At 45.9% G+C, this 141,877-nt stretch overlaps 6 protein-coding genes across 8 annotated transcripts; 3 read left to right on the forward strand and 3 right to left on the reverse strand.

Annotated features, from left to right (window-relative positions):
- Positions 1 to 1,148: 1,148 nt before the first annotated feature.
- ACOX1 (acyl-CoA oxidase 1) lies at positions 1,149 to 30,190 on the reverse strand. 2 transcript variants are annotated; one of them, XM_067547587.1, is made up of 14 exons: positions 30,030 to 30,190; positions 28,945 to 29,104; positions 14,420 to 14,580; positions 11,883 to 11,990; positions 11,184 to 11,303; positions 10,467 to 10,582; positions 8,918 to 9,087; positions 7,298 to 7,460; positions 6,317 to 6,507; positions 5,846 to 6,025; positions 4,987 to 5,092; positions 4,728 to 4,871; positions 3,621 to 3,827; positions 1,149 to 3,201 (listed from the first exon to the last, which is right to left on the reverse strand). In XM_067547587.1, exons 1-14 carry the CDS (start codon positions 30,136 to 30,138, stop codon positions 3,151 to 3,153), a joined length of 1,986 nt encoding a protein of 661 aa, XP_067403688.1. In that variant the 5' UTR covers positions 30,139 to 30,190; the 3' UTR covers positions 1,149 to 3,150. The 2 variants fall into 2 exon arrangements, with proteins under 2 accessions (XP_067403688.1, XP_067403689.1); XM_067547588.1 differs by lacking the exon at positions 14,420 to 14,580 and adding an exon at positions 18,590 to 18,750.
- Positions 30,191 to 32,164: 1,974 nt separating this feature from the next.
- TEN1 (TEN1 subunit of CST complex) lies at positions 32,165 to 39,091 on the forward strand. Its single transcript, XM_067547844.1, has 6 exons — positions 32,165 to 32,304; positions 33,573 to 33,681; positions 34,217 to 34,386; positions 34,832 to 34,962; positions 35,102 to 35,259; positions 37,670 to 39,091. The coding sequence occupies exons 4-6, from the start codon at positions 34,874 to 34,876 to the stop codon at positions 37,804 to 37,806; spliced, it is 384 nt and encodes a 127-aa protein (XP_067403945.1). The 5' UTR covers positions 32,165 to 32,304; positions 33,573 to 33,681; positions 34,217 to 34,386; positions 34,832 to 34,873; the 3' UTR covers positions 37,807 to 39,091.
- Positions 39,092 to 41,736: 2,645 nt separating this feature from the next.
- CDK3 (cyclin dependent kinase 3) lies at positions 41,737 to 50,288 on the forward strand. The gene is made up of 7 exons (XM_067547845.1): positions 41,737 to 41,864; positions 43,304 to 43,381; positions 45,327 to 45,447; positions 46,148 to 46,318; positions 46,671 to 46,772; positions 47,661 to 47,864; positions 49,251 to 50,288. Exons 1-7 carry the CDS (start codon positions 41,737 to 41,739, stop codon positions 49,374 to 49,376), a joined length of 930 nt encoding a protein of 309 aa, XP_067403946.1. The 3' UTR covers positions 49,377 to 50,288.
- Positions 50,289 to 53,425: 3,137 nt separating this feature from the next.
- On the reverse strand, positions 53,426 to 81,823 carry EVPL (envoplakin). Its single transcript, XM_067547589.1, has 21 exons — positions 81,724 to 81,823; positions 81,181 to 81,335; positions 79,526 to 79,649; positions 78,367 to 78,492; positions 77,144 to 77,182; positions 76,122 to 76,283; positions 75,597 to 75,704; positions 73,487 to 73,582; positions 71,493 to 71,618; positions 69,907 to 70,053; positions 69,037 to 69,191; positions 66,768 to 66,865; positions 65,737 to 65,918; positions 64,983 to 65,161; positions 64,011 to 64,149; positions 62,338 to 62,531; positions 60,537 to 60,687; positions 59,598 to 59,681; positions 59,406 to 59,516; positions 57,994 to 58,086; positions 53,426 to 57,219 (listed from the first exon to the last, which is right to left on the reverse strand). The coding sequence occupies exons 1-21, from the start codon at positions 81,799 to 81,801 to the stop codon at positions 53,770 to 53,772; spliced, it is 5,997 nt and encodes a 1,998-aa protein (XP_067403690.1). The 5' UTR covers positions 81,802 to 81,823; the 3' UTR covers positions 53,426 to 53,769.
- A 21,759-nt stretch (positions 81,824 to 103,582) lies between these two features.
- SRP68 (signal recognition particle 68) lies at positions 103,583 to 123,884 on the reverse strand. 2 transcript variants are annotated; one of them, XM_067547590.1, is made up of 16 exons: positions 123,595 to 123,884; positions 119,811 to 119,877; positions 118,971 to 119,084; positions 117,679 to 117,874; positions 116,662 to 116,744; positions 116,256 to 116,365; positions 115,765 to 115,847; positions 115,327 to 115,467; positions 109,610 to 109,708; positions 109,211 to 109,275; positions 108,723 to 108,882; positions 107,922 to 108,016; positions 107,463 to 107,592; positions 106,672 to 106,747; positions 105,538 to 105,590; positions 103,583 to 104,993 (listed from the first exon to the last, which is right to left on the reverse strand). In XM_067547590.1, the coding sequence occupies exons 1-16, from the start codon at positions 123,827 to 123,829 to the stop codon at positions 104,766 to 104,768; spliced, it is 1,935 nt and encodes a 644-aa protein (XP_067403691.1). In that variant the 5' UTR covers positions 123,830 to 123,884; the 3' UTR covers positions 103,583 to 104,765. The 2 variants fall into 2 exon arrangements, with proteins under 2 accessions (XP_067403691.1, XP_067403692.1); XM_067547591.1 differs by lacking the exon at positions 123,595 to 123,884 and adding an exon at positions 122,995 to 123,070.
- A 4,979-nt stretch (positions 123,885 to 128,863) lies between these two features.
- On the forward strand, positions 128,864 to 136,004 carry GALR2 (galanin receptor 2). Its single transcript, XM_067547846.1, has 2 exons — positions 128,864 to 129,386; positions 135,224 to 136,004. The coding sequence occupies exons 1-2, from the start codon at positions 129,031 to 129,033 to the stop codon at positions 136,002 to 136,004; spliced, it is 1,137 nt and encodes a 378-aa protein (XP_067403947.1). The 5' UTR covers positions 128,864 to 129,030.
- The last annotated feature ends 5,873 nt before the right edge of the window (positions 136,005 to 141,877 follow it).

Raw genomic sequence — 141,877 nt, forward strand, 5'->3', positions numbered from 1 at the left:
ACTATACAACCTGCTCCACGGAAGTCAGGGTGGCAATCCTACAGCCCCCTACAATAGCTTTGTGACCCCCATCCCTGGTAACTCCTTTTTGGGTTGGGACCCCCCATGGTAACACCATGAAATTTCAGATGTAAACATCTGAACCCATGAAACTGACTATTTAAAAAATCCTCTGACTGTGAAATTGTGCAAAATGAAGCATGAATTTGGTAGGGGCCCAGTGATGAGTTAACATGGTAGAGTGCTATTACAAGCTATACGTGGACATGCTTCGGCTTTTATCAATATTACAATTTATCATTTGTGTCACATGGCAACATTTAGTTTTTAAGAGGAGTAACTAGCAATCAATTCTGAAAAATATTTGGTGAATCATTAAAATTGTTGTAGTTCATTAGAAATAGACAAAGTAAACACCATTTGCTAACAATTATGATAACTTCCCCCCCTTTTTTTAATGGGGTGATATTTGTGTTGGCAAATGTTCTTTTTTTGTTAAAAAAAAGGTTTCTACTCAAAGAAGTTTCTAGCTACCTTTACTCTATCATTAGTACTATGCTATACTATGTTTACTGTTATAGAGTGCTCTGAGAATGTAAATAGAAGGTCACACTAAAATAAGTGAATTGAAAACAAATTGATCAGTGGTAGATTGTTTTGGGAAGTGTAGTAATCATCCGATTTCTTACACTATTGGTTGATGATAGCAGTCCTAGAACCTGCACCCACTAAAAAAAACCCAGTTTAGCTCCAATCTTACCTGTTTGATTATTCTACTTCATGCAATGTTAGAAGAACCAACGCAGACACATGCACTAGTTAGAAAATAAAAGAATTTGCAACTGTTTTGTTTGAAAATTAATTTCTATAGTTTATTACGTCTGTACATATATTCTGCTAGTGATGTTCTCTTTATGAATCTTTAACCTTTCCCCAGCTGATTCTCCAGTGCCCCTTGTCAACAATGTTCCACTGAATTAAGTGGAAGGCAAGGGCATACACGTCTTATACTGAACAGCACAGAAGATACATTTGACATGGAAGGTTCAGCAGCTAAAAGGTTTGATTTTTTGTTAATTGTGTATTTCAGGCTAGGTTTAACACACTGAGCTACCCTTTCTAGTTGAAGAGATTAGTGCAAAAATGCCTCTGCAACAATGTTGTCCAAAGCTAGGGACTTCACAACAGGGTGCCAAAACAGTTAGAGAACCAGCTTCTCTGGGGCTGCTTAGTCTCATCTCTGCAGAACAGGATTATGGCTTATCCTGAAGGGAACTCTTTAAACTCAAAGTTGCCACTCTTCACTTATCTCGGAAAAAGGATTTCTGTGACAGGACAAACTTAAGAAACCATTATCTGGTTTTAGTTATGATGATTTCACAGATGATCGGTTAAAAGCGAAACCTTTAATCTGGTAATACAGAAAGCAAATGTGTAAATCTCAATTCAGTATAAAAAGGGACATGTTTAAGCATTTCAGAGAAAGCTTGTTGGAAATTCATTGGGGTGAAAAAAAGACTGCAGACATTCTATTAGGACAGGGGCTCTCAAACTACGTGGCAAGCCTCCAAAGAGAGGCACAAGAATATATCAAGGGAGGTTTGTGGGTTTTTTTGGAAAAGCTCTGGCTGTTCACCCTGGATTGGCAGCAGCAGCGCTGAAGTAAGGGTGGCAATGGGGCTGTAAGTCTGCTGTGAAAAGTGATACTGACAAATATCACTTTTCACATTGACACCTTTACTTCTGTGCTGCTGCTAATACAGCGCTGCCTTTGGAGCTGGGTACCCCACTAGCAGCCACTGCTCTCCACTCTGTGTTCAGAGCTGGGTGCTGGTATATGTACTTGCGGGGGCGGGGGAGAGTAAACGACTAGAGACACAAGGAAGGGAGGGCTGATCAAAAATGTTTGAGAACCACTGCACTAGGAGGGACTGTTGAAAGTTTCCATGCAACACACCGTTGGATACTGTACATCACAAAGCAAGACCGGGGGTCCTAAAAGACCAAAAACCAACCAGTTTTTGCTTTCAAATATTGGCAAGCACTAATTTCACCATGGGTCAAATTTGCAATTTCCATCAGCAAATGTGGCTTTTCACAGCATAGCTATATACTAATGTTTGTAAAGTGCTTTGCAGATGTGATGCACTATGGAAATGCTAAAGGTTAAAAAGATGGCAGAACACCCATTAAGTGACTCCTGGCTGAAATTTGCCTTTTTGGGGGAGGATGGGGGATAACAGAATAGTGTCACTGTTTTCTCTCCAGAGCAGCCATTAGCTGAGAGCCTCAAAAGAGGGGAGGGTGCCAGTGACGGAAGTGGGATAGGAAGGAGTGATGGGGGTGTTCATTGGTCAAAGGAAGAAAGGATGCAATGGAATATCATGGAGAAAACTCACTGGATTTTTTAACTGAGGCAGAGCTCCAGAGGAAAAAGGGGGTATTTAATTCCCAATTGCATCTGGAAGGTGCTGCTGCCAGAGCACAGACCTGCTGCAGGGAAAGAGGGACAGGCACCCCTGCTGGAAGGACAGTGCTGTACCCAGGGAGACAGGAATAACGAACTGGATTAAAATGTAGACTATCACAGAGCTTTGATTAAGAGCCAACAACTCCCTGCTAAACCCCCTGGATCCTGACCAGCTCAAGTAGGTGTTGTGCACAGCAAGATGCAGGAGGATTCAGAGAGCAGTTGTGTGTATATATAGTGATGCACCAAGGTGGCAGAAGGGTGTTGCTGAGTTGAAAGTGTGGTTTTTAAACAAGACGTAGCTGTTCATCAGCAGCTACTGCCTGAATGCAGTTAACTACTTAGTAGTTAAATCCTGCTATGCTTTCCAGATGAGTGATCTCTGCAGTTAGCAGCTGCAAAAATGGAAGCCTGGCATGAATCTGTAAAACTTTCCCCAATGCTTAAAAGAGTCATTTCTCAATTATTATAATTGCACTTTAAAAAACACATGCACTTCTTGTGCAATCTCTCTAATTTCTCCATCCCACCCTGTCTATATATAAAAATGGAAAGAAAGGCTAAAATTATTTGCTGTCCTACACTTATTGGGATTTCAAAGATTTGATTCAGGTGTCTGAAGGAAAGGCAATGACATCCGGTCTCCAGAGCTGGAGAATTGTGTGTTTTTAAAAACATTTTCACAGCTTGGCTTGCATTGGCTTCAGGTGCTTGTGGAAAGACTCGTGAACCTGTCGGGGGGAAAAAAGGGCCATTAATTATTTAAAAAAAAAAACCCCAAAAAACAGACACTTTTCATCTTGCAGGATATCTATATAAATAGAAAACCAGTGAAACAGCCACCTCTGCAGTATGAGGGTAGCAGTCAAACAGGTGGAAATCTGGCCAGAACACAGGAACAAACTGCCTCCCCCAAGTATTTTCACAAGAAGGGCCAGGGAATCTTTAATGTCTATGAATAGTAGACAAGTCTTTGTTTAAAAATATTAACTCCATACAGTGAATTGAGTAGTTCCCACTTGATCTTGGAAGAACAAAGGGATGACTGACCCTGCTGGGATTCCTATCAGTGTTTACAAGAGGTTTGGCTTAGTCTCAGGATCGAGATACCTAATCTACTGTGGTGGGAGAAATAAGGGTTCCTCCTTACCTCTGTTTTGTTTAGTGGGGATTTCTTTGCCCACTCAAACATATTCTCATAGATGTTGCCATCATACCGGCCAAGCACAGATCCAAGGTGATTATCATGAAAATCAAAGGCATCCACTAGTGCTACAGCATTGGGACGGATTGCAGCCAGTAACTCCTTCACACGCTGGTACACCTGAGTAACCTGTGCATCTGTCAAAATACCCACCTGGGACAAAAGCCAAGAGATTTATAAGAACAGAATCTAATGACATGCACGAACTCCCTTAGTTCTATGTGGGAGACTAGACAGCAGGTCAACTCTCCCCTACAAGGAAAACCGGAGTGTTAGCATTTTACTAGCCCTAATATTGTAAGTAATTGTATTGGTCTTCTAGAAAGAAGGAAGACGACTATCCTTTCAAGCTATTTCCTCTTAGAGGACTCCAAAGAATGAAAGGGCCTATCTTTTAACCCCCAAATCAGAAGTTCTCTTAGCACTTGCATTATATTAAATCCTTCCTGTTTTCATAGCTCTGTTTGGCAAATGGAGAATGGGACAATGAGAGAACATACTTTATGTCAGCGTGAACTTAAAAAAAAACTGCTTGTACAAGTACATGCTCCAGCACCACAGGGGTTCAAAGATAGAGAGGTAGCTTAGATTAGACCATTTGGATACTCTGGCAGGAGACTGGTTCAGGTGAAAGGTTTTAAAGACCAATATCTTTTCTTTTGTGCTTATTTACAAATGGGTACTGCCCACACAGCACCCCATAGGGTGTGTTTACAATTATTGGCATCATCACACATGCATGATATCTATCTCTTATCACCACCCTGCGTGGTAGCATTCAACCCACCAGTCACTGATACGAAAACAAGAAGCCAGCCTAAAGAGATGAGTCTTCTATTATACCCTAAAGGCTGCCCAACTCTGCCTTTGGAGGGTTGCAAGAGGAAGCTAATTCTAGAGCCCCCAGCGAAATAGCTCTGCCTTGTGCCCCCTGGAGTTCAACCCCAGAGCTCACAAGCCTGAACACTCTTGCAGTTGTCTTTCATCTCATGGTAACTTCAGACCAGAGCACCATAGCCCTTGAAATGTGGGATGCTGAACTATGATACTGACCTGCAAGAAATCCCCTGTGTGCTTACTGATTCCATAGAGTGCATACAAGAGACATAGATTGTTCATCACAGCACGGACAGCTGGATTATCAATTTCTGAAAGCTGTGCTGTGAAGAGTTTCACTACCACGTAGTGACAATGTGCCTGCAAAAGTAGTATAAAAAAAACAAAACAAGGGAATTCCAGGTCAGAAGCAGAAGACAAGAGAATGTAGGGTTGAGATGTTTCCAAAATATGCTTATTTAGTGACATTACTGACCTCAGATGCTCGCACCAGGTCAACAGAGGTTCGGTTCCAGGCATCATCCTGGCTCTTCCTGCGGTTCAGCTCAGCTTGCAAGTTCTTTGCTGCAGCTTCTACAAGCCTGTTTCACAGAAGGTGTGTGTGGGGAGAGTGGGTGAAGAGAGAAAGACTCTGCAAAGTGGCATCATACCAACACCACCAAGTACAGCAAATTCACAGAAACTGATTGCTGTCTTGCTGATGCTTTAGGCCCTAAGGAGCTTAATTCTCTCCCCACCCCAACATTTGTTGTTCCAAAACCCACATGTTCACTGATGCAACTAGCCTGGCATGGCTACATCAGAGTAGTATTAGGACAGTTTCAAGGAAACAAGATAAAAATAAACCTCATTTTAATGAGACGGACTACTCAAGCAGTCTCATCTCCCCATTCAGCACCTGTGCTGTTTGTTTCCTTTCCCCAGGTGTATGGCTTTATATTAGGATTGACTCTCCTCCCCATAAGACCTGCAGTCACCACTGTTCTAATCTCTCCAACAAGGTAACTATGCAGTCTGATTAATTTTGGTGTCTGCAAGTTTGAATTTACACCAAAAACCAGCTGCACAGGGAGATGAAGTGCTTGGTTGTGCTGAATTTAGATGGTAAAGAGCTTCTTGAAACCCTAAATATCTGAGATTGGGTTACATCTAGCAGAAAGCATCGCTTTTTGAAGACTGAAAGATGCTACATTTGGACAGATGCAGGCCTGCAGCCCGTATGTTGAATATTGCTGCATTAACAGAAGAGTTTAGCTCTATTACGTTTCTCACCAATATATACATCCAACAGCATTTTATTAATGTATAGTTCTGTGCATTAAGTGTGAACTCACCTTGATGCCCGCAGTTTATAAGCCTCCACCAAGCTGGCCGGATCATTGAGGTGCACTGATGTAGGCCTCGCAGCCACCTGCTGTGGCTGGATGTGTTGCCCTGAGAGGTCATTAAGGTAGGACACCATGCCACTAACCAGCTGACCTGAACTAACCTGGGTGTAACTTTTGACCAGGAACCTGAATATAAAAAAAAAGGATTGCATTGCACCATTCATTTGGGTACAGAGCAGACACAGATTAACTTCAGGGCATAGTCTATAGTACTATTAGCAAATACACAAGTTGTACATATTTGCAGTTATAGCAGAAGCCAAAGAAGGGAACAGAAATAGATAGATCCAAAAGAAGGAAGATTACAAGTTAGGTGGTGGTAGACTGGAGGTCTGTATGCCCTTCTGGCCATCTCTCTCGAGGCTCATGGACAACTAACAAGTAGGTGGGAATATCTCTTAAAAGAAGTCACCTCACCTAGCAGTCTGCAACATCATGACAGTGTTTTCTCCCTCGTAGGTGCAGGATGGGGTGAAAGTGACGTAAATATCAGGAAGGCCACTGCAACGGGAGTAGCCATGCCCACCACATGCCATCCGACATTCTTCAATGCCAGCGTTGGCTGTCCACGAAGTAAATGCCTTTAGCCCTGCAGTCAATGCATGGAGCTAAGGGAGAAAAGCAGAACTAGTAGCTGCCAATTAAGTATCCAGCAAGTCTATTGCATTAGGTTGCTGCTCTACCACAGATTCCAGCCAGTTTGTATTTCCATTACTAGCCTACAAGCTAGACCAACAAAATAAATACAGTGTACAATCAACACCGTCTATTTGCTGCTCATCATAATGTTATTCAATCTTTATCTTTGTTGACCCCAATCATAATATCAAATTAGTGCTGGAAAATATTTATTAAGTCATCCAGCCCATTTCTCTCTACCTATGCCAGATCATTCTTTACAGTGTATAACTCTAATGCTTTGTCTACTGCATTTCGTCATTTCAGCTTATCCCTTCAGCAGCCCACGAGACATTATCTGGAATGTAATGCATCTTACAATCTCACTCCCACAAAGTTCTTAGTTTTGCTAATACCTTTGATTAACAGAAGTTCTGCCCTGGTTCACTGGAAGCATGGGCCAGTGGCTACAATAGAGGATTTGAAGTCAAGATTCCAGGGGTTCCATTCCCAGCTCAGTAACCACATTCTGGGTGATCCTGGGTGAGTCACTAACTCTTACATTTTTTAAATGTGCAGTGCAGTGTAATAGATGCAAACGTAATGATGCCTCTGGATGAATCATCAGCAGGGACTGAATCCAGAACCTCTGGATTTGAAAATCTCAAGCTTCTATTGCTTGCCCAAGAGGATCGAGTCCTTTAGCTCATCGGCTACAGCAGCCTTTACATAAAGTATCAGAACCCAACCCCCCATCTGGCTTTCAGACAGGATAATTACCTCTGGCAGCTCACTCAGGTCCCCCTGGTTGATGCCATCAGTGATGCGGTGATAGGTCTTTTTCATGTAGGCTCCAACAAACTGAAAGGCATACGCAGCTGCCAGGAGAGGAAAGAGTTTGTATTGTTGGGTTTGATAGTCCAAGATCTGGGGCTCCGGCTCCCTACAGAAAAACATGAAAGTCGCTACTGTCAAGTTTCTGCAGACATTCTGTACAACAGCATGGGCTTGAGTCCACACCAGAGGGCTGTAAATTCTAACGCACACTAGTACGTCACACACTAATTGGCCCACATGACCTTGCTGGCATGCACTAAAGGTGCCCTAATGCGTGTTCACACAGCCCCATTTCATTAACAGGTCATTTTTAGTGCATGCCAGCAGGGTCTACACAGGCCAATTAGTGAGAGACATACTAGTGTGCACTAGAATTTATAGCTCTATGGTGCAGACTGATGCACAGTGTTTGTAGACAAGCCCTAAGTGGTTTATTAGAGTCCTGTAAGGTTATTACTTCTAGTGGGAATGTTTAACGTAGGGTTACACTAATGCATGCAAAGACACAGGAGAAAATAGAAGATAAAATAGGTTTGGGAGCCAGAAAGTATGTCCGATGTGGGTAAGGCGGTTGTCCAGTAGGGAGGTTCCTACAAGTGGGGACTTGGATCTGCAAACAATTCAAGTCAGAAGATTTGAGGGTGTAAGAGCAGGAGCACTGGCAGCTGGAAGGGGTGGATACAAGGCTGGGAGAAGAGCTGGTTGAAGTTTTTTCAGCAGAAAATCAAAGTGACAGCTTCCTGACAGCTTCCCTGGAATGCTCTTGTCAATTCCACTTTCCTGGAGGACTGCTAAAACAGAGCAGGCCCTGAGACACTCTGCATCTCAAGCTCCAGGAACCATGGAGGCAGAGAAGTCTACCATTCCAGAGCTTCCAGACTACTTGCCATGGGAAATATGAGCCTGAGACCCCTGGTTTTAATAGGCTCGATTCCTGGCTCTGCAGCAGACAGCTTGGAAGTCCTGAGACCCACGCCTTGAGCTGGGGCTGTTAGGGCTTCCAAGTTCCTTGGCTGGGCTCCCAGGGTCTGCAGCTCTGCCACATGGACTACCCAGGCTGGGGACCCCCAGTGCTTCCAGCTGGCTCCTTGGGATGACAGTCAAGGGTGGGGTGGGGTCTTAACCATTAATAAGAGTGGTGAAAAAGACAAGAACGTCAATTTCACGCAGCAGCGGGAAGCTCTAGGTTCCTGGAGTATATTTCTTTTTGGAAACACCATGCATTGTGTTTGAGATCTTTTTCCTTCAGGATTTCCAGTTCATGGAAACTTTCAAATAAATGTAGTTTCATTCTGATTTGGAATGAAATCAAATTTAAAAACCACAACATTTTTTGTAAACTGGAAATCCAGCATTTCAGGCAGCTCTAGCTAGGAGTGAGGAGGTGTCTGTGCTTCTCAGGGGTGTAGCAGTGTTTTGCACCCCCTTTCAATTGCCAAGGTAAAATGCATCATCCACAACCCCGTCCCGCATGCTTGCCTTTTATCTAACATCCATTTATTTTTGGCAATTCACCTCATGACACAGGCAAGCCCTTAATTTCCCTGCAGCCACTACACTTACCCTGGCTTGAGTTCAGACTGGTGCCTCACTGAACTGTAGCGGATAGCAATGGTACAGGCCTTGGACAAAGCGCGAGCAGAATCCCCCACAATGAGGGATCGGATGAACACCATAGTCCCATAAGTCAGTTTGTCACTGAGTGGTTTCACGTATGTGCCATCTGGTTCAACCTAACAAAAAGACAGGATGTTGATCCAAAGGCTTTCATGCCTTCTAAATTCCTCCAGCAGCTGCCACCTTGCTGTGGAACAGAACGTATGTGAACACACCTACCAAGTGGCATCTACACTTCACAAGCCTCTATGAAAGAACACAATGTCACAATTTAAATTTCCCCTACCTCACTTGAAAAGTTTTAGAAGTGGCTGTCACTGTAGTAGCTACAAGCAAAAGGATGAGGGCAGCAGAGACTGTTTGACATATTCATCTCAAGTTCCTTTCATATTCAAGGAAGAGGCAAATCAACGGACATTCTTGTAAAAGTGATCCAACTTATATCTACAGTTCTAAATGTTTTGACATTTTTCTAGGAGCATCATGGAGAGTGGAGCTACAGTTCTAGAGAGGACTGTGCAGGCAATTATTCTCAGGTTTTAGAATCATAGAAAAGTGGGGCTGAACGGACCTAAAGAGGTGATCTAGTCCTTAGCAGTGCTTGCATGAGAAACTCCTAACGATAAAACCAGTGTGCTACAGGAAATGCTAATGATTCAGTGGATGGCACTCTTCCTTCTAAGTCAATAGTGAATTACAGTCACAGGGTGCTTGCTAGAGGTGTTTCCTGGTCTTTAAGGATCTCATGGCATTTCTCCTAAGGGTAGGGCTGTTAATCCCTATGGCTGGTCATAGTCCAATTTGGGTAATTCCATTCTGTTTCTAAATTCCTGCTATAGTTTCTGATGGATACACACTTCCCGAGGATGCTTATTGTATGCTGTGGTTGTGTGTGTTAAACAGCTGCCACATCCTCTCCTGTTGTGCAAAGTGACTGTGTATAGTTCAGAGTGATTTGGGATTAAAAGCAGCTACAGAAATGAAATATACCGACCTTGCTCATGGGATGTGAAGTGAAGGGGATTATTCAAAACAAAGGAGGTTGCACAGGGACCAACTGTCAGTTACATGTTAGTAATAAGATCAATTTAGTCAGTGTTGGAGGAAGTTCTGGAGATTAAGAAACAAATCCTCTTGCTCCTGGCTTTATAACACAGGGCTGGAAGGCCTGTGGAGATCCTAGGACAATATAATATACTTTTTTCCATGCATAGCTCAATAGCAACCATTCTGGCCAATTAAGAGTTGAATCTGACAGGATCCTAAAGGAAGCAAGTTTGCTTCTAGACAGAAAAGATAACTGATGTAGGATTTTCAGGGTGGAGAATGAAAAATAAGGGGATCCTCATGGTTAAAGGGTCCCACAGAGAATCCCTTGGTAAGAAATGGGGAAGGATTTAGCTCAAAGAGGGAAGAGTTAAAGTATCCTGAAAACGCTGTCCCAGCTCACTACAAAACAGCTGTTAATGACTGGCTCTAGAGCTTACTCCTTTACCTTGGCATACTTCATCAGCATGTTCTCCCGGGGAATGCGAAAGTTGTCCATTTTTAAGTAGCCGTTATCCATTTCATCATAACCAAATTTTGGTCCAATGTCACCCACAGTAATACCTGCCATAGAAAAAAAGGTGGGAAGGAGTCAGAATTAACAAAAGGTGAAAGACCTAACCCTTCAATAAGCAGACAGTCTAGATTTCTGGGAGCTCTTGGCATTCTGTTAGGAATGGCAGCTGATACGCAGACTTGCAATAAGCAGACAGGATAAAGTTAAGAGTGTGGAAGGAAACCCACAGGGATCTCCATATTCCACATCCAGTCCTGTAATATAGGGGTTGGGGGAACACTCTTCAAAATTTGTCAGTACCACTCCTGGCTAGAAAGTGATGCAAGGTATTCCTTCCCTCTTGGGGAGAGGAGCTGCTTGGGAGTACAGCAACAAGGTTAGTCTGGGGTATGAACTTCGCTCTGGGTTACCACTAAACCACTAGATTGGCCATGTCATTTTAAGTCTTAAGGTAAGGGCCCTCAGGCTTCTAAAGCCACACAAGACATATCCACACACTTGTGTTGAAGTGTTATAGTTCTTCACTGCACTGCTATCTGAGGTCACTCTGAAAGATAAGCCATGTATGCTACTTGCACTGCTATCTGGCCTGACAACGTGTTGACTCTCTGTTTCCCAACAGTGCTAAACCCCAATGTAGACTCTTACCTGGCAAGGGTTCATGGGTGCCTAGCTGCCGTATGGGTACAATGAAGGCATGCAGCCCTTTGCACTGGCCCTGTGTGTAGAGCTGAGCCAGAACTATGGCATGATTTGAGGTCTTTCCAACTGCAAAAGCAGAGAAAAATATATCACTTAAATACATGCAAATTCTCTTTCCGATAAAAGACCATCTGAGATCTGACTAGTTCTACTATGTATTAGCTCTCCAGTGCTAATTAAGGGCCTGATCCTATAATTGGCTCACAAACGGAACTCTCATTGAAGTCACTTAAATTTTGTGTGGAACAGCTGCATGATTGTTTCAAGAATCACACTCAGTACTACACAGTTCCTTGGAAAGACTCCTATTGAACTCAAAAGGACTCTGCCTAAGTCAGGAATGCAGGAGAGGCTTCAAATACAGAAGGGATAAAACTTCAGATTAAAGTCATACTAAACTCGTGTTGTGTAACAACTCAAAAAAATGCACAAAGAAATTTGATGATCCAGGACTGTCGTTGAACTTTGGTAAGTCTCCTACCTGGCTGAAGAATGATTTAGCTCTACACAACTTCCTTCTGTACCATTTTCCAGTCATTACCTTCCAGATGCAACAGTCCCAACATAGATATGAATCACCCCCTCCTACTGACAGGAGAGTTCCTCCTTTAGCTTCCAAGTTCAAATGCACAGTAATTCACTTACGTCCACCTGGCCACCACTTAATGGAAGTCACGGTGGGACTGTGGAGGATGAATTCCTTGGTAGCAGGGTCGTAGGTGGCAGTGGTTTCCAACCCTCGGAGGTGAGTTCCTATGGGCAATTAGCACATTATATTTTGACAGTCACTGATCACAACACAGAAACAGAATTGAACAATGATTTGTTGAACTCCAGCAGTGACACAGAGAACAATATAACCCAAAGGTGGAGAGGAGACACTACAGAATACACTTATAGCATGGAATTTTAGAAGTATGAGAGTTATTAATCTAACTTCTTGGGCACCAAACCGGAAATGTTACATTATTTCAAATGATTCAAGTGCCAGTATTTCAGACTGTTCCCAAATTAGGCCCTTTAGTTTTCAAGCACCTCCATCTTGACACTTTGGTTGTTTTGTGTCAAGAAGTGCATGATCAAGAAATGACCACAATGTCATATCTTCACCTGCTTTCACGACATTGGAATCTGATTATGTGTAAAACAAAGTCACATCCATTTAACAAAACATGCTTTAAAAAGTACTACCATCATTATTCCTTCTCTATTGGGCTTCTATTCCACTCATCTGATAGAGCTGTTTCTCCCAAGTGAGATAATCCATGGGAGAGCACGAGAGCACATACATGACATACTAGATTACTGAAGACTCTTCAGACACCTACAATAGGCTGAAGGTAACAGTTCAATTAAACTTCCACTCCCCTCATCCCAAATCCTCACTTCACATTTCATGCAAACTGAAAGCAGCTATATCTACCAGATGACAGTTCCAGTCTGGTGGTCCAGTCAATTTCACTGCTCTCTCACTCTAGATCAGGGGTTCTCAAACTTTTTTTTTCTGAGACCCCCTTTGAAAATATTTCAGGCTGTGACAACCTCCGCCCCACAAAAGTGATGACCCCCTCCCATGCCATGCCATCATTATCGGCATGCACAGGGGGTTGATAGTTCACGACCCCCCCATAATAGCCTCACGACCCCCAGTTTGAGAATCCCTGCTCTAGATGTAGATGACCTGCTGTGGGACTGACATGATGCTCCAGAGTGGCAGACCATTACAGAACCATTGACACTACCCTGATGTGTCCATTCACCAATTTCCAAAGTTTGGAGTTCTACCTCTGGTGTCTCTGTAGCCAACTTAATACACTGTTAATGTATTGCCAGACCACCACACCATCGTAACATTCAAACCTGACTGTACATAAGCTTCTTATTTCAAATGACTGTGCTTTTACTACTAAAATACCTACAAGTCAGACTTCATTGTCTCTTGATGTCTCACTACAGGAGAAGATCCAAGCTCATTTTTCAAATAATCTTCCTGCCCACAAGTTTAAAAAACAAGCATTCCCCAGGCAGAGTGTGCTCACATGTTATGAAATTGTGCAACACATACACGTGGTCCTCACAGGTCTTGCAAGATTTTGCAAATGCTCACTTGTGTCTAGGGCTAGGAAACTGGATCGTTGCCAGGGAGATTGAAATTCAATTGGGAAAAAAAAATGATGGGAAAACAACACTGGCTGATTATCTGCCACCTCTCCCCAAGCCTGTAAGCAGAGGAAAGGCAACAGTGAAAAAAAGAAATCAATTATGAGTCTGTCTACCTTAGAGACCTTACAGTGGAACAGCTATATGGTTGCAACTGCGTTGCTGTAAGGTCTTCCGGTAGCTGCTCTATGTTGATGGGAGAGCTCTCCTGTCGGCATAATAAAACCACCCCCAACAAGCGGCAGTAGCTATGTTGCTGGGAGAGCGTCTCCCACCAACACAACACTGTCCACACTAGCACTTATATTGGTCAGGGATGTGTTTTTTCACACCCTGACTAACAAAAGTTTTACCAATAAAAGTGCTATTGTAGACACAGACTGAGGGAGAACTGGATGGACAAAGGAGAAAAAACATTCAATTCTTGATGATGAAAAGAGCATTCCACAGCAGGAAGAAAAAGAGGGACTGTAAAAGAGAAATGTGCATGCAGAACTGAGCTTATCCAGGTGCTCTCTGACCTATGGTCGGACCCAAATGAAAGAACAACTGGCTCACTATTTTAGCATCTCTTTCAGGCTCTGTAAAGGTCTGCACTCTGGCCTTCAAGCTGAATGCCAAGTAGAGCAACCAAACTGATCAGGGAGAGGCAGAAGTCATTCTGGAAAGTCATGTAGGTCTAGAAGCTGCAATATGCTCACATCAACACACCCATATAAATAGAGTATTTTCATTAGTCACAGTCTCCCTCATTTGAGTGACAAGAAGAGTGAATATCAGATACACCCAGTTACTACAATGATGGGCACATCAGAAACTCTTATATCAAACATTAAGCATAGAGTGGTACTATACATAGTACATGTGAAATATTTAAAATTCCAGAAAGGTTACACTTTTCTCCATGGCCAGATCTGCACCTGCAGAGACTCTGGAAAGTGCATGCCATTTTCCCTGTGCGGATAGACATCCTCTGTACAGAAAACCACCCTTGTGAATATACTTGAGCAAATGTACTGTACCATGGCCCATCTCGGTCTGTGCATAAGTGCCAATGATCTCCAGGTTCCAGGCAGGCATGAAGAAACGATCCTGTTGTTCCGGGGTTGCCTGGGAGAGGAGGGTGGGCAAGAACATGCCCAGGTGTAGGTCCAAAGGCTCAGGCCGACCACGATGAACAGAGCTGTGCCAAAATGCCGAGGGGTGGGAATGTGAAGGGAACATTATGGAAGGGAAGCAAGTGTGAGGTTCAAGGTGAAGATTGATGGGGAGGGAAAAAAAGAATTGTGTTAATAAGAATTTAGCATGCATATTTCAGAAGACTAAAGCACTGTCCTTTTCTCAGGTCTGTATTATAAAAACACCTTGCATACTCAGTCATGCTGCAGTGCATTTTCCTCTAATGCTCAGGGCAGCTTTTGCAACACTCCCCTTTTTAGCTTCAGCTATAGTTTAAAGAGGAAAATCTATTTCTGATGCCGCATGTGGGCTAGTATAAGGAGTTAGTACAAACCAATGAGAAAAGAGATTCTGGAAGCAAGTATGCATTTGAATTTAAAATGGATAAAAGGCTGGTTTGAGTCAGATTGTGTTTCAGTTTTAGATGGAGTTGGCTGGATGAAGTTAGATTGGGTTATTTTGGAACTGAGTCAAGTCTACACATCTTCTTGGTTTGAATGGAGTTCCAGGAAGTGCTAAAACCCTTTACCATGCAAAGTCCCACTTATTTCAGCAGAAAGAGCAATGTTTCCATCTAGATTTCTTAAACCTGTCATAGCTGTCAATATTTTTCTTTTGCTTTGGACTCGCAAATTAGACATATGTTACAAATATGGACTTCAGTTCCAACTATGATCTCCTCCATCCTCCAACACAGCCTTTTTTGCTAAAATCTTGTCTGTTCTTTAGAAGCCTTCAAACAAAAAAGGACAGTGCTCTGCTTAAGCAATCAATCAGAGCTAGTGACCACAGCTGCAGCTGTGTGTGAAAAGCCAACATTTATCAGTCAAGGCATCACCAGGACAGAGTCCCCACTCCCCAACCAAACATGCTTCATTATGTGTACCTCCCACACTGCAAATTCTATCAGATACTGGTTATCAGGTTATTTATAATTCTTTGGACACCAGAAAAATTAATGTTTTATTATTATTAATCGTTACTGGGTTTGATATCTTCAACTACCTAGAGAACTGTTTCTCTTTGACCCCCAAATCTCCCAACTGTGGCAACCTAAGCTTGCTTCTTTGTATTGAAGTCTCAAGATAATTTATCCAACTGGAACTTCTTGTGAGAAGTTTCACATAAGGACATTTTGAATACTTTGATGAAAAATACATTTCCTCATCTGTTGGAAAGTACTAGTGAGAGGATAGAATTATTTCTCTAATGCAGACAGCACCACATAGCGGAAAGGGAAAGGCACTAGTGTGGCTGGGATGCAGGTATTGCAGAAATGTTGATCCTCAAAAGACAACATGTTTGATACCTACATTTTACATTGTACAATAATGTAGATTTATGCCAAGTCATTCATAAAGTGAATGTATTTTTCAGGTGACAGATTTGGTTTCCTGAAAGAGCACTGGTCTGAATTTAGGGGCTTAAAGAGTTGGGATACCTGTACCAAATCTAAATGCACTTTAATATATAATGGCATGTTTTTTTACACATAAAGCTTCCTGGTAACAGCAACTCTTTCTACTTTGGCATTTCTGGGTTTGTTATAATGAAGAGCCAAAAGAAACTGTTTGTGACACACTGTACCCCATGTACACCCTCATTATTATGGTAGTATGTTTCCTGCAATGTCATACATATGTACAGATATGAAACTCTATGTCATATCCTCAAATGTGTCTCTCACGTGGCTTGAATAGATGTGGACAAACACAAGGCTAAGGGTCCATGCCTTGCAGAGCCTTGCATACAGGAACAATGAACTGGCCCGAGCACCTGATAAGGCAACACTCATTTGACTCAAGTGAGGGAAATCCTGCCCATTGCCAGACTTGGTTGATCACCTGACCCCAGGGGGCATTGAGGAAACTTGTTAGAAGACAGGCATCTATCTCTGGAGCTCTCCCTTAGAATCCATCTACAAAGCAACATCAAGGATACTGACAACTGCTCATTCACTGGGCCAAGGACTGGTTACTTGCAGGAGGCTGGGCGTGGGCCAACCCAGGAGTGGGTGGTCCACACAGCAAAGCAGAGTAAATCAGGGCCCAGGAGTGAGCGTTTGGAGCGACACAGCTACACACCAGTGCAGATTGCAATGGGGGGAGGAGGAGGGAAGTCACACTGTTAGTTAGAAATATTTTCTAAAGCCCTATGTTTTATATAGTAACCCATCTGGGTTAGACTTAATGGTCACTTTAACATTAGAAACGTCAAACTTTTAAGTGAGTTTAGTACTGATGAAAGGTGCCCAGCTGACATTCATGAAGATTGAAATCCTTATTTAACAAACTCAACAGATACAGCACGGATGGTGACAAAACAACAGTCCCCCAACTCCATTTCATCAATATGCCTCAAACCTGTGCTTGGGAGGACCTCTTTGAGGGAAGAAAAGGCTTCTATGGGCCATTCTAGACTGACAATTACTCCCAAATGGTGCGTTTTAAATGAATATCTATTCACTATAAAATGGACTAAAACCAACTCATTTCACGTACGCCACTGAACCTGACACCAACACCTATTAATCACTACCGTTCGGGGCTGGATTTGATCCAGTGACCTACAGGTTAAAGGACCCTAACCCATTACCCACCATGAACCATCAAAGCCACGATAAATGTCAGGCTAGAAAATAAAAAAAGGAACTAGAAATCAGATATCATCAACGCAGCCTGTGCAATATTATAGTAGTTAATTACCCAACTTTCACAGCAGGAATTCCTAACAGACACATGTTAATAACCAGTATTTGACATGGAAAGTGTGAGTTGCTCTAATACACCATCACCCTCACTAGTTGTGTTGCGGCATGATTAGTTTATCAATCTATCAATATAGCTACTAGTTAGTCACAGAACTTCGTGAACATTACAAGCAAACTGATCTACATCCAGGGAAGAAAGTGGGATAGGTCAATGACACACAGCATGCAAAATCAAATTACTTTTATAGAGGGACAGGTTTGATTTAAAACTTGTGGGGAAAAGGAAACAAGATCAGCAAGCAATTATTTATTCACAGGATATCATCCAGTTGTTTCTCAACTTCTGGTCTTTAACTAGTTTGGTTTAGAGTCAGAGTCTGTAGATTTAACTGGAATGTGAAGAATTCCATCAAGTGACTCTTCTTTGCATTTTCAGCTGGCATAAGTAGTAATAGCTGACATTACTGAGATCAAAGCCATGGGTTTTGCCATCTGGCCTGGGAAATTGTCCAACATATTGCACATTCCAGGTTTTAATTCAGTGAGTGTAGAGAGAAACATTACATTTTCTTAGCCACTGAAACGTCTCTTGCTGGGATTTGTATATCTTGCAGTCCTGGGTACTGTGCTTCTTATGAGCCCGTAACAGGATTACCTGGGTCTATGATAAATTCTTGAGTTTTGATAATGTCTGAAAGTAGGAACAGGGCCTTTTCCTATAATACAGGAACTTTCCATGCAATATATATAGCTAAATGCTGCTACACCTAGAACAAACAGTGCTTGGGACAGAGTATACCAATGACCAGTCTTCCACAACACGTGACGTACAACTTCAGCAAGCTACGTTATACCTAAAGACATATGGCTTAGTTATTTAGGCAGCTCATCTATGCACTAGTTAAGAAATTTGCAACATACATGCCCCAAATTCAAACACAATTAAAACTACTGCTGACTCCTGTCAGTCCTTGGTACCACAATCAAACTGCTCAAGTTCCTATGGGCAATAACTTCATCTTTGTTTTAACAACTATGAAGTTAGCAAGCAAGCAGGAGGTGCATTTTAAAAAAAATGTCATAATTAAAACCATTTGTGAGTGAGACACTGTGTTGTCAACTGGCAGAAGAACTCTACTGTGGCTTTAATGGTCAACTGGCCTTTGGGATGTGTTTTGTTTTTTTTTTAATTTAGATTTATTTTGTCTTCCACCCTTTGGATTTTAACTACAGGCATCACCACCAATTTGTTAGCTGGAGTCACAGCGCAGAGGTTACCCATTGGTTTCTAAAAGGAACTAACCGTGCCCCATCTCAGTCTGAGCGTAGGTTCCAATTATCTGGAGTCCATAGATCAGAGGTTGCCATTTGTCTTGCTGAGCAACAGTGCATTGGTTCTGTAAGGCGTTTGTAAACATGCTGAAGTGGAGACCTAAAGGATCAACAAAAGAGCCCAGGCATGTTCTGCAGGAGAAAAAAAGAAGGATCAGGGTCTCAGCCTTACTTTAAGTGTGCCCCTGAAAGGGCTTTCCTCCATCTCCAGCAGCTTTACACAGTAGATTCACTTACGCCTTAGATGTTCATGTACTTAAAATTTCACTAGTAAGCCCTAGACATGCAGAAATCATAAGCAGTAGTAATGAGGAATGAACCTATACCTTCTGAACAGTTCCTTCTTTCTGCAATTCTGGCTCCTATTATATTAATCACAAAAAGCTTGCTCTTCTTGGACTCAATAGAAGCCTGGAATTAAGGACTCTTAAATGAGGGGCATAACATTAGTTTTAATAAGTTCAGCTGAAATTCAGGTATCTGGCTTTGACTGAAAATATTTAGCTTTCGTGACTCAAAGTCCAATAGAGCTAGTATCTGGAACAGTGGTGAGGCATGGGCATCCTGTTCCAACATGGGGTTTGCTTTAAGGAAGTGCAGTCATTCTCAAAAGGCCATTACCAAGTAGGAGCATTCACGGATTCGGAAGGAAGAAGCTTCTTAACGAATAGTCCATGGGTCCATGCTTTTTTCAGTACAAGTGCTCTGACTGTTATCTTTGTCCTGCTGGCACCAGTGATAAGATTATGAACTGTATCATTATACCTGCTCTTCAGTTTCAATCATATACCATTCCAGCTATGAGGGGTTCAAGGGAATGCTGAAGTTAGACATTGTGAATAGACATCTTTACTCAAAACGCAGGCTATTATTTCACTAAACTGAACAGAATAGTAATTGAGAGATAACTGGTCTGGAGGGAAGGCAATGCAGACACATTACTGTGAGGAGGAGAGGCAAGAATACACTACATACTAACAGGCAGAATTAATTAAGACAGGATAAACAACATGCTGAAGAAATTTATATGGATTGTAAGGTGGCTACTTTCCCTTCGACATTCTGCAGAATTGACGTCTGATTAAACACTCTTTTCATTTCTTGATCATACTAGTGCCTGACCAGTTGATCCTCCAAGACTGGAACGTCCAGGATAAGGAGAAACATGGAGTGCTCTCATTTGTCCCAACCAGTAACCAGAATAAAGATGCACAGTGATAGAACCAGGCCATTCTCCCGCACACATGCACGCACACCTGGAATGGGTAAAACACCTTGGACCCTGACAGATTTAATTTTGATGTCAGTTTCATATCAGTGAAACTCTTTCTTACTTAGGTCTTGTCTATGCAGGAGGTTTAATCCATAGCTTTGAGTTAATCTGCTTTGAAAATGCTTGCGTACATGCAATACAATTCATTATAGTGTAATGATTCTGCATGTACTGCAACCTCTGAAGTTCTTTCAAAATGAACTAACTTTGCTGCGAAGTGAGTCAGCCTGGTCTGCTGATCCTGTGCATGCAATGCTGCTGCAAAGTATTTTGACAGTCTTTTCCAAACGGTTATCCCAAACAGCTTTGTGGGTGACTGTTATTGACCTGTTTACCTGTGTGTCCTCCCATGCTCTATGGTCAAGTTGACCGGATGTCCCTTCTCCTGTTTATAAGCTGGCACACAGCCAGATATTATCCATTCATCTCTGGATTCCAGTTCATAAGAACAGCTGCAATAATACTCCAGAAGCCCTACAACATGTCTTGAGCAGTTGCTTAGAGCAACACCAAGACCCTGGAACTCATTGTCATCTGGGGAGAAGCTTTGATGTGAGGAACTTTTGTGGCCAACCACTGGAATAAAGACCTTTTTACGGACATTGTTAGGTAGATGTCTGTGAGAGGCCATAACCAGAATGCCAGACAGTGCCAGAAACTGCAAGCAGCTCAATAGCACCTGTACTAAAAAGAGGGACAACAGGGAAAAAAATCTGGAAGGAGACATGCAACTTGTATTTTTGGAAGAACTGGACAGGATTTTATGTAACTTCAGACCACACAACCCAGGAAGCTTGTGGAACCTGCTGCCAGCCATCGCCTCCTCTGCAGCCCCCCAGGATAGTCAGCAAGGCCACACAAGGAGGTCAGTGAAGAGAACTCTCAGGAAAGCCAGGATTTGTTCAAGACTCAGGACTGATGCCAGCCAGCTAAACGGTGAGCCCACTTCCTGCCCTACAACAACCAACCCCAATTCCCAGATAACAATGCAGGCTGGGACTGAAGAGGCTGACCCTATGGAGGGAACTTTGGCATGCCAGTTTTTGTTTTTAATCATTTAATAATTTACTATTTAATTTTAATGTATTATTATGCTATACTGCCACATTAGCTTCTGTTCCCAATGCCCTATGACTGCAGCCATCATAGGCAGATGTAAGCTAGAAGACTTTCCAAGTCTGAGGTCCCCACCTCCCCTCAGCCCACACTGTTCACTCCAACACCTGCCATACACCTTTCCAAAACGGCAGCTACCCCAGGCTCATGCTAATGCTGTGACTACCATTTTCAGGCCCAATCCACATGCCCACATACCTACTTTCCTTTCCCCTTCTTGGCAAATGTCACCTTCTGCAAACCCCATTCGCCACCTCAAAATGGCAGCTGGTGGCATGGTGCAGCCACAGCTTCTACCCAACCTGGTCCTGTGGCAGATTCAAATGAGGAAAGCATTCTTTTATGCCAAGTGCAGAAGTTTTATTGAAACATGGGGTCCCGACTTGCAGCCAAGCGGCAGCAGCCCACAGCTTGCTGGTGTCTCGAGTTTGCAGCAGGGCTGCAGCCTCCTGCGCCCTGGGTGGGAGCCAGGCAGCAGCCTACTGCGACCGCGGTAGCTGCCTGCGTTCCCACCCCCCCCCCCAGGTCCCAGCTGGGAGGCGAGCAGCAGCCACTGGCGTCCCAGGAAGCCAGGAGGCAGCCGCCTACATTCCGCCCGGTCCCAGTTCCCAGGCTCGTAGTCCCAGGCTTGCAATGGGGCGGCAGCCACTAGCACCCTGGCTCCCTGGACAGCAAGAAAAAACCCATAATGCATACTGCTCAGTGAAGCAAAGGATACCCTTCAAGAATGCAACTCCCTCAGTTCACAGCAAACCACTGCCACGTGAACGCAACAACATGCATTGACAGATGGCATAACATCCCGCGAGCATGCTATTACTGTGGCTGAAGCAATGCGCATTACCTGACACAGCAAAAAGTTGAAGATTAAACCCCGAGCATAGACAAGCCTGTAGTATTTACAGAGCTACTTTTAACAGATCTCAGAGGACAAGTGTAGAAGGCTGAAACACCTCCCCTTATTTGATCACCATTTTCCTCTACAGAAGACAGCAATTTCCAATCCAAACGTGAAAAATTGGAGGGGAGATATGAAGGGAAAGAAGGGCGCTTGAGCTCAGAACATCAGTTTGTATCAAATGTCTCCCAAATCACTTTACAAGTTACAGATAGCGGGACAACTCAGCAATAGTTCATGTACAGCTTCAACTATTACAGCTTAAAGGTGCTGTCCACACCAGGAAATGACCCCTGGCTGATACCAATCATGGAACCCTTCTTCAACCAGATTTGGAAAATGCTTGGCAGCTAGTACAGTTGGGTGCCAGAAGAGCAGTCTGGCACTGTGTACACTAGCAACCAAAGAGTTTACAACTTGGTTAATTAGAGGAGTTCAAGGAATAAGATCTTTCCTGGTGTTAGAGTTTAAGAGGGAGGGTTGGGCAGAACACTTTGTTCTGAAGAGTGTTTAGAACCTAGCTGTACCTTCCACTTGACTCCCTGCTTGTCATGCTCAGAAAGAACTTCACTTTAACACCCACCTCAACTTCTAGTATAGTACTGATCTCTGTGATGGCTCACTGTGTACAAGCTGAAGCCCAACTGTGGGACCTGAACCCCTGATTTCATGGCCCAGAAAGGAGAATAATGAAAACTAGCAAAATGGACCCCTCTTAGATGACAGGACTTAATTTCCTGCTGGGAATGAATGTCAACTCCTTTCACAAAGAAAAATTTAGCTGTAAATAGAAAGCATCCTAAATTTTATCTGTAAAAGTGAGAACACTGATGTACACTAAGACTTCTTGCTTGAACATCACTGGTTGCAAATTAGGACAAGATTTTCCTCGTTGTTAGAACCCCCAGCGGGCAAGGTGGGAGGAAAAGAAGTAAGATCATTTTTCATCTCACTGTTTGGTAATGTAGATCTTTTCAGATTTCAAAGCAACCAGTGGCAACCCACACAGTAAAATGCATGAATATGCATCTTACCACAGCTTATTAATGTCCAAATCTGGGAACACAGTAAGCTGTAACCAAGGTCCTGTGTTTCCTGAGATTCCACAGCCAGAGTTTGCATGTGAAATCTACCTCCACCCATTCCTCACTGCAGAACTTGGTTACAGGCTTTTAGCTTTAAAAAAAAAATAAAAATAATAAAAAAAAAAAAACCCAAACCAAACCAGCCAACTTTTCTAGCCCTTTTGATTGTTGAGATAACCTTCTGAATGACTTAGTTTAGTGACCTCCAGAGCCTACAGACAGCTTGAAGCAATAGGACTGAGGTTTGACCTGCCCCCATTGATCTCAATATGATGTTAATTCTAAAATTTAAAGGGCCAGTGCAATCAACTGTTTTGCTAAGAATATTAACAGAAAAATCCAAGTGATGTACCTATCCACCAGTGATGAACACAGTGGTGGACACTGGGACACCACTATGCAATGGTATTTGGGGGCCTTGCCACAGTATTTAGGTTCTGTATGTTGCAAAGTGTTCTGAATCTTAATTGTAAGCATGAACGATGCAAGCAGAGACAAGACACCAGAGAGAAAGAATGAGCACGAGCACACGCACACAATACCCACCCACACAGCAGTCCTCTATTTCCTCCTCTCCCCAGTCTCTAATCTCTACTTCCATTCTGACCAAGTTCCTCCCAACTGTTCCTGTTGTGTCCATTCACCCACTCCCAGTTTCCTGCATGTCATCAAAATTAAATGGCCTCTGATCTGGGTCTGCAAGACACCCTCCTTTCTAAAAGCTCCCCAGTACTCATTTGTTCTGTTAAGCATTTCAGCAACAATTAACACACCTGACCCCTCTCTGTGGTATAGACTTGTTCCTTAGGCTTAAGTGCTTCAGGGCAACAAATAATTTGTTAGACATGCACTACTCATTGTACAGCCCAAGACAGATAGTATTATGTAAAACAGTGTAATGATAATAATGGGGAGAGAAAGGAGAAAAACAAGTAATAACTAGACCATTCTTGACAGGTATTTGTCTAACCTGTTCTTAAAAACCTCCAGTGATGGAGATTCCACAATCTCCCTAGGCAATTTGTTCTAGTGCTTAACTACCCTGACACTTAGAAAGTTTTTCCTAATGTCCAACCCAAACTTCCCTTGCTGCAATTTAAGCCCATTGCTTCTTGTCCTATTCTCAGAGGTTAATGAGAACAATTTTTCACTCTCCTCCTTTTAACAACTTCTACAAACCACCACCAACAACTAAACAAATCCAATTTTTTCAATCAATCTTCATAGGTCATGTTTTCTAGACCTTTAAAATCATTTTTGTTGCTCTCCTCTAGACTTGCTCCAGTTTGTCCACATCTTTCCTGAAATGTGGAATCCAGAACTGTACACAATATTCCAGCTGAAGCCTTATCAGCAGGGAGTAGAGTGGAACACTTCTGCCCATATATAACCAGAATGATGTTTGCTCTTTTTGCAACAGTGTTACACGCTTGACTCATATTAGCTCTGGATCCACTATAAACCCCCGCCCCTGCCATTCCCTTTCTGTAGTACTACTTCCTAGGAGTCATTTCCCTTTTAGTATGTGTGCAACTGATTGTTCCTTCTTAAGTGGAGTATTTTGTATTTGTCCTTATTGAATTTCATTCTATTTATGTCAGGACATTTCTCCAGTTTATCCAAATCATTTAGAATTCTAATCCTATCCTCCAAAGTACTTGCATCCCCTCCCTGCAAACTATCTAAGTGTACTCTCTGTGTCATTATCTAAATCATTTATGAAGATATTGAACAGAACTGTACCACACTCAATATGCCCTTCCTGCTTGACTGCAAACCACTGATGATTACTCTCTGGGAACAGTTTTCCAACCAGTTATGCACCCACCTTATAGCAGCTCCATTTAAGCTATATTTCCCCTAGTTTGTTTATGACAAGGTCATACAAGACACTTTCAAAAGCCTTACTAAAGTCACATCTACCATTTCCTCCTCATTCACAAGGCTTGTTACCCTGTCAGTGGTTACCAAACAATAAAACTCAATCTTTCTTGAGGAAAATAACTAAAATGTGCAAGCGCAAAGAACTATTTAAAACAAGGTTTCCTGCTTGCTGATCTAAATCATGAATAAACTGGGTGATGGTGAGTTGTTTTGATTCAAATCAATGCAGCCTCTCTCTACAGGTATGTCTACAATGCAATGCAAGCCTGTACTTGAGCCTGGTCTCAAGCTTACTCCCGCCCCCCACAAATCTACACTGCAATTGCGCTAACCTAGGTCTCAGAACTAGGGTCCCAGGACTGGGCAGGGCTGGAGGGCCCAAGCTTGAGTTAAGCTGGAACCCAAGATCCAAGTTCTTTTGCTTTGCAGTGTAGACGCTGCGGTGCACTTCTTGACTCGGATCCCAGAAGTCAGTCAAAAGTACCCCACAATTCCATGGGACAATTTTCTTAATCCTCTCTATCTCAACAATCTGCAACCCAGATTGAAAACAGAAGCCAATCCCCTTTGCAAACAGCCCAAGCTCAGGTCAGCATTAACCAATTCTTTTCTGATCACTGATCTGCAAACGCTTTATAAGAGAGCCTATTGGGTTTGCAACAGAGAGCGTATCATCAAGCCTTTTGCAAAGCCAGCTGCTTCCTGGTAAGGTGCAGGGCAGATCCGGAGAGTAAAGTTTTCCCCACAGTGCACCACAGCCCTAGAGTTAGAGCAGCCACATTTCTGGGAAAGAGGAAGCTGGGGACTCTGGGATATGGTTACTTTGATTTGGGTCTGTGCACTGCAGTGTCCAGTGCACCCACAGCCCAAGCATGGGTTAGAAAAGTTTTAACATAAGGTTAAAATACAATGTAGACACTCAAGCCCAGGGTTCCCTAACACAAGTCAACTGATTCGAGTCCCACTAATCCTGGTCTCACATTGCAGTGTAGATGTACCCTATGTATTAATGAAAAAGGGTCAGCTCAGTGATCCTGTGCTCTGAGCAGCTATGAAAGACATTCAAGTTTGATTTCTGAACTTAGTCTCACTCTCCATATTAAATGCGTGCAATGTAGTTGTAGCCGTGTCAGTCCCAGGATACCCAGAGACACTATGCATGTCTGGAAATGCAAACTCTGCCTCCCCTGATTCCCCAAAGGGGGTCAATATGCTCTAAGACAGGGTAGTCAATTATTTTTGGTCAAGGCCCAAATTTCTTGATCAAGGTCCAGACTTCAGAGAAAATAATATTAAAAAAAATCCAATAATGATAAAGTAAATAAAAAGATTTTGGGGTCTGTTCAAAAGCATTTGGTGGTCCAGATTTGGCCTATGGTCTGCCTGCTGACTACCCCCCGCTCTAAGACTTAATAGATATTCATTAAGCATGTTTAGAAGTGTTTTCCAAGTGCTTATTTTCCAGTCAGTTTTTCCCACCCTCCCAGCATGATGATGAAGGTAGTTCAACAAGGGGTATTCACATACCAAGCTCCCAAGTTCAAAGTTCTGTCATTGTTTTTTTTTTTTTTTTTTTTTTAAGAGTTCCTGTAGGATACATAAGCTGCTGAAAGGAATTTGCTCAAATTTTCAGAAACAATTCCCCTTTGGCCAGCTACAAAGCACAGAAAATTTCAACCCAGAAGTTGAATGTTTTTAGAACATTCGGTGTGTGGAAAAAAAGGGTTTGTTACAAAACCCTTTCAGCTTCCTTAACTGAGAGTCTTACCGGCAACCATAATAAAAACTTTGCATTTAGCTTCCCCACATAGACGAAAGCTATTACAATATAAGCTAAGGTGTGAACTGAAAACACAACAGCTATTTCACTCTAGCTACCTGTGTGGATAAGCCAGTAGATAAAGGGCTTCAAACTATCTCCACAATGTTAATCCTCACAATCTTCTGTGAAGTATTATTTCCATTTAACAGATAAGGCAAATGAAGCAACAAGTGAAAAGTTGCCCAAAGTTACGTAGCGATTCAGTAACTGAGTCTTACGCGATTACCTCACAAGCAGACTCTTATTCCCTGCCTGATTTAGGTACATGACAAATGGAGAATATTCAGAAACAAACATTGAACTCCGCCCAGTTGATTTCTGGCCAATTTACTGGACTTTGCTACATTTAACCGAAGCATAGTTACACATTATCTTTGATTAAGAAAAAACAACTTTTGCTCAACACAAATTTCAGCATCTGCTCCCATTTTGTCAGCTGTGAAGCAAGTGAAATCGTCCCTTTAATTTCTTCTGTGTATTAACTCAATGCCAAAATCCTCCTGTACATTAGTGGACTATTATGTTAAACAATTTAAATGCAAAGGGTATCAGGAAACTCAGGTACAGTCCCCACATAAATCCTAACTTCACGCACACTCAAATATGGTACTCATTACTGCATATGCTGTTAAGTTTTCTGCATAAATTGTGTGTGACATATGACTAAGCTAAGCCAGAACCACAATTGTGGACTTCCTGAATTTTGCAGTTAGAGCCTGATCCATTTGAATTTATGGTCTAATGACTTCAGTGGAATTTGGGAAGATATACAAAGAGGGATACCTTATAAGAGAGAAGACAGGAACTGGTATGTACAAATACTGGATAAATGTATGTATTTGAATTATATTCCATATATAATTACTCTTATTCATTTATGTTAGAGTAATTCGCTGGACCCCAAATACATCTATAAATCCAACTATGTACATCAAAGATCAAATGTGTCCTGTTACACATATAGCTGAGAACACTACTACAATTTCTGTAAAATAGTTTTAACACCTGTTCCCAATATACAGTATTTACATTGCAAAATCATGAAAATTTGCTAGCCACGGCACAAGATTTACTTGCCTGCCCTTTTTCTGTAAAAATAATTGAAGAGTTACTAGTATTTTACTTCTCCATTAAAAAAAAAACAAAAAACCTCACCCAGGACAAGTGAGTTAGTAGAGTTTACCATACAGTATCTACATTTTCTAATGTTCTGATCAGTAATAAATTTGAATATTAGAAAAGGTATATTCAATGTTGAAAGATCACTTCCAAAAGAATCATCTCCTGGAACAAGTACGTCAAGAGAATGTAGAGTCCCAATTTATTTTGGGAACTACAACCATTTTTGATGAGACAGTAAAGTTTAATTAATTTAGTTTATCTGTCCAATCCAGCCTTTCCATAGATTTCACTCAAGAGTTGGACTGAGTCCTTAGTGGGTACAATCAGATGCATACTTGTTTATTTAAATGAATATAACTCCAGCTACACTCATGTCTTTGCACTTAGGTATCTAGTTTTGCAGTTACTATTTGAAAATGTTAGCTGAAAGTTGAGAAATAAATGTCTGACATAGCTAAATTTCTTAAACTGTGTCAAAGGTGCTTAACCACATTCAGGGTTAAGTTCATGGCAAGTTAGAAGCTGTTTAATTCAGTTGTCAGACTTTTTTTCCAACTTTAGATAATGCTAAAAATATAGGAGATCAGCTAATGAAAGGGTAGGCTTTAAAATAATTATTTGAGATAAAAGGAAACATTTGAAACCCAAAAGCATTGTTCTGTCTGAAAATGGTCTTAGAACCTCTTCAACTATGAGAATACAATAACCTTATTTATGAAGTGAAGTAATCTGCTTCATAAAAGTACATTAAGGACAGTGATCTTATTTACCCCATTAATTAAAAGACAGTCAAAATATTTCATTCCTAATGGTTAATTTAGAATGACTAAGAGCCACATTTTCAGCTTTAAAGGGAATTTTTACTATATTTGGCATTAAAGAAGATGTTACTATTGCTAGGTTTATAACAAAGGATTCAGAGGAAATGGACACTGTAGTCAACAGATTTGACCCGCAGGACATTAGAGCTTGAGTCAAATATCACTGAAGTCAAGACTTCCATGGATTTTAGCTCAGGTTCTTAGTTTGCTTTAAAAGATTGAAGAAAAAGAAAAAGCAACTTTGATTTCATTGATGATGCAGAAGAATTTTCTTTTAGTATCTGCTCTGCATCAGAGTCAGGTACCTTTTAAACCAGTAGATTTCATCAGGGTCTGCAATCCCATACTCTCTTAACTTCACGACCAATCGGGCACTCTTCTTAATGGCCACCTCATAGCGCTGGCTGCGGGACAGGAAATTCAAGTCTTCGTTCTGGAAGTCTGGATCATTCAAAACTAAGGCTTCTAAGGGCACAAGGGAAGAACAGAAAAGGAATTTAGAGTAAGAGATCAAGACAGACATCTCATGAGGAAGGGTAAAATTATATGGATTGATATGCCCACCCTTGAAATACTAAAATCCAAAGCAAGTTACAGAGCTCAGCTGCATTCTCTAGTCAAAATACATCTTGCCATGGGTCATTTTCACATTAGCATATGTTTAAGCACCTTCTAGTCAGGAGCATCCACTCTTGGAAGAAGAGTAATTCACTGATATGGCACCTCAGGGCACTAAGTACTCATATAGCTCTCATCACTGTAATATCTGAGCCCCTCTTTGGTGTGTCTAGCCTCGTAACTCGCCTGTGAGGTAGAGAAGTGCTATATTAGCCCCATGTTACAGGTGGAAAACTGCGGCACAGAAAGGCTAAAGGACTTGCTCAAGGTCAGACGGGAAGTCTATGGCGGAGCAAGGAAACAAACTCAGGTCTCCCAAGTCCCAGGCCAGTATCCTAACCACTGGGCCATCCTGTCCCACCGTTGCACCTGAGCATAAGGGGCGCAGAGGGGAGGCAAGATCAGCACATACCTATGAGCGCCTCCCCCTGCCTAGGGACAGAAGGAGGAGGATTCCCAAACGGGGTGTCCAGCTTAGCGGGAGGGGAGCAGAGCAATGCTACCTGCCCGGGGCAGACCCCAGACAGGAATGGGAGCGCCCCAGGATCCAGGGGGGCTTTCAGAGGGGGCACGGTGGGGAGGGGTCCATCCTCCCATGGGGGGCTTGGGCGGGAAGCAGGTCTAGGACACCGGGGGGCTCTGTCCCGTGAGAAGGGGGTCCCCTCAGAACCCGCGGGGGGAGGGACGGCGCGGGGGGGGTCTGTCCCCTGAGGAGGAGGGGGTCGCCGCAGAGCTCCGGGGAGGGGGGTGGGGGAGGGGTTCAAGCGCTCACCGATCTCCCTGCGGCGGCGGGTCCGCTCGGCGCCCCCATCCAGGACATGGGTGAGGAGCTCGGGGTTGAAGGAGGCCGAGTCACGCTCCCTGCGCAGATCCGCGTTCATGGCGGTGGCGACAGCTGGACCCTGGGCGGCCCGGCCACAGTCAGTGTGTGTGTGTGTGTGTGTGTGTGAGAGAGAGTGACCCTTGCCCCACAGCCCCAACCCCGCCCCCTTGCCGGGCACGTGACGAGGAGGGCGGAGATGCGGGCGGCAGGGAGGGAGCGAGCGAGCAAGGCCCCGTCACGTACGCTGCTCTCCTCCCACGCCCTACGTGAGGCGCACGCATGCGCGAAGGGTCTGCTTGCCAGACTCCTACGCGCGCGCTGCGTGTAGCCCCGCGCGCTGGCTCTTTGCAGCGGGGGGGGGGTTCGCTTCCTGTCACTCACGCGCCAGTGGCGAGCAAGGCGAGCAACCTCTGCCTCGGCCGCTCCTTCACAGCAGTGCACGGTGCAAAGGAGCAGGGGGCCCTGGCCAACTAGCGAGCCAGGCCGTGCTTAGTGCGGGTCAGGGCTTGCTGGCCAGGCCGTTCAGCGCCCCAGTGCCTCGGGGCTTGTCCATCAGTTAGGAAAGTAAAAAAAAAAAAATTGCTCCAGCCCCAGCATCTCTTTCGTTACCAATTAAGACTGGAGCCAGGGACCACAGCCGAGAGGGAGACAAGCTGCCAGGGACACCGCCCCTCAGGGGCAGCTTGAGGCAGAGATTGTGCCCAGGAGGGAGAAACTCAGCAAATGAAAAGGTTAAAATGCCGTGTGTTAAAACGTAACAAGGGGGGGGGAGCCCCTAGATCTGACCATCTACATTTTGGAGGAACTAACCGGTGCAGCGGGAATGGACAGCACTGAGGGACACCAGTGAAATACAAAGCTACATCCTGAGCAGATGCTGGATGTACTTCTAAAAGGCACCTGTAGTCTGTTGTTTTTACACTTTGGTATCACTTCCTTCATGTACCATGCAAGTACAGGGTTTTTAAATTGAAATCACAATCAGTCCTGACCTGTTGTTCCTGTATATACAACGGGTGGAGCTAAACGCATTGCAGCAACAATTTCAGGGATCTGTGATGTAATCAATGCATTATTGTCCATCCATTACAAAGAGCAGATCAAAGGTTGCATGCATCGCCAAAACTGAGTTGTGACATCCTAGAGAAGCAGTGCAGTCCTGCTGTGGTTCCTTGCACACCTCGAGGGGCACAGTAATAAATCAAAACAGAAACATTAATTTGTCAGGCTTTACGCATTACAGCTACAGCATTTTATTATTAATTGCACATTTGTTGTTATTAACATACTGCCGACAGGTCTGGGTGCTGTTATGCTAAGCACTGCAATGCAGTTACAAAACAAACTAATTTGAAGTAAAGCATTCTTAAACTGATTTTGGTGTGAGCACTCTTAAAACGGCCTCGATTTAACTAAATCAGTTTCCAGATTAACTCAGATAAATCAGCATTCAAACGGAGCATAGATTTGCGAGTTAAAGTCAGAGCTGGAAACAGAATCCAGGTAGAGTTCCTAGTCCCCTGGTCTAACCACCAAAGTAGTTACTTCTCCAAGAAGATTATTGCACAACTTAATTTTAAAATTAACACATAAACAAATATATCGGGAAGAAACGTTGTAATTGTACTAAACAATACATTACTAGCCTAGATGTCTCCATTTCAGAGGCGTAGCTAGCCTGCCCCTGACTTCGGAAACTCTGGAAACTTGTCATCGGTCCAAGGAACCTGTGTAAGAACATTTTCAGAAATAGGCGGGGAGGAGCCAGTAACCTTTAAAGCCTCGGGTTGCAGCGGAGGCTTGGCGCAGAGCGGAGGGAGTAATCAAAGCAGACGTTCGTTGAAGCACCGGGAGGAGGAAGCCCAGCACACACAGTCACTGACATCAGCGCCGCTACAGGCGTTTGCAGTGTCTGTCACCACTGGGCTCACGCCTCAGCTGACTCTGCCTAGTCACGTGGCCGGGCGCCCGGCTCAGCGCCACGTGGGAAGGCTGCAGGAGGAGGTGGCTACGCTCTCCGGGCTGGGCAAAGCAAAGCAAGGCAAAGCAAAGCTCTAGGCTCTGGCTTCCAAGTGAATCCCGGTGTCTGTGAGCAAACGTCCCAGGGACGGGCCCAGAGACCCTAAAGGAGGGTGAAAACCCCCAGAGTAGGACCCAAAGACCCTGAGAGAGAAATCAGAGGCAAAAGGGTTGGGAGTGGGGTGCCCCACACGTCAACTGGGAGGTAAGGAGAACCCTGTGCTGTGGAAGGAAACAGACATGGGGCAGCAGGTGGGGTGAAGTGGGGGGGCAGCAGCCAGGTTGCAGGGTAAGCTAAGCTCCCCGTACTGACTGAGGTTCCTGACTGATTAAGCTGGCGTGAAGTAAATGGCTAATGCTTTAGCAATGAACATGAGGTGGCCCCCAAGTTTTTTGGGGGGAGGCACTGTTTCTGCTGAGTGTCTGAGAACAAACCCCTTGACCCCCCCTTATGCACCTTCTTTAGTTTCAAAGCAAGAGGTGATGATGCAGGGAGGGCGAGGCGACCCTGTGATCAATTTTTAGGGCAACAGGAAGTGTCGCTTGAAAGGCAAAATAACTACTCCATGTGCTCTGTTCCTGGGACCTATTGAAGACAGCATGTGATCTTCCATTGATTTTGGATTCGGCCTGCGGAGAGAGAGCACTGCACGCCTTATTAAAGCCCTTAAATGGAGATAAGGAGCCTGAACCCCCTATACATATATTGAAGCAATAGGAGGTTGCTGATCTCACAAGTGTTCCAGCCTTACTTGCTACTTTTTGACAGTCTCTGTCATAGGAAGAAAGGTCTTATGGCTGCAGAACAAGACAGAGTTGGGACTCCTGGGTTCTGTTTCTATGATAAAAGACCTAGCACATATCTGCTGTATCAACATGGGCAGGTCTTTTTACCTCCATTTCCCGCTGTGTAAATTAGGGTTGTTGGGAGACTCTTAATGAATGTTTCCAAAAGACTTTAAGATCCCTTGATGGAAGGCAACATTAGTGTAAAGTATTGTTATAGCTGAGGTGGTACAGGCTCCACCCAGCAGGCTGGCACTGCATTGATTCCTGAAACTTTTATACCTATAGTAAACACAAAATAGCTTGTTCCAAACATGTCAAAGGTAAATGAGAGTAATAAGGTGTGATTATCCGGTCTGCTGCTTCTGAAGCAAGTTTCTGTCCTGTGACAGCTATTAAATAATCTCTCAAGGGAAGTGCAGGAAGCCCTATTTGAAAGTAGGTGGTTCAATATGGTAGTAAATGTACAACAGGGAACAATCTGGTCCTGACCAGGACTCCTTCATTTGTAGCTCCTAAAGGTCAAACTCGCGTCTGCTGTAGATAGGTCTACCTCCATTTATTTTCTGTTCACTACTAAATGAGAATGTTTGTGTAGCCGTTTAGATTTCAGAATCAAATTACACAATCACAGTGGAAAATAACATTTAAATGCACTTACTAATTTAGGAAGGTGACTTTGTTTAGATTTTTGACGGAGTCCTTCAGGAAAGAGCCTCACTTGTGCCAATTGATTATCAACTCCAGTGCTGTTAACAGAGGAAAACCATCCACAGGTGGATCACCAAACAATTTGGTAAGTTGCTTTCATGCCAGTTCACCAAGGTCTTCTTCCCAATAGATCTATAGTAATCAACCCCCTTAGCCTATTTTTCAATGAATTATTTTAGCTCTGGAATCTGATTAATCCTCTTAACTATGTGAAATAATGACCTATGGTTATGACAGACTGTACAGACGGAGTGCAGTTCTAAAAACTTGCACACTTTGTTTTATGTTGGTATACACCTAGAACCTGAAAGGCATTGTGAAACCATTAACTGTGGTAGTAACATGCCCAATGTTCTATAATCCTAGTTAACAACAGTAAGTTGTTCAGTTTTAAAACTACACTACAGCAATCGTGATTGGAATCTGTTACAAACCCAAAGACATCCGCTATACCTCTGTGACAGTCTATAAAACACGTACACAACCACATATGCTTCCTTACTAATGGGTACTTAGTTGCAGGATGCGGTCAACTGACTGATTTGGGTCATCACCCAAGAGAAAGTCTGTGTTACCTGTCACGTTTCAGGGCAATCGTACCTGTTTTCATCCATTCTCAGGCTTTCTGCTCCCCTGGCCATCGGCTCCGAAGGGTGGAGACCCACATCTCACTGCTTTCTGACCGGGGGATGTCCAAGCTGAACAGTTCCCTGCTTTCACACTGTTATTCCCAGCAAAGCCAGTCTGCCTAAACAGGCCTGCTTGGTTTCTCTTCAAACACATTCAACAGGTATAATTGCTACAGTTATAAGGTACCATACACTTCCTATGCAAACCTACCACAATTACTTCTGTATGGGGATCTTCAAGATCCAAGAAGTATTCTGAGATGCAGTGTAACCTAGCTGCTTGATCTCAGGGCTGGGAGCCAGAAGCTCCTGAGTCCTTTAATCCCATCTTTTTTGCTGATCCACTATGTGGCAAATCTTATTCTCTCTGTGCTTCAATTTACCCCAATTTTACAGATAAGGGGTAAGTATGTTCCTATCCCAGAACTATCACGAGAATTAAAATTTGGTAGCATTTGAAGATAGTACTTAGCAATTATTGTTAAATCTCTCAATCAAGAAAAAGAATCTTTATACAGAAGGCCTTAATGCATCCATTGGGGTTTTTTGTAGGTAATTTTTGTGGTCTATGAAGGTTAACTAACATCCCTTTAAATATCTGCCCAGAATTTTGTTGGCTTGTAGGACCCACAGCAGCAGCTCTGCAAGATGATGCCCAGTGCTGGTGTATATTATTTTCCTTGGGAGATCAACTCTGGATCAGTCCCAGATGGGGAAACACTGAGAACATTTGGCAGGTGAGAGCAGCTTCTTTCAGGCCAACATTACTTTCAATAGTGTCTCTGTCCCTTCTGTATTTCTTTTTTGCATCCTTGCCTTTCAACTCACTTTTTCAGGGTCCCTGCTGCTGAGTTCACTGAATCAATTGTGTTTCAGGTTACACTGTTATGACATGGTCCAATCTGAAGCTATCCTGACAGCCCTGCACAGTTCAGTCCAGCACCAGGTCCGTGTTTGCACCAGTTTCGTGGAGCCATTCCAAGCCCAGCTCGGGTCCCTATATGTGGTCTTGGGAGAGACTGAAGAGAGGGATGGTAAGTGCTTTGTTGTTTTCTCCTTACATGAAAGGAAGAGCGGTCAATTCAGTAATTACGGTGGTGGGGGGGAAGGAAAAAAGCACGCACTGGTTAGGCCTCTGGCTTCTTCTGCTCTCCCGCTTCACCCAAAGCAACTGTTCTGCTAGGTGAAGAAAATCATTCAAACTCACTCTGAGACAGAGTGTCTTTTGGTTAGAGCAGGTTCTATTCCCAGCTCTGCCACTGACTTCCTCTGTGACAAATCACTCCACTGCCTCATGCCTCAGTTTCCCCCATGTATCATATCCTTATCCACCTTCATAAAGTACTTTGAGACTGACAGATAAAAGGTGTTATGGAAATGAGTATTATTACTTTTGTGGCCATGATAAAGGATTCTCTATAAGATAGACTTGTCTCTGAGCCATGTGATCACTGCTCTTCGATATCACTATACAATTAACAAGTCAGTTTCCAGGAAGCTGGTGTACTCGGAGGAGTCTTTGGAACTTGGGATGGCAAAGTGCAGCTCAGCATGCTTTGCGTTTCAAAATCCTTAGGAAGCAGCATCGTTAGAAGACACATCTGACCTTAGAGTAATATCGTTTTGCTCATCTAAAGCATGGATGTTAAAACTAACAAGTGTATTTTAAAATGAATGATTTAGCTGAAATGAATTGCAGTGAATCTGTGTTATAGGGAGGAAGGTCGGTTTTAAACTACAGGACTGAGAGTTGGAAGATCTATTCCTGATGGCCATTGACTCAGTATGTGACCTTGGGAAAGTCACTTCCCTTTTCTATGCCTCAGTTTCCCCACCTGAAAAATGATGAGGATAATTTTTAGTTTAACAGTTTTGTTGTGAGGACTGATAAGCCTAAAGTGCTTGGAGATCTTCTGATGGAGATGCCAGAGAGACAACTAATATTTTCTATCCTCATCATTTGGAATTGGTATAGCCCAGTGGTTCCCAGCCCACGGGGTCTTTCAGAGTGGCCTGTGGTTCCCCTCCTGCTGGCTGCAGAAGGGAGCCATACCCACATGCAGCATGTTGCTAGTGCAAGCTCCTTGTGGCAGCCAAGGGGATGGGAGATCAGCGCTCACTTCCCTATGGCTGTAGCAGGGAGCACAGCAAAGTGCTCTGTCTGGGTCTCTAGGTTCTGGGGTCCCTGCTGGAGCCAGAGGGAGGGGAGATCAGCATTCCCCGCCCATGGCTCCAACGGAGAGCAAAGCACTCTGCCTGGGTCCCTAGGCGCTGGGTCTCTGCTGATCTCCAGCCCCCTGGCTGCAGAAGGGAGCCGCTGCCTAGGGACCCAGGTGGAGTGCACAGTTTCCCTGCTGCAGTCAGGGGGATGGGAGATCTTCCTTGTTGAGCTCCTTCTATCTAGCTGCATTGGGGATAGGGAGGCTGCTGGCAGAGGCTGGTGGCCCTTTAGGGTTGTAAAAATTATATTTGTGACCCTCCAGCCAAAAAAGTTGGGAACCGCTGGTATAGCTCCACAAACTGGACCTGAGGCTTGTGCGTTGAGCAGCTGTCGCAGTAAGCAAGGGATAATTTCCACACAGCGAAAGCAGCAGGGATGAGAGTCTGCACATGTGCCCTGGGAAATTAAGGAGAATTTTCCCCCCAACCTTTCTATCTGAACCTTAAAGTTTCAATAACTCCCCAGGCGGTAATTACCTTTCCTCTTCTGTATTTTGTAATTTGCAAAAAAACATTGAACTCACTATAGAGCAACATGCTGTTTATCTTGAGCCACAGCTTAGAAGTATTTGGGTCTCTTCTCCTTCCCTCAGGACATCTCAAATACATCCCCACTCGAAGGCATGGAGCGCGAGGAGTTGAAGTAATCTGACAGGCTCAGTGATGAAGGGCACCACCTATAATTTGCGGGGGTGCGCTGAGGATTATTTTCTTCGCATTCTAAAATGTAAAAAGCAAATCTTGGCTGGGCGGTAGGGCTGCCAAGCGAAGCTGAGTGGCTTTGTCCCAGGCACCACCTTCTAATAATGAATAGTTATCAGTAATTGGAATTCTTCTTAATTTAGTTTAAGGGACGTGGCGACTTGTTACAAACACAAGTTCTGACACCACTCTGCCTTTTAGCTGACTGTCTCAAAGCTCCGTCTAAATATGAATGATTTTGGTCTCACAGCGCCACAAGGAATTATTCCCATTTTGCAGATGAGGAAATGGAGCAGGTCTAAGACCGGAAATTCACACAGCTAGTCAGTGGCAGAACTGGGTTCAGAACCCATAACTCTCTGCCTCAATCCCTCTCCACTTATTTTCAAAGTTCACCTGCCCCCCCCCCCCCTCTCGTTTTATTACGTAACCGTGAGAGCTTCTGGGGCGTCCGTCTGTGCAAAAGATGCAACGTAACATTTCTACTCTTGAGAAGCTGCAGTCATTGTTTTATATTTGCAGGTGAGAGGCCTGTGCTAAAGGCTCGGGTGCTGACATGCGTGGAAGGGATGAATCTGCCCTGGCTGGAGCAGGCAATACAGGAGCAGCGGAGATATTTCCGAGAGAGACAGGGGGAGGAGGAGAGCAGTGCCTCCTAGCCTGGCTGGAAGAAGGTGTTGCTGGACTGAGTCCAGGTCTCAATTGCATCACCTGCCTTCCATCCTCCTCTGCACCCAGCTGATCTTTTTGCCATTTTGGCGTCACAAGCCCCAGTCTGGTTTTGAGGTTCCTTTCCACAGTGTTTTGTTTTAGTCAAGGGACCCTCTGGAGCTCATTTTTATCACTCTTTTCTGTCCCTTCACATACATGGAGATGGACTGAATGCCTGTGAAAGTAGAGGATATCAGTGGTCTAAGCTGGTTCGCCCTCACAGTTCGGTCAATAAATCTCAGACCTAATCTGAAATACCTTCTGCTATTCCAGTTCTAGACCCCATGCAGCTGTCAATGCACCTTAGTTCTGACTCCTACAAACTCCCGCTGTTCCAGTGCTCAAGCCTGTCTGGAAAAGAGACTGGGAAGCATGTTGAATTGTATGGCAACTTTAAAAAATCTGCCCAGAGGATGAGGCTAAATCCCCATCACACAAGACCTGAGTCCGGATTTGAACCCAGGTCTCTAGAAACAAGAAAATGGCACACCAATCTATTGCAATAGTTGGCCATGTCTGTGCAGTTACAGTCAATAGAACAGCCTGAGAAGAACGTGGACAGTGTCTGTTGACATCAGTGGGAGTTGGATGCGTGCATTTGGGGAAGGAATTTGACCTAGTGAATTCTGAAGTACAAATCTGTGGTGTCCTGCAGACTGAATTTAGTCATTTGTTTTCCTCCTTTACAGATCAAGAGCAGGAGAGAGTCTGATCTTGGGGGTGTTTCCTTTAAGAAAACTTAAATGATCTCTGTTTTGTTATTGTGTTGCACATGTTCTTTGACTGAAATGTTCATAAATAAAGAAGATGAAAAGAGGATGCAGCCTGCTTCTGTTATTGATTAGAAACTGCAGTCATGGTCAGGGGACTGAATTCATCCCTGCAGTAACTCCACTGAATACATGGGGGAACTGACTTGGTGTTTTTCTTTAATAATGGGTCCATAGTGGGTCTCTTTCAAGGGCACCTGACTTTGGAAGAGCTACGGGAGAAGGACATGAGAGCACATCAAGGCCTGTCTATCTTCAGAACACACTGCAAGACCCATCTGTTTGCCAAAGCCATTCTGCTGTAAAGGAAGACGGACAAACATTAACATGGGGCAGGGAAAGAGAAAGTTTGTGAGTGGGGAATAAAAAAAAATACAACTGCCCTCAAAAACCCGCTAAGCCCCATGTGAGGCGGGGAGCAGAGTTCACTGTGACGTCCAAGGGGACAACACTTTGCAATTCAGTTACTTGTCCGGCTTGTTGATTCTGCGGCGACCGTACAATAAAGAAACTTGTAGTTGGATAATTCCCACTAGGAAAGCCAGAGGGAGAGAGGTGTGTATTAGGTTCCAGGTGACTTAAATGAAGGCCTGAGACTTTCCTATCATTTATGCTGCTCATTATCTTTTGTGATCATGTTGCAGTGAATGTGTACTCACAGTTATTCAGCTCCCAAAGCCTTGTCTTCACGTGTTCTCGGCTCACTATAAAACTTGAGATGAAGCCTTGAGAGGCAGTCGCTTTGGTTCTTCCAAAGTCCTGAACAGGAACAAGCAGCTGTCCCCAGGACATTACAATTTACTAGTAACATTCAGAGATAATTATTTTCTGGGTGGCCTGAAACATTTTCATTTAGGCTATTCGTTTTTAAGCTACTAGCCCGGCTGTGGAACAATTGAGTACATTTTAGGTCATTATTCTTATAGCCTTGCCCTCCATGCCAAAGATCTGTGCAGTCAGTGTTGTGTACCATGCATGCATGCTTTGCCATTCCACATCGTCAGAGGGGGTGGGAGGGGATAGCCGATGTATACAACGGTGACTAATACAGTCAATGTGGCATAAAGAGGCCTGTTCCCTTTGCTGTAACTTGAAATTAAGAGCATCTTGAGGCAGCCTTAGAGAATCCTGCGAGCCAAAAATCATTTGTTTTGGACTGGTATGATATTAGTTTTTTTCATCATCTTCATAAGGGCAGATCACGAGTCTGCCTGGGCTGGTAGATTTTTGTTGACTATTTTGCAAGGCAGAAAGGCACTTATTAAAGTTATTTGTATTATGGTAGCAACTAAGAGCTCCAGTCATGGACTGTGACACCGTTATGCTAGGTGCTGCATAAACACAAAGAGCTCATGCTCTGTCGCTGCACAGTTCTCAGCTGTCCCTCCGTACCGAGAATGATCCTCTATAGACTTGTTCCCTTGACAGTCACTGTTGATCTCCACTGTTATTATTGTACTTATTTTGTTAGAAATTATACTTAAGATTGCTGAAAACAGGTCAACTAAATTGAGCCCCAGCACATGACATTTCTTCCACTGCCATTTTGCATGTGTCCCTTGTCTGGGTCTTCATCCTGACCAGCTGGCTAACAGCTGGAAGGGTGTGAATGGGACTTAGCTGAACAAAATTCTTTCCGTCTTTCCCCGGCAGTGGCAAGCACCGGCTGGTGCACTTGATTGTAACCCATATAGACACACTAACATTTTACATTGTCTCCCCCCCCTAGTGGTCAAATGAAGTGGGCACGTGTGGGATGAATTTTGACCCTTTGGCAGCCCAGTAGATCAGCAGGAAGGGTGCAGGGAGAAGGTGAGATGGCATGTGGGCAGGAGCACACAGGGGGCATGGAGAGAAGTCAGCCATTTCATGCTGGACGTGGGAAACTAACTGCAGAAATCCCTCGGCCTGCATAGGAGGGGTTGCATGCCTGCCCTGCAAACCTGCGCTCCAATCTTGCAGTATTTACATATTGAAGGACAGCTGGTATATTATTGCCAATCCGTCTTTAAAGGATTAGATCTATTTCCCCACGGGCAGCAGCATCTGGTTTTCATGCAGAAGTGCTAGAAATAGGAATACCGGGGGAAGTGCAATACAGTAATCCTGGCACATCTGAAGGGATATGCCTGCAATTGGGTTGTTTTCTACGGGACATCAGAGCGGGCTCTAGGAAGTTTAATACAAGGAGGCATGGGGCTGTTGGGCTGGGAAACGACAAGTGTTTTTTCATCTAATTAGAAGACTATTGGATGTAAATAGAGCGGATGGTCATGAAGTACGAAGTAAATAGCAGTAAGACTTAGCACTAATAGAGCATTTAATTAATTAATTTAATTCATTCTCCCAGCCCCCAGCCTCATTTAACAGAAGGGGACAGTGCAGCAGGGTGACTAAGTGGTTTATCCAAAGTTACAGGAGGAGACGCTGGAGACAGGCGTCTTTAAGAGAGAGATTGAGCTTAGATGGCCAGGATCAGTCCAGTCCTTTAACCACTAGACATCTTCTCCAATGTAGTCTCCTAATAAGAACTGTATTTTTTCATTCCGGAGGGGTATTTTGTTACTGAGGTATGCATTAAAAATTGAACCCTGGGGGGTTTATGAATTGCTTGATTCACTGGATTGAAACAGACAGCTTGGAGGTATTGCCCTGGGGGACAAACGTCTGCCCTGCCTATGTATATAGCGTGTAGCACAGCTCAGGATGTATACGCTTGTTTATAGAGTAGCGCTGCCATGAGACATGCCCCTGGGCTGGGAAGGAATCACCGCAGGGTGAGAGTAAATGAACTTGTGGAATGTGGTTACAATGGGATGTATGTAAACAGGATATTATTAAGGGGAGGTTGTTTTTTTTTGCAGGGGTTGGCAGGGGTTAGGGAAAGGATGGGCTATTGCTATGGAAAAGGTTTAATGCATTTGCAATACCTTCTTCCATCCCACACCACCTTAAGTTACTGGGATGTTTGTTGAGAGGTGGAGTCAGCTGGTACTCCACTGCAGTGGGCAATGTTAAAATGCAAGAATGCACGGAACTAAAATGGCAGAGTGGGACTCTGCCTAATGGATGGAGGGAATGTTTTAGGGACACGTCTGCAGACGGAGAATGGACACGTTCCAGGATGTGTTCCAGAAGGTGGAGAAGATTGGGGAAGGCACCTACGGCGTGGTGTACAAGGCTAGGAACAAACAGACCGGCCAGCTGGTGGCTCTAAAGAAGATCCGCCTCGATTCGTGAGTGTCTGAAATCCAGGGTCCAGCTCACACATTCCACCCTGCAGCCAGAACTCTAGGTTCATGCCAATGCTAGGGTTTGTAACGGGGTTTGAGATGTTTTCCCAACACGGTAGGGTGATAATATGTCCCAAAAGGGAAAACAGGACATTGCTCAGGGTTCACCCAAGCCCCTTGCCTCCCCCACCCAGAGCTGGCCCAGCTCCCCCCTCTGTGCAGCTCGCCTGTGTCGCTCATCTGAGCTCCCCCCCTCACTGCGCGGGACTGGCCCGAGTCGCCTGGCGTCACAGCTTGCCCAAACCCCGCCGTGAAGGGCTGGCACTGGTGTTCACTCCCCCGACTGTTCCTCCAGCACGTCCCACTTTTTTTGGCAAAACTGCACATTGTCTTGAACAGGACAAATGCCCAATTTTGCCAAAAAAGTTGGGATGTCCGGCACAGGGCTTAAAAAGGCGGACTGGCCCGGCCAGAACGGGACGTATGGTCAACCTACAACACAGCTACTGCTGAAAGATGGTTAGGCAACCCACACTGCTGCATTAAGAAGCCATGTTAATACCCTGTTGTGCTGGTTTCCAGCATGGTTGAAACCTCCTAGGATAAAAACCTTGTCCGGAAGGGAGCAGCAAGCTGTGCTAATTCCAGTCCGGCTTGAAAGAGTTACCAAACACAGTTGTGTGCAGACTGTACTTGAGAACCGTAATCTAGCCAGTGCAGTTTGTGTTGCACCGTAGACACGGCCTAAAATTCCTAATTGCAGCCCTCTAGACACAAGCCTCACCTCCCAGCAAACAGTACTAATGACCATGACGAGCTAAGCTCCCAGGCAGGAACGGGAAACGTGCCTCAGTCTGAGAACAAAGATCTTAAAATAGCCTGTGCCACAGAGACAGTCGCGCTTGACACTCCTTTTCATAACATTTCTCTCTGCAGGCTGTTCCCCAAGCTGGTCTTAAAGCAGAACTCTCACTGGTCTGGAGAGACTCAAACCAGGGCCAACACACGTTGGAACTTGGCTAGGTTGACTCTGCCCACGCCAATGGGACAACCAGCCCAACTAAGCCCACTACTAGCTTAGTGCTCTCACTTAGCCGTATAAAGAAAGGCCAGATTTTCAGACGTGCTCCTCACCCATGAGGACATGTAGGACTGAGCTCTTTGGAAAAGTTGGCCCTAGTTATGTGTGCTGAGTACGTGTAAATCTGATCCTGAGCTCTCCTGAAAATCTAGTCCTAATTTGTCTAGATACACACAGAGCGGGGCCTAGATCAAGAAACTTTTTACAGTATTTTATGTCCTAAGCCCCAGTAAGCATGTACCAAAAAGAAATATCAGAAAGGAATACATCCGTGAGCCACTGGACAAGCTGAATTGGCATCTGTCTGCTAATACCACCCCAGGAAATCATGGGAATGCAATAAAGTCTGTCTTCTCCACAGGGAGACAGAAGGAGTTCCAAGTACAGCAATCCGAGAAATCTCTCTGCTCAAAGAACTTAAGCATCCAAACATAGTCAGGTAAGAGAAGCGCTCAGCCTGCCTATGGAATTGCAGTGGTTGGGTCATTGCAATACAACTCACTCGCTACTGATCAGATTCAACTGGGTCAAGCTGAGGAGCATAAGAATGGAAACAAAGGTCTGCCAGCTTTGTGTGTGAGGCGTAAAAGGGTTGTTGATAAAAAGGAAACGGACATGGCATTTCTCAGTCAGTCACTTATAACAAATCGGTTTCTGCTCGCTCTCTACCACAACCACTCGCTTAGCTATTTTTCAAACGATAAGTGCCTAGCAAAGTTCCTGGTGTTTTACAGAGTCATTACCTTCACACAGGGCAATGGAAAAGGCCACTGTTCTGGTGGACTGTGTCTAAAGATAGAATCCGACACAATTAAGGAGCGTCTGGAATTTAAAAATCAGGTGAACAAGCTCTGTGAACAGTGTGAATTAATGTCCAAAGTGGAGCAAATTTACAATTTTGTAATCTTCATGTGTTTCTTTTTCCTTCTGCAGTTGCATTAGCACTGTAGATAAATTACTGACATTTTTCTCTACTGGGCATCTTAAAGTTGTTTTTCTCCCCCTGGCAATTTCCTTGGTGGTTTGTTGTTGTTTTTTTTTTTTTAAACGTGATCACCTCACTGAGCTAATGGAGAAGAGGACTGTGGCTGCAAGACTGTGGTGGGAATATTTAAATGCAGGAAACATGATGTGAAAATACGTCTGGGTGTTGGCAATGCAGACACCAAATAACAAACAGAAATGGAGATGGATGCCCACGTAAATAGAATGCCAAGCTTTGGCTATGAAAAACAGCACGGTGTCTTACAGCAGAGCTCCAACTCTCAGGGGGTTGGTAACTTAGCCCCATTTATCAGCGTTAGCCAGAGCTGCCTAGTCACCACCAAGCTTTCTGGGTCAAGGTTTACTCCTTTCATAGAGACCGTCCCCACCTTTCCCCTTCTTAAAATCCAGGCACCAGCTGCAGCTCTGCAGTGGCAATTTTGGACAGCAGTAGCCGAGTGCTGTAGATTTTACCCTCCCAGCTAGATTCATAGTGCATCTACACTGCAATAAAAGACCCATGGTCCGGGTCAGCTGATTCAGGCTCACGGGGCTATAAAATTACAGTGTAGATGTTCAGGCTCAGGCTGGACCCTGGGCTCTGAGACGCCACGTGGGGTGAGGGGAGAGGGTCTCAGCCCAGGCTCCAGCCCAAGACTGAACATCTACACTGCAGTTTTATAGACCTTCAGCCTGAGCCCTGCAAGCTGACCCGGGCTCAAAGGCCTGGTGTTGTGGGATTTTTATTTCTGTGTAGACATACCATAGATTCTAAGGCTGGAAGGGACCATTGTGATCATCTAGTCTGACACCTCCTGTATAGGACAGGCCAGAGAACATCCCCAACATAATTCCTAGTGCAGATCTTTTAGGAAAGCCGCCAATCTTGATTTAAAAATGGTCAATGATGGAGAATCCACCATGACCCAACTAGGAAGTACTGGCTTTCTTCAGGCTTTCCTTGTTCTTTTTGGGAATGCTCGTTCACGTGCGGGATGGTTTCCAAGCCACATTTAACTCTTCCCAGATACTACAGGCCAGATCCTCAGCTGGTATAGCTCTGACTTTCAGTGGAGCTATGCCCATTTACACACATTGGAGATCTGGCGCTATAATCCCATTTACAAACTAGCTGCTGCTAACATAATGTAGCGAAGTTAGATTATAGCCAGTAAAGCACTAGGCGTGCCAAATAAATCCTATTACCTTCAGCTGCTGAAAAAAAGCTAGCACAGGGATTGTGGGTCTGCTAGAAGAGAATCTATGTATGTTAAACACTGTCCTATTCTACAGTAATTGCCCAGATCATTGCGGTTTCATTTCAGTGATATACATGGGTTTGGACTGAAACTTGCCTACTATTTTTAATAAAACCGGTTCTGGTTGTATTTTGTTCTTAGGCTTCTGGATGTGGTGCACAGTCAGAAGAAGCTGTATCTGGTGTTTGAGTATCTGAATCAGGACTTGAAAAAGTACATGGACTCATCCCGGGCAGGGGAGCTCCCTTTAAGTTTGGTAAAGGTACAGAGTTTAGAGAAATAAGATTGCCACCTTTGCAAAATATTTGTAGGCCGTTAAGGCTACATTTGCTATATTTATATTTATATTTGCTGCCCTCCACTGGATGGTCTCAGAACTGCTCAGCTGTGTGTTAGACTATACTGGCAGCAGAGATTCTTCCTAAGCTCCCATGGTAATTAACTGACTCCCACAGAAGGCAGTGGGAGCTGTGAGTGCTCAGCATCTCCACAAGTCAGGCCCAAGGTGTCTCACGCTGTTTGGTCTGAAAGATTCTAGATGATGTTGTGTGGTACGTTAATTTCCCAGCCATTTCTAGACTTCTCAGCTTGTCTGACCAATGAAGTTGGGAGATATAGCCCAGGGAGCTACTGCTAATTGTTTTTATATTGAGCAACACGCTGCTGCCCGGGTGAATGGCAGCACATCCTGGATTTGACTCCCTCCCTCCCGCAGGCAGCAGGGATAGGAACATTTCAGCGTATCGCTAGGTGATAATGATCAGAACCTCCGTCATGGGCCTGGATGGAACTGGCGTGACAGCGTATGGGCTGTGGGGGAGAAGTTATATTGCAAACAATGAAATATTTTCCATACAGATGCTGGACACTTCCTTAATGTCATATTTCAAAGGTGGTAATTTAAAGCAGTCCAGTTTTCCACACTGTCTCATTGCATCTATGTCTGACATCTCTCCTCTTAGAGCTATCTGTTCCAGCTGCTGCAGGGCGTGAACTTCTGTCACTCCCACAGAGTCATTCACAGAGACTTAAAGCCTCAGAATTTGCTCATCAATGAAATGGGAGCCATCAAACTGGCAGATTTTGGTCTGGCGAGAGCCTTTGGGGTTCCTCTGCGCACTTACACTCACGAGGTAATGCCTGTATCCCATCTGATGTAAGGTGCCTTCACCTGAGTATCTCAGTGGCTCTCTCTCTCTGTTTTATCTACTCTGATCTGTTTGAACTGACTCCTGTGAAGAAGAATCTAATCTGTGAATTTCTAATACGCCCATCACTATAAAATCTGCGTATTGAGCACTGCAGTGGCTTGCACAGTTGATTAGGTGCCACTTCCTGTGCGTTTGGAGAAGGCATGGGTTGATGTTGTACATAAAGAATCATTCTAAGATGAACATAGCGGGAACTGTCCCTTGCTGAGAGCGGAGAACTGCGGACACGCGACAAGTGAAACTAGACTAAAGCTTTTGATTTGGTTTCTCATAGGTGGTAACCTTATGGTACCGGGCCCCCGAAATCTTGCTGGGATGTAAATACTATTCGACTGCAGTGGATGTCTGGAGCATTGGCTGTATCTTTGCAGAAATGGTAGAATAGGTTTAACCACTTTCTAAGATAACGGGCCCTTCTTTTTAACATCACGTTCATGATATTCAGTCTAATACTTATCCATTTCTTACCATAGTCCTGGATGGCACTGGGAATACACTATGAAAAAGGCAGCTAGGAAGTCAGCAGCTTCTTATTTGTGCACCCAGAGTGAAAGTCACTCCCCCGCCCCCCTTCAAGAGCACTATATAAGAACCAGACACCACTTACCGTCCATTTATCTCTATTTGGAAGCTTTAAATGTGCATAAACTTGGTGTCTGCATTGGGGTGGATTTTAACCTCAGTGCTTGGATAGCTGCTGCTAAGAGCTGGGTGCAGCAAGAAGGCTGAATTACAGAGATTGTGTCCCCTGTGCCTGAGGTTCTCACACTGATCTGCAGAGCTGGCATTTCACCTCACCTGCAAAAAAGTCTGTATTCCTTTAAAAGCAGCTTGAAACAAGATGATGGACCTAGCTGCCGCCACCACTAGAGGCTGCTGCCACATAAGAGGAGCAGAAACAGAGGATGCTGTCAGGGGAACAGAGCCATTAGTGGGGTGGGAGCCCCTGCAGCTGAACACAATATGCAAGGGGAGTGGAGAAGGGGAGCAAGTGGCAGAGAAATATGCTGAGGGAAACACACCTGTGTGTTTATACATAGATGAGAGAGGAACAGAGCAGGGGGTGGGATGAAGAGGAAAAGCAGATGCAATGTTATTTAACTTTTGCAAACACTTATTGCATTGTAGACAGTCACTAAACACTTGCCTAGTGTTCCTGTGCCATGTACAGAGTTGCCCTACATGAGAGATGAATATTATTCTTATTAGGAAATAATGGACAGGAAATTAAACAGCATGAATCTGGTGCGTTTGTTGCTCCCAGGTGACAAGAAAAGCCTTGTTTCCTGGGGATTCTGAAATTGACCAGCTCTTCCGGATTTTCCGCACCCTTGGCACGCCCACTGAGGCAGCGTGGCCGGGGGTGACCCAGCTTCCTGACTACAAAGGAAACTTTCCCAGGTGGGCGAAAAAAGAGATGACAGCAATTGTGCCGAACCTGGATCGGGATGGGAGAGACTTACTGGCGGTGAGTGGTAGGTTCTGACCAGATGTGGGATGTGTGCGTGCGCATGTGTGTGGGGGGGGGCTTGTTCAGCTCTTTCAAACAGCAAATGAGGAGCACATTTTCAGCTGAGATGACAAATAGCAGGTTAGGTTGTGTTTGGCCTCACCCTGAACCATGCTCTTGTATTTTTGATCCGTTGGACACCAAGATGCCTGCATGGGAGAAGGGATTAGTTCTATTGGGCTTGATGCACAAATCACTGGATGAAATTCTCTGGCCTGTGCTATGTAGGCGGTCAGACTAGGTGATCATAATGGTCCCTATGAATCTTTTCTGTTCACGTTCTTGTGGAACATGCAGCTCTCTGGTATCTGAGCACTTGCAAAGATTAAGAGGGCTGGAGCAGTGGGGTGATTGCTGTTTCTCTCTTCTGAAGTCCCTCCAACGTCTTGCACACCGCACAACATAAAAACTTGAGCTGTATGTGTGACGACTGCACACAGAATCTTGTTCTTAACACCAGATTCTCAACCCCATTCAGCATCAGAGCGATTGACTTAGGTTGCTAAGTGCTACCTAGTAGCTGTGGTGCAGGATGGATGGATGCTGATAAACCTCAAAACACATTCATGCTGTAGTGCTTAGTAAATAGGGTAAGAAAGTCCTCCAGTCATGGAGCAGCTGTTTAAAACTACACTTAGTAAGAATCCTCTAGGAAATATCGGCTGGTCGAAGGGGTTTCACCATTTACAACAATCCTTTGGGTTTTTGGGTTTTTTTTTGGAACCCAGATGATAGATTATTGGGCAGTGATTTACTGGGGACAAGGAGTGATATATTATGAAGTCTAACAGTAGCAGTGTGGCCAGCATGCTTGTCGGGAACAGACTCCTACCCGCACATGCTCGGGGCACAATGTGCTAGCTCTGACCCAACCCAGACAGGTAAGGACCATGACCACAGTCCATAAAGAGCTTTTTGGGGTGCCCTCCTTTTTCGAAATAATTGGGAAACCATGTGGCTGGGTGGTTGGGCACCAGACTGGAGGCTAGCAGGTCTGGGTTCTGTACCAGACCCTGATACTCTATAACCTTAGGTGAATCACTTAACTTCTGTGGACCTCAGTTTCCACATCTGTAAAATGGGGATATCACTCTTCATCTAACTCAACTTGGATGTTGCCATGCTTGATTAAAGTCAATAAAGCCTCTGGGATCATTAGACAAAGGCACCATATAATAATTGTTACTCTTTGGAGGCCAGAATCTGGCAGAGGGGAAGTGGCACAGGCTGGTGCTATTGGAAAGCTTTTGCATTTGGTTCAATGACTAATAATCTGATGGTAAATTAAACATTCTGCTTTAAAAAAAAAAAACCCAACCAAATCCTCTTGGTTTTCTTCTGCAGCAACTGCTACTCTATGACCCTAACAAACGCATTTCAGCCAAGGCAGCCCTGAATCACCAGTACTTCTTCTGGCAAAGCCCCTGTGACACTGAAGACCAGAGTGTGCTGCAGAAACACTGCAGATGAAAGGACGCGTTGCCTCCTGGCCCCCTGTATTCCTGATGCCAAGCTCTGTGCATCAGTGCATTTACCCTCTCTGGTGGATTAGCAGGGAGGCAAGGTGGGGTATTACAAAGGAACCTGGAGAGAAGGGTTAGTTCTCATTTAGACAGAGCTATTTGGTTGCTCTCAGCCCATTGCTAGGGTATGGTGGTACGTGTTATGGCAGTTAGAGCCTCCTTGAGGTAGTTGTTACAGAGGGACAGTGCTGACGGCATCATCCACCAACATACAACACTGACGGGGGAAGAGAAGAAGTTTCACAGTAGACAGCAACTTCAGAATCCTTGTCCTTTAGCTAGGAGCCTAGCAGAAGCGATGATTAGTGCAATGTAGCTTGCCTGTCTTTTCAACACCCATAGATCACCCAGTCCTTGCTGTGGTTCAGATATCCCATTGCAAAGAGATTTGTCAATTTCACTCCCAGCATCAGGCCGTGCTTGACCTCAAGCAGCCAGGAGGGTCTACGGCCTAGAGCCCGGAGCACCACTGTTTAGTGCTGTTAGCAATAGGGGCTGTTAGTATTAGAGTCTTTGTGTTAAACTGGTTAAGAGTTTGAGAGCCTTAATTCCTAGCTAAACAGCAAGTGAAAATATCTTCAGAATGATCCTCATCGTGCTAGTAAGAGAAGCCGAAGGCTCCAGCTAGGGCAACGTGTGACGTAGCGCAGTTCTGGAGAACACTCTCGTTTGTTGTCCAAACATACCTCTGGTTCAATCACTTTGGTTAGTTTTGAAAATATTTTACTGTTTATCTTTCAAGAGATTTAGCACTAACTTCTGATGCTGTTGGGGGAATTCTCTCCTACCGTAAAGAAAATAAATACATGTGATTTGTTCATAAATCTTGATTGTCAGATTTCATCACTGCCTTGGTGCATGGGGTCACTAAACGACGGAGCAGCCTATAACAAACCATCTCTCATGTATGCTATCACCTCGACCTGTGTCCACAACCCCTTGATTTTTACTGGCCTATCCAGCTAGTTCATTTCTTTTTACAGGCCTTCTCTTTGTCACCTTCTTCATTCTCTCTTCAGGCCAGAACTCCTGTCAGATGCTGAGGCGTCCCATATTGTTTTGTGGAATAAGGGGTAGAGAACATAAAAACATCACTGCTGCATGGAGAAACTGAGTTTCTTTTAAACAAAAGCTAGTATGAGCCAATGCATAGTTAAGTTTTATTTACTGAAATGCTCTGGAGACAGACGAGTTATTTTGTTCCATGTTTTGTTTTCCCACCTGCCTCAAGAAGGGGGCTGCAAAGACGCTGATAAATGAATTAAACAGTGGAAGCACCTCTCCAGCACCTCAGCATTGCAGCTGGGTACAATATTTCTCTGACTCGTAACAGATCTCCCTAATGTCTTTCAGCATTATTCCAGGGGGAGCTATATCGTCTTTCTTCAGCAGTGGAAGCTAACTGTGGTCAAGTAGCAGTGCAACCCAAAACCACGGGCCTTTCCTACCCCACGACCAATAGATCTTGTATTTGCAGTGCAGATTCTGAGGCCAGCAGGAATATCTAAAACCCTCTTCCTATAATTAGATCTTAAAAAACCTCAGAGAAACAAGGTGGGAAAGGCAATGTCTTTTATTGACCGACAGAAGTTGGTCCAATAAAAGACATTGCCTCGCTCACCTTGTCTCTCTAATGTCCTGGGACCAACATGGCTACAACACTGCAAATAAAACAAACACTGTCAGACCTCACGAAACAGCTGCCTTGGAGATTCAGGCTGCCCGTATTAAAGGCTTCCTTAGGAATGAACAAATCTGAAAGTAACGACTACATCGCTGAATGCTCGCCTAAGAAAGTAGCAGCTGCTAAGACGGTTGCAGAAAAAGTTGGTGCAATGTTGTATTTTAGTGACACTTTATATTCTGTACGTGCTAAGCATTTGTAGAGGCAAAGTATTTACTAGATGTAGATGAATCATGCCAAAAGAATTCTTCGCAGTTATTTATACCAATTTGTAAATCAGTTTGGTTGGACAATGCTGTATTGTTCATTTTTAAGCGGTACATGGGAAGTGGTACCTGTGTACTCATCCAATCAGGGAGCAGAGACAATACCATGCGACTTATCTGATCTGTCCCAATCAAGCAACACAGCTTGAATTTCAAGCATTTATGATCAATTACTCTTGGAATAGCAAATCTGAGAAACTCATGACCTGCTCATGGAAATTCCATGAGAAAGAAAAGAGGCAAAAATCTGCTAACTAAGTTAGGAGTTCTTGGGGAAGCTCTTTGTTGACAAATCTTTAGCAGGAGGGAACCCCTTACCCTGTGGAACAGACTGAAATGCTGGTGTGATGATTACTGCTGAAATTCCAATATCATGAGATGTGGTGCATGAACTGTTCATTACTGATCCTGAGCACCCATGTCAGGGAAATGGACTGGTATCAGTAGTGCAATTCCTACCTAGTCCTTCTCTTTCTAAGGGGACTGCAAGCTGAACCGGTACACCACAGCCTGCTTGGTCAGCTTACTGCCTCTAAACCAATTTACCCACCTCTTGGTAAACAGCTGTTACTCCTGACTCTAAATCACAGGGCAAATTACACACAGCAATTAATTATGCACCTAAGTTACAAAACTCACCATCATTGAATTACACAGTATTCCCCAAACCTATTTGGTCAGCACTGAAGAGCCATTATTTTAACATTTGCACTGCTTTAAAATGTAACCAAGGACATGTCCCCTTAGTGAGCTGGGAAAGGGAACAGCGTAGTGGTGAATGGTGCTGCAGCTTTTTAGCTCTTTCTTACAGATGATTAACTGAAAGGAAGGTTTACTCACCTGCCTAGGAAAGCTCAGAGGTTGCAGAACAGTTACAGTGTCTGCAGAGAAGAAGAACACTAGCTTCATGATCTGCAAACTCTAGAGAAATGCCCCAAGTTGCCAGAGAGCTGCTGGAAGACAGAAAGAAGAAATGAGAGAGAGGCTACCTGAGGCAGCTGCTCTGTGATTGGCTGGCTACAAGCCTGCTGGGAATCTTCAGGGCTATAAAAGCCAGTTAGCAGCTGCCGGTTGGAAAAACAGGAGTTTGTGGGAGCTAGAGCTGACACACTAGACCAGGAACCAGCCTGAAAGAATGCTAAGGCTAATAAATCCAGAATTAACACAGATTCTAGTACATATCTTGTTTTCTTTGGTGTACCCATAAACTGCCTTAGTTCATGAACTGAATGTCTGTCTACCCCCTGTTCTCAAGACCCAGGCACCCACCACAGGAAATCATTAGTAAAACCTGCGAGCACTGACTAGCAGCTGGTTCCAACCCATAGATGATTAGAGAAGTGGAAAAAAAAATGCATGAATGGAAATGCTGTTAGCAGATGAGTAATTCTTCCTCTGGTTTCCACTCCCTCGCTGTGACTCCTAGGCCACTTTTCCTCCCAAGCTGAATGCTATTGCTTGGCATTTTGAAAAGGCAGAATGATCTTTCCATTGGTTGAAATTAGTTGATTGTTTCAAATGGTTTTTGTAAGAACTAGATACAATACAATGCAATCCCCAGGGAGAGGCTGTATGCCAGTGGTGGGGGAGGAAGAGAAGGAACATAGCTAAGAACAATCAAGCCCCCTGGCAGTCTCGCCATCTCCTAGAAACCCTGAGAGTCTCCTGTACCAATTAGGGATAGGGTAAGAGCAGTTTGCTTTGTTCCTGAATCATGACATGCAAAAGAAGAGATCCTTTCATTTCAGCAGGGGCTGAGCATTGTAAAAAGGCATTCGGCTCAAGTCCCATTAACTTTCACGCCTCAGTGCCTAAATCACTTAGCTACTTCTGGAAACGTTACTCTGGGTTTATAGTTTGAAAAATGATATTGGGATCCTTAGGGATATAGGGCCAGATCCTCACAGATCCAGGGGAGTTTGATGCTCAAATACCTTTGAGGATCTGGGCCATGGTGTTGAAGACGGGGTGGAGGATTTTTCTTTGTTTAGACCTACACTGAAGGGTAGGTGGGTACAGCCTCAGTTTTCAAAGATAACACAAGAATGGGGACACAGCTCCTAGTTTTATTGCATGCATAAGAATGAACCAACTTGGGAGCCCGTTAGCACATTGGCAGGCTCCCCTCACTTCTAGGTGATAGGGAGTCAGACAGTTTAAACTACCACAAGCCTATTTGTTTAAACAAAATCCCCTTTTCCTGTTAAAGCAGGGCATAGAAGCCCCCGCTAGAACCCTTTCCCCCTGATGAATGCCTGTTCTTCCTTTGTCGCCCCAGTCATTTGGAACCAAGGTCAGCTCGCAGCCAGAAATGCTAGGCAGTCTGTTCATCTGTGAGTCCTACCATGGCTTAAGATAATGGTGGAGTTGGAGGGAACATGGAGCCCTGCTCAGTGTCCGAATCGTGACTGCATGGGGGAATGGCTCACAGCCCGATGAGACTGAAATCCCTCCGAGGTGGTTGGGAGCAGCAGGAGGCCGTTCAGAGGATCTTTCCGGCAACGAGTCATGGCTTCCTTGTAATTCATCTTTTCTTTGGTGATTGGGTCAACAAGATCCTTCTCATAGTTGGGCTCGTCCTGAAGCATCTCAGCCAGGTCATCGCTGATCATGCCTGTCTGGGCAGCTTCTGGCACTGGGATGCGACCGGTTTTCTTGGGATCAATGAGCCCTCCGGTCAGGTGTTGGACCTGCAGGTAGGGGAAGGCACTGTCCTTGGTCATCCATCCTTTCTGAACTGCCTCCCCTACAGACAGCCTCCTCTTGGTCACAGGATCCTCTATGCCTGTGAAAGCTTTCTGGGCATTCAGCAGCCTCTGCATATAGGTGTTGTCGATCAGCCCTCTATCGATGGCTTTGTGGACAGAATACCGATCCCGTAAGATGAGGTCTATGATGCCCCCAGTTGCAGCCTGGGCCTCCAGCAGCTTTTGAGCTGTCATGGGATCCACCAGCTTCTTGGTGACGGCCGTTTTTATGTTGTACTTGGTGTCCGTGGTGGTGTCGAACACTCCGGCAATGGGGAAGGTGTCATCGCTGAAGCTTTTTTGCGAGCTCAGAGGAAAGAAGCTTTGAGTCTGCTGCATCGTCGGAGATGGAAGTGGAGACTTGGAGATGATGGAGCCAATGGACAAAGATGAGGGAGGCTTGGATTCCCCTGCTACCAGCAGAGCAAACTCCGAGATTGGGATCTTGCCATCCCTGTAGAGCTGGTACTCCTCTTTAGTAATTTTCCTAAACCTCAGGGCATCCTCGATGGAGTGTTGTTTCCCACTCTTCTTGTCGAGGAGGACAGAAACATTCCCATTGGGGCCCAAGGTGGTGATTTCCTCCCAGTCGCACTCTAGTTCTTGCAACTGGATGTATTGGTTTCTGTCTATGATGCCTCTTTTGTAGGCCTCATAAGGAGACATATCCTTCCCTGTCTCAGGGTCCAAAATGGAGATTTTAGTGGAGAGATTAGTCTCTCTCATCTGGGTCTCATGGCTCATTTCTTCCCGGTTGACCCTGGACTGGAATTCCCGGATGGACCTCTCTTTTTCATAGATCCGGTCCTTCTCCTTTAGGATAGCTGCCTCCAGGAGGGAAACCTCTTGCCCACGCTGCATCTTCCTTTGCCTGTCATTCTCTGTCTTTTGGTTGAGGAGCTTGGACTCCTCTCTGAGGAAGAGGACTTTCTCTTGTTTCTGCCTTTCCAGCTCCCTCAGCTCACTCTCCAGGTTAGCTCTCTCTTGGATAGCCAGAGTTCGTGCTTTCTGGAGATCAGCTTCCTCACGGGACCAGGTCCTTTTCATGCCTTCAGCTCGCTCTATCTTCTCCTTGAGTCGTCGTATATCCTCTTCTGCATTTTGCCGGGCAGTTTTCTCTCTGCTCAGCAGCTCCCAAACACGTGCACGTTCGTTCTCTAGCACCTTGTCCTTCTCCACTCTGATAACCTCCTTGTAGATGGTCTTCTCCTGGGATTTTGTTTTCTGTAGAACATCAATCTGGACCTGCAGATTCTTGCATTCCCTCTGCAGGTTCAGAACCTGTATCTTTTCATTGTCCAGCTCCAGACGTAGTCCACTAGCAACCTGCTCGAGCACTGGATCCTTCTCTAATTTGACTACTTCTTCCATGATGATCTTCTCTTGCACCGGTGCAGGGCTTTCCTCTATTTCTTTTATTCTCATAGTTATTTGCCGCAGCTCCTTTTCCAACGCAAGCCTCTTGTTTCGATCTTCCTGGAAGTTAAGCAGCTTCTCTTTCTCTTCCACCACAGCCCGAAGCTGCTGTACCTCACGCTCTACCCGACGCTTGTTGCTCACTTCCTCGTCCAAACTCCTGCTCAGCCTGTTGTGGTTGTCTCTGAGCTTTGGATCTTTTTGGGTGAGAATCACCTCCTGGACTACTACCTTTTCTTCAGGCTTCCTCCTCTCCAGCAGCATGTACTTGTTCTGCAGGTCATAGATTGTGTCCTCAGCTGCTCTCCTTTTTTGAGTCACATTGCGCACCTCTTGGCGGAGGCGATCGGCTTCTTTTTCCAAGAGTGGGTCATTCTCATATCGGACAACTTCCTTATTGATGAGTTTGGTTTCAACTTTGGACCGTTTCCTTTTCCATTCATCCCTTTCGCCCTCCAGCCTGATGAGCTGCTCTTGGGATCTGCCATTTGTGTTCACCAACTCATTCAGCTGTTGCTTCAGCCTGTCAATTTCTCTAAGAATCTCTGGGCTATTCTCAAGTTTCACCACTTCCTGGGTCACCTCCTTATACTCCACAGTCGGTTTCAGAGACCTGAGGATGTTCAGTTCAGACAAGGCCTCTTCCACCTCCTTGTCAGTCTTTGTCCTTTTCCTAGTAACTTCTTGGAGCTCCCTCTTCAGGCGAGCGATTTCCTTCTCTGTCTCTGGATCCACCACAAAAATCTCATTGACTCTTTCTTTAACCTCTACCTTAGGTTTTTGCCTCTCTGCAATGATGTACTTGCTTTGCAGCTCTGCCAGCTCTCCGGTTAGCATCAGGTTCTTGTTCCTCTCTTCTTCAATGAGAGTTCTAAGCTTGGAAGACTCTTTCAGTAGCTCTGGGTCCTGTTCCACCTTCTTCACCTCCTTGACAATGATTTTGGGCTCTGCTGCTTCAATCAGCCTTTCCAGCTCCTCGATCCTACTCTTCAGTTTGATTACCGCCTCCTCCACAGATTTCCTGTTGAAGGTTTCTTTGCCTATTTCCATCTGAAACGTCCTGACAGCCTTCAGCATCTCTGGGTCCTTTTCCACCTTGACCAACTCTTTCACTACCACTTTCTCTCGGATGTTGGGCTGCTTCTGCTCCAGAACATGCAGCTCTTTCCTGAGCCGTTCAAGCTTAGAGGAAGCAGCTGAGCACCCTGCTCTGAGACGCTCGATTTCTGCACGGAGGCTAGCTGCTTGGTTATCCAGGTTTGGATCCCTCTCGATTTTAGTGACCTCTTTGGTAAGCAGCTTGGCCTCAACAACCTTCCTCTCTTTCTCCATCTGGATGAGCTTCCTGTTCATCGTTTCAATATCTGCCTGCAGGCTGGCCCTTTTCCTGCTCGCATCCTCAATCTGATGCGTCATCTTAGACAAGTCACTCTCCAGCTTTGGGTCTCGGTAATATTCCACCACCTCCTTTTCTTCCACTCTTTCAATGGGCCTTTGAGTCTTCAGCAGCAGAAGCCTGTTTCTGTGTTCTTCCAGGTCCTGCTGAACCTTTGCCACTTTGCTCCTTTCCTCCTCAAGCTTCGACTTCAGTGCCTCTGATTCTCTTGTTGACAGAGCCAGATTTTCTGACCGTTGCATTTGCTCCTGTTCTGCCAGCACCTCCTCTTTTACTTCCTTCTGCAAGGAGAAAGCGAGAAGTTCATTACAAAGACAAGGCGTTAAAGTCACTCTTCGAGCGTGGCACCCGTGGCCCTTTCCCTGAATCCTAACGTCTTACAAAGTTGGAGAATGGGAACAGGTGATAGCAGATCAAACTGGTATAGAACCCTAGGGACTTCCCAATGACAAGAATCACTTGTCAATTGTAAATTAGCCTTTGATTAAACACAAGCAAAAATGGATGTGGTTGGGGTAATTTTCTCCCAAGTGAATCGAGTAATATCGGAGTCATAAACTAGCATGATCTTTAGGGTATTTATATCTTTAGGGTTGTCCAGCACGAGGAAATGCTAAATTCCTACCATGCTGGAATATAGGCTGTTGGGTGGTTCTCTCTCTGAAATTCCTAGTATCTAAGCATTGGTTATACATAGCTGTGAACACTAGTTAATCATCTCAATTCTGGATCCCTTTTTTCCTGGTTAAACAAGCATTTGTTAATACACTCGATGGAAAGAAGGCACCTTGCCTCATGCCGTGCTGGGGCAGAGTTCCTTGCTGATTCAGAGGAAACAGTACCACCTACTGGATCACCAGGGTACTGCCTGCCGCCCAATGGGTTTTTCCCCGAGAGGTTTCCATCCACATCCCAAGGCTGCTTGACTTATGAAATCTGATGAGATCCCAGCTTGAGGCAGGACCCTGCTGCATCACACTGATACATAACTTCTCCCCCACCTTGCAGGTAGGTCACGTTCAATAATAAAAAAGGTTGGAACAATCTTCAGCTACCTTCTCCATAACCTTCTTGGCAAACTCCAGCCGGTTGAGCTGCTGCGTGTGTTCAGCTGCTGTCTCAGTGAAGAGTTTTGTCATATCATTCTCCTGAAAAGAAACAGCCAGAATGATTTGGATAGTCACCTGCGACTTGGCCTGTTAGACATGTTGTATTCCTCCCGCTTCTCCACCTTCCAGCCGCATGCATCCTCTGTGCAGTGGTTTTAACCTGAGGCTCTCAAAGCACTATACAACCTTTAAGGGAGCTACACAATGTCCCTGTGATGTTGGTATTATCACCCCTGATTTTACAGTGGGGGAAACTGAGGCACAGGGCAGATGAGAGACTAGCCCTGGGCCATGCAGCAAGTCAGGGGCAGAACTGGGAATAGAACCGAGAAGCCCTGACTCTCAGCCTCAGAGCCTAAGTCCTACACAATACTCTCCCATTATTGCCAGCTACAAAGCAGTAACACTCCCTAGTCATAGTGGGCCCAAGTAATGTTCTCGGCAGGTGTCAGGCTTATTAACACACACACACACACACACACACACACACACACACACACACACACACACACACACACACACACACACACACACACACACACACACACACACACACACACACACACACACACACACACACACACACACACCCCCAGCTGAACCCGTCTATAGCAGCCTAGACCCACTCAAGCCAAAAGCTTGGAACTGGAAGACAAATGCAGCCCTCAGCAGCAACGTTCAGAGCACCGAAAAGTGAACTGGTACTTTTCATTTCACCCCAGAGGCTGCTCTCGGGCTGGGTAAAGGGTCTGAGGAATTGCCCTGAACCCACGCAGAAGAGGAGGTTTGGATTTTTCTGTATGGAACCAGAACCATCCACACGAATTTGGTTTGGATCCAATTGCCAAACCATTTGCCAAGCCCTCGAAAGATTGTGCTAAATTGTCCTGATTTGTAGTTCTTGCTGGTATTTTGGAAGTGAAAACTGCAGCAGTACAATCCTGCTGCAAGCCAGGGGAAAAGGTGTTCACGGGAGAGCAGCAGCTATTCTAGCAGCAGCAAATGGCCCATGCAAGCCAACACACCTGTCCTTTTACCACTCACCTTAATTGACAGTATGGTAAGGAAGAGACTATCAGCAATATTAAGGCAAAGCAACAATTCCTATTCTGATATTTCATAAACTGCTTTGTCCAGCAACACTGTTCATGCTTCAGGAGCAGGACAATCACTAGCTGCAGGCAGGAGCTGGGGGTGGGAATTGGGGAAGCAATCAAGACCTCTCCAAGGAAAGCAGAGAAGCTGTAGGTTGATTTCAGACAAGGTGGAAGCAGGTGAAAGCACATGGAGGTCAATGAAGCTGCACCTCCTAACCCCAGGTCTCAATATGGCTCCAGGCCTTTGTCTCTAGGTCTCACCTGGGCCTGGACGCTCTCTTGCAGTGGGGTGACACGCAGTCTTTTGGCAGCAGAAGCGCTCAGGGTGGGGTCCAGAGAGGAGCAGTATTTGCCTGCCTGAAGCTCATAGTCCTGTTACAAGTGGAGACAAAGAGGTCAGACTGGGTCTCTGCTGGGCAAGGCTAGATGGCAGAGGTGCCTGGCAAAACGTACATTGAGAGCAGACTGCACCGTCTGGGATAGTTTGACCACTGAGTTCTTCTCAGACTCCTTGCCCTGGATTTCATCCACCAGCCTCTGTAGGAGAAAGAGACAGAACCAGAATGAGAGGCTCACTACACACATCTGATCAAAACTCTCAGCCCGGACAGGCCGCTATCAAACACAAGGCAGCCACGGAGGGGAAAGGGGAGCTTTCTCCAGGGATTCCCATCAGACGGGAACAAAGAGATGGCGTCGAGGGCATGGCAAAGAGCGTGCGACACAGCTGCAGTCTGGCCAGAGGCTTGGTTTCTGTTTGGTTAATGGCAAAAGCTGACAGCGATGGATGCTGTGGGGCTCCAAGCTAAGGGGATGGGGGGGAGGAATGTCAAATAATGGGGGTGATGGAGCTCAGGCCTTGTGTGCCCCCCGGATAAGAGACCAGAATCCTGGAGCCACCAGGTCTCTTTTCCCCTTGGCTGATGGAGCTCAGGTAGGTCACGGAGCGACTGCCTCCCACTGACTCTGCCTGTTTGCTCAGGGGGGTCTCCTCTGAAAGGTCACCTCTCCCCAGAGTAGTCCTGTGTCAGCTGAGGATGCTGGCAGCTATAGAGGTTAGCGGTCAATTCCAGGGATGAAGGGGATGGGGCAGCTGGCAAGAGATGCTCCACCAAGGCCTCCTGGGCTTTGGAGACCATGCAGCAGCACGCTGGTTGATGCAGGATCCGGCTCCCCTGCATTCCCTATCCTGCTCACCCCTTGTTGCAAGGTGCCCTGGGCCCCAGGCGAGGTCCGGCCTTCTCTGCGCTAGGCACTGCACAGCCCCAGGTGAAGCATAGGAAGAGAAGCAGAGCAGCCGTTACCGCTCCATGCAGGTTTCAGGTGAAACAAGGGACTCTTCTGTCACCTTCCCACGTCTCGGTGTGTCCCGAGGCCTGGCAGGAGGCTCACCTTCTGTGCCTGCAGCTTGTAATTGATCTGGCTTGGCCCATCCGTGGTCTTGACCTGGTGCTTGGGCAGATTGTTCATCCAGAACATCATGTTCTCGTTGGAGTTCTGGAACTGCTGGTAGGTGAGGTTGGTGTTCCGGAGGGTCTTCTCCCTGGATAGGTGGGGGTTGGGGGGGGGGGGGGGGGGGGGGGGTTAAAGGGGAAGAAGGTTTTCATGTGCAAATTGCTGAAGGGACACTGGCAATGTTACCAGGTGAAAACCAGGATAACGAAAGGGGTGGTGGTAGCTGGCCAGCAAACAGGAAGGCTTGGCTGGTAGCACCGTTCCCGAATGCTAAACTGCATTATCCTCTTCAGCCACAGCTGGCGACATTTGTAACACACCTTACGTGAGAAACAAGGCGGGTGAGGCAATATCCTGTATTGGCAAGAGAGAGAAGCTTTGGAGCTGCACAGAGCTGGGAAAGACACTCCCAGCATCACAGCAAAATGCAGGGGGACAGATTGTTTAGCATAAGTAGTTAGCACCCACTGTAGGTGTTGGGTGGGTTTCCTGGGAGGCGGAGGACTGATAGGTCAGCTCTAGAGTGATGGCCTTGGGAACAGAACTCACCCGCACGTGAGTTCATTCGAGCGCGTCCGGATTGCCTGGTTTCACTTCCAGAAGCTGAATCTGGCAGCGTAAACGCATTACTCTGCTAGATACGGATGCGTGCACAGGAATTTAAATTGGACTGCTTCTGGGAGGGCATGTTCTGTGACCCTGCCATGGCCCCGTGGCCAGAGGAGCTCTCTGCTCCCACTGATTATTGGGGGGACCCAGGCCCCTGCTTGTCCCTCCTTGTGCATGCCCCTTGCTAGACACTAAAAATCATGGACTGAACAGAGACACTGGATTTATGGCTGATTACAACAATCTATAATCCACTAATCCCCTCTTTTTGTCCTCTGAGAGCAGAGGTGTTAACAGGCCACGTACGTTGAATGGTCCCTTACAGGACTGCCGCTAAATCACATGTTCCCCCTCGTGTTTTGCAGTGACGCTGGGAGTACCTTTCCCAGACCTGAAGAGCAGCTCTGCATGGCTCGAAAGCTGGTCTCTTGTCTCTCTAAGACCCTGGGACCGACAGCTACAACTGCACTGCTCACCTTACCGGAGCACATACCTGCTCTCGCTGGCTGTGCATGAAAGGATCTTATGGAGAACACATCGGTGTATCAGTCTCTAGAACGGAAGCTCTACAGCTAGTCTGTATCTGGTACAGGAGCTTGACCTGTTAGGAGTAGCTGGTGTGCACAAGGAGTTCATGACAGGAGTACACGAGGTGTACAAGGAGCACCCGGCAACAGCAAGACAGACAGACTGTGATTATGGAGAAGGGAAGTTTTAAAGTTAGGAGGCTGCGTGCCCCTCCTGCTGTGTGCACGAATGACTCTGCAGTTGTCACCAGCACAGCTACAGGGGTGAGTGGTAACTGGGAGAGGAGGGCAGGAGCCAACAGCCGCTCCGCCAGCATTCTCCCCGGCTGTCTGACCGCAGAGACAAAGCCTGTACTGTACATAAGAGGGCCGAACAGCATCCCAAACTATACTGGCCCAGGGGAATTGGACTGAGGTCCTGGGACAAAGGCGAGTCCAGATGATCTCCTGAGAATGTCCCGAATCCTCAAGCTGGCCCTTCAATTCAAACGAGTCAGGTAAATTTCAGTTTGGAGTTGGACCCGACCCTCATCTGGCTGGTCCTCCCCAAATGCCAGCCCTCCCTCCCCCTGGTCCCACGTAACAGGGGCTGTGCTGCTCACCGGTGATCCAGCTGGTCAGCTACAGCATGGTAGCGGTCGTTAAGGAGCTGCACCTCCCGCTTCTGCCTGGGGAGGTCTGGGCAGAACTCCTGGAAGTTGTTCTGCACAGCGCTGCAGCTGTGCTCAGCATCCTTGAGGGCACGGTTCAGCTTCAGCACACAGTCTTCCCGGGCGACCAGATCCCGCTTCAGTCTCTGGGAAGGGAGCAGTTGCTGGATTAGCATCGGCCGTTCCGCTCGCACCGCCTACTGAACTCCTCTCCCGGCCATGTAATGCCGTCGGGGTCCCAGAGAGGGAGTCACTGGCTCAATGGGGCAGAAGAAAATGAAGGGAGAGTCTCTTCCCCCGCCCCCCCAACATCTTCATCATCAATTGCGATGGGGAAATTGATACAGAAAAAATCCACTGTGGGTTTGTGGGGGGCTTGGTAGAATGCAAACGTTGCTGAGTGCAAGGATGGCTTGCGGACATTGAGGGAGGGACAGATGTTGGAGGGAGGGCTTGGGGAATCAATTGGAAAGCTGGGGAAAGAGAGAGAGACAAAGGGGCTGGCGTGGGTGGGGTCAAGAGAGCTGGAGGCATTATGGAAAGAGTCAATGTGGGTAAAAGGGGAGTTGATGGTAGGGCAGAGAGACTGGGGCTGGGACATTCATAGGTGGAGAAGGAGCATTTGTGCGCTAGGGCAACTGATTGTGGGGCACTGGGGTAGATCGACGAGGGGAGTGATCGGTGAGGTACATGCAGGTGGCTTAGATGTCTGGGGTGGGAGTTGGTTCTTATAGAGACTGGGACAGATGTATCATTTTATCAACCTACCAATAAACAGCTTCTGAACTGGTGCAAGTGATTTAGTCTGCAGACACCAGGGAAGCTCTTTTAGAGCAGTGTTTCTCCCTTCCCCGCTGGAGTGTGGGTGTGGGGTCCCGAAAGGCCATCAGGAGGGTTGCGAGGTATTGAAAATGTTATTACAATCTAGAGCAGTGTTTCTCAGTTGGTGTTCCGTGGAACCCTGGGGTTCCGCGAGATGAATTTCAGGGTTCCGCAAAAAATTGAAACCGCGCCACCGAAAGCTGCTGAAATCACGCCGCCGAAAACAGCTGACAGTGCGTGCCGCCGAACAGCCGATAGCGCCGCCGAACAGCTGACAGCACCTGCCACCGAACAGCTGACAGCGCCGCCGAAAACAGCCAATACTGCGCCGCCGAAAAGGGGAAGATGTCCCGGATTTTTCAGCGGAGGGTATCGCATGGCCCTGCAGAAGTTAAAAAGGGTTGCGTGGCCAAATTTAATTGAGAAACACTGATCTAGAGCGCAGAAAACCTTGTGCCCCCACTCCCCGCATGCCCTGACCTTTCAACGTCAGTCTCCTCTGCCAGACACACACATCAATTACACAGGCCTAGCACTGCTCGCATTGATCTGCTTTTCTACTCTTACATCTACGGAAATCTCAGGAGTTTTGTGAAAATTTTCGACTTCAGAGGAGAGGTTGCTAGCCTGAAAAAGGTTGAGAAATGCTGGTCTAGATGAATGAGTCAGTGCCCACTATGAGAGACACGACCATCCAGTTCTCTTATGTTCACTAACAAGGGGGTAAACTCAGCCCCCGTTAGAGGATCCCATCCCTCGCTGTGCCTGTTCTCCTTGCTATTAGAAGCCAAAGGCTCCCTCACCTGCAGCTCATTGGCACGATCCTGCAGGGCGTTGGGAGAGGCTGGGATGGTGCTGTCCTGAGCCAGCTTGGACTCAAAGCTGCTAATGATCTCGGCCATGTTCTCTATCTGATTCTCCAGGTTCAGGGATGCCTTGGATCTGAGGAGACAGAGATGGTGGAACATGACTAGCTCCAGAGGACACACATCACTCCTCTCCCCTCTCAGTGTCTGCCCTGGAATCAGGCTTCCAAGTACTAACTGCAGGGGACTCACTCGCACTGCACAATGCAGACCATTAAGAAGTTGGCCTTGAAAACGCACCCGTCTTTGACACCCCACCCCGCTTGGCTCCTGAGAGCTGCCTTAAAGAACAGAATAATGAGCCCGAGAAGAGGTCAGGCCAGGTGAGTCTGTCTGCCCTTTGGGCTGTTCTAGGAGAAATTTCAAGCCACAGCACCTGAGTCACCTTGCTGTGTTTTTACAAAATGGAAACATCGCCTGAACCCCTGCACATATTCACACTGGGCTGCAATCCCAGTTTGCCAGAAATCTGTCTCCTGATTGTTATCAGTGCAGTACAGTGCTTAGCACAGTGTGTTCTTCATCTCATCTGGGGCCGCTAAAGCAACAATACAAAGATTGGCAGGTTTGTATTTTGTTAGAAACTTAAAAATGGTCCCATTGTGCAGAAAATTTCATCCTATTTTGTGAATTTTCCCTGTGGAAACAGGCCTCTTTTCCAGTGAAAATGAGCCCACCTGAGTTTAAAAAAAATTTCCAAACTCAAAGTGCATCATTTCACCTGATTTTGATTTAAAAAAAAAAAAAAAGACCCTTTATTTATTTGTACAGAAGAGTGAAATCTGAGGTTCCTCCTAAATTGCCCAGGACAAAATACGAAAACATTTGCGAGTGGAACTTTGTAGGACTTTGCTCAGCAGTTTCATACAGCTAAACTCTTACCAGTCTGGGGCTACTGTCTCCACTTACTTCTCATCGTACAGGCTAGACAGCATCTTGACGTCATTGTACTTGTTCTTGACGTTGTTCAGAGCCACGGGGAGCTGAGAGGTGGAGGCGCCAGTGGATTTCTTAGACAGGAAGGCTTCACACTCCTTCTGTACCGCTTCCTTATCTGCCCCAATGCCCTGAAGTCTCTTTGTTGTTCCCTAACACATCAACAGAAATTACCAGAGTCACTGAACACACAGAAGCTCAGAGTTAAGATGACACGATACAGGGGGGATCTGCTGGGAGGCCTTGGCCGAGCCAGGTTGGGAACACGTATCCACAACCCAGAATGGATCATAGCCAGAGATGGGAGAAAACCAACAGTGTGAGTCCATCCCCCTGCAAGGGCGGGACAGAGACCCCAGCAGAAGACGTAATTGGCACTGAATTGACACTGAACCAGATCTTAGCCCAAAGAGGGGAGAGAAACTCAGGGGTTATGCCAGGAGCACATTTGTCTTCTCAAATCCCCTCCCACAAGGACCATTCCTAAGGCACAGGGAACACCACTGGTTCAGCAGTGGAAGTGCCTGGATTTTCCCCTGCCGCAATCTCCTCTTTTCTGAGCGCTGGAGCCAGCGGATGTCTCTGCAGCAGCAGCAAAGCTCTCTCCTTTCCTCTTTGGAGCGGTGGCTGCTCACGCCTACATGGTTTCTGGGTCAGCTCAATTCTGCTCCAACTATCGGAGCTGGTTACCACGGACAGCCAATTCTCTGTGCTCCTCAATCCTCACCTCCTGGTCCTTCATCCTTTTCTGAAGGTCCTCTGTCGGGGCACTGTGGCTTACTGGAGACCTCACCCGGCTAAAAATCTCCTTCTCCACCTGGACCAAGTCCCCATCAATCTTATTCAGCTTAGTGAGGAGCTGGTCAGCTTGCGGGTCATCTGGGACAACAGTGGGACTTCTGATAGGCGCTGGAATGACAATTGACGTTGAGTCAGTGCAGTTTCCCCTCTGCCATCCTGTTCTCGGTTATCTTAACCTTTCTCCCTACAGCTCTGATACACAGGCCCTGCGGCTTGGCTCTCAGCTAGCCCTTCTACTGAGACACCCCCTGTAAACATCCGCTTGTAAACATCTGCTGGGCAAGGCGGGCTGTATTTAATCCATAATGTGGGGTTGGACACAGGTTAGGAGATGTCTCCTTGTGTGGAGCACAGAGGCAAAGTGGCTTGCCATGGGTCAGTGGCATAAGAACGATCATACTGGGTCAGACCAATGGTCCAGCTAGCCCAGTATCCTGTCTTCTGACAGTGGCCAATGCCAGGTGCTTCAGAGGGAATGAACAGAACAGGTCATCATCAAGTGATCCATCCCATCGGCCATTCCCAGCTTCTGGCAAACAGCAATCCCCACCTAGCCTGGCTAATAGCCACTGATGGACCTATCTGTTATAGTCTTGGCCTTCACAACACCCTGTGGCAAGGAGTTACCCCTTTTTCCAGATCATTTATGAAGATGTTGAATAGCACTGGTCCCAGGACAGGACTCAGGGATGCAGTCCTCTCCTCTAAGCACTAGACCCAACTGCACCTGCATGCAAACGGGGACTGGTGCTTCTGCATGCCCATGAGTGCCCACGTGTAGGAGGTGGGCATCCTGCTGAGACACTCACGTTTAAAAACTGAGCCTACAGCACTCACTGACTGTATCTTGTCCACTCAGCAAGTTTCAGTAAAGTAAAATGAAATGAAACCAGTCATCTCGCTTTGAGGGGTAGCTTTGTAATGTTAAACTAGAGAGCGGTTCATAACCTGACCTACCCTGCTGGATGGGCTTAACTGGCTCCTTCTGGCTGCTTTTCAGGGAGCTCTGAACTGTCGCTCTCTTCTGCTTGACTGTGTTCAAGTCACCTTCCAGCCTACAAGCGGAAAGAAGGGAAGCCAGCATCACTCCCAGCACAGGAGTTAACAGGAATAGAAACTAACCTGCATAAAGCATGCTTGGACACCTGTCTGGGAGTTGCTAAGCCAGGGACAGAAGCCTCACCTGACACATTGCAGTTACCTGCTCCAGGGAAGGCGTCGCTTAATTACCTTCAAGCAGGTTTAACTGGAAGTCTAACTGCTCCCAGTGCTGACACAGTTACTCTCCTGACATCTGGAAATGGCAGAATCCTGATTTGCAAGAATGCTGTGACTTCAGGTGAAACTGGGAATGGGAGTCCCACCCAAAGCGAAAAAGAGGGACTGCTGAAAAGTGACTTTACATAGAGCAATTTGCAAGGAAGGCCCTGGACTAATTCCTGTTGCTACAAAACAGCATGTTAATAAACTAAACACAGTCATCCATCGCCTTGTGTAGACGGCATCGAACAGGAGAATCCTTCAGCACGGTGATGACTACGCCGATTGCCTCGTGAGAGGCCCCCACGACACGTTCTCCTGCCTATTCCTATGCAGGGGAAGTAAAAGCTGTGAAGTGTGCTGGAATGCAATGCAAACAAACGGCTGGTTTACAGGCCTCGGGATAGAAGGGTAGCAAATGTCTCTGAAGGCAGAGGATGCGTGGGGGGTGCACACGGGGTCACATGACCCCCCAGATTTCTGCCTTCCATTGGGCCCTGCTCCCTGAAATGCTCATGTGACAGGGCAGAGCAGTGGCGTGTCTCCCTCGTGGAGTCAATGGCAGTGAGGCAACCCCTTTGGAGCGCAGGGGGCGATCTCTCTTCCACAGCAACCAACAGTCGGGGGGAGGTGGTGCCCCGCCGCGTGAGGTTGGCTCCAGCTGGCTGGCGTCGCTGCCGAGTGCCACGGGAGAGAAGGCAGCCTTCTGATCACCCGTGCACTGCAGAACCCGGCCCTAGCTGTGCATCCCCATCCGTTTCTTACTCACAGCGCCGGTTCCGAGTCCCCACGTGGGCTGGGTAACGGGAGGGCGGGGAAGCAGCTCCTGACACCACACAGCACAGTTCCAGTTTGGGGCCATCTCAGTGCGGACAGCCAGGCCTACAGAGCTGGGCACATGGGGCCTACCCCTAAGGCCTCTGTCCATCCGTGCTGTGCCTCCTTCCTGAGCAGCATGTGCGGCAGACAGACAGACAAGGGTTACGCACAGCACAGCTGGCCCCCTCCTCGCTCTGTCAGATGAGGGCATTGCTGCGCGGGCTTGGCCCACAGTTTGAAAACCTCTGGTAGATCCAGAGGGATGCATGCCCCCCTAGAACCTTTAAATTGTGGCCCCCCACTAGCAACAGTTATGCATCGCCTCTGCCCGAAGATATCAGTAAAACAAGTTGCTAGAGGTGATTCAACAGGGGAAATACATCTTCCAGGGCAGTCGTGTGGCGTTACGCAAGGCAGTATTTTGCAAATTTTAAAATCAAACATTTTTCACTGCATGTGAAATTCACCAGCACCAAGGAGGGACAGGAATTATTTAAGGGGATACTACTGGAAGGTAATTGGGAGGAATGAAATAAAGGCGGTGGGTACCATTTTCAAAAGTTGCATTGATTTAATTCAGTCTGTTCAGCAGCTGAGTTAGTTAAATAAGTGCACTCCCCTTAAGTGGACACTCTTAAACTGACTTAAGAGTGTTGACTTAGCTTCATATCGGCTTACTTTAAGTGGGTAAGGAATCAACTTAAGCTAAAGCAATATAAGGCACTCAAACTGATTTAGAAAAGCCCACACAAGGGAGCAGAGAGGATTTAACTAAATCAGTTTCTAAACAGATTTAGTGAAATCGGTGCAGCTTGTATGTTTAGACAGGACATGAGACAGAGAAATGTAGGCTGAATGTCATGAAAAACTTCTTACAGTGAGGTTTGTGGACTGTGGAATATCTCCCCCAAAAGAAGCGATAGAAACTCCATTACTTGGGGGCATTTAAAACTGGACAAAGCACTAGAATAATGTATAATGGGGAACAATCCTGCATTGGCAGGGAGAAAAAGTGGGTGACCTAGAGATTCTTTTTTATATCTTTGCTGAAGCATAGTAAAGTAAACGCCTAAATGAACACATGTGAAGACTGGAGTGAGGGTGTATGCAAACCTCTCTCTGGTTCATATTCCCACTGCGCACTCACCTGTTAACTCTGCTGATGGCCTCCGGGTCTGGAGGAGGTATGAAGAAGCAAGCAGCAGGAGCTGTCTTTGTCTCCCCAGTACTGCTCTGCACCACCCAGTTCTCTTGGTTGCTGTTGTCTTTCAGAGTGTACTTCTCACCTCGGCTGAGCTGCACCTGGGAGGAACAGAGAAAGGACTCGATTCCCCAGCTCTGACTCCTCAGCACCTGCATTTTCAGGGCTCCTATTTAACTTTCAGAAGTCTCCGAACAAGACCAAACTCTTTGCATTTGTCAGAGATTTGTGGTCCGACTGTCCTCAATGCTCCGATCTCATCTAGGAAACTCAGCAGCCCAACATTATCCCTGGGAGACCAGCGTGGCTAGTTGGTGTGAAGACATAAATCAGCATATACACGTCTATGGCAGAGCAGACACCGGGGGCTTGAGATATACGCTCCTCACTGGAAATGCCTCAGCATGTGGGCCTATGTTTCCCATCAGGTAGGAGGCTGTTTTAGGTTCGCAATTGGCTCAGGACCCCCTGAACAGGATCGCAACACTCAAAAAAAGGATCATCATCAGCCCTGGAGCTAAGAAGGGGAGCCGCAAATGAAGCCGACCCAGGGCACAAGCCTGGATGAAGACAAAAGTTGCCAGTGTTGTCAACAGGCATTTCTCAGTGGTTTAATGGGCCTGGGACAATGAGTATGTTTGGATTTAAACTACAGGCAATTTTCACCAATGAAGACAAACTAAGGGGAATGGTTCCCAGTGCCCAGGTGCTGCCGTGAGGGGCACATTGGAAATTCAAAAGCAGACAACCCCGGGACTACATTCCAAAGAGGGATCGGGTCCCATTGCTCTCCCAACAGTAACGACGTTCCCTTACGTCCCCCGCGGTCCAGTCACAGAGGGTGTCCAGGATAAGCGGCTGGGAGGGACAGGTTCTGCGCAGTTTCAGGGGGCTGATCTCCGGGCTCCTCCTCTTCAGCTCAGCGATGCTTTTCTCGGCTTGTTTCACGGCCTTCTCCTCATTCTAAACAAAGGGAAGATGGAGAGATTCCTGCCAGGGGGCGCGTGGGTGAGCAATGCAGCCTCGAGACTGCGTGGCAGCAAGAGTCTCATGTTTGGGACCGAGAGGTGGTGGGTACATTGGGACTATTCATTCAGACCTGTGGGGTGGGGTGGGGGACAGAGCAGAATGCCTGTGGGGAGAGAGCTGTAGCAGAACAAATTCAGCAGCATGACAGGAGCTTCCACTGACTCGCTAACCTATTTCTCCTCTGCTCCCTTCATGTTTTTCTCCTCTACCCTTTCCCCTGCTCTCCTGCAGCTCAGGCCAATTCTATGCCTACAAGGGTGACCTGGCCAAATTCCAACGTGGGCAATTCTATTCTGCCTCCTGAAGTCTCCCTTTGTGGATTCAGCTGAAGAAATGACTCCTCTAAAAGCTGGTGCAAAATGGCTGCCACATTCTACCCTAGAAACAGCTGCATTTCAACAGCATGAGCTATGTCTGTGTGCACACTCTGCGAAGAGGGCTGGCTGGTGTGGGGTAACAGGCTCTCTACACATGTAAAGATATTATGATTAATAATTTGTCCCTTTTCTCCTCTCGCCGTCCCCCCTCCACCTTTTTATTTTCCTCCATTCTTCTCTCTCATCCTCTGGTTTTCAAACTTTCTACCTCTCCTGTTCTCTTCTCACATACATTTTGCCCTGTCATGTACCAGGGGCTTATGGGTCGGGCTGGCCAGAAAAGAAGAATTCCATTTTACAAAAACTTGTGAGGTTTCAGAATTTGTTTTCATGCTGCATCGGAACAAATCTGAGACCTTTGGAAATGTACTCGAGTGAGAAAGTGACCCCTAAATAGCCCGGCAGGCAGGGCACTCACTGCGGATGTGGGAGTCCCAAGTTCAAGTCCTTGCACTGAACTTCAGGACTTGAACCTGTCTCCCCCCACCACCCAGGTGAGTGCCCTGATCACTGGCTTTTCAGGGGGTTTTGTGCTCTCTCTCTCTGCTTTTGACCAGAAATTCCAACCTGGGCCTGAGAAACCTTGCCAAAGAAAGTTTCATCTTAACTGATCCGTTTTCATGAAAAGTTTTGGTTTTGACAAATTGGCATTTTCTGATGAAAAAAAAAAAAGTAGCGTCAAAAAGTTCCTGATCAGCTCTAGTTAGGAGGGCTTCTACCCCATGCTGACAGCAGCCCATCAGTCAGAAACTTGCCCATCTTCCTCCCTCTTATCTGACTGAGCAGTGTCACCTCTTCAATGCACAGAGTCTTCTAAAGGCGCCTTCACCCTTTTCCCCGTCTTCTGATGGGGAGTCTCTCTACAAACTATCTACTGTAACACCACCACCAGCACCTCTGCAGGGACCGTTTCCCACCATGCCCACTCTGTGCCTGAGACACAAGACACCGCTGGGCCTTATTAGCACCCCCAAATCCCTCCCCAGCAGTCCTCACCTCCAGCTGACGTAGTAAATCAGACACCACCCCTGGACTGTCTTTGTTGAACTTGCTGTATTTTGTATCCAGGTCGGAGTTCAACTTCTTCAGGGACTGGCTCACAGCGTCAGCATCGTCCTGGAACTGAAGACACAAGCCAAAGGAGTCAGAAGATGCTGGGGACCACGAAGGCTGGGCATCGCCATCTCTGTACTCATGAACTAAATCCTACTGTCGATCCTCACAGCTCAGCCTAACCCATGACTCCTTTGACTCTAATCACTACAGCCAAATAACCCTGATCTGCTGACCTCAGCATCCTCATCGAACACGCATGTCTACCAAGGGCTGTTAAACCAGCCAGAGTGACCCTGGTTGGTGGCATTGCAGCAGGCACCATGTCGTGACGTTCCCAGATCTAGTTCAATCCCGGGGAGACCCCATGGGCAGTGCCATGTAGGGGCAGGGCGAGAGCCCCTTCACACATCAATGGAGAGTTTCAAAGTGGTGGTGTTTTTGTCCGTCCTGGCGACATGGCTGGAGAGCCTGTAATGCCGCTTTTGAATACAGCGAGGGACTGAAGGAAGGAAGGCCAGATCTTTGTGAGATGATGAATTTTCAAACCATTTTATGCTCAGGATTTGGCGCTGACAGCGCATATGGAATACCGCTAGCTACTCCAAGTCTGCTTGTAAGAGGGTCCAGGTTTCTGTGTACAGGTAGCACACAGGTTTGATAGACTCTGAACTTTGTCTCAGTGGAAAGCCCTTTTTGTGTCCGTGCGCGAGACACGGACTTCATGCAGGAGGCAGCGAGACCAATGAATTGAGGAACGTCAGATTTGCTGCGCTGTCTGAAGACTACCTGCAGCCTAGGTAGATGAATTCATCAACGTTCTCTGTGGTGCTCGGTTCCACCTGCACTGGGCGCTCTGAGAACCTATTCCGAGGTTCTGGACCTTGCTCTTCTTCCACGAGATGTTCAACCCTGTAGTGAGGCTGGCCTCTTGGAGACCTTGGAGGGTGGGGCTGAAATTCTCTGACTTCTTCACAAGTAGCGCAGCGTTGTCGTCAGAGTCTCGCTCCAACCTTGATTCCGACATGCGGAGCGGCAAGTCCTAATATTCCAGGGGTAGCTCGACAGAATAGTGCGGGGGCCAGACTGCATCCCTGCCACACACCTGAGGTTGTGTAGAAGCACGGCGAAAGCCATGAATCAAGGTGCATCCTTGCAGCTATGATGGTGTGAAGATGGTGCACCAGATTTACCAGAACATCGGAAAGCCAGCTCCTTTCCATGCAGCCAAAGTGCTGACGTGACGACTGAATCAAAAGCGGATTTGACATCAATCTATGCCGTGTGAAGTGAGCGGTTAAACAATATTATTATGAAACGTATGTGACAATGTTGCATGTGGGTTTATGGATGTCCCTGATATTTTGCTTTAAAGTCTGCGACTAAAAGGTGTTTAAACCAGTTATGTCAGGGGGAGCTGAGAAACTGGTTTTCGCCTGACAAAGGAAAGAGGCTAACACCTCAAACCAGGTGTGGCCAAATTCAATGGGCTATTCATTTTTATCAAAGGTTGCAGGAAGAGAACATTTACATTGTAAAATTGCGGCCGAAAGCATCCCATTGGAATACACCAGGCGACACTTTAATCAAGACTGGTGTGGCAGGGAGCTGACACACAGTTCGATCGCCAGCAAAGCTCTCTCTTGCTGAGACGGAGAGGGAACACAGTGGCTCACAGCTCTGCATGTCCCCAGCAGCGTATTCCAGTGGGATGTCGAACCCTGACCCAGACCAGATGCAAGCAAGGTTCTCCCCAGACTTCCCCATCATCCAGAAGACGCTCACAGCATGACGTCACGTCCTAGGCCAATGGGGGCTGAGCCTGCTTACCCCATGGGTAGATCCCGACCAAATGACAAATTTTACACCCACCCTTGCAAACAAATTCCCCGTGGTAAGGCATTGTGACCTCCTTCCCTCTGCTGGACCCACTTTACCTTTTTGTAGCTCTCCACGCTCTTCAGCTGACTCTCCTGGCAGATGCATAGGTTCAGGAAATTCTGCCACTCATTCTTCAAGGCTTCCTGGTGAGCCTGCAGTGGGACAGAGGCAGTTCTCACTTGTGTCCTTCTAGTCTTAATCCCCCCAACCCTTGAGTTTCCTCTCTGCATCTCCTCGAGTCCCAGAGATCACAGCAGCAGGTAGCAACTGCTGCTGAGAATTAAGAGAGACAGCAGGGAAAAAACATTCAAAGTCAGAGCATGAGCCTGCAAGAGAGAGCAAACATCCACCACCTCTCAGCACTTACAATTTTACACCCGTTTCTAAAAGGGCCTCAACTCCGACTCCACTCTCGTGGATGCAGATTGGCATCCATATTTAAATGCAGGTGCATAAACGTATCTGCAGTGTTGAAATCATCTGTGAAAAAGATGGCCCTTAAAATGAGCATCATCTCTAGTGCATTGCTTCTCTCAGGACTGGCTGCATTGCTCTCAGATTCCCCTGGGTCTGGAAGAGGCTGTCAATGCTCTCATCCCTGGAGGAGATACTGTGATGCGGCTGATGAATGATACACATGGAGGAAGGAACACGGCAGCTCTAAAGGAAGGGTGAGAGGTCAAGAGGACCTTGTGACCCCACTTCAACTAGTCTAGCAAACTCTTGTTTCCCTGATTCGCAGGGAGAGGACTTCCTCTTCTCCTGTGGCCTTGGTTGGGTTCAGATGGGGGAGGCTGAAGCCCACATCCAGTCCCCTGGTGTCCACACCATATAAAATAAGGCCTTATTCATCTTTTCAAGATGGACTTATTTTTACGGATTCTCTCTCTTACGCAGGAAAACTCAACCCTTAGACTGCGGCAGATCCAGCTTTTAGAAAGACAGCCTTCCAGAGTGGGCCAGGACTGTGTTCTCAGTCGTATGGCCACAGGAAAAACCTGCTCGATGTGAATTAAAACCGGCCCCACAGACCACACCATACTTGTGCAACTAGCCTGTTCCCTGCCCTGGGAGGGAGCAGCTGCTGAGGCAGCATTCAGGACTGAAGGCTGACTTTCCCCGGTGTAACCTTTTCTACAGATTGACTTTCTGCTGCATCTGATCGTTCAGCATATTGGAAAATGCAGAGCCCAACGCAGCCATGAGAATGTTGGGGCTCAATGCAGCAGTGGTGGTGCAATTGACACAGCGGGTGTGAGCTGGTCAGAGAGCGCATGCGTGTGGAAGTGGCACAGAAGGGTGACTTGCACTGACTTGCTATTCAGTGGGCGTGCAATACGGATGTACATGATGTGCCGGGAAGACAGACAGAGGGTGTGTAGCAGGTAGAGTGACAGATAGAAGGGCTGGATGATAAAACAGCTCCTCACACGATGTAACTTATGTTGAACCATCCTGAATGCTACTAGGGCTAAAATCAGCCTTGATGTAAGCAGGCGCAGCTTCTCTTTGACTTCAATGCAAGTTAAATCAACTTAGTACTCGCTACGGATCAAATTCAGACCCTTGTGTAAGCAAGGGAAACTCCCACTGAAAACAATGGAGGCTGAGCCTACTTTTCCCAGGGGCAAATATGGTCCCCACCAGCTGAGAAGCTGGTGTAAGTTACACTTATTTTGCACACAGGCTAGTTCCCATCGTCAAGTGCTCACATGAGAGGGCTTCAGTAAACAGCAATCTGATCTCGGGTCTGTGCACGGACAAGACTCCCTGAGCGAGCCTGAATCCAGCTAGCACGGGTAGCAATAGCAGCGAAGGCAGCATAGTGTGAGCGTTAGAGCAGGCTAGTGAGCCGAGCATGTACCCAGCCTCCTTGCTGGGCGTGTACTGCCCTGGCTGCAGCTGTGCTGGCTGGATTCAGGCTCGCTCAGCCTAGTGGCTAGCCTCTACACAGCAGAAGCTGTGCACACAGACCCGTGTCTGGGGCAGGGAGACAAACTCTGCAAAAACAGCTCTTCCGTCAGTGCATCCCGGAGCAAAGGGACTCTCTCCCCAAAACCTGTTCATCCCCCTCCTGGTTGCATGACACTGGAGCCAGTGTCCTGGAGGCCAGCTTAGCATGGCAGGGTGGGGGAAGGAAAGCAGGATCCAACCTGGGTCCCCTACCTGTATCGGCTCCACAGCTGGGTGCTTCAATTCAATCATCCTGTCCCCATCATCCTCCAGCTGATTGACATATTCCTCCTGGGTAAGCAGCTCATTAGACTTGAAGTCCTGCAGGAGAAGCCAAGGGTCACAGTCACACTGCCCGAGTCAGCGTGGCAGAGAAAAGGTAGCCAGGCTGCGAAATAGCGGTCCCTTAGCTCACGTGACAGCCCAAGCACACAGGGGAAAGAGAAGCACAAGTGCTGTGTAAATGCCGACGGGGGGGCCGGAGGTAGCCACACGCTGGGCCGAGACGAAGCATGTGCGTGTTTGTCCTACGCACGTTTGCATTCCCAGGTTCCCTGTGACTTGGTGCTGCTTTAAGGTAAGTGACTAATTAGCAGACTAGCTGTACTGGGAAGGGAGAGATCAGCGAGAGCGAGTGCCCTCCCCCAACCGGAAATGAAGATTTTGCCACATTCTGGCTCTGCTACCCGACAGAGACCCCCCGTCTCCCTTCCACAGAGAGGTCTGCAGAGCGCTCACCTCGTACTCCCGGCGCATGCCCCGCGGGTCAGCCATCTGGTCGCTCCAGTCCTGCTTCAGGATTTTGTTCTGCTGGTCAGTGAGGTAACCCAGCTGCTTGGTGCAGCCTTGCAGGTGGTTGTACAGACTGCCCAGGCTCTGCCCTCGCCAGACAGAGGCTTTCTGCCCAATCACATCAAAGAAAGAAGACTTCAGAGCGTGGCCTGAGAAGTGTCCAGCCCTTCCCCCCCATGGGTGTTGTTCATCTGTTAGCAGATCCCCAGAGGCCTTTTAAAACACCTGCCACCACCGGCTCTTGTCTGATGTAATTTTCATTGCCTCCTCCCTCATTCTTGTCAAATCGGACGTTTCTGTCAAACCAGAATCTGAAGCATGGGCTGAAGCCTCAGGGGAGGCTGAGAAATGTTCCCGCCGTGGGGGATATTTGCCCGATTTGTCCTTGCTTGGTTTTAACTATGGAGGACAGTAGCATGGAAGCGAGATCTTGGTTCTTGCACATTCCTCTCCCCCAGCTGCTTGTTTCCCATCTGGACTCCTAACGAGAGACAGGCTTAAACCGCAAAATTTGGATCTGGATTTTGAACACCTCAAAGTTTAGGGGTGTTTGGATCTGGGGGTCTGGTTCCCCAGATTCCCAAACCCTACTCACAATCCCCTGCTTGTGGCAATTTAAATCATCTCCAGAGCAACAAATTGTGGGGTCACAAACAGAAGACAATGGGTGTGATACTCCTCTCACGCACGCTGGCGTAATGCCTTTGAATCCAATGAAGCGCCTCTTGATTTATCCCAGGGAGAAGGGGAAAAATCAGGCCCTGTGGTGTTAGAAAGCCACACATAAAGCGACTTCTGCCACCAGGCTCTGCTGCGTTCTCTCCCTGCCCTCGGGAAATGCGTCACCAACACTGCACTGATCCACCCGCCATTTGGAATATCCAGAGACCCAGTCCAAGCCTAGTCCCCTAACACAGACACAAAGCAACACATCCTGAAAGGCACGTCTCACTGAGCAAGACTCTTACCAGCAAGTCCTTGTACTGGCTCTTTAAATCTGCTGCATTCTGCGGTGTTATCCAGCCCCGCCAAAGGAAGAGGGAAAACAGTGCAGTCAGGAAACATACAGCTTTGATAAACACTCGCCCCTGCTTTCACAGACTGCTCAAGAACTGTCCTTGTGTGGAGCACACAGACTGCTTCCAGCTGGGGCAGCTTTCGTGCTGCTCCCACCAAATGGAAGCATCCTTCTAGCTTTCCTGGCAGAGCAGTTCCAGTCTTAGTCTCGGCCGTGTTATCTGTTGTTCAGGGCAAAGACCGCAGACCCAGATGTTAAATGGATCATCCCACTGTCTGGGTCAATTCCCTTCAATGTTTGGCTACCAGTTAGCAGACGCTAACGATCAGCACTTCTATTGCACTTCATAGACCTTAATTAAACCTCATCTCAGCAGGCTGCTGTTATTTGTACTTTACTCATGGGGAAGCGGAGGCATGGAACCACTAAGTGATTTGCCCGAAGTCATGCAGTGAGTCAGTGGCAGAGGTAGGATTGGCAGACGGGCATTTCTGGCTTGCAACTCTGGGCCTGCGATCAAAACAATAGACCCACCCCTTTCTCACGAAATGCAAGAACACTGGTTACCTCCCCAGTGTGACATGTGATCCCACACAGTTACCAGGACCCATTGCTTCCATAAGAACCACTGGTAATGCAACTTTGTTATCTCTTGACCAGGGGTGCCTATTCATGCCAGCCCACAGTACATCATAGTGCTCACAAGAGACAACAGAGGCCAACAGATTGGCCAGAGAGAGACTTGAACTTCTGACGGTCAAGCAAAGCTCTCCTCCTTGTGACATTCAACCCTGAACACAGGGTGGCCACTCGACAGGAAGAATATTCTGGAGCGATATTTTAGTGAGACCCACTCCAGGTTCCCGGCGAGGATTTAGGATGAGGCTGGCCCCAAAGAATCCACCCTGGGTTTTGCGCTGGGCCCAAAAGGGCTTTGGGCGAGTAGTCGGGCTATGTATTATTTCGTGCAACACAGACATGATCAATAGCCCTGTGTGCGGCCGTGATGCCGTCTTGGAACGCAAGAATAAAGCAGGGCTAGCGCTGTACAGAATGGAGGCGGCAATGGAGACTGGATCCCTGCGATTCCCACCGGGGCTGAGCGTAAGGTTCACAGGGTCATGAGTGGAGATCACACAGACGGGGTAGGAGAGGGATGGAGCGGTGCCTTACCGGGGTGTGCAGGTTCTTGAGCTGGAGGCCGTAGGCTTCTATCTCCTTCTGGAGGATGTTGTGCTCTGCTATTTGCTTCTCCAGCTCTGGCACGGTGGGGCCATACTGACCCATGCTGACTTGCTTCTGCACACAAAGGAGCCATGTGGTGAGCGCCAATATTGTGTGATTCTCTAGGGGATAGAACACCTCCCGCCCTCCTGTCCTACTGACAAGAGGCTAGTGCAAACGGTTCAGTACCCTCCAATACCCTTACTCCTCCCTTCAAATGAGAAGAGAACATACGGCCCATTTCTAAGCAGATTGGGTCACTTTTAGTCCTTTCGGCTGCGATTTGGCCAAATGCATGGAGGGCAAAGAGAGGATATTCGTGCCCCAATACCCAACAGTGGGTCTGGCTACAGCACAGTTAAAAAGCCACAGCTAGCCGGTGCCAGCTGACTCTGGCTCGTGAGGCTTGGGCTAAGGGGATGTTTAATGGAAACCAGGCCCGAGGACCCTGCGAGGAGGGAGGGTCCCAGAGCTCCGGCTGTAGCCCGAGCCCCCATGTCTACAACCGCAGTTAAACAGCCCCTTAGCGCGAGGCAACTGACATGAGCCAGCGGCCGGTGTCTAATTGCAGTGTAGACATACCGAGTGAGACTGGAACTGGTTCTTCTGGGCTGTGAACCTGAACTAATTATGGCTGTACTTCACCCTGCAAACCGGACTTGAGGAGGATGAAAGGGGGGTGCTATGTGCTACTAGGACACTTACAAATTAGTCTAAGTTAACTCGTGTGGCTGCTACGCACGCCCAGACCCTGCAATACAACAAAGGGCATCATGTGCACGGAGGGCACCAGGCACGTGATGGTGACAGAGGCAGTCTGCTCAGACCACTAACGGGCTCAGCACGGTAAATCACCAGTCAACGCTCAGAACAGAACAGGATCTCCCAGCACGTGGGACGTTAGATAAAAAGCCGCCGGTACCATTCCCCACTCCCGGAGGGAGCCGTACGTGAGAGCTGTGGTTAATCAGACGGAGCAGTCTATGTGCACAGAATCTCAGACAAGTTCACGGCCTTGTTTTGCTTGCTGAGGCAGGAGTGCTGGCACCAGTGTCTGCGGTTCTCAGAGCACGCTTCTGTCCCAGAATGCTGGACCTGCTGCTTTTACCTGCTTTTGGTCTAGAATTTTGGCCCAGTCCACCTTGGAGCCCCCTTCGGGAGTGTCAAATTTTTCATAGAGATCTCGATACTCGGCACATTGGCGTGTCACGCGGTCATGGAGCTGCTTGATACTGCAAGGAGGAAAGACACGCACATCTCATTGCCAGTTCTCCGTGGTGACTAGACCAGAACGCAGGGCAAAATCCTGGCCCCAATGAAGTCAAAGAGCATTTAGTGGAGCCAGGATTTCATCCTGAGAACCCAGCATGCCCTGCTTTCCCTTCTTGACCCCCCACCAACCACCCTTGTGGGGCATGACACATGCCAAGATGTTCTCTGGCTAGGGGGTTTCTCTCCTGAGCTAAGCCTGAGGGGGAGCATGGGAGTAGAGCACAGGCATTTATGCCTGCACTGAGCTCAGTAAGGGCATTTTCATCCCTCCCAAGAAAGAAATTAAATCACTCTGAAATATACGGAGTATTTTTCATTCTACAGAGCAGGAGAGTGTGACAGACAGAGGCAAGCAATACAAAATGATTACTCAGCACTTTGAGCTGTTCTGGTGCTATACTATATAGCTTTAGCCCGTTGTGCTCTCTTCCAGTGCTCCACTCTGTGCTGCAGCAGGGAAACTGCCCTCCCACTGCCTGTACAGTTTTTTTGGGAAGCAGGGTGACTTAGCGGCCAGAGCACTGGACTGGGACTCAGGAGATCTAGTTTCTATTCCTGGCTCTGCCATTGACTTTGCAGGGTAACCTTTGGCAAGTCACTTTGCTTCCCTGTGCCTCCCCTCTGTAAAATGGGGATAATGATCCTGTGCAAAGTGCTTTGAAATCGATGAATGAACAATGCTATTAGGTATTAATACTAGCACAATATGATACGCCAGGTAGTGACTGCTTGTCTCTAAAGTTGGTTTGCCATATGCCTGGATACTGGAAGGTCCGAAATGTTCTCTTTTAGATGCTATTTGTTCACATACACTCACACTTGCACATGCAGTTACCACAGCAGTGGTGTGTGCACATGGCCCATTTGAGCAGACACAGGGGGATTGGAATGTCTAAATACCTATGTCCCTGTGGACCCTGCACACATAACGTGGGTGTGGATCTCAGGCTGCACTTTCTGAAAATGTGCCCAGGATATTGTATGTTTTGTTCCAACGTTTAATCAAAACCTATTGCATGAGGGAGTGGAGGGCAAGAACGAGAACCTTTAGGTGGTGCATGAGACAGCAGCAATGTTTAGTGCTTATACAGAGCTTTCCACGTTCGGAGGCCTTTATAAACATTTACTGTTCAGTCCTTGCAACACCCCTCTGCAGGAGGGATTATTCCCAGTTTACCAATGGGGAAACTGAGGCAGCGTAAGTGTCCAGAGCCACAGAGAGAGTCACATAAGTGCTTTGAGGCAGGGACCATCTTTTGGTTCTGAGTTTGTACAGCGCCTAGCACAGTGGGGCCCTGGTTGATGACTGGAGCACCCAGGTGCTACCGCAACACAAATAATAAATCTTAATAATTGTCGGAGCTAGAATTAGAACCGGACTCCTGCTCAGCCCACTGCGTCACTCAGTTAAGAACACTTCAGACCCTCATTCGTCCCAGCCGTGTACCCAGCCCGGAGGAGAGCAGCGTGAGCCACCCATTCTGCACTCACTCTTTTTCTATTTCGATGGCTTGAGGATGCTTCAGCCTCTTTGCTTTGTCCACGTCCAGGAAGAGATCCTTCAGCAGGAGCTCGGCATCCTTCAGGGTTTTCGCGTTCTCCTGCCGGAACTCGAAAGCCTTGTTCTGCTGGTAGTTACTTATGTCCTGTCGGCCAAAGAGCACAGGCAGAAAGCGCCCCCCACACGCCCGAGAGCAGGGTTAGTTTGCAATCCAGAGATCTCGGCCAGAGCATTGAGAGAGATGTAATCTCTCCGAATGCCTGGTTCTCACAGGCTCACCTAGTTAGTCTACCTTGTCACCTAGGTCCCCTCTCATCTGTATGTGATCCAGGCTCAAGTCATCCAGAAGCCACTGCCTAGATGCTACGGCTGATGCACAATGCAAGCACCTGCACAATTGTCATTGGTGCTGCATTTCCTGGCATCTCGCTGGCTCCCTATACATGGCCACATGCCGACGGTCCTTACTCCCCCCACCAGCACCTTTGTCTCATGCCCGCATTGCCACCCCCTTCTCTTTGTCCACCATTTACCTCCTTGAGCTTAGATTGTGTTTCCAGAATGTCCTTCTCCACCTGGTCGGCGTTCTTCTGCATGCGAGAGATGAGCATGGCCAGCTCATTGGTCGAGGACCTGAGGGGAAATAGAAACAATCTGGTGGATAAAAGCAAACCACCACACAGAGGCGGGTCTCTCTCACTACCTGGAGCCGTTTTAATGTTGGTTCATCAGGCTCCAGGAAACTCCGGTCTATGAGGTGGCAAGAGAGCGGTCCATGTAATCCCAGGTTTAGTTCAACATTGCTCAGACATCTTCTCTTCCATTTTCCTCCTCCGCTGTCTCTTTCGATACAGCAGTTGAACGCTTTTTGTGCATGAAGGGCTGCTGGTGCGTTTTACAGCAGCTCTTGGTGCAGGGAGATTCAGGCTCTTGGCATTGGAAAGTGAACGATGCCATAATATTGCTCTGTTGATGAGCAAAGTCCCTGCCATTGCCCTGGATTCTTGCTAGGGAAGGTGCAATCTCCTGCACATTTCACATCACCAGCTGTGCTAACGCCACTTTTGGGATCTATGTTGGCCATTCCCCATTGCAGCACTCCAGCCGAGGGGACCCAGTTGTTGTCAGTGCAGTTCCACTGGTGTATAACTGGAGTCACCAGCGGTGAACCTGGTCCATTGTGTCTATAACCAAACCTCCCTGCCGGGCCTCCTTGCTGGGAACTTCCTTCAGGTGAGCGGGCCGCACTGCCATCAGCTTTCCATTTATTACCTTCACGTTCCCTAGTCCATGACATTTAAGGTGAAAACACTGGGAATGCATTCGGGCATTGTTGTACTTGCATTATACAGCGGCTTAGCATGCTACCGCCGCCCTCGGCAAGCCAATAAATGCTTGCCCCGCCCAGCCCTGCAATCATCCACATCCACAGTTACCGAACGCGTTGCTGCTTCTGATCGTTTCTGCCCTAGCTGAACACCTGTTGCACCTCCAGGGCAGAGATGGTGCCGTGTCAGGCAGAGAGCTGTCCGGTGTATAGGCGGATGTGTGCTTGCAGAGAGCCATACAAGATTCATGGAGCAGGAGTACAAACCCAAGCACTTATGTACCTATTGTACACATATGGGGCCAAATTCAGCAGTGATGTAAATGGTGATGTCAATCATGTGTCAGCTGACTGGTCAGAAAACAGGCCTCAAATACCAGAACCAGCTGTGATCTGGCGCTCCGTGGGCACTGAAAATGAATATAACGGTCGTCTGAATAAATGCAACGGTTGGTGTCATTGGAAAACCAGCTAAGAGGACTGTTCAAATCAAATTAGGGGGCTGCTTCTTAAGGCCTGGATGGTACCATCTGCATAAAGCCTTGTGTGCTACCACAAGTAGCAGAGGTGAAAGATCGGCCCCCTACAGGTTACATTTCTTGGCTAGTTACATCTGTTTACTGAGTAACTGACACTCAGCGTGTAATATACCGCCCCCATGAATCTGAACCAAGAACTTTCATGGGAGTTGTACCTGCTTACACCAGGGCTGCAGTTGGTCCAAAGGTGATACAGTACAGAATAGAAACGTACTTACAGCTACATAGATTCACTCAGGCTTGAGTCGTGCATGCACCCCTCCACCCACACACACGGAAACACACATTGCGGAAGTCAGAGATGTGCTCGTATGTGGCTCTGCCTGAGAAGCACATGCACTAACATGCGTTAGACACCTACACATGGGCACAGAGTGACAGAGATGTGCACTCACACAACCAGTCACACGCTCAGTTGTATGCTCAGACACGCCCAGAAACTATAACTCAATGAAGACAGGAATAATCAGAACAAGAAAGCAGCCTGGGAGGGGCTGCACTCCTTCAGTAAAGTGCTCCAGCTGTGTGCAGTGCCGCCTGCCTACCTCATTGTCAATTCACACCAGCTTTCTCATTTCTGACTCAATCTGTTTGCTTCATCCGGGGCACAGGCCACAGTTTTCAGCATCGGCCTGAGAATCAGCAGCTCCTGATTCCCTCAGTGGCTTTGGGCAAGAGTCATGGCACTTCCGTGCCTCGGTTTCCCTTTCTGTAAGATGGGGAAAATGCGACGGAGCTGGCTCACAGGGGGCTTGTGAGGACTAGTGTGTGCAAAGCTCTCGGAAGATGTAAAGTGTTGTCATCCTCGGTGTAGATCAGTCTCGCTGCCCCTGTGGGAAATGCACTTTATCACGTGGCTCTCACCACCACAAGATACACATGCACGCAGAGAATATCGTGCACAGCGCATCTGTGGTAGCGAGACTCGTGGGATAAACTGCAGAACCCTGGAATAAGTTGTGCAAGGGGCAGCCCTGAGCTTGTCTTCTGAACGGTCATTGTGCACCCTGTTAGATGGGGAAGGTCTCAGGGGGACTTTAACGGAGCAATCAGCCAGGAGCTTGTTCCCTCCTTAGTGAGTGCATGCACCAGCCAGTTTTTTCATTTTTCAATCAATTACACAAGATTCTCACTCTTCACTGACACCCCCTGGCAGCTCCCAGTCTCTGGAATGAGGAGGAGCGCCAAGCAAACACTTGTGCACCACCCAGGATTCCTGCCATTGCTCTCTGCTCAGGGAGGGGACCATGAGTCACTGCCTCGCTGCATGTCGAGACAGTGCAGTGAATGGATTCACTTTTTCTGAGTTCTGCTTTTGCATTTCTGAGCCAGCTGATCTGAGCAGGGAAAAGTCACCGTTGTCCTTCTGAATCACAGGCCATGAGATGGGCCTGGACTAAGCTCCCACAGCTGATCAGCCTTGAGCTTTGGGAGAGTCTGGATTTGGATCCAGAATTTGCACCGATCTCTTTCTGTATACAATGGGCCAGGCCAACACCACATCCTGAATGCCACTCCCTACCCCAAACTAGGGAGAAGTTCCTATCTGGAGCTGAGGTTTACAGCTTCCAATGAAAACTAATTTGCTCATGGACTGTGAGGGCTGCATTCCCTTCCAAACTGGCTTCAGAGCTGCCCAAACCCCTGGGACATTTTATTCTCTGGGTTCCTGGGGTATCATCTCCTTGTGCACGTTCAGGAAAACAGGAGAGGAGAAATTCGAAAGCCATCTCTCTTTGGGAGGTCACCAAGCCAGAATAATGGAAATTAGTGAGACCCAGCCTTTCATCTAATCCAATCACCCCCTCGCCTCCAAATATAGCATAACCGTTCCCTACAGTATACGTGGAGAGGGCTTTGTACAGCCTTCACTGTAATGTGCCAAAGCCATGGGGCTTTAAGGGGACTGGGCTCAGCCTGGCCTGTGCCAGGTCTAAATGGCTTCTGCAGTTGATGGGTTTTGAAGCCAGGAATCAGGTGATAGGTAGGAAGTCACCTGATCTTCAGCCCTGCTCAGCTGGAGGAACACAGACTTGCAGCCAATAGAAAAGCTTCAGCAGGAGATTTGGGATCAGAGAAGAGCTGGGAAGGGGATCTCTGCCCCAGGCAGAGGGAAGGGCCAGGCTGGCGTCACCTGCCACGAGGAGCAGGGGCAGAAGCCTTAAGGGCAAGAGGCTTTAGGAAATGCCAGGCGGCAGGACCTGGCTTTTGGGGAGAACTACTGAGCCCCCCACGGGGCTGCATGAATTACAGTGTCTGGAAAGACACGTTTTGATTCGGGTTGACACTGACCTGTTCATTTACCAGCACAGAACCCTGAGGAGGGGAGGCACTTGAAGGATGTGGGCCGTGATCGGGGACGCTGAAGCAGCGGATAGGCCTGACGTCAGGGTGGGTAAGTCCCTGCTACGCAGCCCTTCCCTTGGAGACTGTTCCACTAACTATTACACATTCCTGAACGGCAGCGCCAAGTCCCTTCCATCTTTCAGATCCCCAGGGGTTACGCTGCTACCTGCCCCCGGGTGATTGAGTAGTTGCACAACTCAACTGTTCCCCAGAGGTCAGACTTTTCAGCCACTTTTACCAGTTCTGGTTGCTCTCTTCTGCCCTGCTTCCATTTTGTCAATATCCTCTGACTAGATGAAGCTAGGAGGATCAAATCCCCCTGGGGCAGTCACGCCACTGTTCTATAAAACCTAGCATTTACAATGCAACCAATCCAGGTGGAGGAAAGCCTGGAAGCCAGAGCCCCCATGTTAAAGAGCCGAGGCATGGACTGTCGGAGCCTAGAGAGAGACGACTTGGACTAACGAATGGAGCAGGATAGTTGGAGTCAGGAACTCACTGAGTAGTCTTGGACAAGTCATTTAACCTCACGTGGTTGGTCTGATTTACTGAGGTGCAACTATGGTGACTGCAATGGGGTTGCACCAGTGTTACTGCTGGCAGAATCTGGCAGAGGTCTATTTCCGAGATAACAATAGTCCTCCCTCACATGGGATGGCAAAGACTAATTAGCACCATTTTAATTATTCTTTGGTTTATTTCCTAGGACACCTTCCTTCTGCTAAGGAGGCAACTGTCCCGAGGGGATAGAGTCTTTTTCTTTCTAGCACAAATATGCTCCCTGCTCTTACTTTAATCTGTCCTGATGCATTTCAAATAGGGCTACAAGCACCATCCCTATTCCCCTCCCCCAAATTCCCCTATTAGTTCCCCTTAAAGAGGGGCCATTTGGCTTGTATTCCCAAAGATGCTAATCTGCTTCATTCTGCATCAGGATCAAAGGAAGAGATGGACAGTGGAGTGCTCCCAGTCCTGCTCAGCGCTTAGCATCTCAGTATAAATAGGAGCCTCTCATCCACCTAACTCCCTCGCACACTGCGTGGGCCTCTATCTGCTGGATCATGCTACAGTTGACGGCCCCATCCTGCAAACCCTCCATCGGTCAAGCTTCCCATTAGTTTCTAGGCCCAAAGAGTGGTCCTTGTCCCTGGTCCTGCCTTAGTACCACACTGTTCTTCTTGTTCCAGGGCTGGTAGGAGCAGGATACCCAGGAAATCAGGGGCTGTTAAACCTCAGGCCTGCCCGGCCCATGCCAGGACATGTGGGTAGACACCTGAGAACCCTCCAATCCCCCATGCCCGAGGCAGCCAGCTCCACCAGCTGTGATTCCGTTCTACCTCCTCCTGTGTCTGACTGTGGTTGGTCACGCACCCAGCACCAGCCTCCCCACCCGTCCTCCCCTGGGTGCCCTGAGCCCAGAGCTAGAAGCCAGGAACATCCCGCTCAGGCACTGAACTCTCACCCTGACCTGGGACCCCGCTCCCTTTGTTTCTGCAGCTCCGACAGAAGGGTAATAGTGACCAGCCCCACAGGCTGAGGCTGAACGAGTTAGCGTTTGTAACGCTCTGAAGCTGCCAGGCGTTGGTATTAAGGTTAAGAGTGTGTCACGGGGCTTTTTAGTCAAAGGCAGGGACGGGTCGCGGGCAATAGACAAAAATTCACTGAAGCCCGTGCCGTGTCCCTGACTTTGATTAAAAGTACTCTCGAGGAGGGGGGACAAATGGAGCGCTGCCAGGGCTTGCAGCTGTTCCAGCTCCAGAAAGCTGACCCAGCTGGAGGGGGGATGCAGCAAACAGCCATGTGGATGGGGGAGGAGAGGAGAGATGCATGCAGTGAGTGATGGTGGGGCCAGGACTGAACAGGGAGGCCAACAGGGGAAAGGGGGGCATGGAAGAGAGGAGGGGGGCCAAGCGGGGAGGGGGGCTGGTGGGGAGGGACTCAGCGGCAAGCGGGGTGGGCGGGGCCTGGGGCGGAGCAAGTGGAGGTGGACTGTGGGCGGGGCCGTGGGTGGAACTGGCAGGACGAGGAGAGCTTTTACCCTGCCGCCCTAGCCCAGGCCCCTTTTAAAAATCGACGGGCCCCTTGGCAATTGCCCCACTTGCCCCGCTCTGTTGGTGGGCCAGCCTGAGCTTCCGCGGTGCTGAGACTCTGCAGCCTCCATGGTCTTCACTGTTAGTTGTGGGCACTGGGCCCCTCTGCGAATCAGGCCATTGTGCTAGGTGCCGAACGAGGGAGCAGGGGGCTGACTTGAGACATGCAAACCTGAACACTTAGGAGTGACTTACATGTCTGTTTCCTCACCCTGGTGATGAGAGAATTGGGGCCCATCCACACTGGCCAGTCTAAGCAGGGCACAACCAAGTTTAATAGCTGTTTTTAAGCACTGCAGTTATGGGCACGTAGATGGGACAACCCGCTCACCCTGGCCGTCGGCCCACACTTGGCAGATCAGCTTTTCTGGGCAGGCGCCTTCTTGGGCAAAGTGTGGCTGAGCTAACGGGTGCAGCCCTGTATTATTTCTGCATTTGTAGATCCACCATTTGCCGCACTTTGTGATCCCGTCCTGACAGCCAGGCAGGGAGCAGTGCTTGAAACACATCCCAGCCGCTGGAATGTGGTTCTGAGAAAACACAGCAGAGCTGGAGGGAAGTGGAAGATAACCCTGAGGTGGGGTCGGCTGTATGAGTAGGGGAAAGGACTCTCTTTAGGAGCGCTCCCTCTCAAAGATGCCCAGAGAAGCCCTTCCGTATCAGGAGCCCTAAAAGACCCCTAAGGGATGTCTCTTCCCCTCTAAGCCTCGGCCCTCACGTCACACTGCTAGGTGGGTCCTGCAACACCACTCAGAGTGACACCGAGCCTGCTACAATCCCCTGGACCGAACCCAGGGATGGTCCGAAAAGAAGCAACCTCTGCAGCCCTGCTATGTGGGCTCAGGTCTGAGAGAAACAGCCTGTGGCCAGGAAGAATTATACCCCCAATTTGCCATCCACCTCCTGTTCCATTCAGCCAAGAGCAGGGGAGCTCTGAGCTTAGTGCCAGCTGGCCCTCGGGTTTGGGTTCCTTCCCTGACCGTTTTAACGTTCTCTTCTAGGTCCGTCTCAGCTCATAAGGCAGCATCACCCCAGCCCCTGCCACCAACCTGTCTGGGGACACTGAAAATGCTACTCCGAGCTCTTAGCAGTCCAGCAAAACCTTGATTAACTGAAGTTCATCTGTCTGAGTACATCTCCTTTCTGGAACAGCCGTGTCTCTGTGCTACTTCTTGCACTACACCCTTCCCTCTGCTTATCTGAATTAAGTTTCATGCCTTCCCCTTCCATGTGGCTAATCACTTCAATATCTCACATGTATCTAGAGCTTTACAAAGCTGGTCTTACAGGAACCACACGGCTACCTCTGGGTTGGAGTGCCAGGGAGACAATCAGTGCACAGCCTAATTCTCTGGGCAATTCCCAATTCTTTGGAAGTAAATTCCCAAAGAGAACCTTTGTTTTTCAGGTCTCAGCAGAAAGATCTTCCCTCTCTGGCTCTGTGCTACGCTGCACATCTTCCTCTCTTCAGAGATGACCTCTTCCCTGGATACCTTCTCTCCCATAAGTGCTTGGAGAAGACCAAGGAGTCGTACTTACTTGGTTTGCTTGATTGGAGGCACTTTGCTCGGGGAGCCTTTGCCCAGCCCCTTGAACATCTCGGCAGGAATGTAGTGCCCTTCTTGGCGTCCACAAAGCTTTTCAGGGAACAGCCTCTCTGCTCTTGTCTGTCGAGATGGAATGACAGGCTCCAGCTGGGAAGGTCTGGTGCAAGTTAAACGAGCAGTTTCTGGGTGGCTCCTCCCCAAGCTACAGGTGATCCAGAAGCAGGGATGGAGCCTGGTTTTAAAAATGACTAGAAAAACCAGTTTGAGGTAGAAAGCGCAGAGCCCCAGAGGGAGATCTGGAGACCCCGCCCTGCTTTTCAGAAGAATGTTCCTATGCACATGCTGTCTGGCACAGGCAGATGCAGGTTTCTGTCAGAGGGGAAGAAACCTGCCTCATCATTAGCTTAGAAACCTTCAAATAGGATTGATCCAGCAACTCCAGTGCAGTTAATTAAATGTCGGTTCTCAGCATGTGACTATTTTTCCTACCAATTAGTAACATCGTTTATTGAAAGAAGGAAAGGGAAAGCAGCTTCCCAGTTAGGTGGCAATACAGTGGTGCCTTTGGACCTTTTGATCACGTAGCTCAAACATAAGGAAAAGGTAGCAGGCATTCGGAGTTCACCGCTCTACCACAGACTCACTAGGTGACCCTGGACAAGCCCCACACATCCCTTTAAAATGGGGGCTAATGATCCTGCTCTCTCTCGCAGGTACAGCAGCCATCCTCCTCCTCCTCAGGGAAAGACCAGATAGGAATATATAGGCCAGACCTCCCTTTTAAAGGGCCATTGCCCACCATGTTTTATGTATGCTACAAAATCGTACGTTTCCATCGCAGCACTTGATCCTTTACATCACTGCTGGAAAACAGTCTCATCTGATCAGCTGCTTCTTTAGAATTCTTTCTTGCATAAGGCCCCAGTTAAAGAGCATCCCTTAAACTCAGAATGGGAGGCAACCCGAACCCCAGGAGTGTTGAGACGCTGGGGTGAGTGCTGCTGAAGCACCCTAAGTAAAACAGAAGAGCAGAGTATTATTCTAGGGCTGGGCTCCCAATCACATTGAAGAGCCCCATTTAAATACCATTTAAAACATGGCGCCTGCTAAGCCACTTAATAACAGGGATGGGCAGCTGGGGCGGACGGGGTTAAACCTGTTCAAAGTGGTTTTTTTAAAATTGTGTTCACCACTAGGTCAAAGAATGTTCTAGATTGGCTTCGGAGGAGCCATAGGATGCAATCCTTGCCTCTCTGAAATCAATGAGAGTTTTGCCATGGACTTCAATAGGGCCAGGATTTCATCCCCAGGTCTTAAACAGAGCCGGAATGGCCAGTGTAGATGGGCCTTGGAAGCATAATCCTTCCCTACGCAACAGTGTAATGTGGAGGGTCTGTACTCCCCAAAGGACTTTGCACAGTGGTGAAGACGGCCCCAGCTTTTTATAATTTGTATTACAATAGCACCTAGCAGTGATGCCTAGGAGATAGAGCAGTGGACAGAGAGTCGGGAGATCTGCATTCTATTCCTGACTATGCCACTAGCTTGCTGGGTGACCTCGGACAAGTCATGTTACCGCTCTGTGCCTCAGTTTCCCCATCTGTAAGATGGGGGCTAATGATACGGACTTCCTTTGTAAAGTGCTTTGAGGTCGATGTATGATAAGAGCTAGGTATTACTATCGTACAGGTGCTGCACAAACACAAAATAAGAGCCAATCCCTCCTGTGAAAAGCTTACAGCCTAAATCAGGTCTCGTTTAAAAATGGAAGGAAATCTGAAAATCCACCAAAAGGAGATATTTTTAGAGCATTTAGGGCCTGATTCTCCTATCTTGGACCTTGTGCTGTTAATTGCACCTGTACCAAGTGGGTACAAAACATGACCAGTCCCGTCTGATCACATTTTGGATCCTCTTTCCACAGGTATCTTGTGCCAAAATTGATACAAAGCAGTAGAGACTCAGGCCCCTTGATACTGAAGGAGTAAAACTAGGAGGAAAGAGAAAATATTTACTACCAGAAATACTTTTTTAAAGTTGCACAGGGACATACAGGGGGAAAAATAAAACACAAAAAAGTAGTCCAGTAGCTGGACGTACCTATCCAGGGCTGCTTCCCTCCCAAAATATTTTCACCGCTAATCAATCAGTCACTTGTCATTTGAGAGTGTGGAAGTAGAAATTCCTGATCTGCTGGGCTAAGTTCCTAAAATGTTTCTCTGACTCCACACCACACAACAAAAAGCCCCTGCGGTTTTCTCCCCAGCTGGATCCAAACTTGGAGTGCCACATTTTTAAAAGAAAGTCTATTGACAAGAGAACAGCCTTGTAAACAGCTTTCTGCTGCAGGGGCAGGCAGTGCCTGGCAGACGCACAGCTGGCAGGCAGGGACACAGGGCTAATCTCAGCATCGGTGCAAAGAATTACAAGCATCTCCGCCGAGTGCTCTTCGCCAGCTAGCTTAGGGCATGGCCCTGATCAGAGAGAACAGCAAACCGTGCTCCAGTGACTTGTGTGTGCAGTTACGGGAGTCATTTTCAGTGGCAAGAATGGGGAGCTGGCACTGTGCTGAGTGGTTAGCCAGAGAGCGGCACTGTCTTTGAGCCAGGCAGCAACTGGTGACGACATTGCGGGAACATGTTGTTTAACAAACAAAACTCCCGTGTGTACTGCTTGAAAGAGGAAGCCCTTCTCTTTGTGAGCCCCACTGACTGCTGAGTATTAACACAAATCCTGTGGCTGCATGGGTATTTGGAAAGTGCCCCAAACAAAGAAAGGTGAGATTGAGGCCTTTGGGAGTTACCACAACACACATGGTTACAAAGACCAACATCTCATTAGGGTCTATGCAGGATCTCTAAGCACTTAGCATCCATTCAGCTTCATGACGTCCCTGGCCGCTTTCTATTGTTATCCCCCGTCTCAGCTGTGGCAACCGAAGCACCGAGAAGTTACGGGGTACACGGGGCTGTCTGTGCAAAGGCCTGTGTCGGAGCAGCACAATCCCACTTCCAGCCCTTGGAATGGAGCAACTTGCACGCCTGGAACACCGGGCCAGTGCAGGGGGAAGAGGGCTATGCCTCCTCTTCCTCGCTCTGGGGGGGTGATGGATACCATTGGGAGTATGTGGAGGGAAGGCCTGAAATGGCTCCTGGGTGTTGAGTGGAGCACGTGTGACAAGAGGAAGGTTCTTGCTTTGCCCCCTGTGCTGTGGGTCAGTCTGTCTCTTGGAGCCTGATTCTACCATCCTGGGCCACGCTGAATTCCCACCGAAACCAACAGCACCACTTACCGCCGATGGCATGGCTCAATCTGAGGAAAGGTCAGTAGCACCAAGCCTTTAGGCCCAGATCCTCAAAGGCATTTAGGGACCCAACTCCCATTGATTGCCAGGGCAGTCAGGCACCTAGCTATGCACGATGGCTTTGAGGCTGTGTCTTGGTGAATTTCCCACAGTGCATCTGTGATGGAACTAGGGATAAAGCCAGAGCCCCCTCCCCCCAATCTCTCTCTTCTCAGTCTTAACTACACCACCACCATTTTCCCCTTAATTATGCCCCTTCAGTTGTTCTTACCCTCTTCTTTGGTGCTACATAAGCATTTCTTTCCTTTGCCCTTGTCTGCCCCAGAGATCGCTAGGAGAACTGGGGCATCTGTCCTTTTCATGAGATCATTTTAATCTTCGGCCTGTGGCTATTCATGGCTGGTGCAGCTGTTCCCCTGGTCCGTGAAACCTAGCTTTGACTGTGGTAAAGTTGCAGGTATAACGAGCGCTCATGGCAGCAAAGGGCTGAGCGCAGGGGGAAGAGCCAGGTATCTTGGTGACAGATGCTGGATGGGGCATTGGGAACGGTGCTTTTTGATGGGTTTAGGTTCCCCCACAGGAAGTCTGAAGGAGACGTGCTGCAGCAACCCCTGCACTGGTAGGTGGAGGTGGCTGGAACCGCATCACAGACCAAAGTAGCTCATTCCAGCACCTTGGGCCCACCGTGATTACTGCACAGCACCTCAGGCAAGCTTTCCCCTTACATCCCCGTGCCACAGCCCCTCACGTCCTGAGCTGTATCAACCCCAGCTGTGCAAGCTGTAGGCCCTTCCGGGAGCTAGGGTGGTTTTGTAATGTAGGCACAGACCAGCCCGGGCTGAGAAAGTGTTACTAATGCATGTTTCTATACTCCAGTACTGCCCAGAGACCCTACTCCACAGTGGAATGCAAACGGAAGGTGACATGATCCCTCTCTACAGAGGAAACACAAGTTTCTTTTTTGGGTTACAATCCACGCAGCTCTTGGCCCCACTCTTTCAGAGCTGAATTATCTCTGGCCCCTGCACTGCAAAGGGGGTGTCTAACAGCAAGCCAGGAAGCTGCAGCACGCAATGGCTGAGTGCCTTGGCTCTCCTGGCAATGTTTTTATGATTACGCCTCCACCCCAGCATGGTAAAAACCAATCAGTTGGCAGATCCCTACACAGGCAGCCGCAGTCCTCCCACTGCATTCTGGAACAGCTGAAGTACTGATCCCATAGTGCCCAGGGAGTGGGAGATCATTTCCCAGGTGCAGCCCCGTGGGTGGAACAGGAGCAGCTGCAATGCAATGCAATGCTGCAATGCCTGGCAGAAACTGTTGCTGGTTATATTGCAAGTTGCTTGGTATTTAGACACCTTGAACTAGTCCTACAATAAGCACAGCACTGGCTGTTCCAGAGCAACTTGATATCTCTCAGCCATACAGGTATCAGATTTGCTCTCGGAAGTTGCTAGGATTGGTACTACTGCCCTCAACCAGCAAACGCCTGCTCAGGTTTTCTTAATAAGATCTTGCATTTTTATTGGGCCTTCCCTGCTAATGAATCTCTGTGTTTGACACAGTTAGTTAGTGATATAAGCTACACGCAGAAATAACTCCCTTAGCACAGGTTAACAGCTAGGGTTATGGGTGCACAGAGCGGGGCAGGACATCTTATTCCTGTGCTCATGAGAGTTCAAGACTGACTTTCTCCATCCCACATTTTAACCAAAAGTTGAGATCTCAAACATTTTGATGGCCAGATAAGCTGACTCACCTTGAGTAGCCTCTTACTCCATGAGCAGTCTCACTGATTGCAGCAGGGCTCCTCCCACAATTAGGAACTACTCACCAGGAGTAAGGTACCACTTCCAGCCCTTTGACCCCAAAAGAAGGAGAGGGTGATTCAGGAGTTCACTGTATCCCTGTGACAGCAGCAGCAGCAATAGGGGAGCCTGGTGATTTGCTGGGAAAAAGAGCTGACAAAGCTGAACAGGCCGAGGGATGTTGGGGAACAATGAGATGCTTGGAGTAGTGAACCTGACCAGGCACTAGAGCACCAGGGCATGGTCCTCTTCCCTTCACCACATTCAGAAGCAACTCCATTGATGGCAATGGAGTTACCCCAGTGGAGACTGAAACAATGAGGCCTGTTGTCTAATCCAGGGGACACCTCTTTGAAAATCCTTTACAACATGGACAATATTCAAAAGCACTGGAGTGGTTTAGGAGCTAAAATCCTATTGAATTTCTATGTCACTGGGGCCAAAATTCTCAAAAGCTCTTCCATTACCTAGGAGCTGGTGTCCCCATTTCTGACAGCGTTCCAGAAGTTAAGATGCCAGCCCTGCATCTGCCTGCAGTGCCTGGCGTTTCCCTTCCTTGTTGCTGTTTTCATTCATTCATTCATTCATTTCACTGCTGTTTGCAGTGCTGTTTTCATTCAAGCCAACAGAAACCCTTTAAACGAGCTCTAAGAATAGCCAGTCTATTAAAATTGCTGCACCAGCAAGGAAACAGGACCTCTACTCTTTTTCTCTAGCCACCATTATGCAATTTAAAGTCTCCAACTGCTCAAGTCATTTTTTTCCCTTTAATAATTGGAAAGTCCAGAAGCAGCAGCAGCCCTACAGGACAAAGAGTAAGATTGCAGGATTGATTTATTCAGGTGCTTTGAGCAGCGTGAAAGTGACATGAGTGTAGTGCTTTGATTTCTCTCAAGCTGATCAAATGCTGGATTAAGGACGCAGCAGAGTTTCACATGGTTGCAAGACATCCCTGGGACAGATTCAGCCTGGAAATTGAACCAGCCTTCTTCAAAGAGGGCAGTTCTTGGGGCAGTTCAATGTCTCAGTACAATGAAGTGAAGCAAAAGGCAGACTTGGAAGGTAACTTCTCTCCACCTCTAGCTGCACTTTACAGGTCGAGTCTAACTCCCATGAAAGGCTTCTATTGACTTCAGTGGAGCTTGACCCTACACAACGAGGAAGTCACGCTTTATTGCAAGTTAGAGCAAGCTTTCAGGCCCTGAAGAGTCTTGTCTGCAGTCTCCAAAAGGAGGCAGAATCAAGCCCTGTGGTTCCTTTAAGGTCAGGGGGTTCATCCAGCACATGGGCACCTGTCCATATTGGCTGCAGATGCGTCTTCTGTTGGTTGTGCCCCTGCATCCCTCCCCCTTTCAAAACATGATCGGAGTCTGACAGACTGGCCGGTACTGCAGGTTATGACAAGAAAGCAGTTTAATGCCTCACTAATTCCTGAGAGCACAAGATTCAGCTGGTCTCAGACCCTCCCTTTCTAACCTTCACTGCACTTGAAAAGACAAGGTATTTAAAAAAAAATCAAAGCAGGTTGTAGACGCACAGAGAGCGATGTTGGATACAGATTGGCTATTTCTCTTCCACTCCAAAATCTGCTGGGTGGAACAACCAAATCCCGCTTCCTCTTGCTTCTTCACACACAGAAATTATTTCCAACACTCAATCCCCAACCACAATCCAGTGTTTTTGGCAGCCTACCTCTAACCTCTATAGGCATCAGAGCATCTGCCCCCTTCTTTGCCCAGTACATCTCAGGCACCCCCTGCTCTTTGTTCATTACAGCTTCCCTCACTCGCCTTCCGTCCTAAGCCTTTTAGCCAGTAGCAAGGACAGCTGCTCGAATTCTCCAGAGCAACTTGTGCTATAGCTTGATTATTTCCCATCAGATTGCAAGAAGCCACACTCTTTCCCCTCACTTAGGAGGCTGCAGCGATAATGCTGAATGAATCCAGTAATACGCTTCATGTCTACAGCAGCATGCAGCGAAGGATCTCAAAACACAACTCGCCCCTTGCTAGATGGTGCCTGCCTAAATCACTTTGCTTGGCATTAGTTGACCAGATTTGCTTATGTGAACTGTCTCATGAACATGATAGAGACCTGCTCCAATCACGGTGTGACCAAAGCCAATTAGCCATACAATGCGTCAGATCATTAAACCTTTAGACCAGATGTTTGTGCGTGCCTCACGCCAGTTAGGGCAACACTCGCGTGCAATGGAAGGCGAAAAGAAGTAAAACAAAATTGAGAAGCGCACTTCAAAGGAATGGAGACCATCATTCCAGGAGGAAGTTGGGATTCGAGCTGTTCTGAGACAATGTGTGAAATCAGTAAATATCCTTTTGTAAACCCAGCACGTTCCGATAAAATCTAGTAATACTTCACTCTAATTTAATGCTTTTCAGGAGTAGATCTCAAAGCACTTTGTGAAGATCAGTAGCCATTAGCCCCATTTTAAAAATGGGGAAACAGAGAGAGGGGATGCAACTCGCCCAAAGTCACCCAGCAGGTCAGTGACAGAGGTAGGAATAGAAGCCAGGTCTCAAGTTCCCATCCATTGTGCTAGCCACTAGGACACACTGCCTCCTCTATAGAGAGGACTGGCCTAAACATTCTTTGAGGATGTTATGTCAAGCCTGCAGATAGGCCAAGAAGGAATAAACCAGCCTGCAGCCAGTTCCGCGCTATGTAAAGATGGACAGTAGAACAATCAGGTACTGACACAGGGCCATCAGAAAGCAAGATGCATTCCCACCCATAAGTAGATTTTGCTCTAAAGAGATACAGGAGCTCCTAGGTACCACCTGCTGCTTTGCCCAGTCACAATGGACACACAAAGGCACTCACAATTAGGATCGCTATTCAGAGGAAGTAACCCAGTGGACCAGCCTTTCCCAAAAGAATAAATGCAGGCCTGATTTGAATAGTTTACAACCTAATACAAAGGGCAACAGTTTAAGGGAGGGAGGGCACGGTGCCATCATGGCTAAGACTCAGGAGGTCCCTGTTAAAGGTTTTGAAGGACGAGTGTAAAATGTATATATATATATAAAATATGTAACAAACGTGACAGACCAAGGGCCAGAGCAGAGACAAGGGCAGCGCCTGCTCCTTCCTGATCGTCAGTGGTAACTATGGTAACAAGCCCACCACTGAACGCAGTCCAGTCCCAGTTGATTCCTTGCCTGTGTGACCCTCCTCGTGCTCCCCCCCTCCTCGCTGCCTGGGAGAACTGCACATGGACACACACGTGTGAGAGCGGAGGGTGTTCCACGGCACTCCAGGCAGCGGAGGGAGGAGTAATTACAGCCATGTGCACGGTGCCCAGGGGCTGGAGTCCAAAGGCAGTTTCAGGGAGGGGAAGTGAGGATTTACTGAGATTTACCAGCTGAGTTCTTATGTGCACAGACAATAGAGAAAAATGTCCATGGGTGCCTCCCTCAGGGCTCCCTCTCCATTTCTGGCGCGGCTGGGCACAGGTCAGCGAAGGATGACTAACTAACTTGACATTTTTGCACGTAAGCTCAGGCGGCCTAGAGTTAAGAACGTGAGTCACACAGGGATGCACGCCCTGCAGGGGGGCAGTTCCAGAGCCTTCCCTCCAAGGCCCTCCAACTGCTTTCCCAACAGTAGACAAAGCCCCTGAGGAGCCCACGGAGGAACCCGCTCTCATTCCCATTTTCCAAAGAGGGAAATGGAAGCACACGGAGGTTAAGGACTTGGTTTTTAATGGCTGCTGCACAAGTGCCAACCATTGCATCGTGTCCCAATGGCAGAGAAAGTCAGATCAGTTCTTCCCCTGCCTCCCAGAACTCGTCGTCAGTCATCACAGACTTGACCTGCTTCTGGTTAATTCACCACTTTGCCTGGGAAAATTAAGCTCCCCCACCCACGTCTCTGAGAGCAGAAAGCACACATTCAAGATATACGCATCTACCCTTAGGTCACCATCTCCTAGGCTTTAAATAGTCACCACAACCGCTGAGTGTCTGTTTCCCACACTGACCATGGGGTTGGGAGCCCAGAACTCCCGAGTACTGGTGCTCACTGTCTGGCTGTGCATAAGTGACAGTCTGTCTCAGTTTCACCACCTGAACAGGGCCATCTCCACTTGGCCTGCAATGGGAACCACGAGAAAGCTTTTCTGCAAAGTGTGAGTTTTACTCTCAATGACCGTTCTCAACATGCGTGTTTAGACAGGGATTCTGACAGTGAATTGTATCGTCTAGAAAGCACAGGACAACAAAAAGGTATACTCTATAGTAAGATGCAACCTGAAATCAGGAGAATTGGAGTTATACACAAAGACATTTGCACATTTTGCAACGAATATTGAATTCGCAACCTGCCCTTCTGTTCTTAAAACCCACTTCTGGATTATAGTGAATTATGTCAATCACGAGAGAAGCAGGGATTTAGAAAACTGTCACCCTAGTTTACACAACCAGCAAAGGAACAATTTACGCAGGAGTTTGAAGAAACATTTAGGAGCATGGTTGAGGAGGACAGGCAAAACTACCAACCCCATAACAGTTACAAACCAATACTGCACTTGTGCTTTGTTTTAATCTCATTGGCATCTGAAACTCCACACAGCGGGCAGGCATATTAGAGCATTGATTAAACAATGATGAAGAACTGAGACACAGCTATTCTGACTGTAAGCACTATGGGGCATGGATGGTCTTTGTTCTGGGTTTATACAGCATCTACCCCAATGAGTTCCTGGACCATGACTAAGGGGTTTTAGGTGCTACTGCAATATAAATAGCTAATATTCAGCCAACAATTGAGCTAGCTTTGTATCAGGATAAGAAAGTAGCACACAAAACCTCTACTGAAGGGAGACACTTCAAAAAAAAAAACCCACAACATTTTGCTGAACCTGTTCTCTTAGGCCAAAGACTCTGCAACATGAAAAGTTCCAGAGGGGTAGCCGTGTTAGTCTGTATACAGCAAAAACGAGAGTTCTGTAGCACTTCAAAGACTAACAAATTTAATTTCTGCAGGCATTAGAGCTTTGAAAGGAGAGGTTTGTGCATGGGAGGGGCTGCATCACAAACCTGTTCCACAGTACCTCTCCCTCCGCATATTTTCTACTGTTTTGGTTCTAGGTGAGGCAGCGAAGAAAAACAACTTGCAGAGCAGACTTTGAACTAGGGTTGGCTGGAAAACAAGAATTTTCTTTCATGAAAAAAGTGTGAGGCTCTGACATTTGAACAAACTGCCCAACTTTGATGTTGTGGCTGGTTTCTTTTCTTTTTTGTGAAACATGCAAGAGAAGCCAATTGGCTCTATCTGATCCAAGACTTGGACCTGGGTCTCCTACATCCCACATGGCTGCCCAAATGACTGGGCTACTGGGCTACCCTGGGGTAGAGGTTTGTATCTCACCCTGCAAAGATCCCATCCTAGACCCGAGAAACCTTCCTATGGAAAATTGTCAAAATAATACGTTTTAATTTTGGGGGGATGGGGGGGACGGGGGGGACACGACGGGACACACCGTTTTCCAACAAAAATATTTAGTAAAAAAATCCCCAGCCAGCTCTGTTTAGGGCCCATGATTCTTTGCATGAACATACAGACCTTTTCTGCAAGTGCTGTCCTTCCAGAACAGAGTCCTCCATTGCCTCAGAAGGAATTATATTAGGCAAAGATAAGTTGCTCCACATGGAAATCTTACTTTAAAGCAGGAGGGAGGGGTACAGATGGTTAGCAGGAGCAAGTCAAGGTAGTCCATTTATGAACAATAGCTGTCTTGTCTTGTCACAATTTCTAACCAGGCTTTAATCAGATGGGCTGGATTTGTGCGCCTGCACAGAGCAGTGCTCACTGGTACCAGCTCTATTTCCTCAATAAAACACAGCGAGAGGGAGGGGAAGAGACTAATCATTTCAAACAACTGCTAACTGTTCCATGTAGCTAAAACAAAGCACAAGGGAAAGAGGAAGTGAAATACATAGCACACAAGGCAGCGTCTAGAATTCCTTTGGAGGAACAATTCTTTTCCCATTCCCTCTAGTAGATTTCAAGTATCATTGCTACACTGGGTGCAGAAAGCCACCTACTTACTACCCTCAAGGCTGGAACAATAACTTGTGTAAGGGTCCTATGAATTCCCCAAAGGTTCTCACATGAAAGAATATTGCCAGTTGCCACTGCTCATAGAAATAGCCAATCCAGTCCCTAGTGGTAAGATAGGGATAACTACATGGAGTCCATATCAGATCTCAAGATGAAAATTCGGAAGCTGCCACCTCATTAAGATAAAAATCAGACTTCGGTTTGGAGCATAATCCAAACATAGCTGGAAGTGTGGACTCCTTGCCAGTCCAGTAAGGTCAGTGAAGAGTACTGTGTTCTCTACACAACAGGCACACAAGCATGGAAGCCAATAAAGGCTCGTCCAGCAAGCTGGATAAATGATACACATGTTGGATCAACTGCCAGGGATCAGAAACTTAGGCAAGTGTCTTGTCTGCATCATCTTTTCAGCTCTAGGTGAAATGTGACTGGGTGCTCTGTGTTCTTGAAGAGCAGAAGCAAAGAAGTGGAAACAGCTGGCAACTTTTCACACAAAAACCCTCTTCCTTCCTTTTAAACAAACCGAGGAATTCGTTTGGCCTGGCCTCCTTCATGGGTTAATGAGGCTGAACTAATTTCTACAACCCGTCCCTCGGACGAAAGAAAAATCAAACAGTTTCAGGACATTAGTGATCACAACCAGTGACCACCATCAATGACCATGTGAGATCAGGCCCCAGCAAATAGGAACTACGGAAATAAATGCTTTCATACATGGAATGCTCAGCTTTCAAATGATGCCCTGTTCAAGAAGAGGTTCTGTTCTTTGCTGCCAGCTTATTCAGATAGGGATTTTCTATACCAAATCAGAATGATGGCCCACCTAGCCCCATCTCATCACCAAGAGTGACCATTACAAGATGCTTCAATGAAAGGTGCAACACTCCTGTAACAAGACAATACCATAATCTGTCCAGAGCAGAACCCAGGCAGTCACAGTAGCTATTATTCATGCCTAGGGTTTTGTTTTGTTTTGTTTGTTTTTAATTCTAAGGAGCTTTGTCTCAGTGAATGATGGAAGAGATCCCCAGGTTAATGTGTAAAAAACCTTATTTCTTTGAATCAGTTTAAAAAAATCTACCTTAAATTCAGCAATATTCCCCTTGCTATTGTGTTATGAAAAAAGGTAAAATGAAGCTTCCTAAATGAGCTTCTCTCAATGCCACCCATTGGCACCTTTTATTCCTCTCTTCTCTAAAGAGTCCTAAAGCTTTTCTGATGTGGATGCTTTTCCAGCTCTATGAGGATTTCCATTGGTCTTCTCTGACATCTTGTTCCTCTTTTGACTGATCAGAGGGTTTTCATTTCAACTGTTGCTTTAAGCATAATAGGTTCTTCTGGCCAACAAGTAGATGAGCAAAGATAAATGCGGGTAACATTAAAGTTCCTATGTCAACTTTAAAATGTTTACATTCTATTAACATTTTGCATGTGAAATGTATGCTCATCCACTAACAATTCTCCTGAAGTTTTCTGTCTGGGAACTAGGTTGTATGAAATCAGCCACACAGTTACTGAAAAGGTACTAAATGCTGCAAAGTGAACACTGCTGTCTAACTAAGAGCAGTTCAACAAATAGCAGTGTTTTGAGTGCAGAACAAGTTCACAGGGCAGGCAGCTAGTTTGTAAAACAAAGCTTTGCTCTTATGACAGGAGGTCTTTACTACCTCTGGTAAGAGATCTGAAGGAAAGGTCCATATACCAGGTTCACAAACATCAGACCTCAGAGTTCAGCTTTTTGCCTCTGGATGGGCAAGTGTTGTGAAGGTTTAGCAACCGATCACACAACTGACCAACCCACTCATTTTACGCATTCCTGAGGCTTTTGGCCCCTCCTTGCAGATTCTATCAGTAAAAGCATCCAATTCTCTATCAAAGACTGCCACACTAGTTTCCTAACAACCTCTGTTAAACTTTAAGGCAGCTGTTCCAAATCCAGCCTTTGCACTAAGAACTTCAATAAATTTAACACAATCTGGTTTTCATCTTGACTGCAGTTACTACCTACTCAAGGGAAAGCAGTACATATTTTTACTATCTTTGGATATTTTCCTAGTGCTTCATTAGTTCCTTCCACGTCATTCAAAATACAAAGAGCAACACACTGCTTATAAATCTAGGATCTACTGGTTTTAACACATTCAGATTAAAAGAGGAAAAGAACAAAGTTGTATCTGATAATGGTGCACGCAAGTCTTCATTGATTATTCTTGACTCGCCAACTGAGGACAAAGGATTGAGTAGCCTCAAAAATAATGGAGTGAGATTGATCTTCTCCAAACTCGCTAGGGAATGGATGCTCAGTGTTTCTCAACACTTCATATAAACTACACGCTTCAGAAATCAGGAATAAGACTTTATTGTTTTAGGATTTCTTAGGTGTCCAAACTAATCAGTTACGTGTCACAGGATGTTTAACAAAAAGGCTAACTGCTTTTAACTGTTTGTAACAGCAACCAATTAGAAACTGGCGTCAACGTAAGTTTCACTGGAATGAGTCCAGATACACACAGGCCTGGAGTCGAAGAAGGTGAACTAACAAACAGTTTGGTTTGCATTCCAAACAGGAAAATAATTCTCAAATTGATTTAATGTAAAATTTGAAAAAGGAGATAGAAGTTCAGAGCAAAGTACAGTCAAAGAAAAACACCAAGAGGCAAATAGCTAGAAAAGAGCTGAGCCAGTGTATCACATGACTATTATCTCTTATTTCTAAATTAAACAAACAAGCTTTATGGAGAACTGACAAAAATCAGTGTTCCAGGACCACAGTTGTGTTTGAAATTTCATCATTTGATAAATTAAAAAATATTCTTTAACATTTAGTTTTTCTTCATCTTGTTTGTTTTCTTCTATAAAATTCCCCCCTCCCAGGCATAGATTGAACTGAAGATTCAGAATATCAGGAAACCCACTTGATTTTTATGTGGTAAAATATGCAGAGAAACAGGGTTGGTTTCCTATTCCCTCTCCCCACCCCCTTGACCTCTAGGCATAGGAGTCCTGCTGAAAGAAATTATTTTGTACTTCTTAAAAAATGAATGAATCAGATCAACTTGGAATACCAAGTATACATTATGTTTAAAAAAGATTGGAAAATCTTATATTAATTCCATGTTGCTCTCCAATCTCAAGGATAGAAGCATCTTTCATGGAACATTTCCAACACTGCACAATCCAGATCTGCATAAACCAGTTTTTCTTCCATTTCCACCCTGTGGACTTCCAAACCCTCATGCTGAAACAATGCAGCAGTATGAAAGCCAAGAAAACCCATAGGCTATCAAATTGCTGCATCTCAGCTTCCAAATACAGTACACGCCAGTGAAGATCCAAACATGGCTCATGGAAAACTTCCAAATAAATTTTATTTAGGAATAGTTCTGCTCATGTGTTTTCTTTTTTTTAAAGACATCGATATGAAATTACCCGCATTTCAAAAGCGTCCATCACCATAACATATGGGCACTCTTACAAAAATGTTGTCTAGTACAAGAAATAAGATCTTATTGCTTAAGAATCCACTAGGCTCCTGTTACTTATTCCTCATCTTAAATTATTTCCATAGCAATCTAATGCAATAGCAAAGTCAGAAGACTCAAGGTGAGAAATAAGCAGGAGGAAATGAACTCCAGACAAAGATCATCTTGTTTTCAGGCAAGTCTGTTTAAATGAGAAGAAAGGAAATAAGCATGTGGGATAAACAGACTTTCAGTTTTCCATGAAGACTGAGCAGCTCCTTTAAGCCTCCCAAAAGCAACTACGTTCCCAAGAACATCCTTGTCAGAATGGGTTCCATACTGTAATTAAGCATTTAACAGGGTGTCCCAATAAGGAAGGGTTACAAAGACCCTGCAACATGTAAATTCAGACAAGACTCCACCATAGATTAGATGACCATTAAAATCTGTTAAGATATTTACCACCCCTGCTCTTAGCACAAGAGTTTCAGCTCATTTCTGAATGTAACATTTTTTTTAAAATAAAGACCAATTTCTCTTTATACAACCATATATTTTTTTTCTAAGTCAGGGAGTGGCAGTGGTACACTAGCTGGAATCCAGTCTCCCTAGCTAGTGTTTCATACCCTTTGTTTAGGCAGCCCCTTTTGTGAGTTCTGGTTCCTCAACACCTGCTTCCTCCTGCCCTCCTCCTCCCACCCCCAAAAGGTGTTCTGATCAAAGCATCAAATTAGAATGTCAAACATCAGTGAAAATCAAGACATGTCTATGCCTGGTCCATTGTGTATTGACCCTGAATGGAGCACTGGTCAAAAAGCAAATTCCCACTTTTCAGAGGACAATGGAATTTTTCTGCTCCAGATGTTACCAGACATTTAGAAAGTTCCTGGGGTAGACTGTTTTCCTCTAATACATTGGGAAAGAACGCAAGTGCACAGGCACATACACAAAACAGGGAAGAAGATGGTAAGAGTCTCCCTTACTGGTTTCAGATCAGATATTTATGTTCTGGAACCTACTGGAGTTTTTCAACAACAGAGAATAAAACCTCCTTTCCTTTGAGGGCTACTGGTTAACTTCTGAATCCAAAGATGCCCTTGATATATCCAGTGAGACCACTCTTCGCTTTCTGCTCCACCTTGTCCTCCAGAGGTGGGAAAGCAACATGGTTGAGAGCCAGGTCAAAGAACAAGGGTTTGCATGGGATTGGCTGGAACCCGGGAGGGAAATGGACCAGGCTGGCTTGCTTGCTGACAAGAGAGGGATCCAGGCAGAATGTCTCAAATCGTTCAGAAAGTGGCTGAAAAGAGACCCAGACACCAATATTAAACAAGCTGATGACATATCATGGTTGGCCCGATGTCCAAACAGCAACATCTAGACACTCAGGGGTGAGCAGTGACACTGAGCCAGCTGGAGCTGAAGTTGACAAGCATGGTGTCTAGACTCCTTGGAAAGGGCTCAGCACTGGATGCATTCTGATACTCATTCATCATCACCATAGCTAACTAAGAAAAAGCATTGCAGACTAAAGGCAGTGTTCCCATGCACTGGGCAGTGCAGTTTAAATCCAAAAATGGAGACCCCAGATAAGATACTGCAGTGACAGCCTCAATATCCCTACCTAAACAAGTTGAAGGTCTGCAGTTGTTACCTTGAAGTGACAAGGAACACCCCCTCTCTCCTACCCCACATCTGCAGCGTTTGTGGGTAGAGGAAAAGCAATAAGCCCAGGACATTTTGTACTCAAAACAGACCATATTGCACAATGCATCTTGAACATACTGGTCTTACAGAAATGAAACTACCTCCTTTTCACCCCAGTGCGCGGTGCCACAACTTACCTTGCCATCCTTGACTTGGGATGGAGACTCAGCTTCATGGGTGTCATTTGCATCTGAAAGATTCACAGAAGTGCCATAAGATAGACAGACAGCTGGTCTACTAACAACGCCTCAGAAGATAGCCTTATAGTGTCACAACTAATAAACTGTGTTCAGAAGATAGCTTGGGGCACATGCTTTTCTACGTATGGAAGACAGAGTATTCTAACAGAGATAACTTGCTTAGATTGTAAATCAAAATGGGTCACATTTACGGGCACCCCAACTATCCTGTTTTGAGATAGCACAGAAAGGGTCCCCCGGTCCCAGCAGAGGCATGGCACTGTGATAGCTATACAGAAAGTGGGTGATGGCAAAAAGCCCCAAGGTATGTAGCAAATCCGCATGTTAGGGTGGAGGAAAAACTAAGATTCATATTTCTCTGGTTCTTCTATCTGCAGGCAAATCAGATTGAGCAGCTCTTATATGCCAGAGATGAATTCAGGCTGGTATAGGACACAAATTCCCCAATTCAATTGACATTGAACAGTAACTCAGCACAACTGTCAAAATAAAATCAGAGGTCTTTCCTCTTCCAATGAGCCCTCCCTAAGGTCAGCTGGTTAAAGCAGACTCAGTGAGAGCTGATAGATGAGTCAGGACATTCAAGGCACACCCTGTTGCTAAGGAGGTGTCATACACTGGATGCTGTTATCTTTGGTGTCACCTAAGAGGTGTGAGTAAGAGTTCTCTGCAGGATGGTAAAAGGGGTACGAGTCCTTCAGGAGAGCTTACAAACCACTGATTAAGGAAAAAGCTGGGAAAGCTCCAGCCTGCTTGTAGAGGCCTAGAGCAATGGTTCTCAACCTGCAGCCCGCTTGCAGCCCAATCAGCACACAGCTGCAGCCCATGTGACATCCTTAGGGCCATACAGACAGATACAATGGTAAATAGGTTGAGAACCACTGCCCTAGAAGTACCAAGCAAAACTTCTAGAAGAGGTGCTTTCTGAACACACTATAGATCGAAAAACATGGGGGAAGCAACTTTAATATTGTAGCATTTGTAGCTGAAAAAGCCCAAGTGGCTGCAGTAATAAACACAAGTGATTGAATCTGAGAGACACCAGTTCTCCTGCAAGATTGAGTAACTCACCTAATATAGCAGCTGCCTGCAGGGAGTATTTTTCTGCATTCACTTGAGTGATCAGCTCCTGGACATCAGGCAGCTCCTAGACCATGGGAGAATACAATGATTTCAGAATCAAAGGTATCAAGCAAAGTTTTAACAAGAATTAGGACAGAATGTTTAAAAGTTAGACTTCAACTCTGACAAACTAGGAATTTTAGAGCTAAAGCTATCAATGCCACTCAGAGGAGAGAGGAAGCATATATTCTCAGAGGAGAGAGAAGCATATATAATGGTCCTTCTGGTACAACAAAAGCCTTATTACAGGTGAAATCCAGACAGACAAAAGTATATGTAAAAAAACCCTTTCTTGTAGAGCTATACAGATAAGTGTAGCCCTGCACGGATACAAAATTTGTATCTGTATCTGAGCCACAATCCACAAACATGGTCCACGGATCTCTGCATCCACAGATTTGCAGGGCTCTACAGGCAAGCACTGGATGTTACTTTGGTGATGAGATGTATGAACAACGGCTATATTCCTATCTTTACACATCCAGTAGTCACTGATATTTATTGGATACTTTTGTTGCAGAAATCTAGGTTGCCCCCGCTTCCCTCCAATCATACAGGACAGGATGGAGGGAGCCATGCCCGCACTAGCATACTTCATTACAAAGCCTGTAGCAAGCATGAAGTGTTACAAGAGCCCAAGGCAATATTCTTCCCACATTTAAAGATATTTGTAATATAGTGGCCTAGTATTTAGTTACTGGTTAACTGAATTCTCAAGTATGGAATGGTTTGATTCATACCTTCAAGCTGTTCTTATAAGCACCAGCCTGGGCCTGGACCTCACTGGCATACTTCAGGACTCTGTCATACAAAACAAGGGCTTCACTCCACTTCTTCACCAGGACATAGGACTGGGCAATGAAGAAACACCTGGCAGGGTCAGGAGCAAAGTTAACCCTTACAATGATTAACTGCTTTGCCTTCAGCATATTTCTTTGCATATCCAAATTATGTCATTTTAAACAGGTTGCCCCAATATTAAGCTATTTATCTGGGTCAGGCTAATCTTCCTCAGCTTGCACTTGCAGTCCCATGGATTTCACTCAGATAAAGATTACCCCCTTTCCTTCTGTCCAATCTTGTGCCATGCACTGGATGTTAACTATGACTTCCTAGAGTTCATGCCTGGCTACTATTAGAGAACTCTATTTGCCCACTGCCAGTTAAAGAAATAGCCTGGCTGTTCTCGCCAGAGTTACCTATAAGCCTTGTATACCAGTGTCTTCACCCCTATCTCCTTCTGGAAGTTCTTGTCCTCTTCTAGGCCAGGAAGTTGTGGTAGTTCCACCAGATTCTGTATAAAGTATAGAAAAATTGGAATGTGTCAAACCCAAATGAGTGCTCTTGCCTGGTATGTGAATGAAGAAAGCTGCCCTTTCAGTGAGTCAGAGCAACGGGACATGCCTGGACAAATAATGTGATGTTTTCTAATTACTGATATTAACTTGGAGAGGACTATTCAATTAAACTTGTGTAGACTCACCCTTAAGGAAGAATTTAATATTTCCTGACACAAATATGCAGTAGGACAGGGGGCTCAAACTTTCATAGTATGAACCACATTGTTAAGAGTTTCTCTCATGCAAGATCTCCCTTCCCATTAAATTAACCAGACCAGCAGAACATCCATGTCGTAACTACAGCAACTGCTTACAAGGAGAAGCAAGATTAGGGAAGTCTGTAATGTTACTTTTAGCTACCAGTTTAACCTAGGAGCTGAAAATGAGCCAGCAGCATGGTTACCCATGAACATTTTAGAACTTCTGCCATAGACTTCTACTCAAATCAGCATTTTGCGATTATATTTAATCCACTTTTTTTAATGCTCCTAAGTGGATATTGGGTACCATGGACTTTTACTGAACCCTTTCAGATAATCACATTAATCCTGACTGTAGCTTCTCTCCCAAGTTCTTCTTGGTTAGTCCTTTTGGCACACTACATTTTTAAAAAGTCTCAGTGAGACATTTGAAAGTCAGACTTTCCTGCCCTTGCATTACCTGCAAGATGATGTCATAAAGGCGAATGAGATCCTGAGGCCGTGCTGTACGGTTGCCATCATCCTCTGACTGTTGCTCCTGCAGCAATGCCTTCTGCAAAGCTTTTGCCATGCTCTCATTGCGCTTGATGGCTGTCGACAGCTTGATGTAGGTCAGGTAACTAGGAAGTACCATTTAAAAGCTTTGAAATTCTGTTGGAAGGCATTCACAGCAATTCTTGGAAGAACCAAGATGGTAGCTAGTAGTGGAAACTAATTTCCAGGTAGAGCAAGCTCTGGGGGAGGAGGGGAAGACATGCAGATGGGACATTGAGTCCAATGTTCCCAGAAATATTTGGGGGGGAGGAGGGGAAGAGAACCAGATTCTACTTGATCCACTAGGTCTAGATGATTTAAGATTGAGGTAGCCCAAAACAAAAAGGATTAAGATGAGATTCTCAAAATCCACATGGGAATGCAACACTTCCCTAAGCATACAGATACTCTTACCTGTGCAGGTACTGGATATTGGACACCTTCCCAGAATCGACTTCCAGAGAATGTTCCCGAAGCTTCTGCAGAAATTGGAACAGACAAATCTGTGCATTATGTACTTAAATTAGTAACTGGAGAAAAAGGATCTGAAACAATCCAAAGTTTGAAGGACATCTGGAAACTGAATCTATTATAAAAAAAACACACTCTGGATGAATGGTGGAGAAGATGCCCAGGCAGAGTTCAGTTATGAAGAGGAACTTTGGTCACTGTTAAATTACTCTGCAGTACTGTGTTATTGATGGATCCAAAAATACCTATGGCTACTGTTGACATGGGTTTAAGTATTACAAGAGACTCTAGAAGAAACGCTATATGCTTCTCTTTGGAAGTGGTAATATATTTGGTGCTTACCTGGTCTGGCTTCAGATCTTCCCGAACAGCCTGTATGGCATCTCGACACTCACTGAGTAAAGACTCAAACAGACGTTCTTTTGTTTCCTCTCCTTCTGCCTAAATACAAGACAGGAAAGAGACAAAAATAAGTATTTTTCAAAGACATATTTTCCTATTTATTAGTGGGGTTGGTGCTGTGGAAAAATTGGTTAATCTTCCTTCATTAAATCTTTTCAAACTTCCTCCAAATTACTGCTTTTAAAACGTTTTGACCACCATATGTAGATGGATCACGTAACTGTACATGCTCAAACCGTTGCTGAACAGCAAACTGTACTACAAAACCACCACTCACGTCTGCATATTTGATGAACTTAAGGGGCCGTTTCCCCCAGTGCTGGCATATTCGATAGATTCCAGGAAAAGGACAGATGCATTTACGCGGTTTGAAAGTTCCACTGTTTTCTAATGTGGAAGATGTTTCAGTAAGAATTCTTTCCAGGCAGTACAGGAGGAAGCCGCTTTCACATTTACTAGCTATATTAATTCTACACACTCTGAAAGGAGAAATGAAATGCTGGCAGATTTCTGACTAGCAGCATAATGGGTTGCAGAGGTAGAATACATGTTCAATCTTAAGATGGTGGGGTTCTCTCCCTCTTGATATATGGTGCTGTTACTTGAGAGCACCAGAAGAAAAAGCAAAGAGGGTGAGAGATGACTATGTATGATTGAGTAAAAATTCAGCAGAGTAAATGATGTTTACAGCCTGATTTGCTCTCCCCTGCCATCCACTCCTTGATGAGTACATCACAACCACCATCCTTCAAAAATCAGTCAAAGCTGCTCCTTAAATGAACTTGAAGGGACTCTAGGCACGCCTTCCTTCATAGATGGATGGCATGCACCAGCAATCCCACTGCTTGCCAGGCCAAGAACAAGCCAACCTCCCTGTTCCCTTACATTCAACATTAGCTGTCTTATTCCATTTCCTTTGTCTGACCCAGGAAAGCGAGAACTGCACTAGACACTACTCCAACATCTGTAATGCATTTTTAATCTCACTATTTATGACATTACCTGTTTAAGGAAAAGCTGCAAAGCAATCTGAAATTCTGGTTTGAAAGTGTATTTTCATGAAAATATTGCTAATCTCTCCCAAAATGAAAAAGTTTAGTGCTGCTCCAGTATGAGAGCCTTGGAGACTCAAGTCCCCTTTAAAAAAAAGCTACTCAAGTTCACTGTCCTGTCAATCTCAACTTTAAACTAATGAAATTGCTTCTAGGTGTGAGATTTTAAGTTCATTTTCCATGTCCCAGTCAATATATAGTCCCTCTGCTACTATGGGCCAGAGCTAGATGCAAACTAATGACAGAGGTGGAAGTCTATGTACCCATTAATAATCCTCTATTCACCAGCACCTGCTTTTAAGTAATTTCTTTTACTTTTAGTAAGCACAACGAACTGGAGAACCTTATAGTAATAACAGTCCCAGGCCTATTTCTTTTTTCCACAGAAACAGCCCCCAATGTCACAACATGTGCTCTGTTAGCATTAACAACGAGACTCCTGTAGCACCTTAATGACTAAAAAATTTCTGCCGGCATAAGCTTTCGTGGCTGCAACCCACTTTGTCAGATGCATGAAGTGGAAACCAGATAGGTGGTGTGTGTATACACCCCCGCCCCCCCCCAAAGGGTGAGAAACATAATGGGGAGGTCATGTTAGCATGAACTCTCTAACTGAAATCAGTTGTTTCTGCATTATTACAGTCTTTTAGAATTGCATTTTATCAGTAGCCTGCCTTCTAGTAGGCCAGAACAGGAAATGGTGGACATCTGCTTAATGTACATTTTCAAAACTGAACCTTTCGAGTTAATTTGGTTCATTACAAGCATCCACACAAACAGCATTGTTTTTTCTCATTGGATATTTCTTCACTTTCTGGACAGACAAGACTAACTACAAAAGTGACCATTCAAATAGTGCCACGGCATTTCCCTGCTTGTACAGTTAGAATAGACAAGCTACCTTACAGTACAGATGAATCTGTAGACAAATAGAAAAGCTACTTTATAGTACAGAAGAATCTAGCCTTATTCCCTTACTGTGCTTAATGCATTCAGGATACTAATAGAAATCATTCCTGTCCATAGCAAGCAACTTGAGATAATGCATTATGTCTAAGGAAACATAGATGAGTGTGAAAGGTTCAATTAGTTTTGTTATTCTGAACTCATTTCTACCATGGTAGTAAGAATTTCTAAAATAAGGTATCCATTTCACTTTCCTCCCATAATACTAATCCTTTATATAGCACTTTAATTAAAGCACGCTTAATACAACCAAATAATTATTACAAAGCCCACATTTCATGAATAGGTAAAACCAAGGCAAAAAAGTTCATTTCCTCAACACCATACCAGACAAGAAATTTGTCAGAACCATGGTTAGAACTCAGGAGTTCTAGGCACAGTGCTAGGAGCCAAGAACACGCAACAGAAGAAAAGTGAGAATACACCCTTTTGAAACATAAAAGCAGGAGGATCCTGATTTTCACGTAATGGACTGACACACTGTGCAACCAATTAAATAATCCATTTAGAAACTCACTTCATTTTCAACTAAATGACTATTAAAATAGTATTCAGAGATCATTTCAAATAGATGCAAGGCCACTCTCATTAAGGAAGGAAAATTGCCTGCAAATGAATTCACAAAAAGGATTCACTTGGATTTAGAAAGGGAGAATTTGTTGGGGAATCTGAGAAACTGTTGCCCTGTATTCTATGTAACATACCACTGTGTAAACAGATTATTCCAGTTTGTGGCAGCAACCTAGTATCTCCCCTGAATCCAAACTGCAATGAAGTGTAGGGTTTTGAAAGAGGCTAAAAACAATAGCATTATCCCAATACATCTTGCTATATTTTCCTGCTCTGGGGCATGAGCAATAGGATTTCTGCCCAGTATGCATAAAACTCAACTGCTTTTCAGACTGTTTATCCTCCCCACAAAGACTATCCAAGTTATTAGGTTTAATAAATCCTTTCAACTTTAGGCTTGCAGACCGCAAACATTTTAACCCCTTTTTATTTATTTGAAGATTTTTTAACAAGATTATTAAGGTGGGACTAACTGCTGTGAATAACCAGAAACGTAAGACATATCTAACTGAATTCTTAACCCCACCCCTGGGAGCATTTCAACTTCAATGGACACACAAAGAAAGGGAAACAATCAGACATCAATATCAAGCGCAAACAAAGGCAAGACAAAGAAGGTACAGCAAGGTAAATGTTTTCCTTTCCAACTGAAAATAAGGTTAAGCTCTGGTTATATATTTAGTGATCTCAGAAGTAGTACATGTAGTGAATATCAGACCACACAAAACCATGCTACAACTGACAGTCTGCTCCAGGGAGGTCCCAGGTGCTGCGATACCAGGGTGCTGAAGATCAGGACTCAAATCTATTGAGAGAAGACAGCGAGGGGAAGGAGAGGGAACCTTGGCACGGAGCTCACGTTTTTCATCAGTGACAGAAAGTGCTTGAAACCGACTTGACCTAAAGCTCTAGTTCTGAAAGTTTACAGATGGCCAGTCTTAGTTTGTCCTTTTCACTCTATCCACCATAGATTGCCCCTGAAAATTACTTTTCCTTTCCACTCATTTATGCAGTGCTATCCTCCTACTATAGCTATGATTACAGAACCCTTAAAAAGGAGAACAGTGACAGAGCCGACTGACGCAGCATTTACAAATTCTATATCCTCTTCAATTCAACATGGCTATGGTTAGCTATGTGCCGAGAAGTCTTGACATCTAATACCTAATACAGGGGAATTCTCACAAGTGAGAAACATCTGGATCAAATCTGAACCAAATTGGCTCTTGGAGTTCATATTTTAACAACCTTTCTTTGCTTCCCAATTAATACAAAGCAGCTAAAAAGTAATAATGCAGTGTGCTCAGAGATTCTGCACTTATTTTACTCGCAAGATTAAGGCATAATAGGTTTAGATTCACTTCTGGTCAAAAGCAGCAGAAGAGAAATTTAGTCCTTACCTTCAGCAACTGAGTTAAATGCAAGCACTGCCAAGCTTCGCAGTGTCTAGGTACAGTGGATCTTGGACTTTCAGGTATTATTACAATACCAACAGGAACATGGAAGAACCTCAAACAGTGGCAGAGTCAAATATTAGAGCTCTGAAAGTCTGGAGACAGCTTGTCTCTGTATCTACAGGAACTGGGAGGTCAAATCTGGTGTCATACCATTGTCCTCTAAATGCCCATTAGAAGTTTTTGGTAACTATTTAAAGAACAACATGGAATCAAATTCTGCTTTCCATTCTGTACGGTCAAAGAACTGTTCACCAGAAGAGCCAGCGTAGCTAACCAAAAGACTCCCTAACAACTGTTACAAACAGTATTTATCAAAAGAATGGAAGAAAAGGAGTTGATAAACACAAGTTAAGCTGCACCACCACCTACTGATCATACTACTGTATTACTTGCAGGGAGTTTTCCTCTTTTTTGAGGAAGAATTATCAGTTTAACCCATAACTTGAACTTAAGCACCTTTGAGAAATAAATATGACTGCATAAAAATAAGTTTCTGGTGAAATCAGTACAAATAAACTTCGAGTCCAAATTCCATTCGACTTGTTTCCTTTAAAGCACAGCTCTCTCTACCCACTAATGCCACTTTGTAAAAAGTAAGGCAAGAGATTAATTAAATCAAGTATTTTAAAAAACTGTCTTAAATCTGAGCTGTGTGTCCACTCCACTATGCTTTTCTCCTTGATTGTAGAGAAAGCCTCCCTAGCTTCTGATGTAGTCAGCAGCAGGCCAAGAACAAGCAGCAGTGACTGCTGCTAAAGACAGGCTGCAACTTCAAACAGCAGCAGCTCAAGATCTGTAGCCAATAAAGGCAGGAGCATTATCTCTGCATCCTTCCCCTAGGAAATCTAACCATCAGGCAAATATCTGGTCTTTGTTGCACACAACCAAGCATAAATTACTTTCACTGCAAGCGTTTTCTGGTAACTGGACAGTTCTAAAACATCTGGGACTAAATTCATCCCTGGTGTGACTCCAGGGTTGAATTTGGGAGCTGATGTTTATCAGGAATCTTCTCCCCTGGTCCTTTATAGCAGTGGTTCTCAATCTGCAGGCTGCTTGTGGCCTAATCAGCGCACAGCTATGGTCCATGTGACATTCTCAGGACCATACAGGTAGTAGATATATTGTGTGGATGTGGCCCACATAGAGAGCTGCATATACAGCCCACAATGGTAAACAGGTTGAGAACAACTGCTTTGTAGTGTTCATGTAAGTCAACAGCATGCCACAACTACCAGTTCTGCTCCCTGATACAGCAAGGCACTTTTTTTCTGCAGTGAAAGGACTAGTTACGAGGCCTTTTGCTTGTGTGTCTTATGGCCAGCACAAGAGATAAAGAACCAAGTTTTGTGGAACCGGTAACTGACCTACTTTCATGTACACAGCATCTTTCATCTGAAGACCCCAAAGTGATTTACAAAATTTGTTCAGAGATTACTACGTTCACCATTTAAATACAGCTATTTCTGGGGTAGAACACATCAGCGAACAGCAACAATATACAAGTGGTTTAAGATACAATCTATCCAGATCGAACAGCAGCATACAGATTAGAGAAGCAGGAGATATTAGAACACTGGCATAGAAGACCTGGAAGGGATTTCTTAGTTACCTGAACAATGGCTGCTTCATTATCTGCCAGTCCCAATAAAAAGATCCTCACTTTGTCTATCTTCACTGGGACAGTTCTTCCCCTCCATTCCACCTCACTCATGGTAGCTGCCTGCTTTGCTCGAGTCTGGCTGATCAGAGACTGAAAAGTGCAGACAAGGTGAGTGGCTGACAACTTAAATAGATCCATTTTTGAATACTTGATCAATCCTTACATTTACTTTAAATTGAAGTTTGAAATACATTACATGGTCCTATTACTTTCCACAGGATATGACCTTGCTGCCTATGACGTAACAATGCTCCTCAGTCTTTTGGTGGTACAATGCACTTAAAAACAATTTAAAACTTAAAAACTTAAAAGTTAACTTAAAAAACAAAGGCAAAAAAATGAGCTGGTCACCATGTATTCCAAATTTTGAACCATGCAGTCAATTACCTCTAGTTTTTCAGCAAGAAGACCCTCTGTGCCACCAGATCTCAGTCTCATCTGCATTAACTCATTGATAGCAGACTGGTCACCTACGAGATGGAATTGACAGATTGGGTCTGAGACCAAACTAATTTTCATTTCTCACTTAAGACAGGATTTGAACCCAGGCCTCCTGAGCACCGACTAGTGCTTAGGTAACTTTTGAGAAGAAGGAAAAAGTTACTTTGTATGAATCTTGCCCTGAGTATGTATTTGTCCACATCACATAAAACCACAGAGTTGTACAATTCAATATAAATTCCACTTTGTTAATCAGGTGCAGAACTGAAGTGCCTTATCAGTCATGTAAATGAGTCTGCAGGTTTGCCCAGACCCCAGAGCATTATTAATGGACTCATTCCCATATGTCAATAAGTTTAAGATAAACATTCCAAAACGCCTTCCCTCAAAAGCGATTCTTACTAGAAGTTAAATATTTGTTTTCCTACTTTACTTACCAATATTATAGGCACAATAGCGAATGTTGGGTGAAATCTCCTCCACACGTTGATTATACAGCACAGCCTGCTCCTCTGTGAAAGCACTGGCCAGTTTCTCATATATAGTCCTGCAGCAGGAAGTTGAAAACTTACACTACAATATTTATTTTTAACAGGATATTAACACTTTGCTAAGGGAAAGGATGGCTACTTTACACTAAACAATTACTTTGCGGAAAACCATTTCAATACCACAACTCCACTTCTACCATGATGCTACTGGTTAGCACAACTGTGATCAGAGCTTTCAGATCTCTGGCAGAAACTAAACAATTGGTGTTAACAAGCAGCTCATCTAGACTTATCTAGTCTTGTACTGGATTGTATTAAGTGCAAGTTGACCAAGATAGTAAGGGACACTCACTTGCATTTGTTGAAAGCCTCCATAGCTGCTTTCCACTCCTGGTGTTCAAAGCGCAGCATTCCTGTGAGGTAAGCCATGTATGCCTGCAGATAGAGCAAGGGTGGACAATTGTTGAGAGAGTACAGTTCTATTCCGTATGTCCATTAACACTGATGCCACAACAGAAAAAATCTTAATCCAAGCAATAATGTTATCTATGAAAAAGTGTTTATCTTACGCTTACATGGCACTATTAACAGAATCACTTTTTCACTGACAGTTACCAATTGTGGATGTGAGATGACGACAAGCTAGTTTCTCTATCTTGCAATCATTACCGGCATGCTATTGTTGTCAGAAGATACTTCAGTAGCCCAGTTAAGGCCCGAAAAAGGTATAAAATGGCAGTTTTAATCACACTGAGCAGCTGTTAAAGTTCCCTTCATAGTGGGCTAATATCACAAAGCGATGATTGCCTTCTGGCCAGTGGAGACAGGAAACAGTCACATTATCTGTGATCTGGATATACATTTTAGGACATTGAAAAAATTGATAGCTGACATCTGGTGAGAAATGTTGCTCAGTGCTACGAGTTTTCAGAATGCTGCACTCAGCAACATGGAGGCACAGCTTTCTTTTCTGAAGAAAGTTAGGTGTGCTGTCCCCTCATCCTCTCCCACATTCCTGTCATATAAAAAAGTCTTTTTGTTTAATCTTAATTTAAACTGAACTCTGAGGCAGGAACCATTGCTTAATGTGTTTATACAGCACATAGTACAGTTGGACTCTGACTGGGGCCTCAAGGCATTACGGTAAAGCTTCTGGTGCTACTGCTAAACAATTTAGATTTGCTAACTAATCAAATCAAATACTCACATTAGAGCTCAATAACCAGAAAACTACAATCATCCCAGACGAAGTCAGAGCAGGCAATTTAGTGTCAGTTTACAGAGCAAGATCCTTCGTTCAACTAGAAACAAAAGATCAGTTTATCCTTTCTTTGCCTCCACTATAAAACAAAACAATGTTAGAAGTAACCTGAGCTTCCAGCTTAGTCTTGGCATCCACCCGATTGCTTTCACACAGACGCTCCAGCTCCTCAGCATGTTTCACGGCTTTGCGCAGGCGAGAAAGCAAATGAAATCGCTTGCGGGGTTCGGTGTTGGCTTCCTGCTTAAGCTGCATAGCGTAGCTCCAGGCTCTCTCTGCATCCATCAGTATCAACAGCAAGTACCTATAAAACAGACACAGGAAGGATATGAATAAAATGATTAATCAATTTCCCAGGAAATTTTTTTGTTCCTTTCTATCACTCAATCAGAAAGCCTTATAAATTAAAGCTCTGTTTGGGTAAGAACAGGTGCATTGCCTATTTCTGGAGGTAACCATGAGCAAGTAAACAAGACCCCATTGCTTTATCTTATTCATTGTGGGGTGCTTATCATTGAGACGCAACTATTGAAAGATGTCTTCAGGAATTCTAAAGCTGCGGCAGAAAATTTTGTATTAAGTCTCTGCTTTGCACTGTCACAAAATCGTGTGGAGGAAGACTAAAAGTAATGAATCTCAGTGCTTTTTAGAGAACATAATTAAAAATAAAACTACCATTTGTAACAATTAAGCAACCAGATGCATTTCAGAACATTAACACAACCCAGGTAGAAAGAATCCCATGGGCTAAAAAAAATCCATATTTTCATCCCCCCTTTCCTTCCAAAAGAAAAAAAGAGAGAAAGGAGACAATTGTTTCAAGCAGCTGGGAAATGAGCCCAAAGCTCTGGCTGCTCTCCAGGTGTTTACCTGAAAAGCCATTCTATTGAATTTCAAAGGCACAAGTACAAAATGCAAGTGTTTCTGTACAGAGATAATGGATCAGGTCCCCAATCTCATTCTTGCTGGTAACAGCACTTTTGTTGCCTATATTCAGATGGCTGTTCTAAAGAAGTGCTGACCAAGCACTTCCCCTAAAAATATTTGAACTTTATTGCTCAAGAAACCAGCATTGACAGCAGCGGCTAGGGCCATCCAGTGAGGGCAGAAACTGTGCTTTTCTCTCACACCACCTTGTCATCGTGTCACAGTCATAAGCTGCAGCACTGTCCCGTTTCCCCATATTCTAGTCGGCAGTTGGATCTTTATTTTAGGTTGACATCCACCACCGTGGAGATTAAAAACTCTCCACAAAAGTGGTTTAGAGAGGTGTAGAGCTGTGAAGTAGGATAACATCGAAATTCTTTTAATTTGTGACCTATGTGAAGATAAATTACCTGCAGGAGTGACCCACTAATGCACTGACCTACCCAACACCAGATTCTCCCCATGCCTAATACCTGTTGTCAGACAGAATCTCTTCAGTTACTTTCTTCCCTGTGAACTTATGTCTGTTTCCCATCTTGAAGTTAAGAGTTTTTCGGAGCCTTCTTAGCCTGCGGGAGCAATAACCCCTGGAAATAATCACAAAATAAAAATCAGTTCTTCCAAAGAATATAACTTGGCTCCTATATATCCCTTTTCCATTGCCAACCTATACTGAATAATCCAGAAACAGTGCCGGACAAAATGTACCTGGCATAACAGTACACAAGTTTCTGGGAGTGAAGATTTCTAAACAATACAACACAGAGCCAAGTTTAAGAAACCTAACAGGTGCATTAAACCTGAGATATGGCAGACAGTTGGAAGAGACAAAAAAAGTGTAGCAATAAAGCTATATGTAAACAGACAAGTCATGGCCATTGATTGGGACATTCTAAATGGTGATGCTCTTCCTGTGTTCCAAATGATTTCTTATCAGAGGTAATGCACATGCACGCGCGCGCACACACACGCAGTCTAAGATGGGTTCAGTGACTATCAATAAGGTGTTAGTGATCTCATTAATGAAACTATGAGGGAACAAAAAGCAAGCAACAAATTAACCGCAGTATTCTAATCATTTCATTAGTCAAAGAACGTTCATTTCATTTACAATGGATACATCTGTTTACAGTAAAGCCCCTGCCAATGGCTCTTTATTCGGCAACTGGTTTTCAAAGCCTGTGGCAGCAAACTGACACTTTAAATGTGCTCTGAGCTAAAACTGACTTGGCATGGTGATTTACATTAATCAAGGTAACTTATATTGTCTATTATGCATAAAACGCCTTGGAGTTATTTGCTAACATACTAACCTGTATCTCTGGAAGTCTCCGTGCCGTAAACCATGCTGCTGTTGGGATTCCTTAACAATCTGAAGGACTGTAATTCACATTAAGGAACATTTATGACAGAATACAGTTTGCTCTTAGTATACCATTCTAGCTTAAACTAATGGAGAAGAAAGACCTCTACAGGATTTTTTCTTACACAAACATTAAAGCAGATACTGGTCCTGTGCACAAGAGAGGGATTAGTGAAATCTTTCAACAAGAGATGCAAGAACTGGTGGATCTGCAGAGATTTTGCCACCCCCATATTTTATTTTTCAGAATCCTTTGGCAAGGTCTACACATAGTTCTGCTAGTATAGCTATAGCAGCAAAAGCCTCTTAGAGCAGATGCAATTATATTGTATCAATAAAAAAAGCATTTGTCAGTATTCCAATGCAGTGAGTGAAATGAGCTATACCAGCAAAAGCATTAATGCTGAAATAATTATGTCTATCTTACAGCTTTGTTGGCATAGCTATGTGGACAAAAAAACACGCCCCACACACAAAACATACCTCTAACTATGCAACAAAACTTTAATTTTAGAATCACTGCTGAGTTATTATTTGATCTCTCCTGAAAAGGGCACTATAGGTACTTTACTGAATGGATTAGAATTGCTACTTTTTGATTTCCTAAAACAGTCTCCTCCAAATGAATCATATCCTGATACAGATATTCCTATTAAGAAAGGATGTTGGGAATAATTCTTTAAGGTTTAATTTTATACTGAAAATTGGTTAAAAGATAAAACTAGAAAAGCAAATTGATTTTTAAATTTAAATTACTTCAATAAATGTCTTGTGGAAGAACAAGGTAACAGCATTTACATACCAATTATTTTTTTCACTGAATCGTTTCCACACTAGATTATGATCTTTAGCATAATCACTAGTTGATTTACCTGTGTGTCCTATGTTTGCTTCACTCTCACTTTTGGAAGCTTTCAGTGAATGAATACTATACAAAATAAACCTCCACTTTACATTTTAATGGCCATTACAGACTTCACTTATTTTATTCATTTAGATGATGATGATCAGTGCTTTATTTTTGGGGAAAGACATGTCCAGAAAGCATCGCGTTCAAGTAAAGTGTTTTTGGACAGAGTGCTTTGCTTATATTGAACCAATCTTTGCAATCCTTACATAGGTGCTGTAGGAAATGTTTCTACCTGGATACTAACACTGTCAAAACTAACACCAATTGTAGTAGTTATGGAAGAAAATAATTAAATTGAAGTCCATTCCTGTGCAAGTTGAGAGGCACCTTCAGATAAGGATATTGCTTTTAAAGTACACCTAACATACAGTGCTTGCACTACTTAAGTATTAAAGACGACATCACTAGCTAATACTTACAGAACAAGGGAGTCTTCACTTTTGGGGCATAAGCAAGTTACACAACAAAATACTCCCTAAATAACTCATTTTGGGGAGTGTTTCTTAATTCTAAGTATTTACCTTGAATTTCCTTTAAATTTATTATAGATTGTTTAGTTAATTATATCAATATATTCATTATATTATATTCATAGTAGCTTTTTTTACTTAGTTTTGTTGATTTAGGCATACCTACCACCACTGATATGACCTCAGTCTGCCACTTTATCTACAATTGCTAATTGTACAATTGTGTCCTCGTTTCAATTTGCATTTCTTCCTACTGCAAGATAAAACTCAGTTTCACAACAGATGTGCAGCTGAGCTAGTTTCACACTAAAACGTCTCCAGAAAAAGCTTACAGCTTTAAATAAAAGTACTAACAAGTAAATCAGCTGTATAAAAAAAACTACCTCGCTTATCCCTTTCACAGTGATTGGAAAGAATCTCAAACTTCTGGTTAGACTTCAGGTTGACACATGGTAATATGCACAAGGCTTCACTTAGCCATAGTAATTCTTAGTTTTTCTACATTTTAGAAGCATCTTGTACTTTTTGCAGTGTGATAAAAAATACAAACTTGGACAAAATGGACTTTAACATAGTTTTTAAAAAAATAGAGTAATCCACATAAAATGCTATTTGCAAATTCAGACGGATAGAATACTTTCCCCTGAGAACAGTAATAATATTTCCCATTAAATATATTTATTTAAAACTACCAATTTTGAGTCTTAACTCCATTTCAGTTTATTATTAAAGTTTATTATAACTGCCAGGAAAGATTTTCTGCTCTCAATAGCCTTCTCTGGAAGTTACATTGCTACACAAGACTTCAAAACGTACTTATCAGACCAGGATTATACAAACTGTTGTTGCTAACATGCCTGTCACTCACCTATTTTATCCAAATTCACACACCACATGCCCATACTTCAAGCAAATAAAATATGGACTGGAATTCTGCATTTTTGCGGATTAGTGATATTTATTACACTGATTGCAAATGTGGCCTTGAGGGGACAAAACCATAGTTCACAACAAAGATGCAAAGCTTACATCCCATTTTCTGCATATTCACATTACCAGAAGCCTAACAGTGTCACCCAGATTTTTTCATAGTACTGTGCCAATTTACATGATTAAAACACATCAGCAGTATGACCCAGTGTCTGACACCTCATTTGTTTCTCCATGTTCTAACCCAGTGGTTCTCAACCAGGGGTATATGTGCCCCTGGGGGTACACAGAGATCTTCCAGGAGATACATCAACTCATCTAGATATTTGCCTTGTTTTACATCAGGTTAAATATAAAGCTCTAGGAAGTGAGTACAAACTAAAATTTCATACAATTACTTGTTTACACTACTCTGTATACTATACACTGAAATACAAGTACAATATTTACATTCCCATTGATTTATTATATAGTAAAAATTAGGAACTAAGCACTTTTTCACTAAAAGTGCTGTGACATTTTTGTCTTTGTATGTCTGATTTTTATAAACGAGTAGTTTTTAAGTGAGGTGAAACTTGGGGTACGCAAGCCAAGTTAGACTCCTCAAAGGTGGATAGTAGTCTGGAAAGGTTGAGAGCCACTGTTCTGACCCATAACAAATCTCACACTATTCTTAACCATCTCTCCAATACTTCTATTTTGGATGAAAGACTATACCACTGTATGAGAGCTCAGCAAGGCCCAGCACAAGGGCCCCATCAAAACAGGAATGGTGAGTACCAAGTAGCACCAGTAAAAGAGTATGCAAATGAATTACTTCAAACCTGAGATCTAGTATTCTGAATAGGATCCGATTTGTCTCTGGACGGCAGGCGGCTTCAGATGCTGGACTGGATAGTTATACATGCAGAGTTGCAACCAATCTTCCCCCACCATGCTAAATTGAAACTCTTCCCTTCCCCACCTGCCGAACCCAGCCTCCGCTCTGCCCTCTCCCCCAACATTAAATCAGTATGTAACGTAATCACCACACAGAAAACAGCCCCCTTATGATAATCAGTGTGGAGGGTGGGTTGATGTCCCACTCCCTTTGCCCAGCGTTTCGTCCAAGGCCATCCATGATTACGCTGCTTTCTGCACAGCGCCCCTCTCCCGGATGCCCCCCAGCGCCATGTGTTCACAGCACAGCAAGGCAAAGCCCAAAGGCCGGCAGGCACGGCCGCACATGGCAGGGGAGAGCCGAGCCGAGCCGGGCCGGGCATTAATTCACGCTGCCAGCTCTGTAAAAAGTCTCCCTGGTGTGTGGGGGGGGATGGGAAGGGGAGGCAGGCGCTGGGCCTCCCCGGCCTGACTGACTGACTGACTGACTGACACGTCCTCACTCGCGGCCCCGCCGCCGCCGCCCGCCCGGCCCCGCAGGATACTCTCCAGGCCCAGGCTGTCCCCGAGGCTCCCCGCCTTCGGCCCCGTGGGCTTCTCATTCTCCTTGTTCTCCTCCGTGCCGGCCCCGCCGCCGCTCCCGCTCCCGCCTGCGCCGCCGCCGCCGCCGCCTCCCCCCCGGCGCCCACCGCCGGCCAGCGGCCGCTCCGCCGCCATCTTGCGCCTCTGCCGCTGCCGCGCAGCATCATGGGCCGGGAGAGTAGAGCTGCGCGAGGCCATGGTGCCGCGGGGGGAGCTGGGATCGGGGAGGACCCGGCCGGCTGAAGAGCAGGCTGGGGAGAAGAGGGGGAATGGGTGGTTCCGAGCGGCTCTTTAAGCCCTCTCCAGCCTCGTTGTGAGAGCTGGGCCCGGCCCGCGGGCGGGGGATGGGCTCCTGTCATCCATCACTAGAGACGGGGCGGCTCCTCCCCCGCAGGATCTGGCCCCAGGCCAGGTCTTCACCTAGGGCCCCCCCCCCACTCTGCCTGGGTCTCACACAGGGTCCCCCCCATTGTCTCATACTGCCCCCCCCCCAGCCCTGCGATGGGCCGCAGGCTGATCCCAACCCTGGCGCCCATCACCCTGGCCTCTGAGCTCCAAGATGGAGGGTGTGGCCGATTTGCCCTGACCGCCCCCCCCCCAAGCCCTGGGGCCCTGAATTCCTGGCACTGTGGGTGGCTGGGAGGCTGAGCTGGCCTGGGAGTCTGGTTGTGCCCGTAACCCGCCAAGCAAAGACCCCGGCTCTGAATTCCCAGCGCTGTGCTGCGGGCCATGGGGTGGGGGTGAGAACCAGAGCCCAGATCCTGGCGCAAATGTTGCCACTAACAGGCTGAGCCCCAACACCCCAGCACTGCAGGGAGGAAAGGAGTCGGACTCCAAACCCCGATGCCCAAATTGCTGCTTGGGCCCATCTCTGGCTAAAGTAGGGCCATACTGTAACCTCCTTCTCCTTGTGGAGCCCCCATAGGATGGGGCGAGAGGGCTCAGGAAACTGCTGGGATTTAGTCCTTATCGTAGACATTGTCACCTTTCTAGTTGGGGACAATCTCCCTGCCTCGTTGCTTCTCCGTTTCCTTTCAAACCGTAGCTGAAAACAGATTTCAGCTCTTCCTCCGGTGCTGGCTTTATAGCTGGATGGGTTCATTTAAGCTATGTCTTCCCTGCAAAAAAAAAAAAAAAGTGTGATTTTACACCAAGATTTTTATCTCAATGCAGCATTCTAGTGGAGACAAAACACTGTAGATTTTACTTTGCTGTAGGTAGTTGAGGTAAACCACAGATGGGACCTGAACAGTACAAACTACCTATGTCATGTCTTCACTAGAATTTTACAGAAATAAATAAATTGATGTAAAAAACACACCTTTTCTGCAGGGAAGACAAAACCTTATTCATCATACACAGTGTTTGCCCCACTGCTTCCTGTAATTTACATCACATACGCCCTTGTATTATTTAACTCTGCAAAGGTTGTAAAGTTATATATTGGACTAGGTGACCTACTGAGGTCCCTTCCAAGCCTACACTTCTATGATTGTTCAAAGTTCTGCTTATTGTATAAGTTGCAGTATTGCTGAATCCACGTGTTCAAAAATCATGTGACAGACCCTCAGAAGTCATGAACTTGGCTTAAAAATGTTCAGATTAAAAAAAAATAACAACATGGGAGTTGTTTTTATTTGCCTGTTGGTTTTCTGGCCTTTTGGTTTTCTGGCCTTTTGGATACATGGGGGTGGGAGGGGTTGTCACATTTTCAAGCTTTTCTCTAACTATGAGGGCTAGAAACTTAAAATGAAAGTTGAGAGAGGACAGTCCAATGATTGGAGCACTAATCTAGGACATGGGATTCAGGTTCAAGCCCCTACTTTGCCATAGCTTTCTGGGTAACCTTGGGCAAGTCACCTAGTCTCTCTGTGCCTCAGGTCCTCACCTCTAAAATGGGGATAATTGCACTGCTCTATCTCACAGGTGTGTTATGAGGCTAACCACATTAAAGACTGTGAGGTGCTCAGATATTAGGGACAGATAAATACTTTAGAGAAAGATTCTTCTGGAATTCCAGAAGGTGGGGCTTTAAAAAAAATACATATCATGAGACTTGTAATGAAATCAGGAGAGTTGGTGACAATTAAGTTGGTAAAACTCTTTAACTCTGTGTAACTATTTAAAAAAATGTGCAATGAATGAAGGATGCTGATGTGATAAACCAATGTAATCAGCAATTTACATTGCTATTCTTTCACACCTCTAGCTCGTTTACATCTGATTTTCTTTGCGCTCTTGCACCCTCTTGTGGACATGAGTCCTAAGTGAAAAAAAATCTTAATTTGCGTCTTTTCTTGCTATTTTAAGTGTTTGACTTCAATCTTCTTTTTAATATTCAGTCTGTTTCCATCTGCTCTTAAGTTTGAGATGAGACTCACGGTATTGAATGAGATTTCTTTACCAAACATGTTTTTAAAGTGATGTTCATTTCAAGCAGCGAGGTGGGATTTCACTCAGATAAAAAGCCTTTTACAAATGATGGCTGTTTTCATTCATATATGTCTCATTAAGGCAGCCAAAGTCTATTACATTGCAAATGAGATACTCACAGCATCAGCATCCTCTCTAGTCTTCTGTCAAGGGAGTTCACTCTAATGATAAAGAATTAGTGGAATTTAGCTCAAGCACATTTCTGCCATGCCATCTCTCTCTTGATACTTAAAGTGCTTACATTTGCCAGGGGCTTTGAATCTGCTCTGGATTCTGTAAGTCCTAAGGATAAAACTGTCACCAGTTGGCTCATTGCACAGATTCCATCTGGAATCCTGCACCGTCTTCAGCCTCTGGGGGGAAAGGGGATGCGATGTGACTCGACAATATTGCTTTGTGGGGGGAGATACTGAGTCGTGCATGGGATACAGGGACCAGAAGGTGCAAGGAAATGGGGAACTGAGTCTACAAACCCAGCTTGGAAGTGCCCCAAAGTTGTTGTGCCAGCTGAGGGTTGCTAGCAAAACGACCTTGGTGGTTTAGATTCATTTCCCCATGGGTAAGAATTTGCATCACCAATGGCACTATTTTTACAGCGCCACTGAGGGGGTCTAGGACTGAATAGGCTAAGGAGAATGAACGATCTTCTTCTCGGTCAGAGAAGTGATTCCTCCAAGGGCCAGGCTCTATATAAAGAAAGACGTCGGTCTGCAGCACCATCCATCCAGCACTCAATTCCTACAAACATTTGTAAAGAAGCGTGGAAAAAAGATCTCACTGTGTGCACAGGTAACTGCAGATGGTAAGGAGAAGAGACCATGCAAGTCAATTTACAATTGCAATAGCCTGAGAAGGAACAGCAAAATCAATAAAACAAACTAGCAGTGTCTAGGAACAGGTTTTACAATGGAAAAGACGGTTGTTCTTATTTATATGAGGGTAGTGCATGGTGGTAGTAGTAGTAGATCAGGGCTCCATTGTGCCAGTCACTGTACATACACATAGTCAGAAACAGTCCCTGCCCCAAAGAGCTTACAGTCTAAATAGAGGAGACAGACAAAGGAAGTATTGTTCCCATTTTACAGATGGGGAGCAGGGGCATGGAGAGATTGAGTGACTTGCCCAAGGTCGCACAGAAAGCCTGTGGTCGAGCTGGGATCTGAACACAGAGCTCTTGAGTCCCAGTCCTGTGTCTTAACCAGCTTGCTTTTCTCTTGTTTTCAATAATGTGTCAGTTTCGCATTGTCTAGTGGCTGCTGTCCATTTCTGAATGGGCGGGAGGGGGGCACACAGGCATTTCCAGGCTGCAAGATTGTTTCTGCCATTGGTAGCGTTTCTCCCAGAGTGTTTTTTTTTTTCTTCCCTGCTTTTTAGTGCAAAACTGACACACAAGAGAAAAAAAAGCTGGTTTAAGGCACAGGACTGGGACTCAAGTCACTTCACTGCTCTGTGCCTCAGTTTACCCATGTGCACAATACCACAGGGTGGCTGTGAGGCTTACTTCGTTAATGCTCATAAAGCCTTTTGATATCCACAGGTAAAAAAAAGTATCAATGGTTATATTATGAATTCATTATACTATGTAGGATGCTAGGAAAGTATCAATGATAATATTCATTTTTATTACTACTGGTCACTACTCCCCAGCAGAACATCAACTAAATGAAACATACTCAAAGAATTGATTGCGTCTCTGATTGTAGGACAATATTTCGGAAAGGCACTGAGGGGAAAATGCAGCCGTGCAGCTGGCTGGGAGGGGAGGCATTAACGATTTGTCCCCCACTGCGGATGGGTTCGTTGGATTTTCTCTTTATTGCTCAAATGCTGACAAAGCCAACAACTCTTCTGTAGCCTGAAGGCCAAAAGAGAGAGAGAGTTTTGATGCAGGATTCCGGGTGTGTGCAGTGACCAGCCCTTATCCCGAATGAGACCTGGAGATGCTGCCATCATCAAACACTGAATAATAAGAGAAAAACTGGTCCAGAAACTAGTCACCTCAGATGTATCCGATACCCCAACCGTCCCACCCAGCTCCGGCCGTCTTTCCTTCCCTCGTGCAAAGCTCCCCCTGACGTCCAGGTGCAGGACGGAGACTCTGACGAAGACTTGTCCCTGCGGGCTCAGGCAGAAAAGGGGACGGATCCAGGGACCAGGCGCCAGCCTCTAGCCGGAGTCGGAGCAGAGCCTGCGCCCCAGAGCCGGGCGCTCTGCCTTTCCTCCGCAGAGACTTGAGCCCCGCCAGCCGGCCTGGGACCGCTCAGTGCCCGCGGCTGGCGTCTGCCGGAGGCGCCTTGTTTCCCTTTTCCAACCGGCTGCAGCACTAAAGCAGCCCTTTGCCGCTCCCTCCCCGGGGCGCACGGGCCATCCCCCTCAGTCCCCCCCCCCCGGAACCGACCCGCCCGGGTTTGGGGGGGCAGCCTTGGGTTTCGATGGACACCAGGAGTTGTCTGTCAGGCATTTGTCGCCAGGGAAACCGGAGCCGGGCTCCGATCTGTGTCTTTGGCCACCCGCCTGCCTAGCCCCCGGCGCGCCCGGCAGCAAACACACACAAACCGCCCAGAAGTTTTTTCTCCCCCCCGCCCCGTTTCTGTCCCTTTAAAGAAACTGCCCAGCCGCGCTGCCGAGCGAGACAAGCAGCGGGGGAGTGTGTGCGTGTGTGTGAGTGAGTGTGTGCGTGTGAGTGTGTGTGTGTGTGTGCGCGCGGGGGGGGAACCGAAGGGGGTAGGAAACACCCCCCCGGACCCAGTCCCGCGCCGGGGGAGAACACGCCTTCCAGCCGCAGAGCCAGGGCGCCGAAGCGGAGCGAGCAGCTCCGGCTGCGCCTGGCCCCGCGAACTGAGCCAGAGCCCGGGCCGGGCGTGGGGGGTCCAGCCCGCAGAGATGCCCACGCGGGCCCCCAGCCCCGCTCGGAGCCTCCCGCGCTGAGCAGCTGCGGCTGGAGAGGAGCCGGCTCGGCCGCGGCGATGAACAGCTCGCTGGCCCCGCTCAACGCCTCCGGCGGCGAGGCCGGCGGGCAGCCCGAGTCCGTCCTCATCCCGCTGGCCTACGCGCTCATCTTCCTGCTGGGCACGGTGGGCAACTCGCTGGTGCTGGCCGTGCTGCTGCGGAACGGGCAGGTGAACAACACCACCAACCTCTTCATCCTCAACCTGGGGGTGGCGGACCTGTGCTTCATCGTCTGCTGCGTGCCCTTCCAAGCCACCATCTACACCCTGGAGGGCTGGGTCTTCGGGCCCTTCCTCTGCAAAGCCGTGCACTTCCTCATCTACCTGACCATGTACGCCAGCAGCTTCACCCTCGCCACCGTCTCCCTGGACAGGTAGGGAAAGCGGAGTCGCCCCAGCTTCCAGCCACGGGCAAATCACCCTCCGCAACTTGCCTGGGGTACTTGGCCAGCCAGGAGCCAGCAAAGTCAGCAGGCAGAGCCGGAGGGGGTTGGCAGAGGGATGCAATGGGAGGCAGGAGGCGCTCGGGGCTCCTTGGCAAAGTGGTGGGTGGCTGAGCCTGGAAGTTGCGGAGCCCAGGCGATGTGCAAGCTCCGGGTCTGTGCATGGGAGGTGGAAAGAGGCGTCTCACAGGGAACGGGACTGTGCTCTGCAATGAGAGAAGGGGGGGGGGGATAGGTACCCTTAGGGGGCTGAGCTGGGGAGGCTAAATTCTCTTGGACTATTTTCTGGCACCAGTCCAGTTTGGAGTCGACGAATTCATTGGGGCGATGGGTCAAACGACCCCAAACCTTTCCCATCACTGAAGGAGATGGGCAGATGAAACCGGCAGCACTTTGCTTTGGGGTGCTCCGCCTTGGCTGGTGGAGTTCAGAGTCACCGCCCAAATCGGGATCCACCTGCAGCACCTGAGTCATTTCCCGCACACCCCAGAGGAAATCTGGAGTGGGTCCATTGACAGGAGTGGAGCCACATCAGTGTGAGTGAGGGGAAAGAAACCCCTGGTTTCTCTTGACCGTCTCAGCTCCCTAGAAGTGAAAGAGAAGTAGGGACATCAATGGAAAGTGGTGTGGTTTAAGCAGATTTCAGTTAGACCCAGTCTACACTTAAAAATTAGATTGGCCTAGCTAGTTTGCTCAGGGCTGTGAAAAATGTTATGCCCTAGGTTGACCTCACCTGCTGTGTGGACGCAGATAGATCAACGGAAGAAATCTTCCATCCACCTAGCTACTGCCTCTATGAGAGATGTGTTAACTACATTGAAGGAAACATACCTGATGTTGATGTGGGAAGCTTCTACATTACAGCAGCACAGCTGTAGCACAGCTGTAGTGTAGACATGGCCTAAGATCCCTTTTCAGGAGCTGAGAGAGAGAATAGTTACTGGACTCAACAGCACCAGTGTAAACTCAGCTTTACATCAGCCCATCGTGTCCATGGAGATGTCTCCGTTACAGATGCTACAGTGACACAGCTATGCCAGGATAGCGTAGACACATGCTACAGCGACAGCAGGAGTTTTTCCATGGGTGTAGTTAATCCATCCCTGGAGAGGCAGTAGCTAGAATTCTTCTATCAACCTAGTGCAGTCTACACCAGAGCTTAGGTCAATTTAATAATGTCTCTCAGAGGTGGGAATTTTTCACACCCCTTATAGACATAGCAAGGGCGATGTACATTTTAGGTGTCGACCAGACCTCGGTGGTGGGTTTGCACCAATGTGACTTATACAGGCTTTGTCTCCACTGCCAAAGAGTTGGGTTTTTAACTCATGATAACGAAGGTGCATTAACCAGCCTGCTGTAACACGCTAGCAAAGACAAGGCATCTGCAGTTTTTCCTGCGAGGTAAAGTAGGTGATGTCAGCCATGGGTGGGGGATCTAGTGCTGGCAACCCTAGTAACCTCACAGCAAAAGCTACAGGTCCCTTATTTCCACTAAGATTTTACAGCAGGATAGTGAAAATGCTGCAAATACCGCCCCCCCTCCTCACCTTTTTTGCATAGACATAGCCTTTAACTTGACCTGCTCACCCACACGAGAACTACGACTGCCTCGTCTTCTGTAGGATTTTAACTCAGCTTAAGAACGCACCTTTTGTTTTTGCAGTGAAGACATACCTGTAATATCAAGCCACACCAGGGTAATTTCCTCGAATGTAGGTAGACCACGGAGAGGTGTCGGGATGGACGCGTGCAGGACAAACCACATTAAAACCAAAGGGCGATACTGGCATGAAACGGGTACGTCTCCATTACAGAAGCTACAGTGGAGAGGTACCCATAACTAACGAAAGCAAAGCAGTGAAAATAGCAGGCTTGCTCATGTACAGTGAGTGGTGGCTTGATAAATGAGGGAGAGTGTTCATTAAACGGAAAAGTTTAAACAGAGGTTTCAGACGTCTAAACTTTCCAAGTCTCCTGGTGGCATTTATTCACGCTACCAGGGCTGCTTTTTCAGAGCAGATCTCAAGAGAATGCTGGTGGGAAAGCTAATAGCAGAGAAACTCCTGAGGGTCAGATTGTGAATCCCTTATGTTTACTGATGAGCATTTACTTACATGACAACAAGGTTACTTGTGCATGTAACTGTTCCCCAGGGTAAGTAATGGGTTCACAATCTCACCCTAAATGATCAGAAAGTTTTCAGTGTCTAGAATTGCTAAAGGACAACAAAGTTGCCGGGAAATATGTGGAACCATTTGGAAACTGGGAAAAGAATTTTAAAAGAAACTGACAGGTAGATTCTGATCTCATGCACACCAACATATATCTGGAGAAGAGCTTTTCGGTCACTTCAACCAGTCTAGATTTATACTGAAATAACTGAGATCAGAGTCTGTCTCAGTTTGTTTTAACTCAAAGCTTTGGGAGATAAGTTGGTCAGGTTATCAAAATCAGAGAGAAACACAAGCCACGGCTGTCCATGATCTTGGCACAGAGTCTCAGAAATAGATGTCAGAACTTAAGCAGCAGCTCCTAGCTCAGGAGAGGGCTTATAGAAATCACATCTACTTTGTAAACAGCATTTGATAAATGGCAAAAACAGGTAAATCTTTAAAAAAAAGAGTTGTTATAGTTAAACATTTCCACTCACCAACTAACTCCTTTTATCTGCATTACTTGAAAAAACATTCAAGAATAATTATTCATTATTATTAAAACATCAAGTGATGATTCCGGGGGCACCTGACAAAAGAACAAATGCAGGTTTTCAGTTAAAACTGTCATGTCCAAATCGGGAGGTTTGGAATTGGAATTGCCTCTAATGAAGGCAGCCTGCAGCTTTTGACATTTGTCATTGTGATTTCTGCTGCTGATCTCTACCACTAGCTCAGCATTCAAGAGGCTGAGAAGTAATTAATTTGTGCTGAGAAAGGGAACAGTGACTCCTGAAGCTTTTCTATTAGAATATTTTCTATTTAAAGTTGAAAGTATTCAGTGTTCAGGGTACTTTAAACCTGTAAGATCTTTGGATCTTAAGAGCCAGCTAGAAAGATGCCAAAAGCCCTTTTTGCAAACCCTTGGCAGGCAACTTTTTAGAACAGAAACTAGACAGAAAATTGGCTTTTCTTTACCTTTTACAAAGTTGTATTTTATTTTTTTAATCAGTCTTATTTGTTTTTCAAGAAATAACTGTTTTTTAGGGTATGCAGGAGCCATAGAAGGGCATGTATAATTCGGCTCGGCAGAATTCGATCTTTATTTTTGTATAATTTTGACAGATAAGATAATTGATTACTTTTAAGCATTTTTTCTATTTTTAGCAATTTAAATTTTCACAGTTGTGGGAAATCAGACAGACTTTGAGAGTAAAAAAATTAAAGCTTTATAACCATTAAAACCCAAATTGTCAACATCACATGTCAAAATATACAAAGTAAATATCCTTAAGTCAAACTCTAATAAGCAGCATTTTCTTACTTTGCCTATGTGTATATTTTGATTGTCATTGGAAATATCTTTTCATCAGTTTGCGTACATACAGCGAAATCAATGTTTGCTGACATGGCCTGATAACAACTAATCCTTCCAAGCCTATGTATAATTAAAGCAGGTACAAGGCCTGATTCTCCACTCCCACCAGGAGTAACTCTATTAACGATGGTGGAGTTACACCAGTGAAAGCTACTGTATACTATGTGAGAAGAGAATTGAGGCCACAGGCATTGGATGTATAATCAGGAGATTACTAAACTATAATTTAAATCTTCCCTCTGTGTGATCATCATCTTTCTGTTGTTTCTGATTATAGTTTTCAGAGGGGAAAAGCAGCGTGAGCTGTGAACAAGATTGAAGGACACTAACATCGTGTGTCTTGTTTACTCTCTCTCACTAATTTCATCTTTCAATGACATTTCCAATGTGCCTATCTTCACAGTATTTTGGTGCCAGTTTCCTTAAACAATAATCAAGTCAGGCCAGAACTAAGGATTCAAAAAATGAGGTTTGCATAAAATCCCCTCAGAGTAGTAAAAAATGGACCAATGCTTCAAAAATACAGCCTTTCTTTCCATTTTTCTGAGACACCTCTCCCTTGTCAAATCCTGCCACTCAATATATTTCAGTTCCAGTCTTGCATTTGACGCAAGTGAGTTAGATTCAACACTCACTGGTATGTTAGTAACGTAGTAAACAAGGGACTCAGTCAACAACCCATTTGCCCAGAACCTTGCAGGAGGCACTCAGCTCTTTGTAGGATCAGACCCAAAATGTAAGGGGTGAAATGGTATGAAATGGCAAAGATTTCCTAGCAAAATCTTGCAAGCCAAAAAAAAAAATCAATGAATTTTTTGCCGTCCGTAGTGGTCTCTTTTCACCACAAGAGCATCAGTATTATGTTGCAGTGACTCAGACTGGGGAATTAACTTTTTGGATGACACACACAGGTCTGATATCCACTGAAGTTGTAGGCTGACCTAGCTATGTCACCCAGCGATGTGAAAACCCCTGAGAGACGTAGTTAAGCCGACCTAAGCCCTGATATAGACACTGCTAGGTCAATGGAAGAATTCTTCTGTGGGACCCAGCTGCCACCTCTCAAGCAGGTGGCTTTACTACAGTGATGGAAAAACTCCTTCTGTTGCCGTAGCAAGTGTCTGCATCACAGCGGGGTGGCTACCCCTGTGCCGCTGTAGTGCTAATAGTATAGACACGCACGTCGAGCACTTAGCATTTAAATGGTCTTCATGGCAACAGCTGGATGGGATGAATTGCACCATCACAAAAACAAGAATAGTTTACACTTTTCTGCGTGTGCTGGGTTCAGTCAGTTGGTTTCAGTGGACATCAGTTGAGACGGGAGGCTTGAAAGTCAGAGCTCTGAACATTTAAATTTAATGACCCTTCCCTCCAAAAAGAAAGGTCCTTTTAAGTTTGATTTTACTATATCATTGTCGTGTACAGAGACGTGGATGCTGGCATTTCAGAGATTGAAATCCTTTCATCCCTATGGCTTTTGTTCCAGTTGAATACAAAATGTGAGGATGCCTATTTTCTAGTTCTGTACTGCGTGTAATCAAGATCTTATGAGAATAAGCTTTCATCCAAGGTGACCGAACTGCTGAGTGAGTGAGTTTGCAAGATTCTGACATTTTGGAAAAGGCAGCTTCCAAAATATAGGTTCCATTTAATCCAAACCAGATTCCTAGCTCCAACTCAGCCTTAAACTCAGATCTCACCATAAAAGTGATTTGGATCTGAGCTAAGCCTCCAAGGCCCATATAGTGCTGTTATATAAAATGTAAAAGACATAGTGAAAATCAGTGACAAAGAAAAGTTTGAGTTACCATCCCCTTTCTCCCAGCCTGGTCAGGCAGATAGGTCTCCATGTAGACCTAGCAGGCAGGGTGTGAAGCTACAGCACACTAGCTTGTTTGTCTGGACCCAGCTGCCACACACTAAAAGTTTGAAACAGCAATACGTCAAAGCACAATGTGGAACTTTTAGTGCGTGGTCGCAGGGTCCATGTGGCCAGTTAATGCATGGCAGGCTAGTGCGCTGCAGATTCACACCCTACCTTGTCATGCACTGAGGTTCTGTGTAAACAAGCCCTTGGAAATGTGACACTCAGCTGAATGAGAAATTACATTAGAAGTGCAAAGGTTTTCATTTTAATCCTTTCTCTGTGTGTTCTCCCCACGTAGCCGGCCTTACAAAGTTTACTCTGTTTTAAATAGAACTGTAGTTTTGTTTTGTTCTCTCCTTTGCAGGTATTTGGCCATTAGATACCCTTTGCATTCGAGAGAACTCAGGACCCCCAGGAACGCTCTCACAGCCATTTGCCTCATCTGGGGTCTCTCCTTTATTTTCTCTGGCCCATACCTCAGTTACTACCAGGAATTCCAGATGGCCAACCTGACCGTCTGCCATCCCATCTGGAAGATCCCCGAACGCAAGATCATGGACATCTGCACCTTCATCTTCAGCTATGTCATCCCAGTGCTGATCCTTAGCCTCACCTATATGAGAACTATTCGTTACCTCTGGACATCAGTGGACCCCATTGAAGACATGTCTGAATCCAAGAAGGCCAAGCGCAAGGTTACCAGGATGATCATCATTGTAGCAGTCCTCTTCTGTCTCTGCTGGCTGCCCCATCACCTGATCATCCTGTGTGTGTGGTTCGGCTATTTTCCTCTCAACCACGCCACCTACGTGCTCAGGATCCTCTCACACCTGATCTCTTATGCCAACTCCTGCGTCAACCCCATCGTCTATGCCCTGGTCTCCAAGCATTTCCGCAAAGGCTTCAAGAAGATCTTCAACTGCCTCTTGCACAAGAAGGTGGCCAATAAGGTCCACGTGGCCCAGGTAACCAACACTGCCAGCACCCTGGAGGCAGATCTGACCGAAGTGACGCACATCAGCGAGCCCCCGCACGCTAGATCCTTCACCAGCTGTCAGGTCCCAGGCCAGCAGTGGGGGGAGACTGAGCCGCTTGGGCACCAGCAGAAAGTAGCCAACTCCTTCATCACCTTCAATGTCACCTAGTGGAACTTCCTTCCTACAGGCTTTGAAAAAAAAAACCAAAACTCTTCTGACTCCAAGGCAATTTCACAGGGACCTGGATAGGACTGAACTTTGGCTTTAATGTGCTGCTTGCAGGAATCTCAGCTTTCAAAATGCTGCCGCTTTCTAGCTTGAGTTTGTAGATAAAAGGCGCAGGAAGGAGGCTCAGTTCCAGGGCTGTGCTTCTCACTACCTGCTTCCAGGATAGGAGCCGGGTGGAGTCATGGTGCACAGAATCCAGCTTCAGTATCTGTTTATACAGCGGGCTTGGTAGCCGGAGCAGTGGCTGCAGCTCGGTCAGGTTCTCCTTTTGGGAATCCCCTCTTGCATGTATGACAGGAGTCCGTTGCCATGGAAATGACTGTGATATCACAAACGCAGCATTATGAGCTCGCTTCTTCTCCGCCATGCACTTGGTGTTATCACTTGCACCAGTGCAAAGTGCATGGAAATAGCAGCCAGCCTGATTGGTGTAAATAGCAACACACGGTATGAGTGGAGCAGCCATCACTGTGGGATTGACAAGGAGGAAAACATGCGAGGAAGGACAAGTGGGTTGAAAGACAAAGTGCTCTAGTCTCCTCCTGCAAGCAGTCAGGGGCCAGTACAGTTATCACCTGGGCAGGGGGCACAGAGGGGAGATTTCAATTGGGTTGCACTAGCATAACAAATGAGAATTTGACCCAACTTCTTTTGGCAGGTTCTCCTGACCCAACCAAATGGCTACACACACATTTGGAACTCTAAGGCCAGATGCTTTGGAGAGACTTCACTGAAACCAGTGAAGTTCCTTGGGTGTAAACAAAAGCGGAACCTGGCTCATTGTGCTCCCCCACTCCCTGTCACTTGCTTTGCACACCGACGCTGATTGCTACACATATGCAGGTTACACCACATTGTAGAGTCATCCTTTGCCTGAGCAATTGTCACCACTAATCTCACTGCAAATTCCAGGAAAGCCACGCTCCCTGGCGCCAGGCTGCATTTAGCTGGATTAGGCGAAGTGTCTGGGAAGACCCTTTGAACCCAATGCGACACCTATGTAAGCCCGAGGGCTGCTTTACGCTGGCAGCGATGGTCGATGGGAGATAAGCAAGCTACATAATAAATCTCCCATCGACGTACTTACATTATGTAGCTTGCGTATCTCCCATGACCGCCGCCACCGGTGTAGACCAGCCCTCAGAAACCGGTGAGTTTATGGTGGCTGGGCTGAGATGTAGCTGGGAAGAGTTGGCATTTTATCTACCAGACTCGAGACATACAGTTATCAATGTATATATGTATATTCAACTTCTCTAGATTTGATTGTATTGCATACATCACTATGTTATGAGATTGTAAGGTCACTGAACGGGTCTTCACCTATGTTTGTGCAGAGTCAAGCACAATGGTGCCCTGATCAGGACTGGAGCTCTCAGTTGCTAGTACAATACAAATGTTAACTCGTAGTAAGAAGGAGGTGGATGTTTTCAGAGTAGCCCTGTGACATGCGGCTAACACAGAATGGCCAACATGGGTCCCACGTTTATCCCTGACTGTCTAAGTTCTAGCTGTGTGACCCCTTTTTTCCACAGAACGAAAACAGCCAGCTATTCAAAGATCATGGCCATCTATATTAGAGGTGGGTCCGAACCAACACTCTAGGTCCAAACACCCCTGATAACATTGGCATGTCTGGATCAGGATTGAAATCCCGGGGCGTGAGTTAGTCTTCCTGGCAGGTGACAGTCCTGCAAAGGAAGGTGAATGAGGGCTAGCGATTTTTAGCAGCATGGGTCAGCCAGGTGCTGTTACTGAAGGCATAGTCTGCCACTGATGAGATTAGCTGTGCTAAGCACCTGTGGAAACATGGGGACTTTTCCTTCATGTAAGTGGAGCAGTGACGCTCACATATTGTACATATCTGTACTTATCCCCCCTGCTCTGGTTCATATGCTGTATATACATTAGCACCTTTAATTATTATGTATTTCAAAATGCTTTGCAGAATGTACAAAGAGATCACTTTATATGTGCCATTGAAATGGGGCCACCTTTTGGGTGGAACACAGCAGCAGCCCTACACGAGACATTTTAGGAGGCAAATGAAGAATTACATATCCAGTTGAACCTAATGGGAATATAAATTACCCATCTTGACCAGGATGCCTGTGCTGATGCTCCACTCTACCAAAGAGAGCCAAGGGATTTTAATTGCCACAGACAATCAGAACCTCAGCTTGACTTCTCATCCAAGAGAAGGCATCTTCAGTAGTGCCCCAGCGTGAGGCATGGGCTCAGTACCAACACAGCTAGAAAAGCCTCACCTTCTGAATCACGATCACGATTTTTCTGCAGCATCTGAGTGCCCCTTGGAGAGCTCCTATGTCATACTGACTCCATCCTGGAGCGTAGTGAGCAGCGTATTCCATGAATGCTTAGTCCTGACCCTGTGTTGTGGCATTAGGCCAGTGATACTCACCCCTCAGTGGGTCAGGTGCCAAATTAGCCATCCACATGACCCAAAAGAGCCACCGTAGTGTGAATTCATTGTTTCATTTACTATCGTGCTATATATTCATATTTAAACAGTATGATGGGGAAATATTTCGTTTATATATATATATATATATATTCTCACAACAAATGACTGACCAAGTATTATTATTTTATCAACTACAATTGGCTAATAACATAGCAAAGGAATCTTGATTGGTTAATAATTTAATTGCACGACATTTTAATATCGTGTGATGCAAAGAGCCACCGGAGACACATTAAAGAGCCACTTGTGGCTGGTGAGCCTCTGTCTGACTATCCCGGCATTAGGCAGCATGTGCTGCAGTAATCAGCGTGGGGGCTGGAGAGCCAGAGCAAAGCGCAGGGTCTGCCTGTGTCCAACTGCCTCAATAAAGAACCACTTTTATATTCATTACAGCTGAGTCCTGTCTCCTTTCACCCGGAGAGATGCTACGGGTTAGACTCTGCTTAGCTTGTGAAATCAGGCAGAGGTGGTACTGCGGCTGGTGAGGGATTGGTGGGGGGCAGGGGAGTGGCTGCTTTTGTTTTGTTCATTGGGGGAGCAGGAGTAAGAATCTCGTTCAGTTGATGATGAAGCTGTGCTCTCTGGAGGATTTGGGCTTTTCTCTTCATCTGCCCCCAAACAGACTCAGGACCACAATTGATGTCTAAGAGATGCCAGTATAAGGCCTCATGGTGAGTGCAGTAAGATCTACTGTAGGAGAAGCTAGCCAGATGTATACTGCGATATTTGGTAACTCCCCCCCCCCAACCTTTGAACACAGTTGACCAATTTTAGTCCTATTGTAAGGGGCAGCTGCACGTATTCACATCAGGGTTGAATCTGATTCATGCTCCGTGCTCCATGAATGTCTTTATAATTCCAACTGAACACAGTCTGCAGAGAGTGGCTAAGCACTCTGGAAACCATTACTATGTCAACTGAGATTTGACATTAGCAGGTCTTAAAAAAAACAAAAACCAAACCCCACATGTGTCAGAGCGCAGAGGTACGATTTCATGAAAGCCCCTACAGAATCCTCCTGAGAACCTATTCTGCATTATAGCTGGGTGGGAAATGGTTTACCTTTCCCGCATTAATTTGAGAGTTTGAATATTTTTCCTTTTCCAAAATGGGAGAAAAAGACAAAATCTTGAAAATTTTCATGACCTGAGAATGTGAAAAAAAAAAAAACTTGGATTAGGTCAACTGAAATGCTTCATTTAGTTTATTTCAACCCATTTCGGTTTTGACCTTTTGTAAGGTTTTAGTACAAATTACTTAAATTTGGAAATGAAAAGTTCTTTCAAAACAAAAAAGTTTTGGGGTTGTTTTTTCCTGAAAGTGTCAAAACAGGATGTTTTGACAATTTCAGTACTTCATCCCCATTTTTTTTTCTTTGAATCAGGAGATTGTTGGAAACCAACCCTCTCTTGCAAACAGTTTCCATTTTGATGAATAGAGGTTTTCCCATGAAAAAATGTTTTGTTGGAAAGTTTCCAGCCTACTCTACTCTTCAGCCATAACCATCACTAAAAGCCAAAACACTTTGCTCCTTTATTATTGCGTCAAATTACCGTCAGCTTTCAGCACAGCTCTCAAGCCCATTGAATCTGCGGCACCCTTATCTGACACATGGGTTATACAAAAGCTTCTGGGACAAGATTTCTTTTTAAATGTATATAGCACAGCTGTGGATGCTAGAGACATAAGTCATTAATAATTACAATCACGTGAAGCCCTGGATCCCACTCTGTTCACCTGGCCCTGGTCTGTTATATAGATCAGTTCACATTCAAAGTAATCAGAAACAACAGTAATGGATTTAGCAGATTTTTCAGGGGGTCCATCCTTGGGACCACATCCTGAAGTCTTTACTAAGGCAACGCTCAATCAACCTGATCTGACATTAATGGAAGGCCAATGGGCTTTGGATTGGGCATTGAATAAGGAACTCAGGCTCTGGCTCTAGAGATAGCCCCAAGGTGCAAAATTCAAACCCTGACCTGGATCTGAAATTTCCCAAATCCAGGGAGTTTAGCTGCAGGTTTTGGGTTGAAGCCTGTCTTTGAACTAAACACCCTGGGAATAGGGGCTCTATTCCAGTCCCTATGGCTTTGATCCCTTTGCTGAGACGCACTCGGCTGTCTGAAACATTTTATCTTTCCCATTAAACCTTACTATAACCAAACCCAGTTATCTCAATGCTGAGGACCATAAATTATCCAATGTTTCTTATTAATAATTATGTTTAGTCTAGCCATGCCCCCAGCATAAGTCACAGACATTGATCGCATAAACAGTTCTATTATTTATCTCTGTATTTATCTTCCTGACCCAAACATTTCATGGCAGAGAAAAACATTTAATAAACCATAAAAACATGGCTAGTAACAGCCTTCTTCTTCTCCTCTGCTCTGGGTTTGAGAGAGTCTCTTTGGGCTGATGGATGATCTCTCACTGTACTGCATAGATTCACCTTTCAGAAGCAGGGTTTGTTCTGTCTCAAGAGACCAGCTGCTGACTTATTTTAGTCAGCCATGGAAAAGTTCAAAGGCAGAACGGATGAAGAGAATGAGGGGGGGCTGGAGACTCCCGTGATTTATTTATGGGGGGAACTCTGGCTTCATCCCAAACTATTTGTTCCCTGACTGTGAACGTTTGATCAGCAGAAGTACATTTCTGTGGACTTTGTATATCCTTCTATGGTTTGCCTTATCAGGAGCCATCTAGGTAACTAGACTGACAGACAAATCTATCACAATACAAGGCAATATTTAATTTCATTGCAGCCCCCAGATCTCTGTGTGGCTCCCCTCATTAGTAACCCCCAGTTCTCTCCTCCACTAGCAAACTTCACATCATGTCACCTTTACCTTGTTCTTTGGTTAGAAGTCGATTGCAGAGCTGGTTTGTAACCAATGAGTTACAGCAAAAGCTGATGTCTCCCTTCCTGAACGACTTGATGTCACTCTGGCTAGTCCCCTCCACCGTCTATAACTCAGTGACATGTGTACATCGCCTCCCAGACTGTGCCGCACATTAGCAGCTCAGTAACTTTTGACACATGTCAAGTGACTCGACAAAAGTCTTCCTGATGAACAGTGTCCTAATGAGAACTCCTTTGGGTCTCGAGGAAGGAGGCAGAGGAGGGCCTGGGATAGCCACCAGCCAACGGAACTTCTTTAATGACACTTACATTGGACACATATGTGACAGCTGCCATCTTGGCCAATGGCTCACGGACTGAATCGGGGACTACCAGAGCTAAAAGCATGAGTTGCTAGTGTCTGTGAATTGGGCACAGGGGGAACCGGTAACAAATTTTCACAGAACATATTTCACAGCATAG

The sequence above is a fragment of the Emydura macquarii genome, unplaced genomic scaffold (genome assembly GCF_026122565.2).
Source record: "Emydura macquarii macquarii isolate MOO-44397 ecotype Brisbane River unplaced genomic scaffold, CSIRO-AGI_Emac_v2 contig_1230, whole genome shotgun sequence".
In the NCBI taxonomy this organism is placed as follows: Eukaryota; Metazoa; Chordata; order Testudines; family Chelidae; genus Emydura; species Emydura macquarii.

Coding starts and splice junctions, on each gene's coding strand:
- ACOX1 (XM_067547587.1), bottom strand. CDS start 30,138: ATGAACGCGGATCTGCGCAGGGAGCGTGACTCGGCCTCCTTCAACCCC. Junction 6,026..6,316: donor ATGATGTTGCAGACTGCTAG/GTGAGGTGACTT, acceptor TTTTATATTCAG/GTTCCTGGTCAAAAGTTACA. Junction 3,828..4,727: donor ACACAGGGGATTTCTTGCAG/GTCAGTATCATA, acceptor CTTTTGTCCCAG/GTGGGTATTTTGACAGATGC.
- TEN1 (XM_067547844.1), top strand. CDS start 34,874: ATGATGCCCAGTGCTGGTGTATATTATTTTCCTTGGGAGATCAACTCT. Junction 34,963..35,101: donor ACACTGAGAACATTTGGCAG/GTGAGAGCAGCT, acceptor ATTGTGTTTCAG/GTTACACTGTTATGACATGG. Junction 35,260..37,669: donor AGAGACTGAAGAGAGGGATG/GTAAGTGCTTTG, acceptor TTATATTTGCAG/GTGAGAGGCCTGTGCTAAAG.
- CDK3 (XM_067547845.1), top strand. CDS start 41,737: ATGGACACGTTCCAGGATGTGTTCCAGAAGGTGGAGAAGATTGGGGAA. Junction 46,319..46,670: donor TGCGCACTTACACTCACGAG/GTAATGCCTGTA, acceptor GGTTTCTCATAG/GTGGTAACCTTATGGTACCG. Junction 47,865..49,250: donor ATGGGAGAGACTTACTGGCG/GTGAGTGGTAGG, acceptor TTTCTTCTGCAG/CAACTGCTACTCTATGACCC.
- EVPL (XM_067547589.1), bottom strand. CDS start 81,801: ATGCTCATCTCTCGCATGCAGAAGAACGCCGACCAGGTGGAGAAGGAC. Junction 75,705..76,121: donor GCATGCGCCGGGAGTACGAG/GTGAGCGCTCTG, acceptor CTTCTCCTGCAG/GACTTCAAGTCTAATGAGCT. Junction 59,517..59,597: donor CGGTGCAGTCTGCTCTCAAT/GTACGTTTTGCC, acceptor CACTTGTAACAG/GACTATGAGCTTCAGGCAGG.
- SRP68 (XM_067547590.1), bottom strand. CDS start 123,829: ATGGCCTCGCGCAGCTCTACTCTCCCGGCCCATGATGCTGCGCGGCAG. Junction 109,276..109,609: donor AAGATCTGAAGCCAGACCAG/GTAAGCACCAAA, acceptor CAATTTCTGCAG/AAGCTTCGGGAACATTCTCT. Junction 107,593..107,921: donor CTGGTATACAAGGCTTATAG/GTAACTCTGGCG, acceptor TGACCCTGCCAG/GTGTTTCTTCATTGCCCAGT.
- GALR2 (XM_067547846.1), top strand. CDS start 129,031: ATGAACAGCTCGCTGGCCCCGCTCAACGCCTCCGGCGGCGAGGCCGGC. Junction 129,387..135,223: donor GCCACCGTCTCCCTGGACAG/GTAGGGAAAGCG, acceptor TCTCCTTTGCAG/GTATTTGGCCATTAGATACC.